Here is a 144,179-nt window from a genome sequence, read left to right as displayed (position 1 = left end):
CAGAGCAATAGATAGTCAATTAGTTAAAGTTTTCAATCTGAGTATGGGAATTCCTACCTCAGCGATGATATGATCTTATATATGTATTTTGTGTTGAATACTTGCAGGTTCCGACTGGGCTCTCCACAAGATAATCCTTGAAATGATAAAGTACTTCACCCTTCCTAGATGATATGAAACCCTTATCTACTACAGGCTTTGAACTTTAGGGGGCAATCCGTTACACTAAAATTTGTCACCATGACTATTTGCAGTTAGTATGGCTCCATCAACTGTCATACTATCCTCCTTGGCAAGCCTCATACCTCTGCTCTCCATGTCAAACTCCAAGAAAGAGAGAAAGTCATTAAAAATCTATATATATCTGGGTACGCAGTTTCTCTTAGCCTTACCTGCGTGTACACACCCCAAGTTCACAATACCTGCGTACTTGTACGCTCTGTCTATAAAGGGGAGGGTGCGTACTCCTGTAAAGGTCAAAAGGCGCAAGTTTCACTCCAAAAAAGTTACTTGTAGTCATTTCTAGAGCATTCTAGAAGCTTGTTTGACGTGTATGGAGCGCCTCCAGATGGTTCATGTATCCCTTTCAAAGAGGAACTTATCCCATCAAGAGGGGAGGTATCCCATCCAAAGAGGGGCTTATCCCATTGATGATGGACCTGAATAACTTCCTCTAGAGCACTATAAATATAGGCATTGGGCCAAAGGGAGGGGAGGTTGAAAGCTGAACATTCCTAAGGGTAGATGCTGCTGGAATTAGGACTCCCTTGTAAAGCTTGAGAGGAGAGATTCCCATCCTTTCCTAGCCTTATTTGAGAGTGGGTGAGTTGATCAAAGTAAAGGAAAACTCTTGTTGGACCCTAGGAGGAACCTGCACAACACCAAGGCTTAGGTTGTAATGGTTTCTTTTATTTCCACTTAATACAAATGAACTCATTTTTCTCAACAGATTGTTATTCATGATTTGTTTCATATACTCCTTGGTCTGTATGATGGATATGTATTGTTTTATGAGTTTATCAGGTGCTATTTAATCTTTTGGCTTGTTAGTGAATGCAGGTTTCGAAGAGAAGGAGGAGCTCATCTGGATCGGCGAGGCTGGACTACTACAAAGCGTTGGACTAAAGGTATGTTAAAATCACTTGATTACTTGTATTCTCAATGCATGTTTAGAGAAAGGTAGTGTTTATTTGTCTTGTTTGTCACTAGAAAGCCTTTGCTTCTAGAGAGGTCGGTTTTGTCCGCATTATCGACTCTTTCCGCATGACACACCCTTGGGAGGTGGTCAGATTACAGACTCACTTTTAGGGCGCTCAATATGGAGTAGACCAGAACTGGATGGAGTAGAGGTAGAACGTATATCGGTGACTTCTTTCTCCACCATCTGCTTATGTGTCGTTTGATAGTCCTTTGTTCAAGTAGCAATCAAAATATGTGATGAACCTTGCATCATGGAAACCTGGGAACCAGAGGAGGCAGAGGATTGTAGTTGGTCTACCAACTACGTCTACTAAGATGGAAAAGATTCTTTTAAAATAGTCGGAGTTCCTTTCAACAAGCAGTTAACTTCATAATGTTGGTGACAATCCTTGGTGTAATGATCTTCCTCACAGATGAGGCAAGGATATTTGGGCTTCCTCTTAGAAGCATCATCAGTAGATGATTTGGGTGGATCCTGTTTTGGGGCATCAACTTTGGCTTTACCTTTGCCCTTTTTCTTACCTTTAGAGGCCTTATTTGATGCGGTAGAGTAAACAACATGTAACTCAGAGGTTTTACCAGGACTTGATGAATTTTTCGAAGGATTATTGGAACCAGTGTTTGAAACAAATTTCTGCTTCGAGGAATCTTTTGTGGAAGTCTAAGACACAAAACCAATTACACCATCAACAGGTGGTACATCAGGAGACTTCGGTGTTGTCAGATCTGAAGATGGTCTCGAAGCATCAGGCAACATCTCATACAACATGCTAGATTGCTAATAAACTAAGTCTAGATTCTGAGCACGAGCAATAGCTTGCTCTTAAGTAACACATCCACCCATAGCTATATCCTTATCAATCTTGTTAACAAATGATTTTGTGAACCATTCAGTCAACAACTCATCAACAATCTCGAATTTGATGAGGTGACGTCGATGTATCCATTCATGGATATGATCGGAAATGTGGGTCGTGGTATCTTGATTAAGGGATGAGAGAAAATGAGTTTCAGTTTCATACTGAACCAACAATTGGAAGTGGGTGAGGAAGGCCATAGCTATAGAGCTAAAGTCAACATAGGCAGCTCGAGGCAACTCGATATAACATTTTGCAGCAGCACCTATTAAGGTTCTCTGAAAGAGGTGAAGACGGATAGAATCGTCAACATATGAATTTGAAGAGCACCATAAGTGACATGTCATCACATGGGCTTGCAGGTCCTGTTTATACTTTCCTTCGAATTTGGGGCAATTTCTTGGAATTTTAGTTGGAACCAGAGGCCAGTAAGCCGAATGAAAACTAGGATCATTTGTGAATTGTGAGACATCGGGCAGCTCCTTAGGTTACAATTGAAAAGAAGAACGAAGGAGATGGCCTGCCTTTTTCTGATGCTATTCTAATTTCCTTTGTTGAGGACCCTGAACCGCTTGTGTCACGGGCTTGTTCCTACTTCTCTCAATGTTTATGCAACTGCACAAGTGATCAAGACAAAACAAGGCATGCCAAAACAAATAGAAAATCCAATAGCAACCTACTTAACTGATCAACGAATGTCAAGCTAAATGATACATGAACATATACATTTTGGGAATATGAACTAGCAGTTGTGTATTATTAGAAAGTAAAGGGAAGCTTACAACCAAAGCCTTGATGTTGATAGGCTCTCCTTGAGTGGTAATCCAAGTCCAAGCTAATAACTCTCCAAAACACTCCTTCTCCAAGTCAAATGAATAGCCTCTAGGCACAATCTTAGCATAAGGGTGCAAATAGACATAGACAAACCATTTGGGAATGGGAGAGGATGAATTTATACGCTGGGAAAGGGAGTTAGGACCTCTCCAAAGATAGGATTAGGCCCTGATCTCAAGGAGGTAGCTCATAGGGATAAGACCAATAGGCCAAGTTGGGAGGATTCGACCTCATCTATTCCAAACAACCTCTAGCTCGTCGCTCTGGAAGCTTCTAGATCACGAACCTTCTCATCTTTTTTAGGATCATCATGGGTATGTAAGGGAACAGAGTGATGCCATCATTGGTCAAGTACATTGCAATAGGCAACCATCATTGTTTTAAGTATTATAAGAGCGATGATTCTCATTTTAGGGTTTTAATAGCTATTTCTTCAAGGAAAGCTCAAGGCATTTTCCAATCAAATTTTTAGGATGGATATTAGATGTATACATGAATGAGTAAACTGCATAATGGTCATGTTTCAGGCACTTTGGGGTATGTCACAGGGAAGTGCAGGAGGTGTGACAAAATACTGTGTAACAACCACTTACGAAGGAATTCTTGCATAATATCATCTTTAATGAGCCTCTTCCTTCTCCTCCTTTCCTGGATATGATCATAAATGTGGGTTGCCTGGTCTTCATGGAAATTAGCTAAGAGCTCAGTTCCAACATCATAACGAATGGACAACTGAAAATGGTCTAAAAATATGGTAGCCAAATCACCAAACGAAGCGAAGGTGCAGCCTGAGAGTTCAATGTATCATTTAACCGCATTCCCAGTTAGGGTATGTTGAAATAGTCTCAACCTGATTGAATCATCTATCAGGGAGTTCGACGAACACCATAAATGGAAAGTGGTTATATGGTCGCCGGATCTTCACCAGTCTTCCCTTCGAATTTGGGTATATCCAACGAAGGTTTGGTTGGAACTTGAGGTCAATCCAGGTTATATCAGATTGGATCATTAGTCAACTTTGATAGATCTGGCAAGTTTAAAGTTGCCAGGAAAGGTAAGCGCAGAGGACCTTGAGCATGCCACCCAATCTAGGCATAATTTCCAATGTTCTAAAAAGAATACCTTGGATTTGTGAAGGCACCAAGTTTCCTTAAGTAATTCATAGAAAAACCTGAACCATAAGGAAAACCTTGTGGCCAAGAAAAAATCAGAGTTTGTCCAACTCCTGCCAAAAAATTTCCATATCTAGTGAAATTTCCCCCTAGAGAGGTGTTTAATGGAGCAGAGAGCCCTTGGTAAGGGTTCCATGTATTAGCAAAGGGAGAAAAAACCTGGAATGAACTCACGGAGGAATACGACATATTCCCCTGTTGGCCAAAAGAGAACTAACTCCTGGCTCCAAGTTCGCTAACCGCTAGGTTAGTCCATCCTTGGAAAGGATTGTAACTTTGACCCGTGTAGGGAAAATGTATTAATCCTAAAGATGGGTTAGAATGTGGTATATGACCACTCCCAAAAGGGAAAACCTAAAAAGAAGTTGACCCATCACCATGGAAGTCATAGACATGGAAGTAGCAGATGGAAAACTTAATGGAACTGAAGGAATTGCATTGGTAGGCATTCCAAAGGGGAAAGAACTAGTGTTGGAGGCAAAAGCTTGGGTGCCCCCACTCGAAGATGGAATGGAGGTGTTGTAGCATTTTTTGGTTTTGATTAGATAGAATATTTCAAAAAATGTTAAGTTAGGATATGGACATAACAATAGTGAATAAAATGTTAGTTTAAAAAATATTTTGATGATGATGTCCATATGAAAGAAAATGGTAGGTTAGTTGCTCTAAAAAATCAAGGCAAAATGAAAATGTTAGGTAGAAAGAAAACAAATAAATTCTGAAAGTGAGCAAGTCTAAATGCCACAACCCATGACAGTCAAACTGTTTAATCTTGACTGCTTCATGCTTTAAATTTGATTTTATAGTTAGAGAATAAATATCTGGCCAAACTGTTTAATCTTGGCAGATCAGTAGCTAGGTAGAGAATAATAAGGTGCTCATCAGTTTAATCTGAGCCCTTGGAGGATATAAGGGTAGATTTAGATAGTTTTCTTTTGTTAAATAAGAAGAAAGGAAAAGGGTTTGCTAGCTTAAATGCACCCATTAAGTGAAGAAAAAATGTTAGGATAAGAAAAGGGTAAGTAGAGAAAGGTTGCAACAGTTTGATTATTGATTGGACAAAATGTACATTTATCATGTTTTTTTGTGTCCATGATCCAATTACACAAAGCAAATGAAGGTCTACTTGATCAAGTAATTAACTTCCCATTCATCTCCATTCATTCATATATTTACTAATTTCCTCTTCATACATTCATATTCATTCATTTCCATAAAATCCCTTTTCCTAGGGTCAAAGCCCTTTTTACCTAGGAAAAGTAAAAATTCCATGTAAAAATCCCTTTTTACACAAAAAAACCCATTAAAATATGTTTTCCCTAAGTATTAATGTATATATGAAAAGCAACAACTCATAAAAAGCATTATACTTAGTGTTATTCCTCTTTTCCACTATATTTCATATTAACACTAACATATATTATTAAATCCTTATGATTTCCCCTTTCCCGTATTATTAACTCCTTTTATATAAGAGTCCGAAAACCCTTAGTTTTTGTTAAAAAACTATGTATTTTATACAAATATCGCATCGCAAATGATGGTGGACCATAACCTTTCATATAAATGCACCTTTCCCTAATTGTGATATGCGATGGGAAGCTTGGACCCGATGCTATATATATCACAATCTATTCCCATATCGCGTCCGCTCCCATCGCAAAGTCCTGCTTATAACACATAACCCTTCGCCATTGCGATATGTGATGCGCGATGAGAATCCAGACCCGATGTCATTATATATTACAATCTATCGCCACATCGCATCCAGCCTCATCGCACATCCCATCCGATATATATACCTCCCACCACTGCAATTTCCGATATCCGATGGAAGCCCGGACCCGACATAGTTATATGTCATATATCATTTCACGTCGCATCCACTCATTATCATATTCTTTTGTGAAGCGCTTTCCCCCGCCATACTGTGATAGTGATATGCGATATTAGCTTGGATTCGATATCATTATCGGCCCGGGTTAATAAAATTTCAAATCCGCCATTATGTGTTTTGCAAATATTTTCTGTATTAAATCGTTTTTTCGATTTAAACAAATAAATGACCTGAAACTCCATTTTAACTGCTAAACATGTTTTTAACCATAATTAAGCTATTCCCACCATATTTAATCCCTCTGTATTCTTTCTTTCGCGTTGTTCACCTTTGCCTGATAATGCAAAAGAAGACTGTTTTTCCCATTAAACACATAAAAGCCATTTTTTGCTTTGTTTTCCTGTTTTATATAGCGAAACCTCCATTATGCCTCTGCGGCCATTAAAGCCATTGTTTACCCTCCGATATGCCCCGGACTCCTTTCGATAGCTTTTCAAGCTCAGCAGAGCCATTGAAGACCTTCAGTCACCTATGTTTTTCGTAATAAGTTGCTGTGTTTTGTAGGTAAAGACTGTTGTTCCAAGTTTTGTAAACAAAAAGCCTTTGTAACAGTTTGGAGATAAATATGAGGATTTTACTGTTTAAAAAAACAGTAAAAACTAGAATGCGCAGTCAAAATCTACTCAGCAGGGTCAAAAGAGAATTACAGAGTTTAAAGAAGTCAGGTGAAAGATCAAAATGAAGAAAACACCCAGCGTAGAGGATACAAACAACAAAGCAACATAAGGGGAAAAATATCAGACAAGAAAGCTAGCACAGCTTGAATAAAGGGGACAACAAGAAGCAGTTCAAACAGCTGCCCATATCTTCTTGACATGAAGATCTTTCTTTTCCTAAAAATCTTAATCAGTTCTAGCGATATTTTTCTAGTTTCATTATTGTATAAATAACTCTCTTCTTGAGTTGTAAATGGTTCGAAGTTCATGGTTTATTGCTCACTGCTTGTTAAGTCGTGACTGTTCATTCCATTTTGAACCTGGTTGCACCTTTGAAGGAAGATTTTGTAGACACTTGATGTATTCAATCTTTCTGGGGCCTTAATACAAAACAAAGGATTTTGAATCTGGTTTTACACAGTTTTGTGTTATCCTGTAAGTTTTTCTAGTTTTCAATCATTATGTTTTTCTTCATATGCTTATGACTTATAGAGATATCTAGGTAGGAACAATTAGAGTTTCAATTGATTCCTATAAACTCCTGAAGTGATCATCTATTAAGAGAATGGATTAATGCAACTATCTGTGTAGCTAATCCCCTCTAATCAATAAATCATCAGCATCTTGTGTAAGCATTAAGTGTACTACCTTGAACCTTTGGAACGTAGTTTAGAAGGTTTTCCAACTTATGATTGTTCTGTTTTACAGTCTGGAAACTATGATAATCATATTTTTTGTTGTCTTCTACTCACCACTATTTTTGATCTATATCACTGTGTAATGCTTTATAGCAGCCCTTTGTTGAAGTATTAATATAACCCAAAGGATTAATTACTTCAATTCTACATCTGTCTTCATTCATTGGTCTTCCAAAATTAAAACCAAAAACCCCCAAAACAATTATTTTAGATGCTCTGGCATTGGTAGCCTGACCTACTACTATCTCAGAGGTACAACATCAGACTGACGCCATTGCCGGAGGTTTGAATTTCATTCAAGTTTCCCTTGGGACAACGATATTCATTCATGCTTTCCTTTAAAGGTGATTAAAGGTTTAGAAATGTAAAAATCATTCACTTGGGCGACTCCACACTCCCAAGCTGGCACCATATAAACATACCAGAACTCATTCAGAAGGTGACATAGTTAGTCCTTTGTCAGATCCTGAAAAGATTCTGAGAAAAACCAGATCTAAAATGGGACACAAACCATCTTCTTCTTCCTCTTCAGTCCTGCAGTCTGAAGAATTATAATCATTTGACCCCTATAGTAATATCCCAGTTGATCCTAATTACTCCCATTTATCACCCAGGGTTGTTGAACTTCTAAATAGAGGAGTTTCTTTTAAGTCAACATACCTTATTCATTCATTAGAATCTCATCCAATACCCACAGATTTTATATCCCCTACCACCTATCATTTTCCTTCCATTTTTTATCAACCTAAAGATTCTTCTTCCAAACAATCTAAGGAGACATTTTCTATATATTCCAATCCTCTCTTTGAAAAAAAATAAGGTATTCCTTTACAGGTCCCAAAGTTAGTTATTAGGACTCCTTTGAAGTCTTTCAGGAGATCTCCTCCTCCTTCACCTCCAACTAGTTCATCAACTCCTAAATCACCATCTTCTTCTTCTACTTCTTCTTCATCCTCTACATCCACACAAACACCTCATACTCCACCTGGACAACCTCATGCACCTCAACCACCTCATACACCACCTACTGTCATGGCTTTCCGACCTATTGTACAGGCTAGATATACTGCCTTAGTCTTACCTAATAACCTTGATGCATTCCCACCTGGATACTTAAAATACCTTCCCAAGTACAATGGAGAAATTGGTCCCTCAGCTGAGGACCATCTTCAAGATTTCCTTGACTTTGTAGACAACATGAATATTGAACAAGAAAATGTTTATATGAGATTGTTTGTACAGTCACTTGAGGGAAATGTGAGGATTTGGTTTAGGCAGTTACCAACAGCTACCATTAGAAATTGGGAAGAGCTTACTGCCATATTTAAAAATCAATGCGGTGTTAAAAAGGATCCTCTTTATTTCCTCACATAATTTGAAGAGCTTAAAAGGAACTTCGGTGAACCAGTAGCAGATTTTATCAAAATATTCAACAAACTCTATTAAAAAATGCCTACTAATTGTAAGCCCCCTGTAGCAGCAGCTAAGTCTAGATTTTCTAAATATTTCGATGATGACTTTGTTGTTATGCTAGGAGAGAGAACTTCAAGAACTCTTGAAGACATGCAAACAAACTCTATAGAAGTAGAAGCAAATAGGGCAGCCTCAACTTCTTTGAAACTTAAGGAAGAAAAGGCCCAAAGAAAACTTAAATTTGTTCAAGAAGCCTCTAATTCCTCTAAGACTAAATCAGAAGACTCAAAAATAGATGAAATAACATCTCTTCTTAGAAACCTATCAAATAGGATTTCAAAGATTGAGACCCAACCTAGGACCATACAACAAACAGTTGCTAGACCTCAAAACCAAAATCAAAGTCAATATAAAAGAAACCAACCACTACAAATTCTTCAGAGACCTACCAATGATCAACAGGTTCCTACTCCTCTATTAATAGATGACCAACAACCTGATGATAATACTATGAAAATCACTGAAAATATTAATAGTATGGATTCTTCTTCCAATCAAACAGCCATCATTCCTCTCTCACAGCAGAATTAGGTTCAAGAGGATCAGGAAGCTGCACAGGTATCTAAATATCATGCTTTTCCTGAGTTTTTAATTGCAGAATTAAACAAAAGATATGTTCTTAGGCCTAGGCCTGGTCCTGGGAGACCTCCAAAGGAAACTCCAATAATTGAACCATGTGCCAAAACTTTTGAAGCTCAAACAACTCTTATTCATCCATTAGATCAGTCAATTGATACTTCCCAAGTTGGTAAAAACATTTTGACTGCATTTAATGTTGAAAAAGAATTGGAGAGGGTTAAGATCCTAATTCCAATGTTAGAACTTTCTAAAAACCCTGGTTATAAAATTCAAGTCACTAAATGGATTCAATATACCTCGGTTGATGCTGAAGGTGATGTCATAAGTCTACAAGATGAAAAACCAACAGTAGTCTTTGGCCCTAGTTCAGACATGATAGATGAGATAGTGCCTCCTTTCTATGTAACTCTTAAAACAAATGACTCCATGTTATACAATTGTATGCTTGATTTAGGAGTATCACACAAACTTATGCCAAAATCCATCATGGACCATTTGAAACTCGATATCACTAAATCCTACCATGACCTGTACACCTTTGATTCCAAAAGGGTGCCCTGTTTAGGACTGATTAAGGATCTAGTGGTTACCCTTGCCCAAATTCCAGTAAAGAGTGTAGTACTTGATATTGTTGTCACAAATATCCCTCCCAAGTTTGGAATGCTCCTTTCTAGGTCATGTTGTGCCAAACTAGGGGGAACTCTATAGATGGACATGTCATATGCTACTATTCCTGTTTATGGAGGAGAGCAGTTGAGATTATATAGAGAGGTAATATTTGCAAATATTGTTTGTAAGACTGACCAGCTAAGGAACCATCCAATTTATACAATATATCAAGACTTTGGTTGTTTTCAGCTCACTTCAAGCCAGCATAAAACTCAGGTTAAGATTGAAGAAGTAGTTGAAAGTCCTGAACCAAACCAAACTGATATTTGGAAACTGTTCTTTGATGGCTCTTGCACAAAAGATGGGGCAGGAGCTGGAGTTGTTTTAATTTCACCTGAAAAGGAAAATATAACCCAATCATGTAAATCAGACTTCGAAGTTACCAATAATGTTGTTGAATATGAAGCTTTTCTTTTAGGATTGAATTTAGCCAAAATCTTAAAAGTTCAAAATTTAAGTGTTTTTACCGATTCTGAACTTATTTTTAAGCAAGTAAAGAATGTTTTCTAGACTAAGAACCCTAGACTTAGGTCCTACTGAAATTAGGTATGGGATTCAGTGGTGTTAATGTCAATCTTTGAAGCCTTCCTCCAGTGATCAAACATGCTCTTATAAAATGATTTTAAGGTGTCAAAGTCAAATTTTGCCATTTCAGTGAGTCTTCAAATAAAATTTGGCAACTAGGTATTAAATCTAGGATTTGGTTTTCACTCCTTTAAAAGTTTTCCAAAGTCAGTCCACATCACCATTCAGCTGAGTGTACCATCATTCAGATAGTTTTCATCATCATTTCAGGTTCCAATGGGTCATTTTACACCTTGATTTGTTCTTCAGTTGTACTTGGGTAAGGCTCATTTTCTTCTCCTAGGGTTTTGAAGGTAATTTCTCTTGGATGGTCAAATCATCAACAAATCTTGCATCTTGATGCTCATACACCTTCCCCTATACTTAATGTGCCTTATTAAACACTTCCCATCACTGATATCCTCAAATTCCTTTTCGCACAAACCCTAGTTTCTTGCCACAATTTGACAATTTTCTAGGCTAGGCCTGTGTTTTTCCCTTTTGGACCCCTTCCCCTCACTCAATATTTGAAATTTCACCTTCCCCTACTTCCTAACATCCCTCCCTACTTCCCAAAATTTTATCAAGAATTTAGAAGCCCCTTATCCCCTTCATTTCACTTCATTTCGACAAATCCCCTGTTCCACACATCGGGATAGGTTTTACTCAAATGATTTTTCTGAGCAAGAAAAAATGAATTTGAAAAATATGAGAGAGGTTTTTGTCCATAACAGGCCAAGTAAGAAAAACCTCCTTCACGTTTTACACAGGTGTCACTGTTTTAGAGAACTGTCAAAAATACAAGTTGCCTCAGGAGAGTTAATGCACCTCTGAAGGGACCTTGGGAAAATCAAGATTTCTCCTAGTTTGGTTGGCCAAATGACTTTCTTGATGAGTAAAATAATAACTAGACACAAAGATATTTCTAATTAGCTATCATGAGCTCAATTTGGAGTTGAGAAAGACCTTCAAAAGTTGACTGCAACAACACTCTGCATTTAGGCAGCCTCATTTTGCACATTTTGACCAGTCTTGGGAGATTTGAATTTTGATAGGGAAAATGACCTCCAAATTGGAAAATTCAAGATGTTATGGAAAGTAGACTCAATATGGTTTCCAACAAGCTATCACACGCCCAATTTGAACACCGGGAAGGCCTCCAAAAGTGGTCTGCAAAAAGGCGCTGCGCATAGAAAAGGCGTTGTGCACCTGGCAAAGTTTGACAGTGTAAAATTACACTGGCGCTGCGCATAGAAAAGGTGTTGTGCACCTAAGAGAGGGTGCTGCGCACCTATCCAGCCAAGTCTAAACTTCCTCCAAACTTACCAAATCACTTCCAAATGTCCTCTTGAAGGTAAGTACTGTCATCTTATTGTTGTTTAGGGTGCTTTCATGAAGATTTTGCTTGGTCTTTCCTCTTTTAAATTAAAACCCTAAATTTGTTGTTCTAAAACCTAGTTTTCTTAGTGCTATCACTCATTATTGATAGTAAACCCTCATTCCCTCTATCCTATTACACTCCACTCACTCTCTCCCTAAACTCCACTCCCACATATATTTTTCCCTAATCCCATTCCCTCATATACACTTCCCTAAAACTCTACTTACATACATAACCCTATACCCTAAATCTATACCTTCAATTCTTAAAACCCTAGTCATCCTCTTCATACCCTATTCCCTCAAACCCTACTTTACATCAAATCTCACTCATATCCCTGTCTCATCCCACTCATTCCCTTTCTTTTGAAAATCTCTTCATACTCATCATTCACCCACACTACCTTTCTTTCCTCACTAGCATTTATAGTCAATCAAGCCAATGGACAGTGATTATGGAGATTTTGTCTTTTTGGACCATGAGGTGGCACAAGAGGTGAGTGTCATGCACTTGGATGCTCAAAATCCAAGGAGTGTCAAAGATTTGATCATCAAGGAAAAAGATTTGTAATGCAAGGACAAAGAGGCTAAAAGACAAACGAGGAAGAGTCTTGAGGAACAAGAAAGAGCAAGATAAACTCAAGATCTTGGTTGAAACATCATTGGCTCATCAAAGCACTTAACAAGGGTCAATCATGCCAAATTTCAAGAAATTTGGAGAAATTTTTGTCAATTTTGAAAATTTTAATGTAAAAAACAGGGTTTTTCAATAGGTGTTGGGGATACTTTCTTGCAAAAACGTTTATATTTTTGGAATTTGCATGGAAAAATATGAAAGCTCGGAAATGGCTGAGAATTTTGGACAAGTTCTAGGTCTCCAAAAGGGCAAAAAACACCTAAAAAGTGCCCTCTCTGCCACTTTTTTGCCACAAAGGAAGCAGTCTTGGGAGAATCAATTTTTGGAGGGGCAAATGGACTCCAAATTCAGAAATTCAAGTTTTTCCAGAAAATAAACTCATCAAGATTTCCAACGAGCTATCTTGCACCTAATTTGGACTCTGGGAGGCCTTCCAAAATTGGCCTAGAAAAAACGCTGCGCATAGGATGAATTTTGCCAGTTTTGTTCAAAAATCCAAATTTCGCCTAGTTTTTCTACAAGTTGACTTTTCCTCTCATCTTGGATGAATTTATGATTGTAAATGATGCTATGCTATGTAAATGTAATTGAAAAATGACCTTAGGGGGTAGATTCATCATTTTGAAGTGGTTTGGGGGTGAATGAATCAGTTTCCATGGTTTTCGAGGCAAGCTGTTCCACTGCCTATATTCTTGTTCCTAGTTTAGATATGGTTGAAACCACCCCTCTTCTCATGGATTCGACCTTGATAGCTAGCTTGAGTAGTTTCCTTGCCTATATCATGTAATTTTTGATTCATGTGTAGAGGTTGGACTTTGGCAGAAGTATTGGACTCACTGAACATTTTGTATTAGCAGTTGGCAAGGAATAAAACCAGGTTTCACAACTATTTTTGTGGGATTCTTGTGATAGTGAGTTGTATAGTTTCTTCTTTGTAATGAGTTTTTCTGATATTTTATATGTATCCACATTTCTCTTTTTCTTCTAAACTAAATGAATCAAGGTGAATAGACAAAATACACTAGATTTACAGTGCTTTATATTGGGATTGCATTTAGTTTTCAATGTTTTCACTGTTTGAAGAGGATTCATAGTTTCTTATGCCCTCCTCAACTCCTCAGTTGTCTTACTCTACCATCTCAATCCTTTGCTAGTACATAAGCTCTTATCTACACTACCCCACAAGACATGACTGTATTCCTGAGTTAATTTCTCGGATCCAATCTGCCTTCTCCAATTGATCCAGCAACCAAAACTTAAAATCAAACCAGAAACCCTAATTTTCTATATCTAGCCTAAAATCGGCATTCATTTCAGTCATCTCAAGCCCTAGGTGCCATATTCTAATTGAGATTGACAAGGAGAGAGCCCTCTCCTGACCTGGTAGGGCTAGCTACCAGGTTAAACATGGTTTGATGTTACCTTAGACCTGCCTTCCTTCAACCTGAGGTAGATTTAGGCACTAACATAGTGGCGACCATACTGGGGAACATAGTTTTATGTTCCTCAGCAAAATGTAATCAAGTTCAGATCTGATTGTTGATGGTGAACAACGATCAGATACCGGAAGGCTAAAATCATTCACCTGGTGACTCCAAATCAGTTTCGAGATCAGATCGAAAGACTCCACTGGAGGATGAACCCAACCAGCAAAAACATGAAAGGACAATATGGAAAGATCAGGTATTCAAGTTGGAATTTCATCCAAGACATTTTGTTCTTTGTTATAAATTATTTCTTCTCTTTTCCTGAGAATGTCAAGAAGGCTTTGCAAAGTATATTGTATTTGAGAAAAGATCCCAAACCTGCATTTGATTCTTTCCCTTTGAAGATTGTGAATACCAAATATTCGCATGCCTTTGATCTTGATCAAGACCCTTTTTCTAAATCTTGTGATGATCATGTTCAAAATGATGAGCCTAAAGAGACCAACACTGATTCTACACCTTCTGTACATACCCCTATACCTTGTAAAATTCCAGATCGATACAAGCCTTTGATTTTACCTCCTATATCCCATGCTTTTCCTAAAAATCATGACCTATATCTACCAAGATTTGATGGTGAGCGCGACAACATCACTGTTGAGAGACATGTATTGAATTTTGAGTCTTTTCTTGATCTTTTTGAAGTTGATGAAGAGGATGTCAGTATTAGGCTTTTTGCTCTTTCTTTGCAAGGCAAAGTCAAGAGTTGGTTCAAAACCCTACCTAATGCGAGCATCTCAGATTTCTAGCAGTTCGTCAAAGTTTTCCTCGACAAGTGGGTGGTTAGACAAAACCCTTTCTTGATTCTAGAAGAGTATAACCAACTGAAAAGACAGCCAGGGGAGACGATGCAATAGTTTTCTGCCAAATTTAACCAAGTCTATTTGTCAATGCCGATTAATATAATACCTCCTCCTAGATCTGCCCTCTTGCACTACCCGCGTGCCATTGATCCGGAAATGGATTTTTAGCTGAGGGAAAGGAACCTTGCAACTCTTGAAGAGATGCAAAACAATGCAGTAGATGTAGAGGCTAATCTGTTGATCAGAAGGGAAAAGTTGAAGGAAGAAGAGAGGAAGAACATAGATCAAGAGGAATCGACAGTTTTAGAGGTAAATCTCGACATTTTGGTAAGTGCAGTGGAAGAGATGATGCAAAAGATCACCACAAGGAAAGAGTATGATGTTCAAGACCATGGCTCGCTGATTGAAGAAGAACAAGTTGTTGATCCAAAACTTTTTCTTTCTTATCCCAATTGTCATAGATTTGATAATGATTGTTTTATAGACCATCTTGGAGAAGAGAGATTTGTTGATATGACATGTATGCTTGATGATGTATTTTATACTGATGATTTGCCTCAATTTGATCAGTATGATGATGATTATGTTCTCCAAATAGAAGCTACTCTTACAGACAAATCAGCAGCTAGTTTGTGGGAGGAAGAAGTTCACTTTCCACAGTTCGAGTACAGTGATCAACCATTGCATATCAGCTATGGAAGTGAGGAGGAAAGTGCATCAAATTTTGAAGTAAGTGAAGGATCTTTGCCTTTTTGTTTTGCTTCGTTTCAGTTCATCAGAGACAACTTTCATGCAATCAGAAATCAACTATCGACAAGTCTTGATCTGGACCATCTTGAGGGCAATGAAAACCTTGTTCAAGACTTTTCATATCCAGAGTTGTAGCCTCCAAATGCCATTGATTGTCAAGTTGAAAATGAAGACTTGGAAGCTGGACCATATGATCAAATGATGCAAGATGATTCTGTACCATTTTGTTTTGAATCATTTCAATTTTTGAAGGGAAAATTGCATAGTATATCTTCAATAAAATATGGGCAGCCTATAGAAAATCATGTAATCTCATCGGAACCAATAGAAAATGGGTTGCAGCAGTCTTTTCAAGTTTTTCATGATCTAATAGCGGATGTGTTGGATGATGTCTGCAATCAAAGTCCTTCTTCTCCATTAGCTACCTGTGACCTTGAAATGTGTACTGATACAAACTTGATCTGGCAGTCGGTTTCTTTGTAATTTTCAACAGGAGTCCTAGGACTTAGCTCAGATGAAAGTTTGCATTCATGGTACGAGGAGAAGAAAAGTAATCCATTGGATGAGCTAAGTCCCAGTATGCATGAATTTCAAGATCCTTATGCAATGTTTTTTGAGTCAGATAGAGAATCCATATTATTCAACGGATCTGTTTACAAGTTTTCATGGGAGTTTCCTTTCAGTAATTCTCTCTTGTTGTTCATAAGCAAGCACTTGTGGAGAATGCAAACAGCAGCGAGAATGCTTACTTGCTTGCATTGGTTGTTTCATTTCACTTGATCAGATGATGAATGGAATAGCTAGAGTAGGTTTTACTGAATAAGCTCCATTTTGAGTATTTTTCCAGTTTGTCAGTTGCGTTTTAGTATCGAATCAGCTTTTAGTTGAGTAAAAGTCAGTTTGTGTCATCAAGTCGTTAGTTTTCAGTCATGCATTTCAGGTTGAGTTTTTGACTCCATTGTCCAATGGATAAGGCACTGGTCTGCTCTCCCAAAGATTTGTAGTTCTTGGCACCTCCAAGGAGCTACCATCCCCATTGGAGCCAGTGTTAGTGTCAGTCTTTGAAGCCTTCCTCCAGTGATCAAACATGCTCTTACAAAATGATTTTAAGGTGTCAAAGTCAAATTTTGTCATTTCAGTGAGTCTTCAAATAAAATTTGGCCACTAGGTATTAGATCTAGGATTTGGTTTTCACTCCTTTCAAAGTTTTCCAAAGTCGGTCCATGTCACCATTCAGCTGAGTGTACCATCATTCAGAGAGTTTTCATCATGATTTCAGGTTCCAGTGGGTCATTTTACACCTTGATTCGTGCTTCAGTTGTACTTGGGTAAGGCTCATTTTCTTCTCCTAGGGTTTTGAAGGTAATTTCTCTTGGATGGTCAAATCATAAACAAAGCTTGCATCCTAATGCTCATACACCTTCCCCTATCCTTAATGTACCTTATTAAACACTTCCCATCACTGATATCCCTCAAATTCCTCATTTTCCCACAGACCCTAGTTTCTTGCCACAATTTGACAATTTTCTAGGCTAGGCCTGTGTTTTGCCCTTTTGGACCCCTTCCCCTCACTCAATATTTGAAATTTTACCTTCCCCTACTTCCTAACATCCCTCCCTACTTCCCAAATTTTTCTCAAGAATTTAGAAGCCCCTTATCCCCTTCATTTCACTTCATTTCGACAAATCCCTTGTTCCACACATCGGGATAGGTTTTACTCAAATGATGTTTCTGAGAAAGAAAAAATGAATTTGGAAAAAGTGAGAGATTTTTTTGTCCATAACAAGCCAAGGAAGAAAAACCTCCTTCACTTTTTACACAAGTTTCACGGTTTTAGAGAAATGTCAAAAATCCAAGTTGCCTCAGGAGAGTTAATGCACCTCTGAAGTGACCTTGAGAAAATAAAGATTTATCCTAGTTTGGTTGGCCAAATGACTTGCTTGATGAGTCAAATGATAACTAGACACAAATATATTTCCAATGAGCTATCATGAGCTCAATTTGGAGTTGAGGAAGACCTTCAAAAGTTGACTGCAACAACACTCTGCATTTAGGCAGCCTCATTTTGCACATTTTGACCAGTCTTGGGAGATTTAACTTTTGACATGGCAAATGACCTTCAAATTGGAAAATTAAAGATGTTCTGGAAAGTAAACTCGATAAGATTTCCAACGAGCTATCACATGCCCAATTTGGACATAGGGAAGGCCTCCAAAAGTGGTCTGCAAAAAGGCGCTATGCACCTGGCAGCCGGCGCTACGCATAGAAAAGGCGCTGCACACCTGAGAGAGGGCACTGCGCACCTATCCAGCCAAGTCTAAACTTCCTCCAAACTTACCAAATCACTTCCAAATGTCCTCTTGAAGGTAATTATTGTCATGTTATTGTTGTTTATGGTGCTTTCATGAAGATTTTGCTTGGTCTTTCCTCTTTTAAATTAAAACCCTAAATTTGTTGTTCTAAAACCTAGTTTTCTTAGTGCTATCACTCATTATTGATAGTAAACCCTCATTCCCTCTATCCTATTACACTCCACTCAATCTCTCCCTAAACTCCACTCCCACATATATTTTTCCCTAATCCCATTCCCTCATATACACTTCCCTAAAACTCTACTTACATACATAACCCTGTACCCTCAATTCTTAAAACCCTAGTCATCCCCTTCATACCCTATTCCATCAAACCCTAATTTAAATCAAATCTCACTCATATCCCTATCTCATCCCACTCATTCCCTTTCTTTTGAAAATCTCTTCATACTCATCATTCACCCACACTACCTTTCTTTCCTCACTAGCATTTACAGTCAATCAAGCCAATGGACAATGATTATGGAGATTTTGTCCTTGTGGACCATGAGGTGGCACAAGAGGTGAGTGTCATGGACTTGGATGCTCAAAATCCAAGGAGTGTCAAAGATTTGATCATCAAGGAAAAATATTTGTAATGCAAGGACAAAGAGGCTAAAAGCCAAACTAAGAAGAGTCTTGAGGAACAAGAAAGAGAAAGATAAACTCAAGATCTTGGCTGAAACATCATTGGCTCATCAAAGCACTTAACAAGGGTCAATCATGCCAAATTTCAAGAAATTTGGAGAAATTTTTGTCAATTTTGAAAATTTTAATGTAAAAAACAGGCTTTTTCAATAAGTGTTGGGGATACTTTCTTGCAAAAAAGTTTATATTTTTGGAATCAACATGGAAAAATATGAAAGCTCAAAAATGGTTGAGAATTTTGGACAAGTTCTAGGTCTCCAAAAGGGAAAAAAACACCTAAAAAGTGCCATATCTGCCACTTTTTTGCCACACAGGAAGCAGTGTTGGGAGAATCAATTTTTGGATGGGCAAATGGACTCCAAATTCAGAAATTCAAGTTGTTCCAGAAATTAGACTCGCCAATCTTTCCAACGAGCTATCCTACACCTGATTTGGACTCTGGGAAGCCTTCTAAAATTGGCCTAGAAAAAGCACTGCGCATAGGATCAGTGGCGTTGTGCATAGGATGAATTTTGCCAGTTTTGTTCAAACATCCAAATTTCGCCTAGTTTTTCTACAAGTTGACTTTTCCTCTCATCTTGGATGAATTTATGATTGTAAATGATGTTATGCTATGTAAATGTAATTTCAAAATGACCTTAGAGGGTAGATTCATCATTTTGAAGTGGTTTGGGGGTGAATGAATCAGTTTCCATGGTTTTAGAGGCAAGCTGTTCCACTGCCTATATTCCTATTCCTAGTTTAGATATGGTTGAACCGCCCCTCTTCTCATGGATTCGACCCTGATAGCTAGCTTGAGTAGTTTCCTTGCCTATATCATGTAATTTTTGATTCATTTGTAGAGGTTGGACTTTGGCAGAAGTATTGGACTCACTAAACATTTTGTATCAGTAGTTGGCAAGGAATAAAACCAGGTTTCACAGCTATTTTTGTGGGATTCTTGTGACAATGAGTTTATGTATAGTTTCTTCTTTGTAATGAGTTTTTCTGATATTTTATATGTATCCACATTTCTCTTTTTCTTCTAAACTAAATGAATCAAGGTGAATAGACAAAATACACTAGATTTACAGTTCTTTGTCTTGGGATTGCATTTAGTTTTCAATGTTTTCACTGTTTGAAGAGGATTCATAGTTTCTTATGCCCTCCTCAACTCCTCAGTTGTCTTACTCTACCATCTCAACCCTTTGCTAGTACATAAGCTCTTTTCTACCCTACCCCACAGGACATGACTATATTCCTGAGTTAATTTCCCCGATCCAATCTACCTTCTCCAATTGATCCAGCAACGAAAACTTAAAATCAAACCAGAAACCCTAATTTTCTATATCTAGCCTAAAATCAACATTCATTTCAGTCATCTCAAGCCCTAGTTGCCATATCCCAATTGAGATTGACAAGGAGAGAGCCCTCTCCCGACCTGGTAGGGCTAGCTACCAGGTTAAGCGTGGTTTGATGTTACCCTAGACCTGCCTTCCTTCAGCCTGAGGTAGATTTAGGCACTAACAGGTGGAAAACTTATTTGATGCTTTTAATTTGACTCACATTCCTAGAGATCAGAACATTCACGCAAATGCCTTCGTTATCTCTGCTAGTGCTTTTAAAATTCCTGATCATACTGATGTACTCTATCAGATACAAGTCAAATATAGGCCATCTATCCCATATAATCTAAAACATTGGCAAATATTTGAAGATGATGAACAACTAAAATCATTTCTGCAGGTAGTGGATGATTTCTCATTTCTGCAAATTGATGAAGATAGAGATGAAATAAATGAAAACGCAGAAGGAAATGATACTTTAGATTTTAAAGCTCAGATTGTTAATCAGGACATTATCCAATTATCTAATAATTTTATTCCAAAGGGACTCATTCCTTTAGAAAAATTATTCGATCAAAATGATGTTTTCCAAAACCCGCAATCTATTTCTTCAGAAGATTACATAGAAGAAATTAACGTTGGAACTGATAAAGATATTAAAAACATCAAATTGTGTGCATCTCTAGACCTAGAAATCAAAGCTCAGTATTTTAAATTACTGCAAAATTATAAGGACGTTTTTGCCTAGAATTACGGTGATTTAAAGACCTATGATACATTGTTAATACAACACAAGATTCCTCTGAGGCCAGAAGCAAAACCGTATCAACAGAAGATTAGAAGGATAAATCCAGCTCTTCTACCAACTGTAGAAAGAGAGATTAAGAAAATGTTAGATTCCCAGATCATCCTCCCTCTTAGATATTCTAATTAGGTTGCAAATCTAGTTCCTGTTAGAAAGAAAAATGGAGAAATAAGACTCTGCGTGGATTTTAGAAATTTGAACAAGGCATCATTAAAAGATAATTATCCTTTGCCAGAATGGACCAGTTATTGCAAATGGTTTTAGGAGCACAAAGACTTTCTATGCTTGATGGTTTTTCAGGTTATAATCAGGTGAACGTTGGTACAACAGACAGAGAGAAGACGACTTTTACTACACCCTGGGGTACATTCATGTACGCAAGGATGCCATTTGGCTTAACGAATGTTGGAGCAACGTTTCAGAGAGCTATGGACATCGCTTTTATGGGTCAGGTAAATAAATTTGTGGTTATTTATCTTGATGACATAACTGTTTTTTCTAAGTCTAATCAGAAACATCTAAAGCACTTGATGAAGGTTTTTGACAGGTGTAGAAAATTTGGAATATCACTGAACCCAAAGAAGTCCTTGTTTGTTGTCAAAGAAGGAAAACTACTGGGCCAAATAATTTCAAAGGAGGGAGTAGTAATTGATCCCAAACAAGTATCTTCCATAGAAACATTGACCTTGCCTAGAAACAGAAAGGAGATTCAAGCTTTTCTGGGCAAGATTAATTTTCTAAGGCGATTCATTCCCAATTATGCAGAGATAGTGAAAGATATAATAGACATGCTCCAAAAGGACCATGAAGTCAAATGGACTTCCTCTTCTAGGCATGCATTTGAAAAAATAAAAAGGGCAATCTCTGAAGCTCCCACCTTAGCCAGCCCCGATTATACTAAACCATTTAGTATTTTCTCTTTTGCCTCTGAAACAACCCTTGTTGTTGTTCTTTTACAGAAAAATGAAGATTCCCATGACCAACCCATAGCCTTTTTCAGCAAGGTTATGAGAGATGCTGAGATTAAGTATGACATCATTGAGAATCAAGCCTATGCCCTCATTCAAGCCCTAAAATCATTTAGAATGTATGTCTTACATTCACCTATTACTGCTTATGTCCTTAATAGTGCTGTAAAAATTATCTTAACCCATCCAGAAACTGATGGAAAAAGAGGTAGATGGATCACTCAAATTCTGGAATTTGAGCTAACTATCAAGACTACCAAGCTAGTAAAGGGTCAAGGATTAGCTAAGCTTCTAGCTTAATCCAACTGCAAAGTTCTTGGAATCAATTCTGTTTTAGAAATACAAGGGAAGAATCCACAAGAACCTTCCTTTCAGTCTCAAGGGAAGAATACACAAGAACCTTTTGTCCTTGCAGAAGGGGAGAATCCACAAGAACCTTCCCTTCATTCTAAAGGAGAGAATCCACAAGAACCTCCACCTTTAGAGCATATCAGTCCTATACACATTGATGAAAACTTCTTGTTGTCAAACTAGTATCAAGATATTGTAAATTTCTTGATCCATTTTGAGTGTCTAGCATCATTCTCCAAAACCCAGTGTAAAACCCTCAAGTTAAAATCAGTAAAGTACTACATTATTAATGCAAATTTATACTGGAAAGACCCACTCAACATTTTGTTATTATGTTTAACAGAATCTGAAACTGAAGCAATCATTGATCAGTTTCATACAGGATTTTGTGGGGGACATTATGCTTGGAGAGCCACAACATACAAGATTCTGAGGGGAGGATTTTATTGGCCCCATTGTTTTTACAAGTAGGGGCAAATGTAAGAGGTTGTGTTCCTTGCCAAATGTTCGCTGGAAAATAGAAATTAGCAGCTCTTCCACTTTTTCGAAGGATTTTATTGGCCCACATTGTTTTTACAAGTAGGGGAAAAGGTAAGAGGTTGTGTTCCTTTCCAAATGTTTGTTGGAAAACAGAAATTAGCAGCTCTTCCACTTGTTCCATCAATAGTTCCATCTCCTTTTTCTCAATGGGGATTAGATTTTATTGGAGAGATTCACCCCACTTCAAGTAATCAGCATAGATGGATCCTCATTGCAACAGATTACTTTACTAAATGGGTGGAAGCAATTCCAGTCAGAAATGCTACTGATGCCATAGTAATTAAGTTTGTTGAGGAGAATATCTTGTCTAGATTTGGTTGCCCAACTCAAATTGTAATTGATAATGCAACAATTTTTTCTAGTGTTAAAATGATTGACTTTTGCCAGAAATATCAGATTCTATTACATCATTCAACTCCATATTACCCTCAAGGTAATGGCCTTGCAGAATCATCAAACAAAAGCTTGGTAAAGGTAATCAAAAAGACTCTAGCTGATCATAAGAAGAGCTAGGATTCACATTTGATTTATGCAGTATGGGAAAATAGAATTACTCCAAAGAGATCAACTGGAAAATCTCCATTTCAATTAGTCTACGGGAAAGATGCAATCTTCCCTACCAATTTGGCTTTCCCTATCTTAAAATTTCTACAGGATGCAATAGATGAACCTGATGATTTTTCTAGAAGAATAAATCAGATTATTGAGCTTAATGAAAACAGAGATGAAGTTCAATACAAATTGCAGAAATATTAGAATAAGATGAAGGTCTTGTTTGATAGAAGAGCCAGGGAAAGGGACTTTAAGGAGGGTGATCTAGTTCTAAGATGGGATGCCAGGAGAGAAGAGAAAGGAAAGCATGGCAAATTTGACAATCTGTGGTTTGGACCTTTAGCAATTGTTGAAGTAAAGGGTAACAACACTTTTGTGCTGCAAAATCTTGAGGGGCAATATTCCACTTCTCCTGTAAATGGAAGGTTTCTCAAACATTACATTTAGTACTAAGAAGTTGAAATAGTTTTCATTGTAAATACTCCGGTTTTCTTTCACTTTCCAAGATGTCAGTGTGATTTTTTACAGCAAGGACTCCATAGCACAAGGAGAAGGCACATGGATCTACAGGTTCTCTGCATTCTACAGGAGAAAGAAGTCCCCAGATGGAGCCAATGTTGTAGCATTTTTTGGTTTTGATTAGATAGAATATTTCAAAAAATGTTAAGTTAGGATATGGACATAACAATAGTGAATAAAATGTTAGTTTAAAAAATATTTTGATGATGATGTCCATATCAAAGAAAATGTTAGGTTAGCTGCTCTAAAAAATCAAGGCAAAATGAAAATGTTAGGTAGAAAGAAAACAAATAAACTCTGAAAGTGAGCAAGTCTAAATGCCACAACCCATGACAGTCAAACTGTTTAATCTTGACTGCTTCATGCTTTAAATTTGATGTTATAGCTAGAGAATAAAGATCTAGCCAAACTGTTTAATCTTGGCAGATCAGTAGTTAGGTAGAGAATAATAAGGTGCTCATCAGTTTGATCTGAGCCCTTGGAGGATATAAGGGTAGATTTAATAGTTTGCTTTTGTTAAATAAGAAGAAAGGAAAAGGGTTTGCTAGCTTAAATGCACCCATTAAGTGAAGAAAAAATGATAGGATAAGCAAAGGGTAAGTAGAGAAAGGTTGCAGCAGTTTGATTATTGATTGGACAAAATGTACATTTATCATGTTTTTTGTGTCCATGATCCAATTACACAAAGCAAATGAAGGTCTACTTGATCAAGTAATTAACTTCCCATTCATCTCCATTCATTCATATATTTACTAATTTCCCCTTCATACATTCATATTCATTCATTTCCATAAAATCCCTTTTCCTAAGTTCAAAGCCCTTTTTACCTAGGAAAAGTAAAAATTCCATGTAAAAATCCCTTTTTACACCAAAAAACCCATTAAAATATGTTTTCCCTAAGTATTAATGCATATATGAAAAGAAACAACTGATAAAAAGCATTATACTTAGTGTTATTCCTCTTTTCCGCTATATTTCATATTAACACTAACATATATTATTAAATCCTTAAGATTTCCCCTTTCCCGTATTATTAACTCCTTTTATATAATAGCCTGAAAACCCTTAGTTTTTGTTAAAAAACTATGTATTTTATACAAATATCACATCGCAAATGATGGTGGACCGTAACCTTTCATATAAATGCACCTTTCCCTGATTGCGATATGCGATGGGAAGCCCGGACTCGACGCTATATATATTGCAATCTATTCCCATATCGCGTCTGCTCCCATCGCAAAGTCTTGCTTATAACACATAACCCTTCGCCATTGTGATATGCGATGCGCGATGAGAATTCGGACCTGATGTCATTATATATTACAGTCTATCGCCACATCGCATTCAGCTTCATCGCACATCCCGTCCGATATATATACCTCCCACCATTGCGATTCCGATATATATACCTCCCACCACTGCGATTCCTGATATCCGATGGAAGCCCGGCCCGACATAGTTATATGTCATATATCATTTCACGTCGCATCCGCTCATTATCAAATTCTTTTGCGAAGCACTTTCCCCCGCCATACTACGATAGAGATATGCGATATTAGCCCGGATCTGATATCATTATCGACCCGAGTTAATAAAATTTCAAATCCACCATTATGTGTTTTGCAAAGATTTTCTGTGTTAAATCGTTTTTTCGATTTAAATAAAGAAATGACCTGAAACTCCAGTTTAACTGCTAAACACGTTTTTAACCACAATTAAGCCATTCCCGCCATATTTAATCCCTCTGTATTCTTTCTTTCGCACTGTTCACCTTTGCCCGATAATGCAAAAGAGGACTGTTTTTCCCATTAAACACATAAAAGCCATTTTTTGCTCTGTTTGCCAGTTTTGTACAACGAAGCCTCTATTATGCCTCTGCGGCCATTAAAGCCGTTGTTTAACCTCCGATATGCCCTGAACTCCTTCCGATAGCCTTTCAAGCTCAGCAGAGACATTGAAGACCTTCAGTCACCTATGTTTTTCGTAATAAGTTGTTGTGTTTTGCAGGTAAAGACTGTTGTTCCTGGTTTTGTAAACAAAAAGCCTGTGTAATAGTTTGAAGATAAATATGAGGATTTTACTATTTAAAAACAAAATAAAAACTGGAATGCACAGTCAAAATCTACTCAGCAGGTGATCTGAAAATCACTCTTGAGTGATCTTAGTTAAATAATTAATGAATGAAGGTATTACAGACTCATGTGCTAGTGTGTGTCTATGGTATTTTAGGAAACGGATCGATCAAATTGCAAAATACACAGACACTGGAAAAATGGAAAATAGTAAGCGAAACACAGTAAGCAAATACAAGAACACAACAAATTAATAAGGAGTTCATCCTATTCTCTAGGGCTACGTCTCTAGTCTAGCTTTCAGTGGTGGCCTTCTTTTATTGTGTCTTTAAAGCAGAGATTTACAGTGACGAGCTCAATTAGAGTCTCCTGAAACAGATGATGCTTGGTAGGGTGGTTCTTGGATTCCCCAAGCCACTAGAGTGCACATACTCTTTCCCTTTCCAAGTCTTGACCTCTCTGGCCTTTAATGGGAGGAGCCCAATGTGGTACTCAATTCCCGACAGATCCTCTCAAGGATTGCTTGAACCTATCAAGCTTTATGTCTACTCGACGCTGCCTTAGGTCAGCTCGTCTCTCTGTCTTATGCTTCTTGCTTCACTGTCTCTTTCGCCTTTTCCTTTCACTGTTTTTTCTTCTCTTCTCTCTCTGTATGTTCTGTTCTCTGTCTATTCATGGCTTAAAGCCAATCTATCCTTGACAGTTCGTTTCATCTTCCGCCCCTTCGGATCACCTATTGCTATTCACTTGGAGTTCCGTGCCTCTGTGTCATCGCCAATGTCTCATAGGGAGGTGGCCACGTGTCCTCTTACGAACTGTGCCAGCTCTTCCTCGACGGTTTGGTATTTTTAGTTACCCTGTGGAATGACTCATCCTCCAACTCAGCGGTCAAATCAGACTTCAAACTTTTATGTGTCGCGACCTAATTCCCCTATCAAATCCGGTTTCTCTATTAGGCGCAATCTCCGCCATCAGATCTGGAGTCCCCCAGATCCTACGGTGTTCGCTTATTTCGCGCGGTTGACTTGCTCGACCGTTAGCGCGTGATGAGAGGCGGTTTTCTCTCTCATCCGCTGGACACGCGTTGTGTGCTGAATGGAATCACTCATTTTCTACCAAATCCGCACCCAAGGATGCCCCCAATATACCGCCGGTTTTGGAGCGCGGGACCCGCCTTTCACCTTAGCACTTTCCCTACGGTTTCTCAGCTTCCATGCGACCGAGCGCTTTGGGGCTTTTCCTTCTCGAGGGGTTTTGCCTAGCACTACGCGATTAGTGCTAATCGCGCATCAGAAATGGCCTCTGTTTCCCGATCCGGGCTTCCCAACTGCCAATTTTTCCTCCTGTGTGGTCTCCATGGGCCTCGGTCAGCGTGCTTTGACCGAGGTCCTCGTCATTCCTTGCTGGCTACAAACTGCCATTGTCCAGAGGTCTTCCTGATCTCTCTGTGTTCATAAATTTCTGAGGTCTGTCCTGATTTGATACAGTCATGGCACTTTGATAATTTGTCATGGATCTAATTCAGATCACGGCCTTCCCACTGAAAAAGCTTTTGGACCACCACAAGTTGGTTTTCAAGCTTCGACTAAGTGAGGGTACAATTGTCTCACTTGTCTAATCTCTATCCACTTTGCACTGCTCAACTTTGAACCCTTGAGCCCAACTCTAAGGTACTCAACATCTCCTCTGCATGTCGTCCTCACCTTCCTGTCCAGAACTGTGTCTTCCTGAAATTCATTAAGATATTCAGGTAGCAGGTCATCAATAGAAGGCAATTGACTCTACTCTTTGGGGTCCTCAATTAGTGAAGGTTCAAACAGCCTCAAGCAATCTGCATTCACGGCTGAGTAGATGTGCATGTAAGCTGGTAGATCAAGGCGAAAAGCATTCTCACCAATCTTCTCAAGTATCTTGAAAGTTCCACACCTGATAGGCTTTAGCCTTTTACCTTCACCTTGCATCCTGTCCTTGCTGATATACAGCTAGACTTGGTCACCAACTTGGAAACTATGCTCCATCCGATGCTTGTCATGCCTTGCCTTGTATTTGGCTTGGCTCTTTTCCAGCTATTCCCATACTTCCTAGTGGATCTCTTGGATTTGTTCAATGAACCTAGTTTCCCTGTCCACATCACTGTGTCCCTCAACTGTGGTGTCTTTACCAAAGACAAAATCCAAAGGAGACCTTGGTGTGAAACCAAAACAAGTCTCAAAAGGAGATCTCTGTGTAGAAGAATGTTTTACTCTGTTGTAAGCATGCTGCACATAACACAAATGTTCATCCCAAAGCTTAGGATGTTTGCTGCAATATCCTCTAAGTAACTGGATCACTGTCCTATTAACTACTTTTGTCTGGCCATCAGTTTGTGGATGAAAAGCTATGCTTTTCTTCAGTTTAGTGTCCATCAATTCCCACAGACTTGACCAAAACTTCCCCACAAATCAGGTGTCTCGATCAGATACAATGGAAGTGGGTAATCCAAAATGAACCCATACATGTTCAAAGAACAGTTTTGTAGTTTGTTCAGCTATAATCTATTTATTACAAGGTATCAAAATACACATTTTGTTGAACCTATCTACAACAACATATAGGTAATCATGACCTTTCCTAGATTTAGGCAGTCCTCCAACAAAATCCATGGAAACACTTTCCCAAGGGTGAGAAGGAACTGGTAATGGAGTGTACAAGCCTAGTTTTGTATTTCTGGGCTTTCTTTTAGCACACATAGTACACCCTCTTACATATCTAGAAACTGTCTCATTCATTTTTGGCCAATAACAAAATCTTTGCAGCTGTGAAACTATTTTACTTACCCCAAAGTGACCTGATATTAGAGAAGTGTGTGCTTCTCGAATTATCTTTACTCTTTCAGTTTGTGGAATGCATAACTTCCCACAATGGTATAAGAGTCGGTCCTTTACATGATAATCCAATTCTTCTACTCGTTTGCCTTGACTTAAAGTTGCATATAAATCTTTGAAGTCTATATCTTGAGCATATTGTTCAATGTAACTCTCATGTAACACAGAATTATGCTTAAGTATAGTAGATGCACTTATAATGGGTCTAGATAACATATCTGCAACCTTATTATGTATGCCCTTTTTATATCTGATGACTAAATGAAACTGTTGTAGAAAACCCATCCATCTATAGTGTCTTGATTGCTGCAACTTAGTTTGGGAGTGTAGATATTGAAGTGGCTAATGATCAGTATGTATTACTGTTTCTTTGCCCATTAAGTAATGTTTCCGCTTTTTCACACTCTGTACTAATGCATACAATTCTTTATCATATGTAGGATAGTTAACTACTACAGAATTAAAGGTCTCAGAATGGTAACATATGGGTTTATCGTGTTGTATCAACACTGTTCCCATGGCATAGTCACTAGCATCTGTTTGGATCTCAAATGGTCTTTGAAGATCAGGCAGTGCTAGTACAGGTGCTGTACTAATCTTTTCTTTCAAGGTGTCGAAGGCTTTCTGTTGTTTTCCTCCCCACTGAAACACCTTGTTCAATCATGTTAAAGCATGTAAGGGAGTTGCAATTAAGGAAAAGTTAGAAATGAACTTCCTCAAATATTGTGCTGCTCCTAAGAAGCTTCTAACTTCTGTAGCAGATTTGGGTTTTGGCTAGTTTACAATGACTGCCACCTTAGAGGGATCTATCTTCAATTCACCACCCCCTACTATATGACCCAAATAATTCAGAGATGTTTTGCCAAATTCACATTTTGAGAGTTTAACATAAAGTTTTTCTCTTTTTAGAACATCTAGTGTCTGCTTAACATGCTTTAAGTGTTCTTCCCATGTTTTGCTAAAAATCAGAATGTCATCCAGATACGCAATAACAAAATCATCAAGAAAAGGTCTGATTACATCATTCATTAATGTCATGAAAGTAGCAGGAGCATTAGTTAAGCCAAAAGGAATAAGCAGTCACTCATACAATCCCTGCTTTGTTTTGAATGCAGTCTTCCATGCATTTTGTTCTGTAACTCTGACCTGATGGTATCCACTGTGCAAGTCTAGCTTGGAGAAATAAACAGCTTCTTTCAATTGATCTAAAAGATCATCTATGCGAGGAAGGGGATAATGATTTTTTATTGTTATCTTATTCAGTGCTCGGTAATCAATGCACATTCTCCACGAGCCATCTTTCTTTCTCACCAAAACAATTGGTGACCCAAATAGTGATGTGCTAGGTCTGATGAACCCTTCTCGAGTAGCTCATGCACCTGCTTCTTGATTTCAACATTCTCTAAAGCGGAAAACCTGTACATTCCAATGTTAGGCAATGGAGCATTTTGCTGCAAAATAATATCATGCACTATTTCCTTTTTGGGTGGCAGACCTTTAGGTTCTTGAAACAAGATATCATACTCTAAAACAACCTTTTCTAAATCAGCTTGTTGTTTAGCATTACAACCCTCAAATACATTGGTTTTATTAGGTTTTTTTTCCTTTACAACCATCAGTAAGAATTGTTTGCATGAATTTATCATTCTTTTCATCTGCCCTGAGTTTATGAGAGTATAATTATTCTTGAGCTTATGAGCTCTTAAAAAGTATTCGATTCCATCTTTAACAAGTAGATACTTGTTCTCAGCTCTATAGAAAATAGCTTTTCTGTCATACAAGTAAGGACTTCCTAAAACAATTCCACATATATCCAAAGGAATTATGTCTAACTCAACCTCATCTACAAATGCTGACCCAAAAGAAAACTTGAGTTTGCATTGTCTAGTCACTTGTAGTTGTGCTTTATCATTCAGCCATCCTAATGGGTATGGTTTCTTCTAAGGTGTAGTCACTAATCTCAACTTCTTTACAATTGGTTCAGAAATTAAATTTACTTGTGAGCCACTATCAAACAAAGTATCAATCTTTTGATGTTTGGAAATAACTCGAATATGGAAAAGCTCATGTCTTTTTCTCTCATTTTCTTCATCAATAGTAGATTGTGCAGAATTACTAGTAGATGCTTTATAATTCTTACCTCTTATACCTGTGGCTGCAATGGTTGTTTCATCTCCTGATTCTGACCCCAAATCTTTCTGAATAGCTGCAACAGTCTTCTTCTTCTTAGGTCTCAGCTCTGGATGCAGAATCCAACAATTCTCATCATCATGCCCATCATTTTTACAGTGAGTGCATGAAGCTTTGCTTTAATGTGCAGTGTTAGCCTTCCTTGCTTTCCATTTCTGATTTCTTTTCTCCTTATTCTTACTTGCAGTGGGTTGGGATGTTCCCCCAACTTCTAGACTTCCATTCTTCCCTCTACCTTCTAGATGAGTAGCTTGTACAGATACCTCATCTATACTAGTGGGATTAAACATGAAGATAATGTGCCTCATGTAGCTGTGTAGACCACCAATGTACTTCAACAGAGTCTCAGGTGAGTCTAATGAGATTCCTAGAATCAATGCTCTCTTTTTAAATTCTTGAGTGTACCCTTGCACACTTTGCCCTTTCAACTGTCGAAGAGTTTGCCAACACATCATGGCTTGCTGCATGTGGGCCAATGGATAGAACTGCTTTTTGATTGCAGAAACAAATTCACTCCAGACAGAGATAGTCTTACCATGTCTTTTTATGTCAACTTGGGTTCTGCCTTCCCACCAAACCAAGGCAATGCCTCCAAGGTGTAGGCTTGCCAGCTGAATCTTGCTCTTGTCTGAATCAATATTCTGCCCTCTGTAATAAACATCAATTTGTCTAATCCAATTTTTCAGCTTTTCTGCATTCAACTCTCCATCATATATAGGTAAATCAAATTTAACATCTAATTTGATCAAAGATGCTTTCTTTTTGTGTTCAGGGCTATTAGGAGGTGTGAGAAAGCTTTCCTCTTTCCCTTTTCCTTTCGAGTGGTCATGGAAGTGAGACTCATCTTCTCCCTTGTCTTGTTTAGAGCCTGATGAATCTTCATCCTTGTGTTTTCTAAAGTCCCTATACATTTCTTCTACCATGGACTTCAAGGCTAGGAAACTATCTGAGGGTCTGGCCCCATTGAACCTTCCTCTGACATTGTCTTTCGAGGATAGACTCTCCCAATCTCAGGATTAGTTTCGACCAACTCTCCTTCTCCTAATTTGAGCTTTGATCTAGTTAGCATTCAACAGCTAAACCAACACAAGCTTGTCTAACCTTAACATCCTAAAGCTCTAATACCACTTGATCTAAAAATCACTCTTGAGTGATCTCAGTTAAATAATTAATGAATGAAGGTATTACAGACTCATGTGCTAGTGTGTGTCTATGGTATTTTAGGCAACGGATCGATCAGATTGCAAAAATACACAGACACTGGAAAAATGGAAAACAGTAAGGGAAACATAGTAAGCAAATACAAGAACACAACAAATTAATAAGGAGTTCACCCTATTCTCCAGGGTTACGTCTCTGGTCCAGCTTTTAGTGGTGGCCTTCTTTTATTGTGTCTTTAAAGCAGAGATTTACAGTGAGGAGCTCAATTAGAGTCTCCTGAAACAGATGATGCTTGGTAGGGTGGTTCTTGGATTCCGCAAGCCACTAGAGTGCACAAACTCTTTCCCTTTCCAAGTCTTGACCTCTCTGGTCTTTAATGGGAGGAGCCCAATGTGGTACTCAATTCCTGACAGATCCTCTCAGGGATTGCTTGAACCTCTCAAGCTTTCTGTCTGCTCGATGCTACCTTAGGCCAGCTCGGATCTCTGTCTTCTGCTTCTTGCTTCACTGTCTCTTTCGCCTTTTCCTTTCACTGCTTTTTCTTCTCTTCTCTCTCTGTATGTTATGTTCTCTGTCTGTTCATGGCCTAAAGCCAATCTATCCTTGACTGTTTGTTTCCTCTTCCACCCTGCCTCTGCGTCATCGCCAACGTCTCACAGGGAGGTGGCCACGTGTCCTCTTACGAACTGTGCCAGCTCTTCCTCGACGGTTCGGTATTTTCAGTTACCCTGTGGAATGACTCATCCGCCAACTCAGCGGTCAAATCAGACTTCAAACTTTTATGTGTCGTGGCCTAATTCCCCTGTCAAATCCGGTTTATCCATCAGGCGCAATCTCCGCCATCAAATCTAGAGTCCCCCAGATCCTACGGTGTTCGCTCATTTCGCACGGTTGACTTGCTCGACTGTTAGCGCGCGATGAGAGGCGGTTTTCTCTCTCATCCGCCAGACACACGTCGTGCGTTGAATGGAATCGCTCGTTTTCTGCCAAATCCGCTTACCACCCAAGGATGCCCCCGATATACTGTCGGTTTTGGAGCGCGGGACCTGCCTTTCGCCTTAGCGCTTTCCCTATGGTTTCCCTGCTTCCATGCGACCGAGTGATTTGGGGCTTTTCCTTCTCGAGGGGTTTTGCCTAGTGATGCGCGATTAGTGCTAAGCGCTAATCGCGCATCAGAAATGGCCTCCATTTCCCAATCCAAGCTTCCCAACTGCTAGTTTTGCCTCCTGCGCGGTCTCCATGGGCCTCGGTCAGCGCGCTTTAACCGAGGTCCTCGTCGTTCCTTGCTGGCTGCAAACTGCCACTGTCCAGAGGTCTTCCTGATTGCTCTGTGTTCATAAATTTCTGAGGTCTGTCCTGATTTGATACAGTCATGGCACTTTGATAATTTGTCATGGATCCAATTTGGATCAGCAGGGTCAAAAGAGAGTTACAGAGTTTAAAGAAGTCAGATGAAAGATCAAAATGAAGAAAACAGCCAGCGTAGAGGATACAAACAACAAATCAACATAAGGGGAAAAATATCAAACAACAAAGCCAACATAACCTGAATAAAGGGGACAACAAGAAGCAATTCAAACAACTGCCCCTATCTTCTTGCCATGAAGATCTTTCTTTTCCTAAAAATCTTAATCAGTTCTAGCGATATTTTTCTAGTTTCATTATCTTATAAATAACTCTCTTCTTGAGTTGTAAATGGTTCGAAGTTCATGGTTTATTTCTCACTACTTGTTAAGTCGTGACTGTTCATTCCATTTTGAACCTGGTTGCACCTTTGAAGGAAGCTTTGTAGACACTTGATGTATTCAGTATTTCTGGGGCCTTAATACAAAATAGAGGATTCTGAATCTGGTTTTACACAGTTTTGTGTTATCCTGTAAGTTTTTCTAGTTTTCAATCATTATGTTTTTCTTCATATGCTTATGACTTATAGAGATATCTAGGTAGGAACAATTAGAGTTTCAATTGATTCCTATAAACTCCTGAAGTGATCATCTATTAAGAGAATGGATTACTGCAACTGTCTGTGTAGCTAATCCCCTCTAATCAATAACTCATCAGCGTCTTGTGTAAGCATTAAGTATATTGCTTTGAACCTTTGGAACATAGTTTAGAAGGATTTCCAACTTATGATTGTTCTGTTTTACAGTCTGGAAACTGTGATAATCATATTTTTTGTTGTCTTCTACTCACCACTATTTTTTATCTATATCACTGTGTAATGCTTTATAGCAGCGCTTTACTGAAGTATTAATATAACCCAAAGGATTAATTACTTCAATTCTACATCTGTCTTCATTCATTGGTCTTCCAAAATTAAAACCAAAAACCCCCAAAACAATTATTTTAGATGCTCTGGCATTTGTAGCCTGACCTACTGCTATCTCAGAGGTACAACAGGAGGTAGAGCCAAAAATTGCAGTGTTAGGAGTGATTGAAGGTATGGAAATTGTACCTCCTCCTTGTACTGATAAAGGAGTTTGTACACTAGTATCACTCATGGTCGAAACCATGCTCCCAGCAGTGGCCATCGAAGGAAAATAACGATATAGACCAGGGCTCGAAGGCCTGTGGGTCGGAGTCCCGACATATAATAAAACGTCCGGATAATCGGGAGGAAGAGGAAAAGAAGGATTCAAAGGAGACTCAAGGAGTTCTTCAAACTCTATAATGTCTTCCGATTGGAAGAGCACTCTAGAAAGGACATGAGTGTTCCTCTCCAAACCTCGATGTACACCAGGTCTATTCTTTGAATCAATATATTGAACCGAAGGATCAATATCCATTGCGTCTACTTCCACTGATTGGAAATCATCGGCAAAATTGCTTCTACACCTTCTAGAATAAGGCTCAACACTCGTAGGTGATAGCCCACGAAGCCTCCTAGACCGACGAACTGGTCGATCAACCACTTTTAATTATTTTAAGAGAACTAATTAAAGACTCAAAAAAAATTATAAAGCTAGGCCAACTAGGAGCAAAGAGAACTCTCTAACAAAGTCCCTGAAAGATACAGTCAATCAAGAAACTTCCAAGTTTTTCTGCTGCGGGTAATGAGGACCAGACACCAAAATACAAGAAAGTAAAATCAAGGACCTTCCAAAGATAGACTGGGATAATGATGGCCCAGTTCTACCAACGAAGGTAACAGAAATATTTATGCTGACCTCCAGACAAAAGCCTTTGTCAGTTCAAGCACCCAAGCTTCACAAGGGTACCCTCCAGAAGTACTAATGAATATGATGCAACATCTGCCTCAGGTGTCGCGGGATTCCCCTCCGCAGGCACCTATGTGATCCCTAGGAATAACAACTACGACCACCAGTTTGTTTCAAAATTTGGGCGGAACAGTCTCTGGATGGGATCCAACAAGTATGAGAGGGGGTATCTCTCTTCCTTGTCTTTACTCTCCCTCGTGCTTGACTCCCAGTCACGGAGATTTCCCGGTCTTTCTAACGACACTGTATTTCACTCATTATTCAACATCTATGTTTAATAGTTTGAGTGGCCTTGGAGAGTTAACTCTCCACTCACCTATTCCAAGGCCCTAAAGAGCTAGACTTGTTGGTGTAATTAATGACAAATTAAAAATTTCCTAGTTCTTTTTAATTAAGTGCTTGATTTTAAAAGGTTGTTCTTTAGGTCATGGGTACAATGAGAGTGAAACTTATGGTGTTTTGACGCAAAATAAATCAATAGAAACTTAGCTATATGCAAATGCGACTATTTTCTTCGATGAAAAGAGATTTCTACTTGGTTCTACAAAAAACTTATATAAGAAAAATATTTTCTTTTTCTTTTTCAGAAACATGCTCCACACACTCAAAATCTAACAAAAAGACTAAAAATCCTTACAGTGCAAACTAACCTAATGCAAACTATAATGATGATGCAAGATCCTATGAATGCTCATATAAGAAGAAAATGAGTTTCTTTACAAGATCAATAGGCCAACTTGACTACAAATAGGGCATACATTCAATGAAAAGCTTCCCTTGAAACCAAGCAAAACCAACCGAAAAAAGTTCACAATTGCTCAAAAACAACGAAGAAACCAAAAAGAAAACTGAAAGAAAAAGAAAGGCAAGAACTATGTTTTTTTCTTTTTCTTTTTAAAAGAGCCCAAAGAAATTTTTGAGACCACAAAAGACTACTAAACTTCAAAGACCAAAAACAAGCATAAAGAGTCCAAAAATTCACAAGCTATGCACATCACCAATGTAATGAAACTTGAAACGATAAAGGACAACAAACTTCCATAGATTCATCTGAACAACAGTACAAAAAACTTCAACAAACCAAAAGAATGTCAAGAAAGACTTTCAAGATTGCCAAAGAGGCACTCAAAAACCATGAAAAACAAAATACGTCAACCAAAAAGGGAAAGCAAAGTAAAGCAATCTGAAAATTGGGTTATAAACAAAACTACAATTAGTTTCTTGTTCCGTAAAGTCAGAACAACCAAGAACTTCCATAAGAAGCCTTGAACCCAAAGCTCAAACTGAAACCTTACTAAAAAATAAAACCCTAGGCTAACTAGGTTTTTCAACAAGAGGAAGATTAGACATTGAAAACTTGCAAGAAAGCAAAGCTTCATTGACACTGAATGATAAGAAAATAGCAAATAATACCAGGCAACAATCTTAACTGGGCCAAATATTTTGAAAAATTAATTCAAAATAAGGAATATGTGACTGTGTAAAAACACAAAAGCGTGTATACGTGACTAAAACAGAGGAAACTCGTGTATACGCGAGTCTATTTGAAGAAACTAGCATGTATATGCTAGTGTATCCTCTGATAAAAGCGTATATAAAGATCAATCAAGAAAAATAAAAAATCCAGGCCTAATCCAAAAGATCAAACTTGATTCCCAGGAAGCAAAAAGGTCACATACAATGTAAAAACAAGAAACCAATCAAACAGGCCCTGATCAAGGAGAAACAACCCAATCTAGGAAAAACAAGAATGTTTTCCCCAATGGAGTCACCAATTATGTTACAGGTAAATTCACCCTAGGGTTTTGGGTTAAGAACCCCAACAGAGCGGAGGGCTTACAACATAAAGAAGCATGCAAATAGGTAGTCTTAATACTTAAACTACTGAAGTAGGAAGAAGAGGTATTACCCAGAGGTCCTACGTTTGAGGTCGTTCCCATAGGGTCCAAACCCTCTGCTTCTTCCAATGCTTTAGAACCTACAAATCATTCAAGCAAAGCATATACAACAACAGTAATAAAAAGCATGTTCATGATATAGGTGTTAGGTCATATAAGCATGTAAGAAAATAAGCATTAACATAATATTTCATAAGCAAATCATAACATAGATTAATGCATTAAGACCTTAAATATCAGGAACAAAACAACACCTCTTTATTGATGTAAACTAAAGAAAGTACGGAAGAACTACAACCTGAGTCATACGTCAGCTCCAAGCGAAACCGTCCTTTGGATCCATCCTGCCCGGGCCTCAACAATCCTCCTCCATAGGTATACATAAGGATGTCATAAAGGGATGAAGGACATCTCAAGAGGCAAACATAGGTTTCCTATGACTTGGGAGTGCATAAGGTACAGGGATTTCTTCAGAATTGATCAGGGATGTAATCAACTATAATATCAATATCTAATCTTTTCTCCTCCTTTAGGCCTTCCCATGGAGGTCTATTTATACTTCTCCAAATTAGTTTTCCAGTTGGGAAATAGTTGGGCCACGGGCTACAGTAGGTGAGTAACAGGTAAAACCTGTAAACTCCGCCCGAATTTAAGGAGATTATATATATATTTTTAATTTTTTAACACATATACGCAGGTTAAGTATAGACTGACCCATGTGTACACGCTTTTTATACAGGGCAAAACAACGTATGGGATTTAAAGAAATGTTTTTTAGAATTTGGACCAAGTCTGGAAGGGAAGGGTTTCCTAGGCCATAACATAGAGCATCAAATCTACCAAGGGTGGTAAATGGTGCTATAACACTTCCGAAAGGTACACTAGAGCAAGTTGACACATTCAAAGGGTGTACTTTGGAAAAATACACCAAATCTTCCTTTCACGACAAAGATAGTTGAGCACATGCGATTGTGGATCGAGCCCAATCAGATGTGTGTGGACCATTCTTGAGAACATCCACGACCAAGCATAGGTATTATGTTATATTTTTTGATGAATTTTCTCATAAATGTTGGATCTTCTTCATGCAGAAGAAATATCAGACGTTTGCAAAGTTTTGTGAATTCAAAGCATTGGTCAAGAAATATACTAGCAGGAAGGTTAAAGCTCTCAGGAGTGATAACGATGGAGAGTATGTGTCGAATGATTTTAAAAACTTTTGTGCAGCAGAAGGCATTCGATGAGAGTTGACAACACCTCATAACCCACAACAGAATGGTGTAGCTTAAAGGAAGAATAGAAGCATAATAGTGGTAGCACGGGCGATGTTGCATGATCAGGGCCTACCACTACACTTGTGGGTGGAGGCATGCAACATAGATGTTTATTTCCAAAACAAAATCCCTCATCAAATTCTTGGGATGAGTACACTGGAAGAGGCTTTTTCAGGCAAGAGACCAGATGCGGGTCACTTCAGGATTTTTGGTTCATCAATCTAATTCCATGTAATCTAAGATGCACGGAAGAAGCTTGAGCCAACAATAGAGTTGGGAATATTTTTGGGATACACTGATACACCTCACAACTATCGAGTCTACCTGCCAACCAACAGGATTGGTTCGCATGGATGTAAAATTCAATGAAGAGGAGGCCATGAGATGTTCCCTTGAGATGGATCTTCAACTACATGTGGTTGAGGATATTTTAGCTCCTAAGGAGGATCCTCAAATTGATGTGGAGCAACCACATGCAAAGGATCAGGGATAGCAGACACCCACTCATGCAGAGTCTTCCAGAGATGGGAAAAAGTGAACCAAAGAGGTTGATAGGTTATCGCACGATGTGAGAGAGAATGTGGGAGCACCCACATCATAATGCAGGTAGAGGAGGTCACCAGAGAGGTATACTGGATACATGGCTCTTATGAGTGGATGTGTAGAGACCAAGTTTGGGTTGATTCCATGGTTGAGGATGACTCCATTGTCAAGAACAGTGTTTGGGATGTGGTCCCAAGACCAACGGAAAAGTCAGTGGTGAGTTCTAAATGGATTTACAAGGTAAAGCAAGTAGCGGATGGTAGTGTGGAGAAACATAAGGCCAGGTTTGTAGCCCGAGGATTTTCTCAGGTGGAGGGGATTAATTATGATGAGACTTTTTCTCTTGTTGCAAGGCACTCATCCATCAGATCCATTTTGGCATTGTCAGCGCAAATGGGATGGAAGATACATCAGATGGATGTAAAGACAACCTTCCTTAGTGGCATGATTGAGGAAGAGGTGTATATTGAGAAGCCTTAAGGTTTTGAGACCTTCAACTGAGAGTCGCATGTGTACACCAGGATCGATAGCTACTTCGCCAGGTTGGACTTCACCAAAGTTGAAGAGAATGTGAACCTTTACCATATTGTGGTTGAAGGTAAATTGTTGATTATTGTTTTATATGTTGACGATTTGATTCTGACATATGATGATAAGTTTATCAAGCCTTGCAAAGAGTACCTTGCAAGAGATTTTGAAATGAAGGACTTGGGGCTCATGCACTACTTTCTAGGCATGGAAGTATGGAAAGAGGATGAGGAAATTTTTTTCTCTTAGGGAAAGTATGCCAACGAGATACTAAAAAGGTTCCACATGGAGAGTAATAAATGCATGGAGACTCCTCTAGCAAGTAACTGGAGGAAGGAGGATGCTACTTCTAGTGAAGTAGTGGAAGCTACTAATTATAGGCAGCTTGTGGCTTCACTCATGTATTTGGTGAACACATGACCGGACATGTGCTATGCATTTAACCAGCTTAGTCAAGTGATGGTTAAGCTCACCAAGTTGCATTTGGAAGGCAACCAAGCATGTGTTGGGATACCATAGAGACACTACTCAATATAGTTTATGGTACAGATGGATAGAGGGAGTGAAGCTTAAAGGCTTCACCGATGCAGATTGGGCAGGGGTTCCATCCGACGGGAAGAACACATCAGGAGGGATCTTCAGTATTGGGTCAACGACTATTTCTTGGTACAATAGGAAACAGGGATTAGTTGCACTCTGTTCAGTAGAGGGAGAGTACATGGTTGCTTGCCAAGCAACTTGTGAGGCTATCTGGATGAGGAAGATTCTGGTTGGTTTATTTGGTCAGCAGATGGATCCAACTATGATTTACTATGACAATCATAGTTGTATCAAACTCTCCGAAAATCCAGTTTTTCATGATCAGTCCAAGCATATTGATATCTGGTATCATCATCTTTGAGATTGTGTTCAGAGGAGAATTATGTTGTTGGAGTACATTCCCACAAAGAAGCAAGATGCAGATATTTTGACAAAGGCATTGTCAAGATGCAAATTCGAGTTTCACAGAGACATAATTAGGGTAGCTAATAATCCCTTTCTTGTAGTGATGGAGTGTTAAAAATAGCAACAAGAAATTCTAATTTAATTTGTGCTTGAATTAAATTGTGAATTAAATTGAAATTCTATTCTCGTAGCAACTTGTAATAGTTAATTAAGTTAAATTGACTTAATTGACTTAGGAAATTCAAGTTGGAAGTCTATCTAGAGTCATGTAGAGTGATCCCTAAATTTTAGCGGCCCAGGTTGAGTTCTTTGGAGTTGTAATTAGATAACTCAATCCAATTGAGTTATAGTCAGTTAAACTAGTTCTAACTATCGGAGGAACTAGTAGAGGTCTAGTAGTGGAGTACTGCACTAGTACATCACAAGTACCTCATCTGAAATGGAGCAGATTAATAATGTTGTGGTAATTCCCCATTCAGAATAAAACCCAAGATGCTTATCATTTTCTTATCAAGTGCTTAAGGATTCACCATTTTTTCTTAATTAACTGATTCCCATGAGAGTTTCTTATGTAAATGTTATAAAAAAATTAACATAAAACATATGATGAAAAACAACAAAATAATAGCAAAGAACATCAAAATACAACACACAACACAAAGATTTGATGAGGAGTTCACCCCTCCTTGGTTACGTATCCTTGGTCCAACTTCCAATGCTTGGGCCTCTCTATTATGCTCCAAATTACAACAAAAGTGTGTTTACAATGCTCAAATGCCTTTGAAACATGTCTCAATGAGTTCATAATAGCCAAAACTGCTAGAAGTGACTCTTTTTTGTAACCCATTTGGATAAGAACTGAAGAAGTTATGACCTCTCCCAATTCTCCTACTATTCGTACCACAAATTGCTACAAACCGACAGGAACCCATATTTTCGCTCCAAAATCCACTAACCGAGCAAAAATTTTGCCGCGTGGCGAGCCATAAACTATCGGCCAATATTATCGCAAATCGCAATCGGCACATGCTGCGAGCTTATGGTTTGTGAATAAAACATGTGATTTTCGATTGTGATATCGGTGGACCCGACGACACTATAAAATGGAAATGATAAATATATTCCATATGGGAACTTATCGCAATCGACGGAGAACTGACAGGTAGTCATAAAATGAGACTCTTTTTTTTGCGAAGTGCGATTGCGATCTGTGACCCATCGCATCGCAACCCAGGTATGGTGGGGGCCAATTTCCATAGTACTTCCCTTCATCGATCTGTGATTTGCGACTTATCGCATCGCAACCCTTCTCTGCTCGAGGCCCGGTTCTGTAACACCTTTTTGCATGCGACTGCGACTTGTGATATGTGGGGGCTAATGGAAGCTTGCCACTTGGTGCCTCCTCATTAGCTGAAGACCTTGCCACATCATCCAATCCTTCCATGTAGACAAGTCAAACTTGAACTTTGACTTCCTCTGACTTCTGCATATGAGCTTGGATTTGAGTGTCGTTCACACCTTTGGATTCAGAATGACGAGCTCTTTGATTTAAATCTAAGTTTTACAAAATTATGACACTTTGATTTTTTACCATAATTTTGAGCACCTGATCACTCTTCTCCACTAGAAGCTTTTGGACCCCAAAAGGATCACTTTCAATTGTTCAGCAGGAGAGGGTATAGTTCCCTCACCTTCCCCTCTTCAATCCATTTGGCCTTGATGGATTTGTACCTTTGGGACCCACTCGAAGGTAATCAACATTTCCCCTCTTTGATGACCTTGTTCTTCTGTTAAGTATGGTGTCTTGCTGAAGCTCATCAAGAAATTACGGAGAAAAATCTTCAATTGACGGAATCTGTACACTTTCTCCTTGATCTTCAATCAAAGGAGTCTCATACAATCTCAAATTTTCAATATTAACAACGGAATAAATTTGCATATATGAAGGCAAATCAAGCTTGAAAGCATTATTACCAATCTTTTCCAGAATTTTAAATGGACCATAACAGATTGGTTTCACCTTTTTACCCTCACCTTGAAGCCTTTCCTTGCTAATGTAAAGCCAAACTTCATCACCTACTTGAAACTGATGACCCACACAATTCTTATCATTCCTTGCCTTATACTTGCCTTGACTCTTTTCTAGTAGTTCTTGAACTGTTTGGTGAATCCACTGAATTTTCTCAACGAATTTCTTTGCTCTGTCTATGTCGCTATATCCATCTACAACTACATCTTTCTCAAAGATGAAATCCAAATGTGATTTAGGAAAATAACCAAGACATGTCTCAAAAGGCGAAGTTAGAGTAGAAGTGTGTTTTGCTCAGTTGAAAGCATGTTGAATATAATGCAACTGTTCATTCCACAACTAAGGATGTTTGATGCAATATCCTCTAAGAAAATGAATAATTATCCTATTAACCACTTCAATTTAACCATTTGTTTTCGAATGGAAGGATGTACTTTTTTTCAACTTGGTGTCCATCAAGTTCCATAAATTTGACCAAAAATTCGCAACAAATTGGGAATCACGATCACTTACAATAGAAGTAGGTAATCCAAAATGAACACATGCATTTTGAAAGAAAAGTTGAGTTGTTTGTTGTTTCCAGGAAAACTAGTGTCTATTCAGATCTGCTAGTCCCACTAAGACGGGTAGCTATCTTAGAAACAAACAATTCAAAGTAACTTGTGTTTTCCTTTATGGGAGATAGATGAGAGAGAAGCAGAGAGCACCAACCTTAGTCTTTCGCTTGGCTCCTTGCTTGTTTCCTATCTCCTTTGATAGAGCTTCACCACTCCTTTCTCACTTGTCCCGCTTCAAAGAACACCTATAGAGGCAAAGCAACAAAATACCATCAAAGCATAGAGATCTACGATACCATAAACAATGTAGAATCAGATGTACATTAACCATACAAATGCATACACAAATACAAGATTCAGAAATAAGCAAGTATATGGAGGAAAACTCAAATAACTTTATTGATAGAAGTAGAAGAGAGGATTACAACCCAGCTGTCTGATCCAGCGCCATCCTCCCAGAATGAAAGCCCTCTTCACCTCATGAAAAGCTATATCACCCAACAATACAATGTTTCACTGAGAAACCAACAACACTTCCTTACAAAATACAAAATTCCAGCCTTTGGATCTCTAGGATGAGGGATCCATATATAGATATTTGCAGGGGGGTGAGTCAGCTTCTAGGTTTTTGATTAGTGTCATTTCACTGATAGTTCTTGGTTCCACTTAGAGATTTCATGATCTCTTACTCATCCCTGGGCGAATTCAGAGAGGCAAGTGTCATATGAGCAGTTTCTAGAAGATTCTCTGAGTTTCCACCTAGCAAACTGCCTCTGCCATTTGTCTGCTCTCGCTCATCGCACCCTACAAAAGGGCTTTTCAGTATGCATCGCACCCCTTGTGTGTAACAAGTGAGATGCATCGCACCCTCAGCATGGAGCAGTCTGTATGGTCCAGTTTTGACCAGTTCTGAGTAGTTTTTCAGGGAGAACTTCTGGGAAATGATGTAATCAGTTGACCTTGATCCTTTAGGGTTTGAAACAAAACTTTTAGGGGTTTGAGAGCCCTTGGTTTATCGACATATGTGATTGGGGTTGTAGTGCCCAAATATGTCTATAACAGTTGCCCCCTAAAGCATGAGGTCGTAAATCTTCTGATGTTGGGTGAAATGCTTTATCATGAGGATCCGAGGTTTTTCGAACTGGAAGGTGACCTGTATAAAATACAATACAATACATTATCTTCATATTACTTTCATGATATAGCTGAGGCGGGAATTCCCATGCTCAGCTTTATAAACTCATTTTCATGTACATAGGACAGACAACCGTCTACTATTGCAAACTGGTGATTCTGGTAGAGCCATCATCCCTAGCTTGGATGATCATCTGTGCAGCTATGGAGTACATTTGATGTCTTTATTTTCCTGAATATATCGTAGCCCGGATGGATGAAACTAGATCCAGGGTCTTCAAACTCATTCAATCTTCGCCTAATGTACAATTTGATCCATGTGAAGAGATGTTCTGAAGTCGAACATGGAAAGACATCGCCTGATTACCAGCCAATGATGTAAGCTGTTAACAGGCGTGAGAGGAATCACAGATAATGATAATGACCCTCAAGGTACTGCAGTACAATTCATATGGTGTGAATACATGAGTCGATGTCGAACACCACACAAAATCTTTCGGTCGAAGGCCATTGATGTAAAATTGTCGCTAGAAGTGAGAAACTTGCCATTGAGGCATGCAAGCTTCAAAGTACTGAAAGGGTTGTTCCTAAGTCAACTTCTTGGATAATGAGCTGATGTCAACAAGAAGTGACCCATCGTAGGAGGGCCTTAATGAATCCCACATCTACGACATGAAACGGAGAAAATTATTTTGTGGAGGTGAAAATGATCTGATGATACAAGGTTCAAGGTGGCGGTCATGAAAAATGGAGCATGAAGGTATTGCAGTGGAAGAGGCGTTAGCTGGGTTGGTGAATTCTCTAAGCGACTTCTCTTGAACATATCGGCGACACTGAAATGGACTGGTAGCGTTAACCCCAAAAATGGATGGTACGGAGGACCAATGGTGATATGACCGGTGAACGGAATAACCCAACCCGACTCAATCATGGCAATGGAGTGAAAGTGTCATGTTCAAGAGCGACCTGCTACCAATGAAGTTCTTCAAGTTTTCTTCCCTTTTTCCCCAGTCATTGCTGACCAGTACCTCTTTATTTTTGTCAAGATTGAGGAGGATAACATATGCTTGTTCTATAATTTTCCCTTCGGGCAAACCTGTCGCTATGTTTTAGCGAGCCTAGTGACAGTGAAACTAGCTCTTGCCCGGATGGACAAGTTTGTCGCTATTGTTTTAACGAGTTTAACGACAAAGATATCTTGGTCCTTTTCATATTTAGAGAGTCTGAAAGGAGACGGAAAGGAAACTCCAGTAGTCCTTTTTCATAGTATAATCCCTTAAGTCTAAAAAAGTATAAAATAATACAAAAGGGATGACTTTTCGATAGTTTTAGCGAGCCGAACAAGACAAGCACTCGATATTTTTTTGTAATGATCCCTCAGATCCAAAAAGATTAAAATATAGAGGAGGGATGGCGCTTCCCTTTACTTTAACGAGCTGGAAAGGCCAGTAGCTCGACAATCTTTTCATATTTTACGAGTCTAAAAAGAGCTTAAAAGAGACTCTTTTTTTAGGAACTAGTGATGTTTTCAGGTAGCAACTGGTTCCAGGTAAGTTTGGAACTTCTCAAGCACGACAGTGTAAAGAGGGTGGCTAACAAAATCACTCGTCGCAGCTGTTCCTCAAAAGGGTAAACAATCAAGTGGAGGCGTATGATCAGCTAAAAGAGTGGAGGTGACGGTAAGAACACGACCAAGGCTCAAAAGGCTAACAGTAATACGAACACAAAGGTTATTTACCGAAAGGCGGGTTTATTTTTTAATGATCTTGAACCTTGTGCCAACATGTGCTCAGTGCTAGGTTTATTTTTTTAACGAGCTTGAACTTTGCAGAAACATTGCTCGTTCCAGTCGTCTTTAAGGATGTCTCTCATTAGTAGGTTCATTTTTTAATGAGCTTGCCCCATGCGAAACCTTGCTTAGGTGCCTTTTGTATGCAGGCTAGAAACGACCAACTACAAAACTAAGAGTTAATGAACTGCTGAGGTTAGGTAGGATAGTTTAGAAAAAACATTTCCTTTGCTTTACCGATGCCGTCGATAAAGGTGAATGGTGGATCAGACCAATCACCTAACCTAAGCAATTGAAGTTAGTAAAAACTACAGGGTTAGAGTTACGCTGGTCGCTTTTCACTTGCGTAAAAAGGTTTTCATGCCCCCAGGTATGAAGAAAAGTAGAGTTTCCAGGTCACCATATGGAATTTCTTGCATTAAAGCAAGATTGTTTCGTCTGCGGAGCAGACAAAACACTTCCTCAGCTCTGTCCATCGAAATAGACAAAGGTGAATGGTGTTAGCTTCCAATCACATAACCTTCAAGGAGAACCTGTTTCCAACTGATCCCATATCCTACACGAACAGGTGTGTCAGACCAATCATATAACCTACGACGAGGAAATCTTTTTCCAGACTAATCCCATATCCTAAATGGACGGGTGTGTCAGACTGGTCATATATCCTACGAGGAAATCTATCCTTTTATCTGGGTTCGCCTGCCGAAGCAGACCAGGGTGCATGCCCCCTGGGTTTCGTCACATTCACCAAATCACTCGCAGTCATTAGGTGGATGGACTGGAGGTTGATGAGACATTCCTTGTGCAAAGAGACCATTCAGGGATGGCATTTGACTAGTAGTCATGTTTAAACCAGGGAATGAAAGCTGGTCAACAAGTTGTACCATTCTGCCTTCATACGGGAAACACATCACCCGAAAGAGTGAGGAAACAATAGCTCCCATGCTGTAAATGTAGTCACGCACAGGGAGTAGATTGTAATCTAGTGGCCCTTGGACTACCATCACGTTCAAATGAACAGTTTTCCTTCTCAAAGTTATAAGCAAATTTGGAAGGATCCCTAATGGTCGACTGGTTCCTTTATTAAAGCCTGACAAATTTTGAATCTCAGGTAGAAGCAATGGCGAACCAAGCGCTTTCCAAGCAGTTGAGGAAAGGATACTCACAGAAGCCCCTTCATCTATGATAGTGCCAGCCATGATCATTCTGTAAGCTTGTACTATGATTCGACATGGTACATTAGATGGAAGGTGGGGTCCTGCTAGTAGATTCCAATCAAAGGAAATGACAGATTGCTTAGAGGAGGGACTGAATAAACGGTTGGATGAATCTCTTGAAATGGGGAACTTCCCTCCTGTGGTAGAGGAACGGGTAGATTGCCCCCATGTTCATCAGACTCTGTGGGAATCACGATCACTTATGTTATCTCAAAATCAGGCCCTGGAAGGCTGCAGACTAGGAAGACTTCAAGTAACTGTTTCAAACCAATCTTTTAGCTAAGGCTTAGCCTCCTTAGCCTGAGAGGGCTCTCTCAAAGGATTAAAGGTTTTGTGATTATGATTAAGATGGCTAACTCTTTGTGAAACAAATAGGAATGAGGCTGGTGAAATCAAAATTAACAAGCATCCATTGGGCTGATGGAGTCATATGTCATTTAGCATTAACAGTAGAATTGGCTTTGCAATAAAATCAAGGCATTCAGATTTCAATATAAACAGAGTACACCAAACACAAAAGGACAATCTATGAGTATATGAAGGAAATTAGAACACTGTAAGTGATTTCTAAGTAATCAAATACTCATAATACTGTAGACAACATGAAAAGACAACAAGAGGAATTCATACATTGAAGTCTCTATGATTCTTGAGCAGCAGAAACCAGTACTGTATTACCAAAAGAAACAGAGTCTTTACATAAGCTTAACAACAGAGCTTTTTTACATAAACTTCCAACCTTTATTACATTTCCTTTTCTCCTATATATAGCGTTCTTCTACCTGACTGAGATTCCTCCTTAAACATTAGGGGAACTCGAAATCTACTTCTAATGACACCTGTTTAACTTTTAACTGCCTATTAAATGTAACAAACTGCAACTAGACTTTCTAGAGATCTAAATCAAGTAGGACTCTAACTCCATATTATGCTAATAATAGCTTTGATTACAATCATTCTCGTTCTTTGACATCTGGTCCTTTTTTAGTTTGGCTGTGGTGGATGTTCAAGGCTCCATGTTGGTCTTCAATGTCACATCTTTTCCATTGCCCTGAAACATAGGAAACTACCCCTGTTTATCGGTCTTTGGTTTGCCCTTTATCTTTGATTATCCCAAATATAGTAGATTGCCACGTCCTTGATGTGCTGTCCAACTTTTTCATGTGTGAAGGAAAAAGCTCTTCCATGTTGTCTGACATATCTTAGACTGTAGTAAATGTGCTCACTTTATGACAAAAAGTTTAGAGTTTGGATTCGAATACATGTTTCCTCCACCTGTCTTGACCTTGTTGAAAGCTGATAGCTTCAGATGATCCCTTGTAGATATTCCCTTTTCAAAATTCCCGCTTGTATTTCAAAACCGGTTGACTGATATTAGATTGTTTAGCTTCAGCAGTTTCGTAGCGCACTACGAAACTGCTGAGCTTTAGTCATCACCTTCAGCAGTTTTGTAGCGCGCTATGAAACTGCTGAGTTGTTCCAAAAATCACAGTTTCAACCCAAAATTTTTCTATTTGAGCCTTTTGCTGTTTAAACATTCTTTCAACTGCTCCAAGGCTTTCCAAAACTGAATGGAAATGTAGGATTCTTCAAGAAAGATTATACCAAGCAAAATCATCAAAATTTGAAACATAGCCTTACTTGAAGTGGGATTTCTTTAAGGAGATTCCTTCAGCTGACTTAACTGTATCTTTAAGTCTTCAATTTGTTTCTTCATGACCTTGATCCCTGATCTGAGGTTTGTATTGACCTTTCTGATAAATTGAGCTTCCTTTATTGCAAGAGTAGTCCAGCTACGGAATTGAACACTAAAATCAACCACCTCGGGAATTTGAAATGTTTGGTCCTCCCACCGAGCTTGCATTTGGTTAAAATAAGCCTCCTTAATTGCAAACTTTCTGGCAGCTTTCTTCAGTCTAGCAATTTCAAAGTTGGCCAATTCCAATCTCTTTTTCAAGTCTTCCACACTACCTTCTTCTTGAGTGGCAACTGCTTTTCCTTTATCCTTACTTTCATGATGTTGTGTCACCTCCCCTATTTCGTCTGCTCTTGGTGGTACCTCCTGTACTTGTTTGAACTTCCTCGTTATGGGTCTCCTGGGCTTAAAAACAAATTGATCAACTTGATCATCAAACTTGAGCTTCTTCGAGGCTTTAACTCTCTTAGCCTTGTCTTTTCTTGACTCTACCAAATCTGCTTGAACTAGTGGTGATTCTTCAATGTCAATGGCTTGCAATAAGTCATTTAAGTCTCCCTTTGAAACAGGGCTTTCTTCAATAGTCACTGACTTACCTTTTTCTTTTGCCACCTGGCTCCTAGTCCTTCTTCTTTGAACTACTTCACCTGTGCTTGATTCATGTGCAGTTCCTTTAACCTGAGTTTTCTCTTTAAGGGACTGCTGGGGTGTATCCTGGATGATCAGTGGCCTGGTGGATTCCCTTACTTGTTTCCTTGCCTTTAACTTTGAAAACTTCTTGGATCTTGTTTCTGCATGATGACCAGTTGTTGTTGGAAGATCTTTTGCAGCTTGAGGGCTGAGACTGGTCTTGCGCTTGAAACCAGACATGAATATGAATGTGTCCCAGTCCCTACCTACCCTCTGGAGTTCATGCAGAAAAATCAACTTAACCAAGCCATGGTGGAACAATGAAGTCTCACAGGCTTGTTTTCTTAGTTGCACCTTGTCACACATTTTACTTAAGCTGCGGAATAAGTAAAAAGGTAGATCAATAGACGTCTTCCCTGTGAAATGCAACAGAATTTTAAAATGGTATGAATACACTTTGTTATATCTCCCTTCATAGGTCAGGTACTTCTGTATACAGGTAAGCAAATGGGCATATGATTCTTTGACATAACTTCTAGGAACAAACTTGCTTAAATCTAAGTTAATGAACTCCTTCTTTAGAAATTCTTTGCATGGGTTCATATCAAATTTGAAATTCTTGAACCAACTTTCTTTCCCTCTTGGAATCTTCGTAACTGTGGATATCATGTCTGGTGAGACCTGCAATTCCAGCATACCAACCTTTGAGTTTAGTCCTGTGAAATTCAGGGAAAATTCCTTAGTAACTTGTGCATGACCTCCCTGGAGCTTCTTGCAAAAATTCCAACATCCAGCTTGTTTAAATGCATGCTCGACTTCTCTGTTATTCAAGGTTATGTCTAAACCTTCAGGCTCATTTCTCAAACATTTGCCTGATCTGTGGTCTTTCCTTTCTGTTGATCCCTCCATGAAGATTCAGTGTAATGGAGGCTGGAAATGCTAGCGCTGCTCAAACTCCAATCTCTGCCTCGCTTGAATGGTTGCCTCGCTTGATAGCTGCCTCGCTTGATAGCTGCCTCGCTTGATGACAATGTTTTCAAATTGAAATCTTGTAGACTTGTTTCTCATGCAAGGCATACAATCATCATTAAGACTGTGCATACTTGGATTTTATTGGAACTTATAATCCGTGTGTACCAATGTACCTAGTGGTTGTAATAATGGAGATAAGCGGTTGGACATGATATGTGGAGTGCATAAACCGACAATGAATGACGCAACCATAGATCAACTTGACAGATTTGACAGTCGGGAAAGATTCGCTGCGGAATGCATGAATCTCCGATTTCACAGCGCGGTCAGTGTAAATTTTGAATTATACGCTGCGAGATCACCTAAAATGCATCGCGCTGCGAAATCACCTAAAGGACTTTTGCACTGCGAAACTGCTAAAAGGATTTATGTGTTGCGAAAACACTTCAAAATGGTTACATGCACTACGAAATCACCTAAAAGGCTTTGTGGTACATAGTAATTTTTAAACCAAACTGGCACATGGCTATGAGATCGGTGATGAATGAGAATGACTAGTGATGAGTGAAAATGCATACTTGACTCAAGACCCCCTAAGACTCAGACTTTAAGGAAAAACAAAATCAAACTTAGACTAGCACCGACCTTTATCATCAAGCTAGTATGAGAAATTTTGGCATTAGAATTCTTAAGTGATAACAACTTACAATAGAAGTAGGTAATCCAAAATGGACACATACATTGTGAAAGAAGAGTTGTTTTTTGTTTCCAGGAAAACTAGTGTCTATTCAAATCTGCTAGTCCCACTAAGACAGGTAGCTATCTTAGAAACAAACAATTCAAAGTAACTTGTGTTTTCCTTTATGGGAGATAGATGAGAGAGAAGTAGAGAGCACCAACCTTAGTCTTTCGCTTGGATCCTTGCTTATTTCCTCTCTCCTTTGATAGAGCTTCGCCACTCCTTTCTCACTTGTCCCGCTTCAAAGAACACTTGTAGAGGCAAAGCAGCAAAATACCATCAAATCATAGAGATCTATGATACCATAAACAATGTAGAATCAAATGTACATTAACCATACAAATGCATACACAAATACAAGATTCAGAAATAAGCAAGTATATGGAGGAAAACTCAAATAACTTTATTGATAGAAGTAGAAGAGAGGATTACAACCTAGCTGTCTAATCCAGCGCCATCCTCCTAGCATGAAAGCCTTCTTCACCTCATGAAAAGCTAGATCACCCAACAATACAATGTTTCACTAAGAAACCAACAACATTTACAAAATACAAAATTCCAGCCTCTGGATCTCCTATATGATCAGTGGCCTGGGGGATCCCCTTACTTGTTTCCTTGCCTTTAACTTTGAAAACTTCTTGGATCTTGTTTCTGCCTGATGACCAGTTGTTGTTGGAAGATCTTTTGCAGCTTGAGGGCTGAGACCGGTCTTGCTCTTGAAACCAGACATGAATATGAATGTGTCCCAGTCCCTACCTACCCTCTGGAGTTTATACAGAACAATAAACTTAACCAAGCCATGGTGGAATAATGAAGTCTCACAGGCTTCTTTTCTTAGTTGCACCTTGTCACACATTTTACTTAAGCTGCGGAATAAGTAAAAAGGTAGATCAATAGATGTCTTCCTTGTGAAATGCAACAGAAGTTTAAAATGGTATGAATACACTTTGTTATATCGCCCTTCATATGTCAGGTACTTCTGTATACAGGTAAGCAAATGGGCATATGATTCTTTGACATAACTTCTAGGAACAGACTTGCTTAAATCTGAGTTAATGAAATCAATAATTATAAATTCTTTGCATGGGTTCATATCAAATTTGAAATTCTTGAACCAACTTTCTTGCCCTCTTGGAATCTCCGTAACTGTGGATATCATGTCTGGTGAGACCTGCAATTCCAGCATACCAACCTTTGAGTTTAGTCCTGTGAAATTCAGGGAAAATTCCTTAGTAACTTGTGCATGACCTCCCTGGAGCTTCTTGCAAAAATTCCAACATCCAGCTTGTTTAAATGCATGCTCGACTTCTCTGTTCTTCAAGGTTATGTCTAGACATTCAGGCTCGTTTCTCAAACATTTGCCTGATATGTGGTCTTTCCTTTCTGCCGATCCCTCCATGAAGATTCAGTGTAATGGAGGTTGGAAATGCTAGTGCTGCTCAAACTCCAATCTTTGCCTCGCTTGAATGGCTGCCTCGCTTGATGGCAATGTTTTCAAATTGAAATCTTGCAGACTTGTTTCTCATGCAAGGCATACAATCATCATTAAGACTGTGCATACCTGGCTTTTCTTGGAACTTATAATCCGTGTGTACCAACGTACCTAGTGGTTGTAATAATGGAGATAAGCGGTTGGACATGATATGTGGAGTGCATAAATTGACAATGAATGACGCAACCATAGATCAACTTGACAGATTTGACAGTTGGGAAAGATTCGCTGCGGAATGCACAAATCTCCGATTTCGCAGCGCGGTCAGTGTAAATTTTGAATTATGCGCTGCGAAATCACCTAAAACGCATCGCGCTGCGAAATCACCTAAAGGACTTTTGCACTGCGAAACTGCTAAAAGGATTTATGTGCTGCGAAAACACTTCAAAATGGTTACATGCGCTACGAAATCACCTAAAAGGCTTTGTGGTACATAGTAATTTTTAAACCAAACTGACACATGGCTATGAGACCGATGATGAATGAGGATGACTAGTGATGAGTGAAAATGCATACTTGACTCAAGACCCCCTAAGACTCAGACTCTAAGGAAAAACAAAATCAAACTTAGACTAGCACCGACCTTTATCATCAAGCTAGTATGAGAAAATTTGGCATTAGAATTCTTAAGTGATAACAGTGGCTCCACTTGGGATAGTGTGCTCCTGTAGTACACTAAGAACTCGTAGGTTTAGTGCTTTGTCCATTTTATGAAAAACATAGATTTTCTTGACGAGCATTTCTTTCCAGCTTCTTGGGCCTTCTCCTCAGGCTTGAGCTTTCTGTTCAGCTTGTCATTATTTGCAACAAAAGAAAAACTGATAAAACGGGTATATACAATGTTGTGAGAAACTGACAGAATTTTGATCAATAATAATGCTTTAGGAACCTGCCATTGACAGGTCCTCCAGCATATGGTTTTCCATCAATCTCTTGCAGAATGTAAGTGTTGTTTCCATGAAAAGCAGAAATTTGATATGGCCCTTTCCACAAATTTTCAAATTTACCATGCTTACCTTTTTCTTCAATTCTAGCTTCCCATTTCAACACTCTATCATGGATCTGAAAGGTAACTTCTTTGATCTTTTTATCAAATGTTCTCTTGATTTTGTTCTGACTTTGTTGATGACTGTCAAACACCTCATTTCTTTTCTCCTGCAAGGCTATCAGCTGATTGATCCTTCGTTGTACAGCATTTGGTTCCTCCTCTAATCCTTGAATCAGCTTCATCACAGGCACTCCAAGGGATGTTGGAAATATGGCTTCAGCACCGTATACTAACTCATATGGCAATGTTCCAATGGATCTCTTTGTACAAATCCGGTCAGCCCACAAAGCATACTTTAATTTCAAATGCCAAGCTTTCTTATTTTCCTGCAGCAGCTTCTTGATGATTCTTACAAGGCTCTTGTTTGATGATTCAGCAAGGCCATTTCCTTGCGGATAATAAGCAGTGGAATGCCCAAGAGAAATGTGATACTGATGGCAAAAATTAATCATCTTCTTGGACTTAAAAGCTTGAGCATTGTCAGTTATAATCTTCATTGGACAACCAAATCTTGATAATATATTATTTTCTAAGAAAGAGATAATCACTGAAACATTTGCTTGCCTTGTTGGGACTGCTTCTATCCATTTGGTAAAATAATCAGTGGCTGTGAGAATCCAGAGATGCTGACCTGATGAAGGAGGATGGATTTCCCCTATAAAATCTAATCCCCATTGTTGGAAAGGCGCTTCAACATATATGGGAACCAAAGGCAGTGGCATAAGCTTCCTCTTTCCTTCAAATACTTGACATTCATGACATGTAGCTATCTTTTTATAGATATCTCTGAACATAGTTGGCCAAAAACAGCCAGCTCTCAAGATCTTGTTTGCAGTAGCTTTCCAATAGTGATGTCCTCCACAATCTCCCTTATGGAATTCATCAATCACTTTATCAGCTTCTTCTTCAATGAGGCAATTTAACAATATCCCTCCTGCATCTTTCCAAAACAAATTTTGGTCATACACAAAATATCTTAAAGATTTTAGCTTGACAAACCGAGCTTTGGATTTTGAAAGATTAGCAGGGGCTTTATTATGCTGCAAAACAAATGCTACATCCTTGTACCATTCTGACAGCAAAAATTTTTCATTTATTTGGACCAATTCCTCTTCATTTTCAGAAATTTCTGAGATCTCTGTACTCAAGTTAATATCAAGACAGTCCAAATTTGATTGTGTCAGCAGCTTGGCTAAGCCTTGACCTTTTACCAACTTTGTGGGTTTAATCTCAATGTCATACTCTAACAATTTTGCTATCCACTTGCCCCTTTTTCCATCTGGATCAGCCTGTGTTAGAATATCCTTTATAACAGCATTTGGAACGTAGGCAACAATGTGAGAATGCAAAACATAAATTCTGAAATCCTTTATTGCTTTCACCAAGGCATAGGCTTGCTTCTCTAGGATGTTATATTTCAGTTCAGCGTTTGCTAAGGTCTTGCTAAAGAAAGAAATAGGTTGTTCAGTACCTTGACTTCCCTTTTGCAGCAGAACTCTAGCAATTGTGTCCTCAGAAGCAAATGTAAAAATAAGGAATTCCTTGGTAAAATCTGGGCTGATAAGGACTGGTGCTTGTGTGAGTGCCTTCTTGATCTCCTCAAATGATTTCTTTGCTTCAGCTGTCCACTTGAAATCCACTCCCTTTTTTAACATCTTTGTTATACTCTTGACAACTTCAGCAAAGTTAGGAATGAATCATCTAACAAAGTTAACTTTTCCAAGGAAGGATTGAATCTCTTTCCCACTTCTTGGCAAATCTGGCTTTTGAATTGCACTAACTCTATTAGGATCGATCCTAATTCCTTCTTCAGAAATAATATGACCAAGAAGTTTGCCAGAGGTTAAAGAAAAAATACTTTTGGTTGGATTAAGAGAAATCCCAAACCTTCTACATTTCAGCAGAACTCTTTCAAGGTGCTTCAAATGATCTTCTTCTCTCTTTGAAAAAACTGTGATGTCATCAAGATAAACCACCACTGATTTGTCCTTTTCTTCAGCAAAAGAAATATCCATTGCTCTCTGGAAGGTGGCTCCTGCATTCATGAGACCAAAAGGCATCTTGGCGTACATGAATGTTCCCCATGGCATTGTGAAGGCTGTTTTCTCTTGATCATCTAGATGAACAAGAATCTGATTGTACCCTGAGAAACCATCAAGCATAGACATCCTTTGTGAACCAACAATGTTTTGCAGAATCAAATCCATCTTGGGAAGAGGATAATTATCTTTCAATGAAGATTTATTCAGATTTCTGAAGTCTATACAAATCCTGATCTCTCCATTCTTTTTCCTGACTGGGACCAAATTAGCAAGCCAATTTGAGAATCTGATTGGAACAATAATCTTAGCATCAAAAAGTTTTTTTACTTCGTTTTCAATCAATGGCATAAGAAGAGGATTAATTCTTCTTAACTTCTGCTTGAAATGCTTTTCATTCTCCTTAATAGGAATGGTATGTTGTATAATTGAGGAATCATATTGTTTCAAATCAGCATAACTCCATGCAAAAACATCAATGAACCTTTTCATCATCTCAACATATTTAGTCTTCATATCAGCTGAAAGAAATTTTAAAATCTTGACCATCTTAGGCACAAGAGAGTCTCCTAAATTGTAGCTTTCCACCTCTTCTTCATCAACTTGTAATTTTGGTGCTTTGAATACATCGTTTTGATCAAACAATTTCTCAAGGGGAATGAGACCTTTTGGAATCAAGTTGTTTTTTAATTGTAAGACTTCAGGCTTTTCCTTTGATTCCACAAACATATTTTGCTGATCCATTTGAGTGCTCTGAAATTCTTCCTTTAACTCAATGAAATTCCTCACTTGCTGATCATCCTCAAAGACCTACCAATTAATGATAACAATGTAAACTATGAAACGAGAACTGATACTGTTACCTGTTTCGTAGAGATAGCTAAAAAGTGACCTGATTTTGAAAATGGGTGATGCAGAACGCACATGTTTTTTTTAGAGCATAGTTTTTGGCACTTTAGTTTTTTTTATGTACATCACATTTTAGAATGGTAGTGATTTTCATGCTGATTTTAAAAAGTGAGCATTCTGCATCACACTCATTTCATAAAAGCCCTGTTTTTTGGCTTTAAATTTTTTAATGTATAAAATGTAAATAATTATTTAGTAAATTTGATAATTTTTGAAGTGGTCGTTTTCTTCACATTTCCTTGTTTTTTATTATAATTTTAAAAAAAAAATTCGTGAGGTTTTTACTGTTTTGCATTTTTAAATTAGAAGGTCGATATTTAGACTTTTCGATATTCTACATATTTATACATCCTTAATTAATTTTTCAATCGACATGAAATAATTGTTTCTAAAAAACAATATTTTTTAACAATGGACATAAAAATAACCATTTTTAACATAAATATAACTAAAAAACTACACGTTTTGATAATTTTTTGTTAGAATTGACATGTCAAAATCACAATTTTTATACGATAATTTTAACTAAAAATGGTTAAATAATAGTTTTTTCTATGAATTTCATGTCAAAAAAATAATAAAAATCATTTTTTTTTTCAAAAAATAATGATTAACTTAAAAATCAATGCAAAAATCACATATTACCAATATTGAACGTATAACAACCATAATTGAGTGTTTATTCTTCTCATAAAATGTCAAAGTCAAAACATTGCAAAGCTTGATTTACAAGCATAACTTAAATTTAATCAACAATGTCACGTAATCCAAACTCTTCGTCCTCTAGAGTTTCATCATTGTCCTCTTCCACAATATTTTCTATTTCATTTTGCTCATTTTCCTCTTCTAATGGGTCTTTGATGTCTGCGAAACTCCCAATGTATGTCTTTCCAAACATTCCATGTAATGGTGGTTGGGGTTCCTTTGCCTTTTTTGCCACACGTGATTCACTGAAGTCCCCTTTCTTCAACCCAATTTCTTGCATTGCATCTGGAAGAAATTGAAGACCATTAATTCTTTGCTGAATGAAATTGCACTGTACTGGATCTTTTTCAATTGCAATGCAATTTCTTCCTTTTTGAAGGCAACATGCTAGTGTTGTACCTAATTTTCAAGCACAAAAGAAATAATGAACTAAATTAGTACAATGACATATTAATTAAAAAAATAACATATTGAAATTCAATTCCATATAATAAAACTTACCTGAGCCAGAAAATAAATCCAAAACCCAATCTCCTTCATTTGAACAAATGTCTATAAGATAGTTAATCAATAACTGTGGTTTTTGATAAATGTTAACTATCTCTCCTTTTGCTTCTTTGTCTTCATATGTTAGTTTTCTCACAACAGCATCATAACTCAGTATTTGGCTATGACTCTTTCTGTCTACCCGATTAAAAATCATAGACATATGGCTATCATCTTTTGCCCAACTATCAATATGAATGAACTCACAATCATTTATAAATTGTTGATCTTCATTGTGAAGAAGATTTGGCTTTTCCCTGTAACACGAAATAGTAAAAGTTAAATTAACTTGTACATAAATAAATTTTTCAACATTAATCAAATATACATTTTAAACGTCTTACCATGTAAGCTGCATCCTTGAATTTGTTTTCCCCTTGAAGCTTGACAATATCATTGCCAATTGTGTGTCTGAATGAAATGTCACAAATCTCCATAATGGTGATGACATGACTTCTACAAATCCCGCAACCACTTTACTAAAAGCTTGATAAGTATAAGGGTCACTATCATAGTCAATGTTTGGAATATTGAAACCATGGGGAATATCTGCAATGACTAGGGCATAATCCCTTTTAGGTATGAGTTTAGCAATGTCTTCACAGTCGCCTTGTATTACTTGATATTGAATAGTGTCTAGCCCATTCCAAATGAAATGATTAAGAGTTGGATCAAGTTGAATATCCTTAATACGTTGCTTCCTCAGTCTTTCGATCTTTATCTTTTCGATAAAGGTTTTGAAACTATCTGGCACTCCATTATCATCCTTCCTCATCTTTTATAAAATAAACAAATATATGTGTAAGTTATAAATTAAAAATAGTACACAGGTGAATAAAAATGAATGTATAAATCAAGATACCTTTTTAAATGCAAGATAAAAAGATTTTAATGTTGATGTAGAACTTGCATCTGGATAGTTGCGTACGACATCATCCCAACTATCTTCATTCAACAATCTAACCATTTGTTCTTGAATTTTCATGTAAACTTTGTGACTGCATAGATAAAGTAACAAAAAGTTAATATAATGATATGTATAACAAATACTACCAAGAACAGCATGTTTTATTTAAAATATAATTATAATCTAGAAATAAATAAGAATATTTCAAGAAACTTACTTTTGAAATTCTTCAGACATTTCCTCCATTGATAATTCCCCTGACCTCACACGAGATAATATTGTTTTGACAATTTTCTCATCTTTCACTCCTTGCATCGCCCTCCAAGGTGTGATAGTCATATCGTCTGGAAGATGCTTCATTTCAGGAGCTAATTTACTGTTGCCACATATGATTGGCTTAGACTTTTTGACCTTCTGATTTTTAATGGCAATGTCTTCCCACATGCCAAAAATCTCATCAATCAACCTCCAAACATCTCCAGTTCTAAATGCCAATTGGAAAATGTTATCAACACCTCTGAATAAATCACTATGTTTGTTGCCCTTTCCACCTTTTGAATTGGTTTTCTCTTCAATTTGATATCCTATTTCCATACAACATTCCTTTCGGAACTCTGCAGTAACTTTTGTCCTATCCCCACCACATTTTTCTTCAAATTCACTATGAATAAATCTAACCCTTTGGATGAAAGTCATAGACATCCTATATTCATTATCTGAATTATGATCCCATGCCACTAACTTTGCTTCTGTATCAGATAAACCAGCGTAAATGATACATTTCATTGTTTCAAAACGTGGGTTATTAGGATATTCCTCCATCAATTGTCTTTGAGCTTCTACAGAATGGTTCCCCCCAAGAACATAATAATTGTATTCAAAACATTTTGACTTATCAAATGCTTCTTTGTTGGGAACTTGAAGTGGATCAACAAGAAGCACATAACTAACCACATGAGCATATGGATTGTACCTCATCAATGTCTTCAAGTTGTGAACATGTAGATGATGTGGCTTTCTAACTTGATATTGACATTGTCCTTCACTTGCTTTATAGGTTTGCCTGACATTAAGCTGAAATGTGCGACCACCATCAATTAAGTTTCTCTTTGTCAAATTCTCTCGAATGACATTTTGTTTTGTTTTGATAATGCCATCTTCTAAATCAGCTCCTAGTGTAATGATTTCTCTGCTTTCTTTTGAAGTTTCACTAGGTTCTTGACTGCTGGTAATGACTGCTTCAAAATCATCAACTCTACTTTTCTTGGTCATAACATTCCCACCAGAGTTATTCTTGGGCATTGTTACTTTTGGATTTTTATGGCTCTTCTCAGTTCCAATGTCATCTTCAGTAATGACAACATATGTTTCATCGTCAATTTCAACTTCATCGTTCTCAAAAGTAACTTGTTTACCCTTGCTAGATTAATCCACCAGAGACCTTTTTTTCTGATTCTTTGGATGTAGTTTTGTAGCATTATCAATTACTTCATTTTGCCTCTTCTCCATATTTTCTTCTGACACTGAGTAAAAACTGCTGACAACTTTCATGATATCAGTCTCAATGAAATGAATGCCTCCCAACCTTATTGAAAACCTTTCAATGAAATTCTGCCAAACAAAATATCATATGTCAATAAAAAACAAAGTTAAAAAATATAGTGAGACACTTTAAAAAACGCAAAATACAAATATAAATAATAATACTTACGATGTTATCTGTCATCTCATTTACGATTTGACTACACAACTTTGTAGATACCTCGCTCATGTCATACAATGAATATGATAGTTGGTATTTAACCCTTTCATGTGACTTGGGAGCTTTTGTAAGTACGTAAACAACTTCAGTGTTCGTTACCGAACACATATCTACGACTCTTCCCATCACCTCAAAAATTCCACTATCATTCGGTATATCGATATATAGATATATATTCACATTTGCGCTTTATCTTTCTTGCACATACCACATGCTTGATGGAAATTTCACCTCTTTCGAATTCTTCCAGTCTGAAATCATCTTCTTATCACTTGAGGCACTTGATAGATTTGTAGTCATGAGCTGAGGTGGAGTTCGTTCACCAATGTTTCTTTTAGATGCACCTTTATTAGTCTTCGGTCCAGAAAGATTCACTGAAATTCTCTTTGATGCCATTTTCCTGAAAAATAGAAACACATAAATCAGTAAATAATAAAAACATATTGACTTAAAGTAACAACGAAAACTTATCATAAATTTTAATCAACAATCGCCCCCCGCCCGGCAACCTCACCCACCCGCCCGCCTCACCCGAACCCCCCTCCGCCCGGGCTCCCTACCTCTTCCCACACCCGCCCACCCCGCACCACCTCACCCGCCCGCTCCAAACCTCCTGGCGCCCTCACCCCTTCGGGTGCCCTCGCCCGCCCGTCCGCCCGACGCCCTCACCCAACCACCCGCCTCAACCGAACCCCCCTCCGCCCGGGCTCCCTACCTCTCCCCCAACCCGCCCACCCCGCAACCCATCATGCACCCCTCACCCAACTGCTCAACCCCGCCCAGTGCCCTCACCAACCCCCCCGCCCGGCGCCCTCACCCACCCGCCTGCCTCACCCGAACCCCCCTCCGCCCGGGCTCCCTACCGCACCCCCTCACCCCGCACCCCTTCACCCGCACACCCCGCACCCCCTCACCCGCCCGCTCCTGCCTGCCGGGCGAGGGCGCGGGCGGCCCGGGTGGCGCCTGCAAGAGGGAGGCCGCCCTCGTGCAGGCGCCACCCGGGCCGCCCGCGCCCTCGCCCGGTAGGCAGGGCGACCCTGCCTGCCGGGCGAGGGCGCGGGCGGCCCAGGTGGCGCCTGCACGAGGGCGCCCAACCCTCGTGAGGGCGCCCTCGTGTAGGCGCCACGCGGGCCGCCCGCGCCCACGCACGACAGGCAAGGTCGCCCTTCCTGCCGGGCGAGGGCGCAGGCAGCCCGGGTGGCGCCTGCACGAGGGCGCCCCCCCTCGTGTAGGCGCCAACTGGGCCGCCCGCGCCGTCGCCCGGCAGGCAGGGCGATTCCGGGAATCACCCTGCCTGCCGGGCGAGGGCGCGGGCGGCCCGGGTGGCGCCTGCACGAGGGCGCCCAACCCTCGTGCAGGCGCCACCCGGGCCGCCCGCGCCCTCGCCCGGCAGGCAGGGCGACCCTGCTTGCAGGGCGAGGGCGCGGGCGGCCCGGGTGGCGCCCAACCTCGTGCAGGCGCCACCCGGGCCGCTCGCGCCCTCGCCCGGCAGGCAGGGTCGCCCTGCCTGCCGGGCGAGGGCGCGAGCGGCCCGGGTGGTGCCTGCACGAGGGCGCCCAACCCTCGTGCAGGCGCCACCCGAGCCGCCCGCGCCCTCGCCCGGCAGGCAGGGCGACCCTGCCTGTCGGGCGAGGGCACGGGCGGCCCGGGTGGCGCCTGCACGAGGGCGCCCAACCTCGTGCAGGCGCCACCCGGGCCGCCCGCACCCTCGCCCGGCAGGCAGGGTCGCCCTGCCTGCCGGGAGAGGGCGCGGGCGGCCCGGGTGGCGCCTGCACGAGGGCGCCCCCCCTCGTGCAGGCGCCACCCGGGCTGCCCGCGCCCTCGGCCGGCAGGCAAGGCGATTCCGGGAATCGCCCTGCCTGCCGGGCGAGGGCGCGGGTGGCCCGGGTGGCGCCTGCACGAGGGCGCCCCCCATCGTGTTTGCGCCACCTGGGCCGCCCGCGCCCTCGCCCGGCAGGCAGGGCGATTCCCGGAATCGCCCTGCCTGCCGGGCGAGGGCGCGGGCAGCTCGGGTGGCGCCTGCACGAGGGCGCCCAACCTCGTGCAGGCGCCACCCTGGCCGCCTGCGCCCTCGCCCGACAGGCAGGGCGATTCTCGGAATCGCCCTGCCTGCCGGGCGAGGGCACGGCGGCCCGGGTGGCGCCTGCACGAGGGCGCCCCTCCTCATGCAGGCGCCACCCGGGCCGCCCGCGCCCTCGCCCGGCAGGAAGGGCGATTCCGGGAATCGGCCTGCCTGCCGCGCGACGGCGCGGGCGGCTCGGGTGGCTCTTGCACGAGGGCGCCCCCCCTCGTGCAGGCGACACCCAGGACGCCCGCGCCCTCGCCCGGCAGGCAGGGCGATTCCCGGAATCGCCCTGCCTGCCGGGCGAGGGTGCGGGCGTCCCGGGTGGCGCCTGCACGAGGGCGCCCGTCGTGCAGGCGCCACCTGGGGCGCCCGCGCCCTCGCCCGGCAGGCAGGGCGACCCTGCCTGCCGGGCGAAGGCGCGGGCGGCCCGGGTGGCGCCTACACGAGGGCGCCCAACCTCGTGCAGCTGCCACCCGGGTCGCCCGCGCCCTCGCCCGGCCCTGCCTGCCGGGCGAGGGCACGGGCGGCCCGGGTGGCGCCTGCACGAGGGCGCCCAACCTCGTGCAGGCGCCACCCGGGCCGCTCGAGCCCTCGCCAGGCAGACAGGGCGACCCTGACTGTCGGGCGAGGGCGCGGGCGGCCCGGGTGGCGCCTGCACGAGGGAGGGCGCCCTCGTGCAGGCGCCACGCGGGCCGCCCGCGCCCACGCACGGCAGGCAAGGTCGCCCTTCCTTCCGCGCGAGCGCGCAGGCAGCCCGGGTGGCGCCTGCACGAGGGCGCCCCCCCTCGTGCAGGCGCCACCTGGGCCGCCCGCGCCGTCGCTCGGCAGGCAGGGCGATTCCGGGAATCACCCTGCCTTCCGGGCGAGGGCGCGGGCGGCCCGGGTGGCGCCTGCACGAGGGCGCCCAACCCTCGTGCAGGCGCCACCCGGGCCGCCCGCGCCCTCTCTCGGCAGGCAGGGCGACCCTGCCTGCTGGGCGAGGGCGCGGGCGGCCCGGGTGGCGCCTACACGAGGGCGCCCAACCTCGTGCACGCGCCACCCGGGCCGCGCGCGCCCTCGCCCGGCAGGCAGGGTCGCCCTGCCTGCCGGGCGAGGGCGTGGGCGGCCCGGGTGGCGCCTGCACGAGGGCGCCCAACCCTCGTGCAGGCGCCACCCGAACCGCCCGAGCCCTCGCCCGGTAGGCAAGGCGTCCCTGCCTGCCGGGCGAGGGCACGGGCGGCCCGGGTGGCGCCTGCACGAGGGCGCCCAACCTCGTGCAGGCGCCACCCGGGCCGCCCGCACCCTCGCCCGGTAGGCAGGGTCGCCCTGCCTGCCGGGAGAGGGCGCGGGCGGGCCGGGTGGCACCTGCACGAGGGCGCCCCCCCTCGTGCAGGCGCCACCCGGGCTGCCCGCGCCCTCGCCCGGCAGGCAGGGCGCGGGCGGGTCGGGTGGCGCCTGCACGAGGGCGCCCCCCATCGTGTTGGCACCACCTGGGCCGCCCGCGCCCTCGCCCGGCAGGCAGGGCGATTCCCGGAATCGCCCTGCCTGCCGAGCGAGGTCGCGGGCGGCTCGGGTGGCGCCTGCACGAGGGCGCCCAACCTCGTGCAGGCGCCACACTGGCCGCCCGCGCCCTCGCCCGACAGGCAGGGAGATTCTCGGAATCGCCCTGCCTGCCGGGCGAGGGCGCGGGCGGCCCGGGTGGCGCCTGCACGAGGGCGGCCCTCCTCATGCAGGCGCCACCCGGGCCTCCTGCACCCTCGCCCGGCAGGAAGGGCGATTCCGGGAATCGGCCTGCCTGCCGGGCGAGGGCGGGGGCGGCCCGGGTGGCGCTTGCACAAGGGCGCCCCCCCTCGTGCAGGCGCCACCCGGGACGCCCCCGCCCTCGCCCGGCAGGCAGGGCGATTCCCGGAATCGCCCTTCCTGCCGGGCGAGGGCGCGGGCGTCCCGGGTGGCGCCTGAACGAGGGCGCCCTCGTGCAGGCGGCACCTAGGCCGCCCGCGCCCTCGCCCGGCAGGCAGGGCGACCCTGCCTGCCGGGCGAGGGCACGGGCGGCCCGGGTGGAGCCTACACGAGGGCGCCCAACCTCGTGCAGCCGCCACCCGGGCCGCCCGCGCCCTCGCCCGGCCCTGCCTGCCGGGCGAGGGCGCGGGCGGCCCGAGTGGCGGCTACACGAGGGCACCCAACCTCGTGCAGCCGCCACCTGGGCCGCCCGCGCCCTCGCCCGGCAGGCAGGGTCTCCCTGCCTGCCGGGCGAGGGCGCGGGCGGCCCGGGTGGCGCCTGCACGAGGGCGCCCAACCCTCGTGCAGGCGCCACCCGGGCTGCTCGCGCCCTCACCCAGCAGGCAGGGCGACCCTGCCTGCCGGGCGAGGGCGCGGGCGGCCCGGGTGGCGCCTGCACGAGGGGCGGGCGGGTGGAGGGCGGGTGAGGCCGACGGCGGAGGGCGGGTGAGGCGGGCGGGCGGAGGGCGGGTGAGGCCGAGGGCGGAGGGTGGGTGAGGCGGGCGGGCGTCGGGCGGGTGAGGCGGGCGGTGGGCGGGTGAGGGCACCCGGGGGTGGGTCGGGCGGGCGGTTGAGGGCGCCCGGGTGTGGGTTAGACGTCTGGTGAGGGCGCCCGGGTGGCGCCTGCACGAGGGCGCCCAACCTCGTGCAGGCGCCACCCGGGCCGCCCGTGCCCTCGCCCGGTAGGCAGGGCGATTCCGGGAATCGCCCTGCCTGCCGGGCGAGGGCGGCCCGGGTGGCGCCTGCACGAGGGCGCTCGTCGTGCAGGCGCCAACGGGGCCGTCCGCACCCCCGCCAGGCAGGCAGGGCGATTCCCGGAATCGCCCTGCCTGCCGGGCGAGGGCGCGGGCGGCCCGAGTGGCGCCTGCACGAGGGGCGCCCTCGTGCAGGCGCCACCCGGGCCGCTCGCGCCCTCGCCCGGCAGGCAGGACGATTCCCGGAATCGCCCTGCCTGCCGGGCGAGGGCGTGGGCGGCCCGGGTGGCGCTTGCACAAGGGCGCCCCGCCTCGTGCAGGCGCCACCCGGGCCGCCCGCGCCCTCGCTCGGCAGGCAGGGCGATTCCGGGAATCGTCCTGCCTGCCGGGCGAGGGCGCGAGCGGCCCGGGTGGCGCCTGCACGAGGGCGCCCCTCGTGCAGGCGCCACTCGGGCCGCCCGCGCCCTTGCCCGGCAGGCAGGGCGATTCCGGGAATCGCCCTGCCTGCCTGGCGAGGGTGCGGACGGCCCCGTTGGCGCCTGCACGAGGGCTCCCAACCTCGTGCAGGCGCCACCCGGGCCGCCCGCGCCCTCGCCCAGCAGGTAGGGCGATTCCCGGAATCGCCCTGCCTGCCGTGCGAGGGCGCGGACGGCCCGGGCGGCGCCTGTACGAGGGCGCCCCTCCTCGTGCAGGCGCCACTAGGGCCGCACGCGCCCTTGCCCGGCAGGCAGGGCGATTCCGCGAATCGCCCTACCTGCCGGGCGAGGGCGTGGCCGGCCCGGGTGGCGCCTGCACGAGGGCGCCCCGCCTCGTGCAGGCATCACCCGGGCCGCCCGCGCCCTCGCCCGGCAGGCAGGGCGATTCCGGGAATCGCCCTGCCTGCCGGGCGAGGGCGCGGGCGGCCCGGGTGGCGCCTACACGAGGGCGCCCCCCCTCGTGCAGGCGCCACCGGGGCCGCCCGCGCCCTCGCCCGGCAGGCAAGGCAATTCCGGAATCGCCCTGCCTGCCGGGCGAGGGCGCGGGCGGCCCGGGTGGCGCCTGCACGAGGGCGCCCAACCTCGTGCAGGCGCCACCCGGGCCGCCCGCGCCCTCGCGCGGCAGGCAGGGCGATTCCCGGAATCGCCCTGCCTGCCGGGCGAGGGCGCGGGAGGCCCGGGTGGCGCCTGCACGAGGGCGCCCAACCCTCGTGCAGGCGCCACCCGGGCTGCTCGCGCCCTCACCCGGCAGGCAGCGCGACCCTGCCTGCCGGGCGAGGGCGCGGGCGGCCCGGGTGGCGCCTGCACGAGGGGCGGGCGGGCGGAGGGCGGGTGAGGCCGATGGCGGAGGGCGGTTGAGGCGGGCGGGCGGAGGGCGGGTGAGGCCGAGGGCGGAGGGTGGGTGAGGCGGGCGGGCGTCGGGCGGGTGAGGCGGGCGGTGGGCGGGTGAGGGCAACCGGGGGTGGGTCGGGCGGGCGGTTGAGGGCGCCCGGGTGTGGGTCAGACGTCTGGTGAGGGCGCCCGCGGGTGGGTGGGGCGGGCGGGCGGGTGGGTGGGGCGGGCGGGCGAGCGGGTGGGGCGCCCGCGGGTGGGCCGGTCGGGTGTGGCGGGCGGGCGGGTGAGGGCGCCCGTGGGCGGGTGGGACGAACGGGCGGGCGGGTCGGGGCAGGCGAGGGCAGGTGGGTTAGGGCGCCCGCGGGCCTTTGTGGAGGGCGGGTCAGGGGGCCCGTGCCGTGCGGGCAGGCGGGTCAGGTCACCCGAGGGTGGGTGGGGCGTGCGGGTGAGGGCGCCCGGGGGTGGGTGGCCCATCCAAAGGGGTGAGGTGCCCGGGTGAGGGCGCCTGGGCCGAGCCGGGCAGGCGGGTGAGGGGGGACGGTGTGTGTGGGCCGGGCAGGTGAGGGGGCCCGGGCCGGGCAGGCGGGTGAGGGGGGGCTGTCAGGGCGCCCGGAGGGGCCGGGCAGGCGGGTGAGGGGGGGCGCTGTTAAAGTGCCTGGAGGGGCCGGGCCCACCGTGCTCACGATTTTTCATGAAACTAATTTAATATGAAAGTTTTCAAGAAAAAAATTTAACTTACCTTTTAATTACGAGAATTCTTCGTTGATTATGTTGTTGATAGCGATTTAGCTGCTCCACAAATTCACGACCTCTTTCAACGATTTTCAGAAAATCTGGATGTGATGTTAGTAGTAGTGATAATGAGATTTTAATATGTAAGTGAAGTTACAAGGATGTTTTACTGTACAATTAATATGGGATAATTTGTTTTACAATATTATAAAGTGAATATTATTGATTTGTTTTACAACAGGTTGAATGTGGGATAATTTGTTTTAAAATATTTTAAAGTGAATATTGTAGTATTGGAAAGCGAATATTATATGGTTTAACTATTATAATAATTGTAGAAGTTGTAGTGTACAATTTTAATTATGATTTCATAAAAAAAATTAGTTTACATTTTCCAATAAATTGTAGAACAAAGTAATAAAGGTAAACAAATTTAACAAATTTTTTGGAGGGAAATATTTTCGCGAAACTTTTTGGAGGGAAATATTTTCGCGAAATTTTTTGGAGGGAAAATTCCATTCTTTAAGCTATATAATATCTTTAGGAGACTCTCCATTTGTATCATTCAACATCTTCTATTTGAAAGGGATGGATTGTTCTGATAGTGAAGTTTCGATTTATACACCATCAACTTCTGCATCGCGTAATAACTCTATTCATATTGATGAACATAGCGGGAATTCTTCCACTATGAATAGAAAGTCACTTCTTCCACTTAGTCATGATTCTAAGGACTATGAGAGCAGCACTGATGAAAGAGGAGATGGAGAATTTCAAATAAATAAAGAGTCACATATTCCACTTAGTCCTACTTCTAAGGACTATGAAAGCTGTAGTGATGAAGAGCATGATGGTGAACTTCAAAAGAACAGAGTGTCACGATGTCCACTTAGTCCTAATTCTGAGGACTATGAGAGCAGCAGTTTTGAAGAGCATGATGGTGAAGTTCAAAAGAATGGAGGGTCACGGTGTCCACTTAGTCCTAATTCCGAGGACTATGAGAGCAGCAATTTTGAAGAGCATAATGGTGAAGTTCAAAAGAAGGGAGTGTCACAGTGTCCACTTAGTCCTAATTCCGAGGACTATGAGAGCAGCAGTTTTGAAGAGCATAATGGTGAAGTTCAAAAGAAGGGAGTGTCACGGTGTCCACTTAGTCCTAATTCCGAGGACTATGAGAGCAGCAGTTTTGAAGAGCATAATGGTGAAGTTCAAAAGAAGGGAGTGTCACGGTGTCCACTTAGTCCTAATTCCGAGGACTATGAGAGCAGCAGTTTTGAAGAGCATAATGGTGAAGTTCAAAAGAAGGGAGTGTCACGGTGTCCACTTAGTCCTAATTCCGAGGACTATGAGAGCAACAGTTTTGAAAAGCATAATGGTGAAGTTCAAAAGAAGGGAGTGTCACGGTGTCCACTTATTCCTAATTCCGAGGACTATGAGAGCAGCAGTTTTGAAAAGCATAATGGTGAAGTTCAAAAGAAGGGAGTGTCACGGTGTCCACTTAGTCCTAATTCTGAGGACTATGAGAGCAGCAGTGATGAAAAGCATGATGTTGATTTTCAAAAGTATGGAGTGTCAAAGTGTCCACTGAGTCCTAATTCTAAGGACTATGAGAGCAGTAGTGATGAAAAGCATGATGTTGATTTTCAAAAGCATGGAGTGTCAAGGTGTCCAGTTAGTCCAAATTCTAAGGACTATGAGAGCAGCAGTGATGAAGAGTGGGATGATGAAATTCAAAATATTGGAGTACCACAGTGTCCACTTAGTCCTAATTCTGCGGACTATGAGAGCAATAGTTATGAAGAGCGTGATGATGAATTTCAAAATAATAGAGTGTCACTGTGTCCTCTTAGTCCTAATTCTGCGGACTATGAGAGCAGCAATGATGAAGGACAGGATGATGCACTTAGTCCTAATTCTAATGAGTATAAAGGTAGCAGTGACAAAGGACGGGATGTAGCATCTTCAATAAGTAAGTCACATTTTCAACGTAGTCCTAATTCTATGGACTATGAGAGTAGCACTGGCAATGCATATGAGGAAGAATATCCATTAAACATCGAGTCAGATTTTCCATTCAGTCCGAATTCTAAGGACTACGACAGTAGCACTGAAGAAGCAGAAGATGAAGAATATCCTCCAAGTCAATATTTGAAAAGCAGAGCTGATCATAGTGTGGATAACATTCCTCTTAATGATGATGAAAAGCCTTATACAAATGATGATCAAATGATGGAGATGTTGCCAAGAAACATTGTATCAAGGAGTAGGAGCAGGCCTTTTCGTATCAATGCAAGTTGTTCTAGTTATACAAGGGGTAGAGCAGAATATCTGACGAGAAGAAGTTCTATCAGTGCTCTCATTTCAAGTGAATGTTGCCAAAAAGATTGCTTGAAACATATGGATTTCAAATTTGCATTAGAAAGCAGGAAGAGATATTTGTCAATGAATAAAAGCATGCAAAATTCATATTTAGTTGGGTGCATGCAATCTACATTGTCAGGTTATGATTATCATATTGGGACTTTTTTTATCTGTAGAAAAGGTTTCAAAATGTTTCATTCGATTGGGAATTTTCGTCTCTCGAGAATTCAAGAAAATTTGGAAAAGGATCCCACTTTTTATTCAGAAGTACGTCATAAAAAACACTTTGGTCCATTATCAAATATTGCAATGTCATGGATGAAAGATTTCTTTTCAAAGCATGGAGAGTGTATGCCAAATGGAGAGACAATACATATTCCAGATAATTTTTCAAGACGAGAAATCTACAACTTATACAAAGAATATGCAGAAGGTGCTGAGGGACATGGCCAGTTTATTACATATCAATATTTTGTGAAGGTATGGAAGAAAGAATTCAACAATGTCCGTATTCCTAAGAAGACAAGGATGGGGATTTGCAGTACATGTGCTTCTCTTAAATAAAAAAGGGACAAAAGTGAAGGCTCAGAAAGAGGTAAGCGTTTATAACTTTAACTTTTAAAATTGTATAGTCATCAACTATGAAAACATATTTCTTAATGAATCTCTTTTATGTTGTGTAGATTTAATTGCCAAACAACTTCAGGAGCATCGCGAACAACAAACAAACGAAAGGAAGAAGTTGTACAAGCATCGAAAAAAGTGCTATGATAATCCGAATAAATATTTGGGTTTGATAATTGATGGTATGGACCAGAAGAAAACACTTTTACCACATTTTGTTCGCACACCCAAAAATTTACAAGAGGAAAACTTTATTCAATTTCACTTGGTCGGTTGTATGGTCTTCAATGGGAAAATGTTGCCAAGGGTGTACTTCACAGCTCCAAATATTCACAATGATGCAAATCTGACCATAACTATAATTCATGATGTGATTTCTCATTGGTCTGGTAATCTTCCTGAAGTTTTGTATCTACAATTGGACAACACTTGCCGTGAAAATAAAAATCAGGTTGTTTTTGGATATCTAAACATGCTTGTTGAATTGGGAATTTTTCAGAAGGTAAAGGTTGGTTTCCTTCTTGTTGGGCACACTCATGACCATATTGATCAGATGTTCAGCCGTTTTTCAGTCACATTGAGGAGGAAGGAAGTTGGTAGCTTGCCATCACTAATTGAATGTATTAAGAAATCATACATGCTAGAGCCTACTTTTGATGTGTTGGAAGAAACTATTGACATGCGAAGGTTTATTCTGGGATCATATGGTGAGGGGAGATGCATTGAACAACTTAATGACATTAGCTTCCAACATCAATTTCGTATCAAAAAAATTGATGAGAACACACTAATATGGGGCAAGAAGTATTCAACTACTACAGAATGGGCACTATCATCAGGATTGAAATTTTTGAAGTTCATTCCAGATCATCCAATATTTGCATCAAAAATATTGTTATTACAATCAGTTGGTGAAGTTCAGAATGCACGTAGACAGAACAGGGCTATAAATTATTCTGATTGCCTGGAAGAAATTAAAAAATGTATTAGATATACATATGAGTACTTTGACATTGCTGATTCTGTTTGGTGGGAGTCGTTTTTCAATAATCAAAGTGATATCATTTCGACAACAATAAATGAAGATATACCTTTGAAAAATCCATTTATTTGGCCACATAATGTGTCGAATGAACATGAGGAAGTAAACATTGTTGAACAACAACAATCTCAAGGTATTATTAATTCTTCACAGGCAGAGGAAAGAGAGATGTATATTGGTTCCAGAAGATCTCGTGCACAACGTGAAGCCATGGAAGACCTTTATAGGGGTTCAGTACAGGATATTAAGGAGGGTTGCATGATTGCAGTGCTAGCAGATGGAGATCCCAATGGCTATCCATTTTGGGTTGCTAAAGTTATAAAGGTCTTTACAGAAAATGAGGATGTTACAAGTGTTGAAGTACATTGGTATGCCACAAATACACACCCATTCAATGGTGTGTATAAGCAAGAGATGGTAGTTGACAAAAAAAATGGCGGAAAAAGAAAAAGAAAGGTTACAAATGTAAATCGCCGCCGCACAGACATATTAAAATTGGAGGATGTAGACATACTTGTTTATGACTTCAATTTAACAAAGAGAGGAACTATTCGCTTCAAGACGATAGAGATTCTGAAAAGGTTGTTACCAGAAGGAACAGTGTTGACATGGGAGTCACCTGAAACCAGTCGTAGATCTAGAAGAATTTTGAGACCTGAAATGTTGGGCATGCATGTGGACTCAGATGGGGCACTAGTTGATGAAAGAGAAGAATATGGAACATCTTCGTCAGCATCCAGTCACTCATCTGAAGATGTGAATTCTGATGGTGTGCCAGAAAACATGAGTGATTTTGAATAGTTGTTTAAGATAGTTTATATAACTGATGTATGCATCGTATCTTCAAATAAAATTAATGTTTTCCATATGGTGTTAAATGAGAAGTTGTTCATAATGTCATGGTTTTTTTTTTATTTTATAGTTGAAAAATTTTCAATTTTTTTTGTATCTAGCATGTTATGGTTGAAAACATGTTAAATTTATACTTAGGAAAGAAAAATGATATTCTACCAAAAACATTAGTGTGTTTTTTCCCGCATAAAAAACTTTGTTTGACACATAGAAATTTGGTTTTATTAGCATTTTTTTTAAATACTGAAAATTGACCCTAAAAAAAAAATCATTGTTCCAGTGTCATCAATTTCATTTTGAAGCTATATTTTGCACGAAAATTTCATAGTAAATTTTGTAGTCACTGCCAATTCTAAAACATGTTCAAAATTGACGCCTAAAAAATAAAAACATCGTTCCAGTATACGCACTTTTCGTTTTGAGCACTGTTTTTGATGTTTTTTTGGGGTTTTTTGGCCAGAGTTCCCGTTTTGAGTTTATAGTTCCCGTTTCATAGTTTACATTGTTTGATGTTATCTGGTATAACTGGTCTGTGACGTACTTCCACCTCATATTTTTCAGAAGAGTGTGTAGGAATAATAAAAAGGCTGGCTGAAACAACAAGAGAGTCTGCAATAGAGTTTTGGTCTCTGGTTTTGATATTGAAAGTATGAGCCTGAAACTTTTCCAACATATCCAACACTAAGTTTCTATATGCCCTCATCCTTACATCCTTGGTTTGGTAAGCACCTTCCACTTGTTTTATTACCAATTTAGAATCTCCACAAACAACAATATTTCTAGCTTTCAATTTTAACAAAGCTTCTAATCCCAAAATCAGAGATTCATATTCGGCCATATTGTTAGTGCAATCAAAATTCAACTTGTAGGAGAGAAACTTACTTTCTTTGTCAGGACTTGTGATCCAAATCCCAGCTCCTGCCCCCTCTCTTCCTGTTGATCCATCAAAATATAATGACCACCAACCTGTTGTCTCATGTTCATCTTTTTGCTGATCCCCTTGGCACTGGTTTTCTGAAATCTTATCCTCTAATTTCTCTTCAGCTGACTCATTGAAAAGAATGGCTGATCTGAGACCAGTGTCACATGAATAAATGGGAAAGTTTTGAGGTTTATCTTTGCTGCTTACCATATAAGCCATTCTGGTCTCCCAATACAGCCTCCTTTGCTCACCAAAAACAGGGATAGTAGCATAGGTAAGGTCCATCTGCATTGTGCCCTTGATTTTTGCCGCCCATGATCTTGAAAGAAGCATTCCAAACTTGGGTGGAATGTCAGCCACAACAATGTCCATGACAATTTTTTTTGCTGGAATTTGTGTGAGACCCACAACAACATCTTTAATCAAACCAATGCATTGAACTCTTTTTGAATCAAAGGAAAATAAATCCTTATATGGTCTAGTTACCTCTAATCCCAGTCTTTCCATGATCACCTTGGGCATAAGATTATGAGATGCCCCTGAATCTAACATAGCATTATGTAAAGTCATGTCGTGAATGATAATGCTTATGTAGAAAGGAGGAAACTCTTCATTCTGTTCATCTTCAAGTCTTGGACCCAAGAAAATAATAGGATTATCTTCTTGTACATTTAGGATATCAGCTACTCCTGGTTGTGAATTGAGCATTTCAACAATCTTACTTCTGTATTTATCTACCTTGAGGATTTCACTAAAGGGGACTGATATTTTGATTTTTGCAATCTCATTCTCAAGGTTAAAAACAGAAACAGTCTTCTCAATTTCTTTAGTAGGTGATGGAGCTTGAATAACCTTTTTGTCAGGTGGAGAATCATTCTTACCTTCAACACCCTTTGAGTTGTCCTTCTTATCTTCAACTGCCTTTGAGGCATCCTTCTTGGGCTGTGCTTTTCTTGCTGTAATGGGCACGCTTCTATTCCTGAGATTGTACTGCTTTTGCATCTCAAAGATAGCATGCTGATAGCCCTTTAAATAGTCTGAAGGCTCTTCTCCTGATTTGGTCATACTAGACTCATCATGTTCTTCCTTAGTCAAGAAAATCCCTGACACTTCTTCATCAAGACAATGGATGGACTCCTCAGGAATTTCAGGTTCATCTTCTTCATCCACCAAATTTTGTTGGAAAGGGGGTCTTACTGGAGGATCTGGCTATTGATTTCTATTCTCTCTTGGCTTTTTCTGATTTTGAGGTCTTCTGAACTGAGGATTCCTAAATTGAGGTTCCTGCTGTGCTGGGGGAGCAGAGGTATTTCCAAGAGCCAACCGATCCATTAATTTTTCCATGGTCTTCATCATTGTTTCAAACTTATCTTCTGGAGCTGAAGTGGAAGGTTTCTCTTCTTCTTTTAGTTTAGCTTTTTCCATCTTCGATTTCTTAGCAGCAATCATGTTTACTTCCACTTTAATTGCATCATTTTTCATATCAACAAGAGTAGCAGAATCCCTTTCTCTGAGTAACAGGGAGAAATCAGAATCAAATGCTTCAGCATATCTCAGTTGTGCCAAGGCCCCAGGAGGTTTCAAATGGGCTGGGATGGAATTGTATATTTTATTAAACCTCTTGGAGAAGTTTTGGACAGTTTCATCAAGAGCTCTTCTAAGATTGTTGTATTCAGTAAGAGCCTGGATAGGGTTAGTTCTATTTCCCCATTTCCTTAGGAAACTATCTTCAAACTCTGCCCAACTGTGAATGCTTCCAGCTCTAAGAGCTTTAAACCATTTTCTAACCTCTCCAATGAAAGTTTGAGCAAACAATCTTAGCTTCACATCCTCATCATCAACTTCCTCTCTGTCAGAAAAATCATTGAATCTGTCTACATGTTCTTCTGTTGTAATGTCTTCATCTCCACCCCATGTTGGAATTCTAGCAGCATATTTGCTGAGAAGGTCATGTAAAACAGCAGGGAGGGCTAGTGGAGCATACCTAGCAGGTATGGCCATAATGAATGGAGGAGCAGTAATGACAGGTACTGTATGAACAGTGGAACCAGAACTGATATGAGGTGGATTTCCTAGTGTCTGAGAACTACTAGGACTAGCAGAGGCAGAGGATAAAGTGCTGATACGAAAAGGACTATTTGGACTTTGCAAACCACTGACAAAGGTACTCCAATTTGGAAGGGGTAGATCAGTTTTAGACTTGAGTAAGACTTCAAAAGGATCAAGCTCTTTGAGTTTGTTTAAATCTTCCTCTTCTAACAATAATTCTGAGGTAACAACCTCCCAAAATTCCTCCTTATCTTTTTGTGACACTAAGGATGAAGTATCAATACCTCTTTTTTGTAAATCTAAAATAATTCCAATAAGTTCTTCTTCGTTTTCAGACCTTAACAACACCTCATGAATTTTATCATCAACAATTTTATCCTCAGGACTTCTTGAAAATTCAGAGAGCAAAGATTTTGAAAAAGATGGAGTACCTGGTGTTTCAATAAATCTTTGTCTGCTCCTTGAAATAGTGTTTGGATTGTCCCCAGGAGTAGGTGGATTTGGGTTAGGATTGCTCCGTGTATATCTCCCTCTCGAAGCCACCTTTTAAACTTTGAAATTGTATGGAGTCACCAAGGTAGAATGCAGCCTCGAAAAGTCTTCTGAGCTCCTGCTACCTTCAGAAGTTCAGTGTCTTGTTTTCGGGAATGAATAATCTTCAGACTCCCGGCAGACGCACCAAAATGTTATCTCAAAATCAGGCCCTAGAAGGCTGCAGACCAGGAAGACTTCAAGTAACTGTTTCAAACCAATCTTTTAGCTAAGGCTTAGCCTCCTTAGCCTGAGAGGGCTCTCTCAAAGGATTAAAGGTTTTGTGATTATGATTAAGATGGCTAACTCTTTGTGAAACAAATAGGAATGAGGCTGGTGAAATCAAAATTAACAAGCATCCATTGGGCTGATGGAGTCATATGTCATTTAGCATTAACAGTAGAATTGGCTTTGCAATAAAATCAAGGCATTCAGATTTCAATATAAACAGAGTACACCAAACACAAAAGGACAGTCTATGAGTATATGAAGGAAATTAGAACACTGCAAGTGATTTCTAAGTAATCAAATACTCATAATACTGTAGACAACATGAAAAGACAACAAGAGGAATTCATACATTGAAGTCTCTATGATTCTTGAGCAGCAGAAGCCAATACTGTATTACCAAAAGAAACAGAGTCTTTACATAAGCTTAACAACAGAGCTTTTTTACATAAACTTCCAACCTTTATTACATTTCCTTTTCTCCTATATATAGCGTTCTTCTACCTGACTGAGATTCCTCCTTAAACATTAGGGGAACTCGAAATCTACTTCTAATGACACCTGTTTAACTTTTAATTGCCTATTAAATGTAACAAACTGCAACTAGACTTTCTAGAGATCTAAATCAAGTAGGACACTAACTCCATATTATGCTAATAATAGCTTTGATTACAATCATTCTCGTTCTTTGACATCTGGTCCTTTTTTAGTTTGGCTGTGGTGGATGTTCAAGGCTCCATGTTGGTCTTCAATGTCACATCTTTTCCATTGCCCTGAAACATAGGAAACTACCCTTGTTTATCGGTCTTTGGTTTGCCTCAAAATGTTCGAATCCAAAGAAGCATGCCCTTTATCTTTGATTATCCCAAATATAGCAGATTGCCACATCCTTGATGTGTTGTCCACCTTTTTCATGTGTGAAGGCAAAAGCTCTTCCATGCTGTCTGACATATCTTAGACTGTAGTAAATGTGCTCACTTTATGACAAAAAGTTTAGAGTTTGGATTCGAATACATGTTTCCTCCACCTGTCTTGACCTTGTTGAAAGCTGATAGCTTCAGATGATCCCTTGTAGATATTCCCTTTTCAAAATTCCCGCTTGTATTTCAAAACCGGTTGACTGATATTAGATTGTTTAGCTTCAGCAGTTTCGTAGCGCACTACGAAACTGCTGAGCTTTAGTCATCATCTTCAGCAGTTTCGTAGCGATATTAGATTGTTTAGCTTCAGCAGTTTCGTAGCGCACTACGAAACTGCTGAGCTTTAGTCATCATCTTCAGCAGTTTCGTAGCGCGCTACGAAACTGCTGAGTTGTTCCAAAAATCACAGTTTCAACCCAAAATTTTGCTATTTGAGCCTTTTGTTGTTTAAACATTCTTTCAACTGCTCCAAGGCTTTCCAAAACTGAATGGAAATGTAGGATTCTTCAAGAAATATTATACCAAGAAAAATCATCAATATTTGAAACATAGCCTTACTTGAAGTGGGATTTCTTTAAGGAGATTCCTTCAGCTGACTTAACTGTATCTTTAAGTCTTCAATTTGTTTCTTCATGACCTTGATCCCTGATCTGAGGTTTGCATTGACCTTTCTGATAAATTGAGCTTCCTTTATTGTAGGAGTAGTCCAAATATGGAATTGAACACTAAAATCAACCACCTCAAGAATTTGAAATGTTTGGTCCTCCCACCGAGCTTGCATTTGGTTAAAATAAGCCTCCTTAATTGCAAATTTTCTGGCAGCTTTCTTCAGTCTAGCAATTTCAAAGTTGGCCAATTCCAATCTCTTTTTCAAGTCTTCCACACTACCTTCTTCTTGAGTGGCAACTGCTTTTCCTTTATCCTTACTTTCATGATGCCGTGTCACCTCCCCTGTTTCATCTGCTCTTGGTGGTACCTCCTGTACTTGTTTGAACTTCCTCGTTATGGGTCTCCTGGGCTTAAAAACAAATTGATCAACTTGATCATCAAACTTGAGTTTCTTCGAGGCTTTAACTCTCTTAGCCTTGTCTTTTCTTGACTCTATCAAATCTGCTTGAACTAGTGGTGATTCTTCAATGTCAATGGCTTGCAATAAGTCATTTAAGTCTCCCTTTGAAACAGGGCTTTCTTCAATAGTCACTGACTTACCTTTTTCTTTTGCCACCTGGCTCCTAGTCCTTCTTCTTTGAACTACTTCACCTGTGCTTGATTCATGTGCAGTTTCTTTAACCTGAGTTTTCTCTTTAAGGGACTGCTGGGGTGTATCCTGGATGATCAGTGGCCTGGTGGATTCCCTTACTTGTTTCCTTGCCTTTAACTTTGAAAACTTCTTGGATCTTGTTTCTGCCTGATGACCAGTTGTTGTTGGAAGATCTTTTGCAGCTTGAGGGCTGAGACCGGTCTTGCTCTTGAAACCAGACATGAATATGAATGTGTCCCAGTCCCTACCTACCCTCTGGAGTTCATGCAGAACAATCAACTTAACCAAGCCATGGTGGAACAATGAAGTCTCACAGGCTTCTTTTCTTAGTTGCACCTTGTCACACATTTTACTTAAGCTGCGGAATAAGTAAAAAGGTAGATCAATAGATGTCTTCCCTGTGAAATGCAACAGAAGTTTAAAATGGTATGAATACACTTTGTTATATCTCCCTTCATAGGTCAGGTACTTCTGTATACAGGTAAGCAAATGGGCATATGATTCTTTGACATAACTTCTAGGAACAAACTTGCTTAAATCTAAGTTAATGAACTCCTTCTTTAGAAATTCTTTGCATGGGTTCATATCAAATTTGAAATTCTTGAACCAACTTTCTTGCCCTCTTGGAATCTCCGTAACTGTGGATATCATGTCTGGTGAGACCTGCAATTCCAGCATACCAACCTTTGAGTTTAGTCCTGTGAAATTCAGGGAAAATTCCTTAGTAACTTGTGCATGACCTCCCTGGAGCTTCTTGCAAAAATTCCAACATCCAGCTTGTTTAAATGCATGCTCGACTTCTCTGTTCTTCAAGGTTATGTCTAAACCTTCAGGCTCATTTCTCAAACATTTGCCTAATCTGTGGTCTTTCCTTTCTGCCGATCCCTCCATGAAGATTCAGTGTAATGGAGGCTGGAAATGCTAGCGCTGCTCAAACTCCAATCTCTGCCTCGCTTGAATGGCTGCCTCGCTTGATAGCTGCCTCGCTTGATGACAATGTTTTCAAATTGAAATCTTGCAGACTTGTTTCTCATGCAAGGCATACAATCATCATTAAGACTGTGCATACCTGGCTTTTCTTGGAACTTATAATCCGTGTGTACCAACGTACCTAGTGGTTGTAATAATGGAGATAAGCGGTTGGACATGATATGTGGAGTGCATAAACCGACAATGAATGACGCAACCATAGATCAACTTGACAGATTTGACAGTCAGGAAAGATTCGCTGTGGAATGCACGAATCTCCGATTTCACAGCGCGGTCAGTGTAAATTTTGAATTATACGCTGCGAGATCACCTAAACGCATCGCGCTGCGAAATCACCTAAAGGACTTTTGCGCTGCGAAACTGCTAAAAGGATTTATGTGCTGCGAAAACACTTCAAAATGGTTACATGCACTACGAAATCACCTAAAAGGCTTTGTGGTACATAGTAATTTTTAAACCAAACTGACACATGGCTATGAGACCGGTGATGAATGAGAATGACTAGTGATGAGTGAAAATGCATACTTGACTCAAGACCCCCTAAGACTCAGACTCTAAGGAAAAACAAAATCAAACTTAGACTAGCACCGACCTTTATCATCAAGCTAGTATGAGAAATTTTGGCATTAGAATTCTTAAGTGATAACAACTTACAATAGAAGTAGGTAATCCAAAATGGACACATACATTTTGAAAGAAGAGTTGTTTGTTGTTTCCGGGAAAACTAGTGTCTATTCAAATCTGCTAGTCCCACTAAGACGGGTAGCTATCTTAGAAACAAACAATTCAAAGTAACTTGTGTTTTCCTTTATGGGAGATAGATGAGAGAGAAGTAGAGAGCACCAACCTTAGTCTTTCGCTTGGCTCCTTGCTTATTTCCTCTCTCCTTTGATAGAGCTTCGCCACTCCTTTCTCACTTGTCCCGCTTCAAAGAACACTTGTAGAGGCAAAGCAGCAAAATACCATCAAATCATAGAGATCTATGATACCATAAACAATGTAGAATCAAATGTACATTAACCATACAAATGCATACACAAATACAAGATTCAGAAATAAGCAAGTATATGGAGGAAAACTCAAATAACTTTATTGATAGAAGTAGAAGAGAGGATTACAACCTAGCTGTCTAATCCAGCGCCATCCTCCCAGCATGAAAGCCCTCTTCACCTCATGAAAAGCTAGATCACCCAACAATACAATGTTTCACTAAGAAACCAAAAACACTTCCTTACAAAATACAAAATTCCAGCCTCTGGATCTCTAGGATGAGGGATCCATATATAGATATTTGCAGGGGGTGAGTCAGCTTCTGGGTTTTTTATTAATGTCATTTCACTGATAGTTCTTGGTTCCACTTGGAGATTTCATGATCTCTTACTCATCCCTGGGCGAATTCAGAGAGGCAAGTGTCATATGAGCAGTTTCTAGAAGATTCTATGAGTTTCCACCTAGCAAACTGCATCTGCCATTTGTCTGCTCTCACTCATCGCACCCTACAGAATGGATTTTCAGTATGCATCGCACCCCTTGTGTGTAACAGGTGAGATGCATCGCACCCTTAGCATGGGGCAGTCTGTATGGTCCAGTTTTGACCAGTTCTGAGTAGTTTTTCAGGGAGAACTTCTAGGAAATGATGTAATTAGTTGACCTTGATCCTTTAGGGTTTGAAACAACACTTTTAGGGGTTTGAGAGCCCTTGGTTTATCGACATATGTGATTGGGGTTGCAGTGCCCAAATATGTCTATAACATTTGTTCAGCTATAATTTGTTTTTTACAACGCATTAATATGCACATATTTCTGAACCCATCCACAACTACGTACAAATAATCATGACCTTTTTGATAAAGGCAGACCTCCTACAAAATCCATAGAAACACTCTCCCATGGACATTGTTATCATTATGTGATTTCAAAGATTGGCAAGACAAAAGTCACAAAAGATACATCAAACCACTTATGAGTCTAGGACCTAGCCTTCTTGGACTCAGAGAGGGCTCTCTCTATGTAATTATGATTTAACTTTGTTTTTAGTGCTATAATGTTTTAGGCTAGACATTAAGAGTAAGATATTTTTTGTTTGTTTGTTCATTTGGTTGGAGAAAGATCATTTTTTAATATTTTCCATTGGGCTATGGAATCACAAGCCGGGTTGAAGCATCAACCTTACAGAGCATTTATAGGGAAAGCTAATTGTTCCTACTAGATCTTTAAAGCATAGTGATAAATGGAATGACAGAAAAATTATATCAGTCAGGATTAAAAATCATTTAAGTATTTTTTAATCGTACTTCAGAGGAAAACATATAGATTGTAAACGCAGATAGCTATAAGGTGCTCCAACAGCATATCTTAAACTATAATTTCTACTTTACAATAAGAATTAAAGATGCATGGATGGATAAACATAAATACATTAAACATAGAAAGAAAAACATCACCAGGTCAAAACAGATCAAGTATTGTTTGGTCAATTTAGTGTCCTAAATTGCTCTACATAAATTATCAATACGGGTATCGTAAACTGATGAAGTGTAGTGCACTATATGTGCTAGATGGCCCTTCCTACTTCAGTGTTTTTGAGTTTTAAGTTGTTTTGGGGTTTTTAATCCTTTAATCCCTAATGATGCACAATGTATTTACTTCTACTAAAGAAATGAAATGAAGACTAAGAGTGCTTAAAGTCAGATTTGGAAATAAAGCTTTTAATCAAGAAAAGAAAAACAGAGTTTCTATTCTTGCTATTTATTATTGATTCCCAATCATGAACTAAAAGGACTCAAGAGTGAAATTGCAACTACCAATTACAAAACCAAAGCTTAAATGAGATATTAAAACTGAAAATGAGATTGCAACTATCTATGATGAACCAAAAATGAAATACCGAAAATGGAATTACAACTACTGTCTAGTCTATTGCAGAATCAAAACTTAATGAAAAATTGAAAATGAAATTGCAACAGAACTAAATGAAAAACTATGACTGAAAGTGAAATTGCAACTAGTCTATTATAACAACTAAATGAAGTGCTTTGTCACTCTGCTACACAATTTTGGGAGAACAACCTCCTTGTGATAACATTTTGAGGAATTCAATACTTCATTGTTCTAAGAGAAACTAAAACTAGACTGAAAATGAAATTGCAACTAGTCTACTATAAAGAAACTAAATGAAGTGCTTTGTCACTCTACTACACAATTTTGGGAGAACAACCTCCTTGTGATAACATTTTTAGGAATTCAATACCTCATTGTTCTAAGAGAAACTAAAACTAAGACTGAAAATGAAATTGCAACTAGTCTGCTATAAAGAAACTAAATGAAGTGCTTTGTCACTCTGCTACACAATTTTGGGAGAACAACCTCCTTGTGATAACATTTTGAGGGATTCCATACTTCATTGTTCTAAGAAAAAGTAAACATAAAAATGTAGAGAAAGACTCATTCATAAATGAAATATTTCACCACTTAGTTTTAAGATGAACCATCAACTGAAAGGGGTTTTAGAAACATTCACTTACAACATGAGTTACTAAACTAACAATAAAATGGCATTGATCAGTTTAATTCAAAATCTAAAGACTAATGAACAACAAACGAAATGAATTACTCTATGCTACTGAACTCAACTTTAAGCTACTGAGAAGAGACTAGAAATTAGTGAAACAAAAGAACTATTCTGAGTTAGTAAGAAGATGACAAAAATTGCATTATGAACAAAGTTAGAAAATGGTTATAAACATCATGGAAAAACACAGTGAATTTACAGTTTAACTATGAAAGTCAAAACAAAAATAAAATGTAACCTTAACCAGCGAAGGGGCCCTCTACAAAGGTCTCGGGTTATATGCACTTAATCAACACTCCAACAACGCTTTTAGGTATCCATGAAACACAGTCTTTATATTAAAAACAGAGAGTGAGTTATTCAAACTACAGAGTGGAAATCTAAACTTAGCACATGAGAAAAAATTGAACTTGTTCTGTGTTCTTCACGCAGGTATTTATAGAGAAATTATACAACTGTTTTAAGGAGAAAAATAAGCTACATCAAAACACGTAGGCAGGCAAGTATGCGAAATTCTTGTCCTTGGTTGCTTGGAAACATAAATCTATGGTAATGGCTGTTGGATTCAGTTTGCGAAGGTGGCAGATGAAGTCCGTGGCCTCAGGAAACTACTTCAGATCCCATCACTGAGAAACGTGTACAGAACAGAGTTCTGTTTGCCTTAGGTTTCTGTGTTTTACTTCCCTTTGACTGGAGTCTTCCTTGTCGATCTAGGCCAAATGAATAGGATACAATCCATGCCCTGATGTTTTCCAAGCTACCCATGTAGTCCTTTTCCCCTCTTGACACCTGGAACCTGCAAAAGCGTGGAAGTAGCTGCGGAACAGCCGATTAGTTGTAGAATGTGGCTGCGTTCCGTAGCTAAAAGACAAAAAACTTATTCAAATAGAAAACATAATAGTATAACATGTAAATCACTGAAATATACTCCTTGAGGCAATGTATAATGGTTTTTGATGATAAGGATGCATTTTTCATGGAAAAACAAAGAAGGAAGGATGAGAAAAGTTGCTAAGGGAAAGGCAGTTTTGGAGCTCAACAAGTATCCTATAAAATGTCCTTTTATTGATGCTCCAGCTCAAAAGTACAATGCTCCAAATAGACAATCATTCCAATGACTACGGTCCAACCCACAACCATACACTCTTATTTCAGTGTAGTTTTGATACAAGTACCAATCACCAGTTCTGGCTTGATCAGACAGTTGCATAATTTTTTTTATATCTTCGTTTATCCTTGGTTCTGCAGTCCCATTGAGGAGGCTCCTTGCTGGGTGGACAAACATTTCCACAAACATCTTGTAACTGAAGTCTTTTTGATCTTTTATTACCAATGTTGTCCAAAATATCACTGATTGAGGTTCACCTTCCTCATTCATTTTGCTTAATGAAAACTGGAACCTGTCTGCTTGAAAATACAAAAACATGTAAACCAACACTAAGGAGTAATGAAAAACTTCATCTGTGAAAAATTTGACAAGTTGTTCATGGATTGCATATGCTAGAAACTGGCTGAAGTTGAAAAGGATAGAAGGCTTAGATTCAATTGAGAGGATAGATGGGAAAGCTATAATAGCTTCATCAACCCATTGGTCAGAATAATAGCCAAGTAAATAGGAAAGAATTGTGGCAATATGTCTGGTTCTGTCAGGGAAAACAGAGGAGGAATAAGGAGGGTTTTTGCTTGGCAGAGGTGTGTTCTAAGCCATGAAAAGTTCTAATGTTTTAGCTCTCTTGGAAAAATCAATATTTTGGTACATTTCAATCATAACTTCATGTGAAAAAGGAACAACTCCTTCAATAACCAGGCCCTGCATCATCTGCATGATGGATTGAGCATCAATTGTGAATAAAATATGTCTGTTGAGGCTATCGCTGCCTTTTGTTGTGGGTTGTAACATGAATGACACTTCCTGATCAATTATGGGAAACTGTGTTTTAGGAAAAATATAAAAAGGCAGGTTGGTGTCCCAAAGGCCTATGTCATCCATTTCCTCCAAGAATTTGTCCTCCCACCAACAACATACATTAAACAAATCAAATTTAGAAAGGGTTTCATGGATCTTGAAATCCCTGTCGGCCAATGGTAAATGATCTAAATCCAGTGGTGGGTGCACCATTGGGTTGAATACTTCTGGTTCTTTCTTCTTTGGTGCCATTTCTTTTTCTCTAAAACTTACCTCTGAAAATTGTCCTGTGCTAAATCTGTAACAGAAAGGGATAAAATAAGTGGAATTTCAGTGAGGGAGAAAGAATAGGGATTTAAATAGAAATGTGGGAAATAATGATTGTTGTAAGAAAATGAGTAATCCTACACTGTATTACTGTACTTTGGCTTCACTGTGCGTTCTTGATAATGGTGGAATGGAGTGGAAAGACGCCTGCAAGTGAACAATAACAGTTAAAATTTGAAATCGGCATGAATTGGTGGTTTTATGATTTGTAATTGTGTCATTGGATTGGCCTTATTTGGTGCGGGTCCGTTGGCTAACAGTCCAACCCATTTATTGTCCAACGGAAGAATGGAAGTGATTGGGTGGATGGGACGGTTTGGCATAGTGAGGTGGCGGATGTCCAACGGTTGAATGGGTGAGTGGTTTGTGGTATCGAATATGGATTTTCGGGGGGCCTGGGGAGAGGTAGGTAGTATGAGAGGGGGGGAGGGGGTGGGGTGTGAACTCACGAGGGTGTGACACGTATGGGAGTGGAAACCACTGCCTTCGGACCCCCCCCAGGGATTAACTTTCAGAGGGTGAGGGGGTCCGAAAAAGGATGTGGGCCGTTAGATCGGGCGGAGTGAGCGAGGATGGAGTGATAGCTGGTGGGTGGATTAAACACGATGCAACGAGTGAGTGCGTGGTGGGGTCGGGTGATAAATGAGGGACAGACTATAGGTACAAGGGAGTAAATATTTAAAGTTTAGGGGAATAATGATATCAACGTAATATAATGGCTCTTCCTTGGTTTTTTTTATTTTTCTCTCCAACCTTAGGACAACATTAGCATATGTCCTTCTATTCTCAATCTACCTACCCTTGTTCTATAGCCTAACATTTTTGTTCTTTTCCATTTGCAGGGTGCACTTGGACTTGCAGACCCTTTCCTCTCTTTTTTAATCTCTTTTTCTTTCAAAACCTAACCTACTCTATCACTTATTTCTCCCCTTGGTCTAGATTAAACAGTTGAACCAATTTTATTTTCTGCCTAGCTACTGATTTGCCAAGATTAAGTTGTTTGGCCAATCTTTATTTTCTAACCTATCAACATAAATTGAAATTTGTTCAATCATGCTTAGACTGTATGATTTGAACAAATTTTTGGGTTTTTCTTTTCTTTTTTCTTTTTTTTTTCTTTTGTTCTTTTTCATATACCCTCTTTTCATTTCTTTTATTTTCTTTTCTTTTTGTGAAATCAATTGAATATTGAAATCTATGAACAATTTGAAACCTGCAAACTGTGAAATGCTTAATCACCTTGAGATCCTATAAATTATAGGACCCTAACAGTGGCTCCAGCTGGGGATGGCACTTCTCAGCTTGAAGTGTCAAGAACACATGACCAGTAGCCTTGAGTCGTTCAAATATGTTTTGTCTTCAGTCTGATTTCTTCTTGTTAAATGAACTAACCAACTAAAAATCTGAAAACTGTGATATTTACAATGGAGTGGAGAAATCTATGTGCTTATGAAAAATAATGTTTTCAGCATCCTACCATTTACAGGACCTCCTAACAATTCTGTTCCATCCAATTCTTTGAGAAAAAATGCATTATTCCCTCTGAAAGCTGAAATGATATATGGGCCCTTCCAAAGATTCTCAAATTTGCGATGTTTTCCTTTGTCTTCTCTTCTTGAGTCCCACTTTAACACTTTGTCCCCCATTTTGAAATCATTAGCCTTGGTTCTTTTGTCAAAAAATTTCTTTATATTTTCTTGGACAGCTTGAGTTCTGTTGTATACTTCTTCTCTGGATTGATGCAAGTGAATAGTCTGATATATCCTTCTTTGAATATCATTAGGCTCACTTTGTATCTCCTGGACAATCTTCATAGTTGGTACTCCCATGGAAGAAGGAAAAATTTCATCTATACCATAAGCCAACTGAAATGGGGACATGTTAATTCATTTCTTTGTAGTCAATCTGTCAGCCCATAATGCATAAATCAATTTGTTGTGCCATGACTTCTTGTTGTCCTCCAATATCTTCTTAATAATGTTTACCATACTTTTATTGGAAGATTCATCCAACCCATTACCTTGAGGGTAATAAGCTGTTGAATGACCCAAAGAGATATGGTATTTGTGACAAAATTCCACCATATTTTTTTACTTGAAAGTTGCAGCATTATCAGTGATTAGTTTCCTAGGACAACCAAATCTAGAAAGGATATTGGTTTCAAGAAACTTTATTATGACATAATCAATAGCAACTCTTGAAGGAGTGGCTTCTATACATTTGGTGAAGTATATGTGGCAGTTAGGATCCATTTATGCTAGGCAGAGGATGGAGGATGAATTTCACCAATGAAATCCAATCCCCACTGTTGGAAAGGGCTTTCAATAGAGATGGGTTTCAAGGGCAAGGGTAGTAATTTTATCTTTCCTTCAAAGAGTTGGCACTTGTGGCAAGTAGTTACCATCTTATGGATGTCTGGGAATAATGTAGGCCAATAATAACCAGCTCTAAGGATTTTATAAGCAGTTGTCTTCCAATAAAGATGGCCTCCACAGTCACCTTCATGGAATTCCTGCATAACTTTTTCAGCATCATCCTTTAACAAACATCTGAATGAAACACCTCCAGCATCTATCCAATACAATATACTATCAACAATACAAAATTTGATAGCTTTCAATTTGAGGAATCTAGATTTTGTTTTGGATAATCCAGGAGGAGCATTTAAATTGAAAAGAACATATAAAAGGTCTGCATACTAGGGAGAATTTAAATATGCCTCATCTATTGGTGGAGTCTCTAGTTCCTCAAGATCATCCAAAGCAAACACCATGTTGATGTCTAAAGCATTGAAATTGATTCAGCCATCAAGTTGGCTAATCCTTGTCCTTTGATAAATTTGGTGGGCTTGATTTCTATATCATATTCCAATATCACAACTATCCATTTGCCTCTCTTCCCATCTGGTCCATTTTGAGTAAGAATATCTTTGACCACTACATTGGGCACATAAGCAATGATATGAGAATGTAAAACATAAACCCTGAAATCTTTGATTGCTTTAAATAAAGCAAATTCTTGTTTTTCCATGATATTGTACTTCAAAGAAGCATCTCTCAGAGATTTTCTAAAGAATGCTATTGGTTTTTCATGTCCATCATTGTTTTTCTACAATAACATAGCAACAATAGTATGTTTAGATGCAAAAGAAAATATTATGAAATCCTTAGTGAAATTTGGGCTGATTAAAACTAGAGCTTGTGTTAATGCATGTTTGACTAGGTCAAAAGATTACTTGGCTTCCACATTCCATTTGATTTCTATGTCCTTTTTGAGCATGTTTGTTATATTCCTAAGTAGTTCAACCATATTTTGTATGAATCTTCTCAAAAATTTGATTTTTCCAATAAAAGGCTGAAGTTCTTTCATGTTTCTTGGATGACTGATTTTAAGGATGCCTTCAATCCTACTGGGGTCAATCCTGATTCCATCTTTAGAAATGATATGGCCTAAAAGCTTTCCTTCTTCAAGACCAAACAATGATTTCTCAGGATTGAGTGAAATACCAAACTTTCTGCACTTTTAAAATACTTTTCTTAGATGTGCTAAGTGTTCTTCATCAGTTTTTGAAAACACTGTGATTTCATCGAGATAAATCACAATGAAATATCCAATCTCTTCATAAAAAGCAATGTCCGTTGCTCTCTGAAAATTAGCACCTGCATTCATTAATCCAAAATGCATTTTAACATACATGAAAGGTCCCCAAGGGGTAGTGAAAGCAGTTTTATCTTGATCACCGGGATGTACTAAAACTTGATTGTATCCTGAGAAACCATCTAACAAGGAGATCCTACTAGAACCTACTAACCTTTGCAATATGTGATCCATCTTCAGTAAAGGATAGTTGTCCTTAAGAGAAACCTTGTTTAAATTTCTAAAGTCAATGCATAGCCTTATTTCACCACTTTTCTTTCTTGTAGGCACAATGTTGGATACCCATTTAGAATATCTAATTGGGACTATGATCTTAGCCTCATACATCTTTTTGATTTCTTTTTCCACTTGAGGCATTAGGACAGGGTTTATCCTGCGTAATTTTTGTTTGAAGGGCTTTTGATCTTCTTTGATTGGAATCTTGTGTTGTATAATGCTAGTATCATAGGCTTTTAAATCTTCAATACTCCATGCAAATACATCTATGAATTCTTTGAATAGAGCTATATATTTTATTTTAGCCATGAGAGGTAGTGATTTTGACAGTTTTATGATTTTTGGGTTCTGTTCACTACCTATGTTGCATTCCTCTATGTTTGTTCTTGTTGGTTCCATTTTTGGTTTTCTAGCGACATCATTAAAATCAAATAGTTCCTCTAAAGGAGCAAGTCCTCTAGGAAAAACATTATCTTTGAGTTGCAATACTTTGAATTCTTCTTTTTCTGGATCTTTATGTATGTAAGTTTTTTGTACAGTTTTATTTACAGGAAATTTCTTCTCATAAATAGCAGTTTGATTTAAATCATTAGCAGTCTGATCCAAATCACTATGTACAGCAGTGTGACTATCTATTTCACTTTCCAAATCTATGCTGCAGTCTTCAAATTCATCTTTTGATTGCAAAAAGCTTTCAATTTGTTTGTCATTCCCAAAAACTTTCCAGTATCTTATGTTATCAGGCACTGCAGGACGATGTTTTACCTCCACTGTGTATTGTTTGTTTGGATGAGGTAATTTCCAAGTTCTGGCTGAAAAATCTAGTCCATTGGCCAGAGCATTCTGGAGCCTAGGGATAATAGCAAGGTCATACTCTTCAAATGTTTTGAGGAAATCAATTACAACATTTCGATATACTCTCAATCTAGGGTGTTTAGCTGAGTATTGTCCTTTAATTTGTCTACTGATAAGCTCAGAGTCTCCTTGGACAAAAATCCTTTTAGCACCTATATTTTTAAGCAACTTCAAGCCTAATAATAATGCCTCATATTCTGCTATATTGTTTATACACAGAAACTTTAGTTTATAAGAGTAACCTTGAGCCTGATTAATTGTTGGATTATATAACCAGATTCTTGCCCTTGATCCTGTTTTACCACATGAGCCATCAAAATTCATATTCCAAAGAGGTTATGTTTCAGGGTTTTGCTACATAATGGGCACTTGAGTGTCATGTTTTTCATTGAATTCATTTTCTGCCTGTTTTACCTGCATATTTATGTCTCCATCATTGTCATTATACGGAATGAAGGAATCAAGATCAGTGTGAACTAAGTAGAGGGGATAATTGTCTGGCCTTTCTTGACTACTCACCATGTACTTCATTAACTTTTATCTATATAGTCTCCTTGATTGACCAAATATTGTTATTGTGGCATATGTCATATCCATTTGAAGTGTTCCTTGTAACTTAGCCCCCCAAGACCTTGATAATAACATACCATACTTAGGAGGAATATCTGCTACTACAATATCCATCACTAAACTTTTGGCTGGTATCTGGGCTAGTGTGACACAAAGGTCCTTAATTAGACCTAGACATCTAACCTTGCTAGAGTCAAAAGAATAGAGATCCTTGTATGGTCTAGTAATTTCCAGTCCAAGTTTTTCCATAACAATCTTTGGCATGAGATTATGTGATGCACCTTAATCCAACATGGCATTATGAAGGATCTTATCATGAATATTAAGACTGACATAAAATGGAGGCACACCCCCTTCTTGAGGCTTGCCATCCACTTCTGGTCCAAACAAGAGTTCAGGCTGGTCATCATTTAAATTCACTATATCTGTGTTTTCTCCTACATTGAGTGCCTTTAGTACTTGAGACCTATAAATATTCTTGTTCACCAATTCAGTAAGCAGGATAGAGATCTTGAGTTTTGCAATTTCATTCTCAATACTGAAGGGTGCTTGACTTTTTAGCAAGTTTGAGAAATTTGTTTTGTCAGCTATGGTCTTTGTTACAAGTTCAGCTTGTTTACTTGTAGTAGGTACTTCAGTTTGGACAGATTTTGTTGAGACATCAATTGTTTTCTTGATAACATTTTTTGTATTTCTCTTTTCTGAGTTGTTGTCATTTCTCTTTGAGCTTTCAGTTGTTTTCTTAGGATCAAATTCTAAAGTTTTCCTAGCAGAATTATTTAGATCTTTTCTGTTTGAGTCAACATTGTTTTTCTTGCTCCTGAGATTATATTGTCTGTGGACTTCTAGTATAGCATTTTCAAAACCATGTTTATAATCGTCAGATTCTTCAGAGTCCAGTTCTGTTTGAGTCAACAAAAACAATTCTTGTTCTTCTTGTGTAAGAAAAACATAATCATCTTCATTAGTTCCCATTAAATTTATCTGATTCTCCTCCACTTCTTGAACTACACCTCTATCATCATCATAATTTTCTTGAAATGGTGACCTGATTTGTTGATCTAGGCCTCTTTGATCTCTTTGTCTAATTTGTGGAGTGTTTCTCCTAGGGTTTGGATTTCGGTTCTGTTGGGCATGTGTACTTTTCCTAGGAACATTCCTATCATTTACTAATTCTCTCCATCATCCTTTCCAGAGTCCTTACTAAGGAATCAATTTTGGCTTTTGCTGCAAAAGTTGAAGCTTCTTCCTTAAAAGTCACTTGTCTTTCAGTTCTCATTCTGGCTCTTTTAGCTTGTAAATTAGCCTCTACACTCACAACGTCTCTTTGCATTGCTTCTAATGATGGAGAATTTCTTTCCCTAAGCTGGTACAACATATCTGCATCAAAACCATCTGGGAACTTTATCAAGGCTAAATCCTGGGGTGGTTTAATATTTACAGGTATTGCATTATAGGTATTGTTGAATCTATCACAATAATCCTATACACATTCACCTACCTCCCTTTTAATATTTTCATATTCTGATAGAATTTGTAAACGGTTCTTCTTAACTTCCCATCTATTGAGGAAAGTTTGGTGAAATGGAGGGAGATCAGTTATACTATTTGCAGGAAAAGATTTGAACCACTTTCTGACTTCTCCTCCTAAACTTTGAGTGAACATTCTAAGCTTAATATTTTCATCATCTACCTCTTGTAGGTCAAAACAGTCATTCATTTTGTCCACATGTTGTTGGGCTGCTAAAGGACCCATCCCATCAAACAATACAATTTTGGATTGATAGTCTTGTGGCATATTAGCCAATGATGCAGGTAGCACCAAAGGAGCATATTTGGCAGCCAGGATTGGTGGTGGTGGTGGAGGACCACTTGAAGGAAGTTGAACAGTGGATGAAGTAAGTTGAACAATGGATGAAGTTGGACTAGTGCTAGGTGGGAATGAGAGTATGGGAATCTGAGAAACCTTATGTTGAAGGATGAAAGAAGGGGTGGGGATTATGGAGGCAGTAGGACTTGGTGATTGAATATATGTAGGTTGAGATGTGAAGGAGGAAGCTGCGAGGTTTAAAGCACTTAATTCTACTGACTGTCGGAGGTAAGCATCATCAATTTCTAAGGTGAGATCTATAACTAGATCTTACAGTGTATCAAAATGTTGTAAGAGTTGAAGATCTGATTCAGTCTGCGAGGAAAGTTCTCTTACTGAGATTTTAGGTAAGATTGATGGATCAAAGATGATATGATCTTTCCAATTCTCTAATTTAGTCCTGAATAAGCCTTGTTCAAAGTGTAAATCAAACTGGATATCTTGGAAGGTGACAAAGTCTTCAGGTAGTGAATTGGCTCTGTGAAGAAATCTACTGCTTATCTGACTCTCAGTTCTAGGAGTTTTCCTTAAGATCTTTTCAGGATTATCTACTATGGTAGGAGGATTGGGATCTGGATGGGATCTAGTAGAGATTCTTTTAGGATCCAGTGTTCAGATCTAACACACAGACAGATTGAATACTCAAAAACAAAAGATAAACCAATCTTAGGAGTTATAATATCATACAAAGCTATTTAATTGGGTATTTTGAATTCGAATGAAAGGATAAATTTTTTCAATGTTCCCCAGTATGGTCACCACTATGTTATCGTTCTGTGATTTCAAAGATTGGAAAGACAAAAGTCACAAAAGATACGTCAAACCACTTATGAGTCTAGGTCCTAGCCTTCCTGGACTCGGAGAGGGGCTCTCTCTATGTAATTATGATTTAACTTTGTTTTTAGTGCTATAATGTTTTAGGCTAGATATTAAGAGTAAAATATTGTTTGTTTGTTTGTTCATTTGGTTAGAGAAAGATCATTTTTTAATATTTTCCATTGGGCTATGGAGTCACAGGCCAGGTGGAAGCATCAATCTTATAGAGCATTTACAAGGCAAGCTAACTGTTCCTACTAGATATTTAAAGCAGGGTGATAAATGGAATGACAGAAAAATGATATCAGTCAGGATTAAAAAGCATTTAAGTATTTTTTAATCGTACTTCAGAGAAAAACATATAGATTGTAAACGCAGATAGCTATAAGGTGCTCCAACATCATATCTTAAACTATAATTTCTGCTTTACAATAAGAATTAAAGATGCATGGATGGATAAATAGAAATACATTAAACTCACCGGGTCAAAATAGATCAAGTATCCTGTAAAATGTCCTTTTATTGATGCTCCAGCTCAAAATTACAATGCTCCAAATAGAAAATCGTTCTAATGACTAGGGTCCAACCCACAACCATACACTCTTATTTCAGTGTAGTTTTGATACAAGTACCAATCACCAGTTCTGGATTGATCAGACAGTTGCATAATTCTTTTTATATCTTCGTTTATCCTTGGTTCTACAGTCCCACTAAGGAGGCTCATTGCTAGGTGGACAAACATTTCCACAAAAATCTTGTATCTGAAGTCTTTTTTATCTTTCATTACCAATGTTGTCCAAAATATCACTGATTGAGTTTCACCTTCCTCATTCATTTTGCTTAATGAAAACTGGAACCTATCTGCCTGAAAATACAAAAACATGTAAACCAACATTGAGGAGTAATGAAAAACTTCATCTGTGAAAAATTTGACAAGTTGTTCATGGATTGCATCTGCTAGAAACTGGCTGAAGTTGAAAAGGATAGAAGGCTTGGATTCAGTTGAGAGGATAGATAGGAAAGCTATAATAGCTTCATCAATCCATTGGTCAAAATAATAGCCAAGTAAATAGGAAAGAATTGTGGCAACATGTTTGGTTCTATCAGGGAAAACAAAGGAATAAGGAGGGTTTTTGCTTGGCAGAGGTGTGTTCTCAGCCATGAAAATTTCTAATGTTTTAGCTCTCTTGGAAAAATCAATCTTTTGGTACATTTCAACTAGAACTTCATGTGAAAAAGGAACATCTCCTTCAATAACCAGGGCCTGCATCATTTTCATGATGGATGGAGCATCAATTGTGAATCAAATATGTCTTGTTGGGGCCATCACTGCCCTTTGTTGTGGGTTGTAACATGAATGACACTTCCTGATCAATTCTGGGAAACTATGTGTTTTAGGGAAAATATAAAAAGGCAGGTTGGTGTCCCAAAGGCCTATGTCATCCATTTCCTCCATGAATTTGTCCTCCCACCAGCAATATATATTAAACAGATCAAATTCTGAGAGGGTTTCATGGATCTTGAAATCCCTGTCGGCCAATGGTAAATGATCTAAATCTAGTGGTGGGTGCACCATTGGGTTGAATACTTCTGGTTCTTTCTTATTTGGTGCCATTGCTTTTTCTCTAAAACTTTCTTCTGAAAATTGTCATGTGCTAAATCTGTAACTGAAAGGGATAAAAGAAGTGGGATTTCAGTGAGGGATAAAGAATAGGGATTTAAATAGAAATGGGATTCAAGAGTGGGAAATAATGATTGCTGCAAGAAAATGAGTAATCCTGCATTGTATTACTTTACTTTGGCTTCATTGTGCATTCTTGATAATGGCGGAATGGAGTGGAAAGACGCCTGCAATTGAACAATAATAGTTAAAATTTGAAATCTACATGAATTGGTGGTTTTATGATTTGTAATTGTGTCGTTGGATTGGCCTGATTTGGCGCGGGTCCATTGGATAATGGCCCAACCCATTTATTGCCCAACGACGGGAATGGAAGTGATTGGGTGGATGGGACGGTTTGGCACAGTGAGGTGGTGGGTGTCCAACAGTCGAATGGGTGAGCGGTTTATGGTATCGAATACAGCTTTTCGGGGGCCTGGGGAGCGGTAGGTGGTATGAGAGGGGGGGTGTGAACTCACGAGGGCGTGACATGTCTGGGAGCAGAAACTGCCGGCTTCGAACCCCCCTGGGGATTAACTTTTGGAGGGTGAGGGGGGCTGAAAAAGGACGTGGGTCGTTAGATCGGGCAGAGTGAGCAGGGATGGAGTGATAGCTGGTGGGTGGATTAAACACGATGCGACGGGTGAGTGCGTGGTGGGGTCAGGTGATAAATGAGGGGCAGACTATAGGTACAAGGGGGTAAATATTTAAAGTTTAGGGGGATAATGATATCAAAGTAATATAATGCCCCTTCCTTGGTTTTTTTTATTTTTCTCTCCGACCTTAGGACAACATTAGCATATGTCCTTCTATTCTCAATCTACCTACCCTTGTTCTATAGCCTAACATTTTTTATCTTTTCCATTTGCAGGGTGCACTTAGACTTGCAGACCCTTTCCTCTTTTTTTTATCTCTTTTTCTTTCAAAACCTAACCTACTCTATCACTTATTTCTTCCCTTGGTCCAAATTAAACAGTTAAACCAATTTTATTTTTCTGCCTAGCTACTTCTAATTATCTTGCTACAGGTAAAGTGCCTTGTCACTTGTCCTATAAGGAGCAAAGGAAGATCATTCACCAGAGTACCCAATATTCATGGACGGTAGGATATCTCTTCCATACAGGCGTTGACCAGCAGATTCGGCCTTGTGTGGCAGGAGATGATATTTTTGAGATATTAAAAGTTGCACACAACGGACCCTGTGGAGGGCATTTTGCAAACAAAAGAACAGGTCATAAGGTGCTGCAAATGGGATATTACTGGCCCTCCATCTTTCGCGACGCTCGAGATTATGTTCGAAGGTGTGATAGCTGTCAACGGATGGGACAACCTGGGAAAGCAGATGAAATGCCTCCTCAGCCCCAGATAGTCCTTAAACCGTTTGAGAAATGGGCCATCGATTTTGTTGGGACCTTCAACCCACCTGCTCATCAGAAGGATTACATCCTAGTCTATACCGACTACATAACTAAATGGGTGGAAGCTAGAGTAGTCATGAGAGCAATAGAGCAAGTCGTGGCAGACTTTCTTTTTGAAGAAATCTTTGCCCGGTACGGGACTCCAAGGGAAATCATATCAAAAAGTGGATCACAGTTTACATCTCATGTGATAGAAAAGTTGATGTAGAAACATGGGGTCAAACATAGAGTAACAACCCCCTATCACCCCCAGGCGAATGGACAAGTAGAAAGCACAAACAAGGTATTGGAAAATATCTTGACAAAGACAGTGGCAAGCCATCGCCGAGACTGGGCACAGAAACTTCTAGAAGCATTATGGGCATACAGAACAACATGGAGGAATACAACAGGGTTTTCTCCATTTGAATTAGTCTATGGGAAATCCCCCTTGTTTCCTATATAATTTGAGATAAGTACACTCAGAACAACTCTGGAAGTAGGCCTCGATCTATCAGAAGCACAGAAACACTAACTGGAGCAGCCAAACGAGTTGGATGAGATTCGAGCAGTGGCTGTCCAGAGAACTACTATTGTTCAACAGCAGAGAATGAAATGGCACGACAAATTTATCAAATCTAAGGTGTTTCATGTGGGAGACTAGGTGCTACTGTATGACTCCCGATTTAAGGATTTCAAAGGCAACCTCTGCACTCGCTGGATGGGTCCATATCAAGTAGACGCGGTGTTCGACAATGGAACAGTTAGACTAGTTACAATAGATGAGAACCGTACCTCGTTCCTGGTAAACGGACACCGTCCTAAGTTATACCACTGTCCAGCTTCTAAAGATGCTTTTGTTAAGAATCTTTCTACTACATCTGATTTAATGGTCTTTGGAAAAGAAGATACCCTCACTCTGCCTTAAACAAAAAAAAAGAAAAAAAAATAATTCAAAAAAAAAATGAATATATATATATAATATTGTTTCCTACTTACTTGTTTGTTTTTGCAGGAATAACAAAGAAATATGGAGAGGAGAAATGTAACACTCGGTGTTGTTACTCCACCAGTACCATCATTAATATGTGCTACATTCCACTGGTGTGTGTCACTAAGTGTTGTTACTCCGTAACTGTCGTTACTCTGTAAACTGTCGTTACTCTACTAAGTGTTGTGACTCCACTAAGTGTTGTTACTCTATAACTGCCATTACTCCGCAAATGTCGTTACTCTGTTGGTGCCGTTACACCGGAACTACCGTTACTCTAGAACTTCCGTTACTCCGCCAGTGCCTTCACTCTGGAACTGTCGTTACTCTGCAACTGTCGTTACTCTACTGGTGTCGTTACTCCACAACTACCATTACTCCAGAACTGTCGTTACTCCACAACTGTTATTACTTCGTCAGTGTCGTCACTCTGGAACTGTCATTACTCCGCAACTGTCGTTACTCCACCAGTGTCGTTACTCCGGAACTAGTGTTACTCACTGTTTTTGCTACTCATTGTTGTTGTTACTCACTGTTGCTGCTACTCACTGTTGCTGCTACTCGCTGTGCTATCACTCTGCCAGATAGGTCCGTAGGTACATCTCCGTCATTTTATGGATTTAATTAAATATTCCAAAAAGGACAATTAAATGTGCCGAGGATGGTCGTCATTAAGTTGGGGAGGGGAACCTTCATAATGAATGACGACGTACCTGGTAAAAAGCATTTATTACACATAAATCCCACCTAACAGAATCTAATGATTTCGGTACTCCGTAATCATACTTTTAAAGCGTTGGGATGCGTATTCATATGCGCCAAGTCATATCAGTCATCCTCCCCACACGCCACATTTAATTTTCTGGAACATCCCATAGTACCACGTTAATGTGTCATCATTTCCATACATACCAGTACTATTCATCCAATTGTTCTCGAATCAACCATGACGTTATTTCAATTTCCAACGGTTTCGAGACCTGTCACTCTCCCTTTCCCGCCAACTGCAGTCAACATGTTGATTTCGCCTTTGCAACAATGGGTGGCCGATCTATTCGATATGAACTTCAGAATACAAGGAGAATTCGGAACAATCAGGAGGTGTGGCAGGTGTTCGAAAATGCACACTGGCAGGAAAAATTTTAAGAACCCCCCCTAAATTTATATGTATAATAAATGGGTGAATCTCCATGGTATATAGGAAAAATGTAAGGCGATTTTGTCAATAATATAATATGTATATATAATTTTTTGGCGAATCTCTCACCAGGCATGGCAAATATTTTACTCAATTATAAAATCTTGTAAGATCTTGGTGAGTCTTTCACTAAATAATAAAACTTTGTAAGGTCCTAGTGAATCTTAGCATTGTGAACTCTTAGAGAATTTTTTGAAAAAATATAAAACCATATATGACAAGAGCCACATGGTGGCAATATCACTGTTTTTTTCACATTTCCACGAAATGGAACTTGTTTATAAAATTATAAAAAAGCCAACCAAGTCCCTTATAATATGCAGGTAAGCTTATAACAGAGTCTGATACATCTACTATGCTTGTCTTCATTCAAGTGTCATAGCTGCTATACTTAACACTGTGAATCACAACTCTCTCAGAACTCAACTCTATAGTGTAATTAAAACCTTTGGAAATTGAATCTGACAACTCTATAAAAAGGATTAGTGAAATAGAAGCTTTTGTGAATGAGCACACTAATTATCACTGCTAAACAATCAATCCAAACTATGAAGTCTTCCATCTTGATCACAATCGTGCTCACGATCAAGGGAGTGCGACCACCTAGCCTGACATAATGGCCATCATAGCTTCCAATAGTCAACAACCACCTTGCAAGGACATCCTAGCTCATGTCTCATGAGTTTTATTCATCAATCTTAACTAATATAAATCTTATAAAGATAATATTAGAATCCTCTCCGGATTCACTGTTAATACAAGGGTAAAGGAAATTTTCTAGCTCAAGGCACTAGCCAATACCAACTTTGGTATTTGTGACCCCTTTGTGGGGATGCACCTACCCTGCCCCGTTGGGTTTCTGCCTTGTAACATAGTTCAAGGATCACAAGACTTTCCAATCTTCCTACTCCATTAGACACACTTTATATGCTATACATAGTGAATGGAAAAGAAGCATTATAGAACACACAATTTCACAGAAGGAAGAAAAATCTTAGCCAGTTCAATATCAAAATCTTAACCACTGATTAATAAAGAATAACAAGTAGTGTAATGAATTGTTCCGAGTTATTTATTTACAAGCTGTAAAGAATGTAGTGGAATGGAAAATATTACTTAGGCAACCCTTCAATATTTTCTACTAATATGTCTGTGCATGTACATATGAAATTAAGAGCATTGTTGAATACAAAGTTTCCTTTTCTCTTGCCTCCATTTTGACAAATTAGTGTGAAATCAGTGTCACTTTGAATCTCCTTTCCTGTGTGGATGTTTTGACAAATCAATGTGAAATCAAAGTCACTTTGAATTTCCTTTCCTGTGAGGGATCACATCCACAGTTGATTAGTAAAATATAATCTACTATATATTATATTCAAGAAATTGACTGCAATCTACAGTGGAAACGAGACCTCAATTCTTATTCTGAATTTGAATATCTTAGGACAACATAAGAGATAAAAATGCATATGGCCTTAGTAGCTAGAAAGAAATCACTCCATCATTACAAGACCACCTAGATTTCGGCAGTTAATCTAAATAATGGCACTAGTTGTAGTGCTTATTTGCATTAACACCATGGAAAAGCAACAACAATGTTTCAAAGTACACTTACTAGAAAAGTTGTAACGTTCTAAGAATATTTAATGATAGCATCTGAACCTCATAGCTATGGTGGGGAAACTAGGGAACCCAAATATTGGAAGATATCTCATACCAAATCTGAGAAAAAAAATAAAAAAGGGAAAAAATCAAAATCTATAAATCAAGCAATGAATTGTTTACAAATCAAATACAATTCCTTTAACTAACAGTTAAATTGTGGTGGTATATTTAAATATTTAGTAAGAGGGTAACTTCAAACCATGGAATATTACCTTTGTCATTACTGTCATCCCTCACTGAGATTACAAATCAATACTTATGGAAAGATTGTAAGAAATTCTGTGAAATAGTAAAGTGTAACCTCTATTTTCAAGCAACAAAATCAAGACATTGTTACATCAAGAGCCATAATTGATTCATAATCAATGAATCAAGTCCTTGTATGGCACAAGCTTGTTTCACAACCTCTATTTTCTCAATAACAAAATCAAGACATTGTATGTGGTTATTGCCAAAAGGAAACTGCGTTCTAATTTGGAAGAGGATCTTATCAAAAGACATGGATTTATTCAAAGCTACAAAGCCTAATGGGTTACTGAAAAATAAGTTGGAATATGGGATCATGATACTTAAATTGAAAAAATATGCTTTCCTTTTAGAAACATTACAGTTATACAATGTTTTTTGAAAGCATTAGAATTTGAAATTGGGCCTTTCTATCAAGACAAATTTTCATTAACAGAATGTACTTTCCTACCTGAAACATTGTAGATATCCAAGAAAAACTTGAAAAGCATAAGAGAACTTAGCATAATGTACTTTCCTTCCTTCCTTAACATTCTTAAAGAGTTGAGGTTCCCCAAGTCATCAGGTAACTTTCGAAGGAAATGACAGTTAGTAATAGTCCAATTCACAACTGAAGATGTGTCACAAATACGAGGGGCATCTCCTCCAAATCACAAAAGTGCTCCAGGTTAAAATCTAGCATTATTGGAAGCTTAATGCTCGACTGGTTGTTATTGAACCCAGACATTTTTCCATTCTTCACTAAAAGCTTAAAGATAGCTTCTCTAAGTTCTACATGACTTTACTATGCTCTTGAAGTGGGGGCACATGCAGGCTCTCCAAGTGAATAGTCTTAAACTAAGTGAAGATAAGGCCGATAGATCATTCAGTGTGGATCTCTTTAACCCATAATTGAATACTATGTCTCTCTTGAACCCATAATTGAATACTATTAGGACTTTCAAGTTTTTCATGGAACTCAAAAATGTTGGAAGAAAGTATTTGCTTCCAAAAAGAGTAAAACTAAAGCCTTTGCTTGAGGAAAATTGATGTCACACCACTAACACTTCTCCATGGAATCTATATAGGTAAACCACAAATGCAGAATTCCATTAGAATATTGTGTTTATTGAATACACAAATGAAATCATTGCATTTCTTTAAAATATCTTTTGAAATCAAAATTACTGAAATTACATATCGATAACCTAGTGGGTGTAGGATAAAATTCACCCGTGTCATTCACAGAAAGCATGAGAAAAAACCTAATACTATATATAAAACCAAGAAAAATTCAAATTCATCACTTCGAGGGACCTCGTAACCACCCTGCCAATACACAAGTATGTTCCTGTTTGCAGTTAGAAAAATTACCCAAATTACAATCTGTTTACTCCAGCATATGTTGGAAAGTTATAGAAGGATGACTAGTGCAATCAATCCATTCCTTTTAGCCCTGGATTTGTTTCAGTTTAAAACAGAAGTATAAAAATATACTTGTCCAATGTCTATGCTTTAACCATTCACCTTAAGATGTTTTTACAATATAATTGCCTAAATATATTTAATATCTTCATTATCATAAAAACCAACCTATATCCATCTTAACTCCACATCTACCACTCTTAGGGCGATGAAATCTATTTATCCCTCTGAGCACTTGGTAGACCCAAAATTAAGATGGATCTAAGATGATAGAATTTCCCCTTTAAATAGTCTATGCTCACATGAATACCATGGTATTACCATGGGTCAATACCCTGGAGCTTAAAAATTACTATTAGTAATTTATAAAAATTAATAAAATTAATAGTTGAATCATGTCTTTGAGGTTTCTGCGAGTTGCATCATTTTCTGTATTATCTTCCGGATACATCGCATTGGATTTCCTTATGATCGACGTTTCGAACCAACAACGATGGTTCATCTTCAGGATCTGAGATAGATATTGAATATCTATCTCAGATCCTGAAGATGAACCATCGTTGTTGGTTCGAAACGTCGATCATAAGGAAATCCAATGCGATGTATCCGGAAGATAATACAGAAAATTAATAGTTGAATTTTATTTTATTTTTTATTTTAACCAAGCTAAAATGTTTAACATACATTAAATTGCAACATCCATTTTTACTCTTGATCCACCAAGCCCTGAGAGGGATCAAATATTTTTTCACTCTATGCTGGTTTGCATATCACGATATTTGATACCTCTCGGGGGTTAGTAGATCCAGAGTAAAGATGGATCTATGCTGGTTTAATTCCCCCATTTAAATAGGCTACATTCCAGGTGAATACCATGGGTCAATACCATGTGCCATTTTGGTGAATACCATGGGTCAATACCATGTGCCATTTTTATTTTTATTAATACTAATATTAGGGTTAATAATGTTTTTTTGCATGGTATTAATAACAATCTAGTCCATGGTATTTGTCCCATAGTATTTTTCCCATAGGTTTCACCTAAATATAACGCATTTTTTGAGTGTTCGTAAATATAAGGTGACTTATGGAGTAAATATAAAAAAATGTTTTATTTGTTTACCATACCTCTTATTTATTTATATTTTTATTAATTTACCATACCTCTTTTACAAATATGGTATTTGGCCCATAGGATTCACTTAAATAAAACCTCTTTCTTGAGCCTTCATAAATAGAACAAGGGTTATGGAATAAATATAAAAAGAGGTTTTATTTATTTACCATATGTCTAGTTTATTTATATTTTTATTTATTTACCATACCTTTTGAGTAAGTATAAAAAGACGTTTTATTTATTTACCATACCTCCACTTTACTTATATTTTTATTTGTTTACACCCTTGCATGTATATAAGGTGACTTATGGAGTAAATATAAAAAATGTTTTATTTATTTACCATACCTCTCATTTATTTATATTTTTATTAATTTACCATACCTCTTTTATAAATATGGTATTTGGCCCATAGGATTCACTTAAATAAAACCTATTCTTGAAAATGGGTGAATGGATTCACTTAAATAAAACCTATTCTTGAAAATGTGCGAATGGAAGGTTGTAACTCCTAGTTTCAAGGGCTAAATTTACCTTTTTTACCCTCTCCCTTAAAATAAGGTGGGCTATTTGAGGTGATTTGTAAAAATGTGCTATGATACAAAATATTCGCCCACTAAAAATTTAAAACCCCTTAATTTCACCAAAGGGCGAACATTCGCCCCTAAAATTTTCTATGCACGCTGGGATGTCCATTTCGACAGATTGAGGGGGTCCGATGAGGAAATGACGGTGGAATTTTCATTGAATATGGGAGGAGGCTCTCAAGTCCATGGAATCGAGATCCCTGTAACAGAGGAAATCGTTGCGAAAGTCAATGGGCTTCCTCAAGTTGGGCAACAATGGTTCTCGAGAAGGACTGCCCTTCTGGAATTCCCTAAGGCTTTTCTTCAAGCAGGAGAGAGTATAGCACAGAAAGGTCGGGGGTATGACAGAAATTCACTACCACATCCTTGGGGAGGAGTAGCAGAATTCGTCATAAAATATATGACGTGCGAAGGAAGATACTCCACCATATTCAAGTACCATCTCCGCATATTAGCTCACCTACGATTTCCATAGGCATAAGCTTTCTCAATGAATGTGCCCTATTTTCTACTAAGGAGCCTTCACTTAATGGCACATTTGTCTCAGGAGGCGTGACAGGTGTTGGTAGTCATCACTCATCATGGGTTGGTTCAGCTGCTAATAATGAATGCCATTAGACAAATCTCGATTCCATGGGAGCTGTTTCGGGACTCCACAGAGGAACAAATAGCAGCTGTTATGGCCACCAGGGCAGAAGAACCTAAAGCTATGGAGGAGGATGTTGTAGAAGATGATTATGTCGACCAGGAGGAGCTGGAAGAAATGGAGATGGAGACAGAGGAATTTGGAGATGAGGCGGCTCCCCAAGAGCAAGCCAAAACTGTGGAGTCAATGGCAGATATGGGAGTTGATACAGAAAGGCCCACTGGTACCATGACTGAGGTTTTCCCACAAGAACCAGCTTCGCCCGTGGAACTAGTAGAGCAAGGTGATAATTTGGCAACCACAACGTCATACCCATAATAGGCCAGCGTGGACAAAGCAGTCGATATGGTGACTGAGGGTACCCCACAAGGATCCCCTATCACCATGGAGCTAATGGACGAGGAACAGAGACAAGGAGGGCCCAGGGCAGAGGAAACCATGGGACCTGTGGAGGAAGCAGCGGGAGAACTAGGGTGCGAGGTTGACGCTGACCCACAAGAACCAGCATCAACTTCGGGGCCAAACATTGAAGATGCACCCCAGTTCTCTTTCTTCTCCTCTATTCAAAGAGGAGCGAGGGTAACTCGTTCCCGTCGACAGAACAAAGAAAAATATTTCACCATTCCTGTGGCTCTGAATCTTTCACAAAGGCCACAAACATACAGGGTGGAAGCTACTCAGGTGGCGGATACCTCGGAGCAAGAAAGGAGAAAAGAGATAGAGGTCCCGGAGGCTGGAGAACCGGGAGGAATCCCAACAATCACATCAGCGGGAGAGCATCTCGCTAGGGCATCGTTGGTCGCGGTGTGTGTGCATGAAGAGGAAATCACCGTTGGAGAAGAGGAGGGACCAAGTGAAATGGTCCCGATGAATGAGCCAACGATACAGCCAGGCGAGGAGGCTGTGAAGCATGAAGTAATTGAAGAAGAGCAGGCAGTGAGGGAAAATCCAATAGTCGAGACAACAAAAGATGCTTCAAGGGATTTACCTCCGGCTGCTGGAATGGAGGAAGTACTGGTTAAGCAAGAGTGGATAGAGTTGTGTGAACAGTGAAGGCTTCCAGTGAAGCAAAAGTATCAGCTTCAGTTTAGGGAGACAATGCGGCTCAAAATGGAGGTAAGGAAATTGAGAAAGAAGGTGCATAGAATGCAAAAACAAATAAAGAAGAACAAGCGGCAAGCCAAAAAGGCCAAAACTATCGGGGTTGAAGCGTAAACCCAAGTGGACCAGATAATCACGACCTTTGCTGCCACTCAGACAGACCCGGTTGAATGAATGTTTGAAGACCGGGAGTATGCCTTAACAGCTGAAATATAGTCCTGGAAATCTACTACGGCTCAATACAAAAATGAGATCAGGAGGACTGAAGAAAGAGCCTCCATAACCATCTTTGGATATGTGGATCGCATAGATGTTATGAGGTTAAGGTATGCAAAGCAGCAGCTCAAGATGGAGCAGCTGGAAAAGCAAGTGGCAGAACTGAAGGCCGATAAGGTGCAGATGTTCAATCTGGTGCAAGAGGTTATGGCATGTTGTCCCCTTGCTTCTTGTTATTCTTTATTTTTGCATGAACGTTTCCTTTTATTTTGCATGGAAAGCACTAAGAACGAGATCAGCTATGAGATAGAGGATGGTGCACAATTCCTCCGAATTTTGAGGAGTCACGATGTGCCAACACAACATCTGATGTGTGAGTTTTATTTGCACAGGTATCTACTGCGTCTGGATAGAGATTTTAACGTGGTTCCGTATGTAGGGAACATTCATTTAAGGGCCCTCACCTTTTATGCTTTCAATCAGATTCACTAGCAGAAGGCTTGTAACACTTTTAAATCCAATCAAGTTACAAAGCCATTTATAGTAAGAGGAGAACATGAGAGGTCAGACACAATGTTCAATAAGCACACCACCTTTATGGGGATTGGGGGAAACAAAGATAGAATGGTGAGGACACAAAGGTGGTGTCTTGATCTTTGTGTCAAGCAACTCACCACATTTCAAAAAGAGGCCCTTGATTGCTGTTAGAGAAGGTGGATGATGTCACCTACAGCTATCTAGAGCAAGGAACCTTTTGGGGCACCAAATTTCACATGAGTACTTACTAGAGTGCCCAGGTATGTGGCATGTGTCTAGACATGTGGGACCCGGTGGATGGGAATTCGGTTTCAGTTTCCTATTCTTTGGTTGCCTACCGAAATTTATACTCCAGCTTATGATGTTCCGAAGGATTGTGGAAGTAAGTTCTCCTTTCGGATGGGTTTAAAGTTCCAGGGACAGAGATGGCTGCAAAATATGATCTTACCGAGCTTCATGAAACCTACAGTCTATGGAACCTAGATTTGTGAAGGTGGCGGACTGCATGAGGACATGCAGAAGGCTAGTTGGGGGGAGATGTTGGGTACCAAATCAGGCCATCTTTCTGTCCATTTCTATTATCCTTTTTGACGTTTTTGTACTCATTTACCCATGCTGTTATGCTAAATTTACAAGGTAAATACCCCTGACTTGTCCAATTGGAATATTTTAATCAATGAAGTAAAACTCACGGAGTCTATCTATTTGCGGTACTAAAATATGTGTTTGACCGTAGCATGAAGAACAGGAACCCTCACCTCAGCATCTCACAACAGATCTAGTAACGGCCAGCCATAAGGAGGTCACGCAACTTGGGGCACAGGTTCCTTGAAACTATTTTTGGGATTTTTTGTTATCTTGGACATCTAGTGTTGGTGTCGTTCCAACTGATGTATATATTTGTATCTGCAGTTACCATGTTTCAGGGAGATCTGTTATTCTCCTGCACTATGTATAAAATATAGGTTGTTCCTGTCAATGGGGGGTTCTCCCATCAGCATTATAATCAATTGTTACGGATTAATAGAATATCACTTGTTTTGTTGTTTCAACCTTTTCCGTGACCAACATAGCCCTGATCAAAGAGTTGGGCCTGCTCTTCTGATTAGGTGTTGCATCTTTGTATGTGTATCATTTATCAGTTTATGTTTGTTGTTCCAGTCCTTTACTGTTTATAATTATTTCTAAAGTTTTGTAATTAGTTTAATCTTACATCCATGTTCTGAACTTAAGTGACAAACCCTTGGTCGGAACGGATTACGCGTTTGCCCCTGCATATACGTTACACATTGCCTTGAAAGGATACACACCCGGATTAATAAACTAATGTCGAGAAAGGGTGAATAAATCGTTCATCCCTGGACCCCAACAGTTGGTTCATGGGATTACCTGGAAATAGCATCACAACTTGGGCTCAGATGCAGCAAGCCTTTGACAACAAGTATCGAGACTATTGTAAGTCAAAAGATACTAAAGAAGAAATTTTCCGAATGACCATAGGAAGTGATGAGTCCCTGGAAGACTATGAAGAGAGGTTCCAGCTCAATTACAAAAGTGTTGGATGTACACTTGACCCTGAGTCTTTGAAGCTGGTCTTGCTCAGGGGAATTTGGTAAGATCTTTTAGACACCCTCCATCGACTGGCCATGGGAGACATCTACCAACTATCCTATGAGGACATAAAGACTATTTTTAGAAACCATTCTAGAGAAACCAGGAAGAAAGGTAGGGGGAGCCAACCCATAGCCAATACCTCTTCCTCTAACTCATCCATTAAAGGAGAAATTGGAAACATGCTGGAAGACTTCAAGAGTGAGATGTTGCAGACTCTTGCCATGCAAATGGATACCTTACATATCAAAAGGAAACAAGAAGAAGTAGAGAGGGCTTTGGCCATTTTTTTCCCTAGATGCACCAGGAGGCACCCTAGGAATGAATGCCCATTGAACTCTATAGAGGTTTGTTCAGTCTATGAAGAAAATCATTGTATAGATAAGTGCCCTTCCTTACCCGAACTTAAAGTTGTATATCAAGGGGCTGAGGGAGTCACTCAATAGCTCTATTACATAAACCAAAGGAGGCCGCATGGACCTAGACCATACCAGCAGGGGACATAGGGGACATCTCAGGCATACTACAACCCTAACCAAGTCACTTCCATACCTTCTTGGGCCCCCCTGCTCATCCTTCCTGGTCCACGCCTCCTCCTTGGTCCTTCACATCTCAATATCATGCCCAACTAGCCACCCATTCATTTCAATCCTATGCTCAGCCACAACCTCAGTGGAATGCATCTCATTAGGAGTGGAGGCCCCAATACAACTCTCTTCCGGCTCTTTTGCCTCCACCACCTACCCAACCATAACCGTTACCTCCTGCTCCACCAAAGCAACCCCAAATTCCTGCCCAGCGAAATCCAAACTCGAACAACAGACAAGCTCAGCAAGTGTATAGTGGGGAACCATCATGCCCAACTTATCCTGTGGAGATTCAGGAAATTAACTTGCGATCTAGGAAAGTTCTCCCAAATAGCCAGCCTCCACCCAGGGAGGTTGAGGAAGATAAAGAGGAAAGTGAACCTAAAGCAATTCCACCCTTTCCTGAGAGACTATCCATGACAGTCTAGCCTACCCCAGAAGAAACTGAACTCCTGGGAGAATTGAAACATTTATGTATGAAGATACCACTTCTCCAAGCCATAAAACGTGTGCCTATCTAAATAGGTTGATCAAAGAGAAGTGCTTTAGGCATCCAGGAAGGCGTAAGAGAGATGCCCCAACCATCAATGTCATAGGACAACTGTCCGACCTGATGTTAGCGCAGGTAATCTGTCCAAAATATCTGGACCCTGGAAACCCAGTAGTTGATGTCCACATCAATGGCACCATGATCCCACATACATTGATTGATCTGGGAGCTACCATTAATGTGATGACAAAGGACACAATGCTCAAACTTAACCTCTGGGTCTCCTTGAGGAAGACCACGACCGTGCTACAGCTAGCAGACCGCTCCACCGTGACGCCTGAGGGGATTGTGGAAGATGTGATGGTCTCAATTGATTCTTGGGAGTACCCTGCTGATTTCTTAGTTCTCCAGCCAAAGGAAAAGCTCACTGGGTATCCTCTCATTCTGGGAAGACTTTGGTTGGCTACCGCCGATGCCTACATTAGCTGTCGAGCTGAGAACATGACCATAAAGAACGGGCACATGTCCAAGCAGTAAATCCTATATCCTCCTGCCCAACCCTTGCTAGAACATGATCTACCTCTCTGGTTGGAGGAGGAAGATGAGGATGAAGTCTATTCTGCACCACTTTGTGCATTAGAAATCGCCATGGGGGGGAAAAGTAAGATGAGGATGATATGATTGAAAATCTAATTCATAATCCACCTCCCAATGTATCGCCATTAGAGGACATAGTAAGAGAAACCCAAAACAATCCCTCAACTGATCTCTGTGCAGCCGACTCCACTTCTCTCCGTGTTAAGAATATAGAGTTCATCCCAAAAAGAACCTTGAAAATCAATCCATCCCTATCCACTTCCCAGGAGAAGGAACTGTGTAGCCTGATGAGAAAACACCTAGATGCCTTCGCTTGGAGTTATAAGGAGATGAAGGGAGTGCACCCTTCCGTATGTATTCATCATATATACATCAACGAGGATTGCAAGCCAATCAGGCAACCTCAAAGGAGGATGAATCCAGCACTTAAAGATATTGTTAAGGAAGAACTGCAGAAATTGCTTGATGCAGGATTCATCTATCCCATCTCTGACAGTGAATGGGTCTCTCCTTTGGTGCTAGTGCCAAAGAAAAATGGTAAGTGGAGAATCTGTGTCGACTATCGGGAATTGAACAAAGCCATGAAAAAGGACCATTTTCCTTTACCTTTCATAGATCAAGTGTTAGACGGTTTGGCAGGAAAAAAGTTTTTCTATTTCCTAGATGGGTTTAGCGGGTACAGTCAGATTCAAATCAGCCCGGAAGACCAAGATAAGACCACTTTCACTTGTCCTTGGGGTACTTTTTCATACTGGGTCCTTCCTTTTGGTTTGTGTAACACTCCAGTCACTTTCCAAAGAGTGGTACTGAGTATATTTTCTGAATTAATTCATGATGCAATAGAGATATACATCGATGACTTTACTCCTTATGGCTTTGACTTTCAGGGAGCTTTATCTAACCTAGGAAAAGTTCTAGACAAGTGTATTGAGATGAACCTATCCCTCAGTCCGGAAAAATGTGAATTTTTTATGACTGAAGGAACAGTGTTAGGTCATGCAATATCTCAGCAGGGACTGCAGGTGGACCCCAACAAAATTGCCATCATCCAAAGGGTCCCACCTCCTCAAAAGGTGAGAGATGTCAGAAATTTCCTAGGCTTAGCTAGGTATTATAGGAGATTCATTAAAGATTTCAGCAAGCTAACCTCTCCTTTGTTTGGCCTCTTAGGCAAAGATGTTGAGTTCGTATGGTTAGAAAACTGTCGAGAAGCCCTAGATACCTTGAAGAGCAAGTTAGTGACTGCCCCAATTCTGAGAGGCCCAAACTGGGCGCTACCTTTCCACATTCACACAGATGCCTCGACAAAGCAATAGGAGCAGCCTTAGGACAAATTGATGAAAAGTTACCTTATGCCATATACTTTATAAGAAAAAACTTGTCAAAGGCAGAGTTAAACTATACAGTGAACGAGAAGGAACTCCTAGCTATCGTGCATTCCTTAAACAAATTCAGACATTATATCACAGGCTATCAAACCTTTGTGCACACTGATCATGCTCCAATTAGATATTTAATGAACAAACCAGATGTAAATGCTCGCATTATTAGATGGATGTTTTTACTGCAGCAGATTGATTTGACCATTATTGATAAGCCTGGTAAAGAAAATGTTGTTGTTGACCTTTTGTCTAGAGTAAATTTGCCTGCAGGTGAAGAAGGAATGGTGGATGACCAAATGCCAGATGAACATCTATTTGCTATCTCAGTACTCTCTCCATGGTTTTCTGATATAGCAAACTACTTGGTTTCAGCACAGTTCCCACCTCACATGTCCTCAAATGAGAAGAGCAAGATAGTAAGGAAAAGCGCCCCTTTAACCTAGATTGGGGGAAATCTCTTCAAACTTGGCCCAGATTAGATCTTGAGAAGATGTGTCAAGGAGGAGGAAGTATTTGACATCCTCCTGAGTTGTCATGACGGGCCTTGTGGAGGTCATTTTGCAGCAAAAAGAACTGCCTTCAAGATATTGCAAGCAAGCTACTATTGGCCCACTCTTCATCAGGATGTGAGGAGATATACCAGCCAGTGTGATCAATGTCAGAGGATGGGGAAACCTACTCCAAAGGATGAGATGCCCATGCAACCTCAAGTGACCTTTGAGCCATTTGAGAAGTGGGGCATGGACTTTGTGGGTCTTATCAGCCCTCCTTCAAAGTAGAAACAATACATAATTGTGTGCACCGATTACCTGACAAAGTGGGCAGAGACAAAGGCAATCAGAGCAGCGATAGAGGAAAAAGTAGTTTATTTTTTGAGAAAAAACATATTCTACAAGTTCGGGTATCCAAGGGAGTTGCTAACAGATCAAGGCAGTCAGTTCACTTCCAATTTGATTGAAGAACTGCTCACACACCATAGAATCAATCACAGGACTTCTACCCCTTACCATCCACAAGCCAATGGGCAGGTGGAGGTCACTAATAGAGCATTGGAAGGGATCTTGACCAAGGTAGTGAGTAGCAGCAGAAAAGACTAGGCGGACAGATTAGTTGAGGCCACTTGTGCCGACAGCAGAACATGGAAGACCACCACAAGGTTCACACCCTATGAACTGGTCTATGGGAAGAAGGCTTTGTTGTCAATAGAATTTGAATTCAATACCATAAGGATGGCAGCTCAGCTGGACCTAGACCTCAGCCATGCATAGAAAGAAAGATTAATTTAGCTCAATGGATTGGATGAACACAGATTGCAGGCCCTTCTCCATACAGAGGTAGTTCAGCTTTAGAGAAAAATATGGCATGACAAAAATATCAAGGAGAAGCAATTCCAAGAGGGAGATTGGGCACTACTCTATGATTCAAGATACAAAGATTTCAAAGGCAAGATGAGGAAAAGATGGCTGGGACCCTACACTGTGGAGAAATGCAATGATAATAGTTCAGTTTTGATCAGAACCATTAATGATGAAGCCATCCCCATGATTGTTAATGGACATCGGTTGAAAGTCTACAAGAAGCCCCTCTCCAAGTGAGAGTTCATTAAAGATTTGAATAAGACAGTGATGGTAGTGGAGCATGTCTTAGCCTCCACTTCGCTCACTCACTGAAGAAAAGGAAAAAGAAATAAAAAAAATAAGGACTCAAGTGAAAACCTCCAGAAGGCGCTTGAGTCCCATCATTGGGTTGAAAACCTCTTCTGAGGTGGCCCAGTGATGTCAAAAAAAAAAGAGAGAAAAAAGAATAAGATCGCTGGGTGAAAACCTCCCTTGGAGGCGCCTGGGGCAGGCAATTAGGGTGAAAACCTCCCTGAGGTGCCCTAGTTGTTTTAAAAAAAAAGGGGGAAAAAGAAAAATGAATTTTCATTTGCATTGCAGGTTTGTAGGAGGACTACAGGAAGCATAAGAAGGTGCCATGGGAAACCTAACATCCACACCAGCACCTATCCTACCTTCTCCACACTTTTCTCCATCATTTTTGGCATTTCTTTCACCCCACTGTGCTTCTTTTTCAAAAACTGTGTTTTCTACAGGAGGCTCCTTTAGGAATTACAGAGAGCCAGAAATGGATATAAACGGCAACTTGAGGGATAGGGAAGCTTCATGAAGAACCTATAAACCCTCCTACAGTATTCAAACCTCCTTTCCATCATTTCCAAGCCTGCATCACACCCCAAGAATCCTTTGTCTTCCTGTCCAAGAAAAACACAGAAAAAAATAGTTTTTCAGGAAAAGAGAAAAAATAAAAAATAAGAGAGGAAGCAACACCATCCACCTCACCTGAAGCCTACTTACTACCTCTCCATCTCTATCTACACCTCTGGCATCATCCTCAAAGCTCCAAGCACAGAAAGAAGCTAAAGTTTCAATGGGAGAAACAGCTACAGGAGCTCCTGTAGGAATTCCTGTAGCAGCTGATCCCATCAAAACCCAGCACCAGCAGTAGGAGAATACACACATGAAGGTTGAGAAGGCACCTAAAGCTCAGACCCAGCCAGAGAAGAACCTGCAAAAGACACAGCCACACATCAGCAAGCAGACAACATGCATCGAAAGAAATAAAGGCATGCAGCAGAGAGAGAGCCACAACACCTCACAGCAAATACATTCGGATCACAGGTAAGTAACTAACCCGCTCCTCTATTTGCGTTTGTGTAATTAGAAGTCATGAAAAAGCAATGAGACGGTTGAGGTTGAATGAGGGAAAGGTGGCCAGTTAACTTGGCCACCTTCATCTAGTTGACTCCACTCATCCGAGATGTCACCCACACGTGTGCACAGTCAACTCAAGAAAGATTTCAAGGACAGTTAGTGGAGGAAGTGTGAACTCCGATGCAATAATTAGGGATGATTACGAGGAGGGGCCATGATGACAAGGCAGGTGGGGAACAACGGTCTGAATATGGCCAACGTATACTTTTCCAGCTCACCCCCCATCATCGGAAATATCCATAGAGGGTAATAAGTACTCCTCCTTGAGCATTCTCACCACCTTTTCCTTCATTCTCTCCTCATAACTCAGCTACAATAGTCTCCTTGTGCCCCCACAACCTCGTAACTTATTGAGGATGGAGCATGATTATTTAGAGGTCTTTGTTTCAGCCGGATGTATACCCCAGGAAGTTTGTACACCCCTCCACGCAGGGCGGTACAGGGGGGACTTGTCCCCCCCGCGGGGGTTCGGGTGGGCCGATCCCCCCCGGCTGGGGGGTCCAGGGGCCAGCGGTCCCCCGGCAGGGGTTTCGGGGGCAGCACCCCTGAAGCTAAAAATAGATGTAAAATTGCCTTGTAAAAGTATAGTAATTTCTAGTCAATCTGGGTCGTTCATTAGGCGGATGATCTGATGGTAGAACTTATGTTTAGTTTAGGGTTTTTTTCCCTAGAAGGCAACCCCTCTCTTTGTATGAGAGCATTGTATTTGAGGCTGTGTAATAGATGTGTATTCTCTGAGCGAGAAACAGAGAGGTGAGACTGTGAGAGAAAACAGAGGGTATTACAGCGGATTTGTTGTAGGTTGTGTCTCTTCATTTTGCTGGATAATAGAAAGGAAGGACTGGCTGTTCGGGGTGGACGTAGCCCAAACTGGGTGAACCACATATATCTGTGTCTCTCTGGTTTTATGCGTTTTCTGTGTTTATATTTCTGCAATATTCTATGTGTTCCATTGCTCTGTAATATATAATTTTCTAACAACTGGTATCAGAGCCGAAGGTCTATTTGGCTGATAAACTCGCAGGAAAGAAGGGTTCCTCATTCGAGTGGGAGCAATGGCGGAAGATGGTAAGTTTAGGGTCAAGAAATTTAATGGCCAAAACTTCTCGCTGTGGAAGATGTAGATGGAAGATTATATGTATCAGAAAGATCTATACCTACCATTGGGCGGAAAAACAAAGATGCTGACGGGTATGATAGATGAAGAATGGAACCTTCTCGATAGAAAGGAACTCGAAACAGTATGGTTGTGCCTCGCAGCATCGGTCGCCTTCAACATTTCGAAGGAAACAACGACACAGGTTTGATTAAGGCGTTGGAGAAACTATATGAAAAACCCTCGGCCTCAAACAAGGTATTTCTTATGAAACGGTTATTTAATATGAAGATGTCGGAAGGTGGATCTGTTGCAAACCATTTAAATGATTTTAATACTATTACAAGTCAGTTATGTTCTGTAGGGGTAAACTTTGATGATGAAGTTAGAGCTCTGTTATTCTTGTGCTCATTACCAGAAAGTTGGAATGGTTTAGTAATGGCCATTAGTAACTCTGTTTCTGGATCTAGTACTTTAAAGTTTGATGATGTTGTCGGTGCTATCCTTAACGAGGAAATGCGAAGAAAAAGCTCCGATGAGACATCAGGTAATGCTTTGAGTGCAGAGTCTAGGGGAAGAAAAATGGAAAGACGAAAGAGCTCAGGATATCGCAGTAAATCAAGGAAAGGCAGATCCAAGTCCAGATCGGGAATAGTGTGCTGGAAATGTGGAAAGAAAGGACACCTACATAAAGACTGTAGATCTCGGAAGGGAAAAGAAGGAGATGCACAGCAAGAAAACAAACATGAAGCAAATGTGACAGGTGAGGTGTTACAAGATGCTTTGATTCTTTCTTTCGAAAATATTACTGATTCCTGGGTGGTAGATTTAGGGGCCTCATTCCATGCCACACCTGATAAGAAATACTTTCATGACTATGTTCAAGGAGATTTTGGACAAGTTCATTTGGGTGATGATAAACCCTGTAAAATTGTTGGAATGGGTAAGGTTCTTGTAAAACAGCAGAATGGAAACCAATGGCTGCTAAAGGAGGTAAGGCATGTTCCAGATCTGAAGAAAAATCTAATTTCAACAGGGTAGTTAGGCGGTGAAGGTTGTGTGACAAATTTCACAGATAAAGCTTGGAAGGTCACCAAAGGAGCCCTGGTAATAGCAAAAGGCAGAAAGGTTGGTACATTGTATTTATGCAATGGTATTTCTAACTCTGTTAATGCTTTAACTTCCAAAGGAGTAGATGCAGCATTATGGCATCACAGGCTCGGACACATGAGTGAAAAAGGGATGAAGATTCTTCACTCAAGGGATTTTTTGCCGGGTTTGAAGAATGTTGATTTGGACTTCTGTGAGAATTGCATTTATGGAAAACAGAAGAGAGTCATATTTCTCAGAGTTGGGAAAGAAAAGAAGAGCGAAAAATTAAAGCTTGTGCATATAGATGTATGGGGACCGTCTTAGGTATCATCTCTCGGTGGCTCTCGTTATTATGTTACTTTTATTGATGATGCAACTAGAAAAACTTGGATTTATTGTATTAAGAATAAATCTGATGTATTTGATACTTTCAAGAAATGGAAAGCTTTGGTTGAGATTGAGACAGGAAAGAAATTGTAGTGTCTTAGATCAGACAATGGAGGTGAATATTGCAGCAAAGAGTTTGATAGGTATTGTTCAGAGCATGGAATTCGTAGAGAGAAGACAGTTCCAAGAACACCACAATAAAATGGTGTGTCGGAAAGGATGAACAGAACAATCATGGAGCGTGCAAGGTGCATGAGATTGCATGCAGGATTTCCTTTACAGTTTTGGGCAGACGCTATAGATACAGTTGTTTATCTAATAAACAGAGGGCCTTCAAGTTCCTTGGATGGTGGTGTTCCAGAGGAAGCATGGACAGGTAAAAAGGTAAACCACTCTTTTTTAAAGCCTTTTGGTTGTGAGGCCTTTGTCCATATTGATAAAGAAAATAGAACAAAGCTTGAGGCAAAGTCAAAGAAATGTACCTTTATTGGATATGGTGTTAATGATTTTGGTTATCGCTTATATGATTACGAAAATCATAAAATCATTAGGAGCAAAGATGTAATATTCAATGAAAAGGTCTTGTATAAGAATCATTTGCAGGAAAAGAAACAAGAAAAAGAAAACAAGGAATACGCAGTTCTTGATGAAATCACTGAAAAAGTAAAGGTTCCTGAAAATAATAATAATCAACAACCACAACAATGGCAACCACCACAACAGCAACAGGCACCCCAAACACCTGAAAGTGGTGTTAGAAGATCTACCAGGATAAGTAGACCCCCTGAACAATACTCTCCTTCATTATATTATTTATTGTTGACTGATTCTGGTGAACCCGAATGTTATGAAGAAGCAATGCAGGTTGAAAGCAGGAAGAAGTGGGAGGTAGCCATGGAAGAAGAGATGGACTCCTTAATGCATAACCAGACTTGGGACTTAGTCAGGTTGCCTGTAGGAAAAACTACATTGAAGAATAAATGGGTTTACAGGCTGAAGGAAGAAGATGGAGGAAAACAGAGGTACAAAGCTAGACTTGTGGTGAAGCGGTTTGCACAGAAGAAAGGTATTGATTTTGATGAAATATTTTCTCCTGTTGTTAAAATGACTTCAATCAGAACTATTTTAAGTCTAGTAGCAGTTGAAGATTTGCATCTTGAGCAGTTAGATGTAAAGACAACCTTTCTCCATGGGGATTTGGAGGAAGAGGTATATATGCAGCAGCCACAAGGATATGAGGTAAAAGGGAAGGAGAAACTAGTGTGCAGGTTGAAGAAGAGCTTGTATGGCTTAAAACAGGCTCCAAGGTAGTGGTATCTAAAATTTGACAAGTTTATGTCTGAACAAGGTTATACTAGATGTCACTCTGATCATTGTGTTTATCTGAAAAAGCAAAATGATGGCAGCTATATTATATTGTTATTGTATGTAGATGACATGCTTGTTGCAGGGTCTTACATGCAGGAAATAAATGTGCTCAAAAGGAAATTGGCAAATTCATTTGCAATGAAGGATTTGGGAGCTGCAAAACAAATCCTTGGTATGAGAATAACTAGAGACAGGAAAAATCATAAATTAACATTGTCTCAGAATGAGTACATACAAAAGGTGTTAAAAAGATTTAATATGCACAATGCAAAACCAGTTAGTACACCTTTTGCTAGCCATTTCAAACTTAGTAAGGAAATGTGCCCAAAGACGCAAGGAGACATGGATTATATGTTTAAAGTTCCATATGCATCAGCAGTTGGAAGCTTAATGTATGCAATGGTCTGCACAAGGCCTGATATTGCACATGCAGTGGGAGTTGTAAGCAGGTACATGAACAATCCAGGAAAGGAACATTGGATGGCAGTGAAATGGATTCTCAAATATTTGAAAGGTACCACAAATCAAGCATTATGCTTTGGTGGTTCAAACATTTCTCTACAGGGATATGTTGATGCAGATATGGCAGGTGACAGAGATAACAGGAGGAGAACTACAGGATATATATTTACTGTTGGTGGAACAACTGTCAGTTGGGTTTCAAAAATCCAAAGTGTTGTTGCACTTTCAACAACAGAAGCAGAGTATGTTGCTGCTACAAAGGCTAGTAAAGAAATGATTTGGTTACAAAGGTTTATGGGTGAATTGGGTAAGGAGCATGATATGGGCACATTATACAGTGATAGCCAAAGTGCCATTCATCTTGCAAAGAACTCAGCATTTCATTCTAGGACTAAACACATACAGCTCAAGTACCATTTCATACGATCAGTGTTGGAAGATGGAGAGTTGAAGCTGGAAAAGATACACACTAGCCAGAATCCTGTAGATATGCTAACAAAAGTTGTAACCAAGGAGAACTGAGAATATGCTCAGTTTCAATTGGTCTTCAAGGATGACGATGAAGATGAGAAATAGCCAGGTCCAAAGAGGAGTCATTGTCCAGCAAATGAAGCAGCAGTGGAGTTGCTACAATGATTCTCCAAGTGGGAGATTGTTGAGTATGAAGCATGATTGTTTAGAGGTCTTTGTTTCAGCCGGATGTATACCCCAGGAATTTTGTACACCCCTCCATGTGGCGGGGTTCGGGGGGGACTTGTCCCCCCCGTGGGGGTTCGAGGGGGCCGATCCCCCTCGACTGGGGGGTCCGGTGGCCAGCGGTCCCCTGGCGGGGGTTTCGAGGGCAGCACCCCCGAAGCTAAAAAAGATGTAAAATTGCCTTGTAAAAGTATAGTAATTTCTAGTCAATCTGGACCGTTCATTAGGCGGATGATCTAACGGTAGAACTTATGTTTAGTTTAGGGTTTTTTTCCCTAGAAGGCAACCCCTCTCTTTGTATGAGAGCATTGTATTTGAGGCTGTGTAATAGATGTGTATTCTCTGAGTGAGAAACAGAGAGGTGAGGCTGTGAGAGAAAACAGAGGATATTACAGCGGATCTGCTGTAGGTTGTGTCTCTTCATTTTGCTGGATAATAGAAAGGAAGGACTGGCTGTTCGGGGTGGACGTAGCCCAAACTAGGTGAATCATGTATATTTGTGTCTCTCTGGTTTTATGTGTTTTCTGTGTTTATATTTCTGCACTATTCTATGTGTTCCATTGCTCTATAATATATAATTTTCTAACATAACCATTGTCCTCCATCGATCTCACCCATATTCCTTCTCTCGTCTTTTTCTACAGGAGCACCTACAGGTTCTATAGAAACACCTACAAGAATTCTACAGGAGGGACAGCAGGCTTCTATAGGAGGGGCAATGAGTTATTTTGAAGGGAGAAAACACGAGTTTTAGCATGATTTTCGGTCTGAGGAGGTAGGTTCCATGCATGCCCCTATTGAATATCAATATATGCAAGAAGTGGTTTCAATTTTAGGAGGAAATAAAGTCTTTAGGAGAGGAGAAAATACATTAAAAAATTCTGCTTATTTTAAAGAAAACAAAGTCTCCTCTGTTTCTCTGTTTTTCTCAAAAAAATTTGTCTCCATCTCCACATTTGGTTTCCCAAAAGAGTATAAACAAAATGACAGGAGATTTTATGAGAAAGGAGCCCACTAACTCCGCTAGGCTCCATGCACATCCACAAGTGGTGGACATCTTCACAAGGGAAATTGGATGAATTTCTTTGAGAAATTCCTAGGGTTTGATGAAGAGATTGCCCAAGAGTTTGCTCTCTCTCTAGTACCCCCACACAAGAACTCATGCCACTGTCACCTTTAGAGGTCTTTCCATGGAGATAACCCCTGAATTTATCAGTAGGGTCACTACCCTTCCTCTTGGGCTGCCTTGGAGTAAGGATGAGAGACCAATTGGCCAGGCTGCCAAGAAAAACTTTTTCCAAAACAATGAAACCCCTGTAGAGGATAAAAATGGCAGTAGAAGGGCTAGCATACCATATCCTTGGGATGAGTTTAGCTACCAAATAATCAAATAAATTTCCTGTGAGGGGAGGTACAACCTTGTCTATGGTTATCACTTTAGAATCCTCCGTGAATTAAGGTATGGCATGGGCACTCCAGCACCTCAGAAGCTCAGCATCCCCTACTTCGTCCTGCAGTCCCTCATTAACTCCAGCACTAAGGTTCAATCAGGGAATTCAGAGCAGCTAGCTCACCATGGGTTAATAAAAATCCTAGTGGAAGAAGCCCTCAATACATTTACACTCCCTATAGCATGGGAAGTCTTTTGAAACATGACAGCTGAGGATGACATAAAGGCCCTAACCTGTGATGTCAGTGCTACTGGCAGTGAGGAGGAAGAGTAGCAAGGGGGAGAAGGTGAAGCCACTGGTGACTTAGCAGAACAAGGAAGGAAGGAGGAAGGAACTGAAATAAAGGAGGAGAAAGCTAAATAAACAACAGAGCAAAAAGAGACAGAAGGAGGAGAAAAAGAGGCAGAAAAGGTAGAACAAGGAGAAGGGTCCCCTGAGACTCTGGAAAGGGAGGCAACAACTGCCCTCACTACCATCAGTACACCAATCAAGCCAAAGGAAAATAGGAAAAGACAGGCCTCCATGTATTTCAGGGCTAGGAAGAGCACAAGAATCAAAACATGCAAACCTCAGCCCTCTTCAAAAATTCCAATTACAATTGAAGATTCACCCTCTGCCAAAGGGAAAGAATCCCCTTCAAAGACACCTATCACATATGAAAGTGGGACTCCTAGATCTTCCACATGGAAAGAAAAGGTAGAACTATAGGACCCAAAAACAATCCTACAGGAGGCTCAGACAGTTCTACAGGAGACACTGTCAAAACTACAAGAGACCCAAAAGCTTGAGAAAATGATGGAAGGACAGCCACAGATAAAGGAGGAAGCAACAGAGCTACAAGAACCTTATCCCCAACCTAGTCTTGCCTCCTATTAAAATCTACTCGAGGGAGGAAGGATAATCCCACAAAAATTTGCAATTCCACTATTCTTTGAATTAGAGAAAGAAAGAATAAGAATACATAGGTGGATGCAAATAGCCAAATCCAAAGGAGTTGAGGATATCGGCCATATGGAGAACAAAATCAGAGAAATGGGCAGAGAGTTGAGTTCTCTCAGAGACAGGGAAGCAATTACAAGAAGCCACCTTGAAACTAAAAATGAATTGTTAAGGAGGCAGCTGCAAGAGAAAGAGACTCAGCTGGCATGCATGGCCATCTTATCCATGGAGGCATTGCAATGTAGAACACCAGCCAAATCCTATGGCCTCTATCTCAAGGACCAATGGTTACAATTCCAGATAAAGACTTTGGGACAAAGAGGCACAATGCCTTTCCAAGATTACAGGCAGTTTATGGATCTGTGTGAGCAAAGCACATCAGAGGATAAGGCAAGGATGGCAGAATTCTACGTACATAACATGGCCCTCACATACATGAATGTGTGGGACCCCAATGCCAGGCTAGGTTACCTGCAACTAATGGCCATGGCCTCATGGATGAACCATGAGGAGTTGAGAGCAACAGAAATAAAAAGATTGATGATAAAAGAGAAAAATGAGCCATTAATGATAAGAGTTGAGCCATCAGATTCCATAGCACTTATCAGCACACACAACCTACTTGCAAATAATCCTCAAATTGCCCCTAGATATCTAAATGATCAGGCACAAGCCATTGCACACTTTGAGGATATGCAAAGGCTACTTGGGGATGACTATGTGCATGCATGCATGAGGAGATGGAACACCTTACCACACAATCTACAGATCAGGGAATATCATTCCCCCATGAGGATGAAGGAGGCATTAAGAAGAGTGCCAATGTACAAGCACTCCATGCAGAGGCTGAAGGTCAACTGTATTGGCCTCAAACTGAGTCCCCCACTGTTGTTAGGCATGCTGGAAGGTAGAAGAGAAGAAGAAGAGGAGCAGTGGGAAGAGATAGAAAGGAAGGCAGGATTCTATGACAAAGAAGAGCAGACCACATCAGAAGCTTGGGATGCTAGGGAGGCCACCAAGGCCATAAAAGATGAGGAGATGGACTAAGTTGCTCAGAGGATGAGCAACACCTTCAGTAGGGGGGTGATGATGAGCCTCATAAATGGGTAATTATATGGGCTCATTTTACCTCCTAACCTAGTCAAATCAACCATTCTCTTAGCTTATTGTATGATTTTCTGATTATATTTATGCTTGTGGAGTGAGTTGAGTTAGTTATGATGCCATGTGGTCTAACATGTGTTTAATGCAGATTATTGATGAATTTTGAGGTCAAAGTCAAGGATCCACTGGAAAAATGGTAGCAATAACTCAAAGTGGAAAAAGGAGAGAACTTATAGGAGGGAATCCCCCTCATATATTACTCCTCACTTCGAATTCCCCTTCATTCAGCTCAAAGTACAAGCAGCCGAATCATGCACTAGGAGGTAGTCGAGCAAGTGGAGAATGACTGATGATTATCTCAAGTTTTGGGAGCCAAGCCTCCCTGATTTTAAAGAAGTTGTTGGTAGCTTCATTTGTGTAAGTAGAGAGGCCTAGGGCATCACTAGGGTCAGATTTTTGTTGAATTTTTGCTTATGTAAACTCTGCTCAACTTCGACCTTATTATTTTTTGACAGTTTCATGTAATCTTGTTATTGTTTTGATAATAAAGATGGAATCCTTTTTGAGCTAGCACTGAGTTACCTCAGAGGGCTGAAGCTCTTGGGTTAGGGCCCAATCCAAGAAGCCAAGCTCCTCTTTACTTGTATTTGTATGTTTTATTTCAGTTTGTAGATTAGGTTGTTGTTAGATGTATTTCTTTATGGTTAAGAATAGGTTGCTTTTGATAATTCAGTAGTTTTCTTCAATTTGTGCTTAAGCAGTGATAAAGAGAAGATTCAAAAGGCTAGCAACAGTGCCTTGATCTCTCTTCCTCCCTTTGGGACCATGATTTGAGGCAAAGACCCTCTTGCTGCGCCAAAAACACAGATTTTCCTCATTCATAGGACTTCTAGTGTTTGCAGCTTTTTAGTAGGTTAATAGTCTAGTTCTGCTTTGCTTCGGATCTTCTTCATCATGCTCACTTCTTTATTTGCAATATTCTTCTTCATGCTTTCCTTTCTTGCAACATTTCTCAGCATTTCCTTTCATAGATCATAGGTTAGATTATTTTGATGCAAAACTCTATTTTGCTAGATGCACTCATTCCATTGCTTGCTTGATCTTATTGGTTGAATGTCAACTCCTTTGCAGCAGATCTCTTCTTGCAGTAGGTCAGCTTATCAGCCATCACATCCTCCATCTGGTCCATGCCCTACAGGTCGCCCAAACCTCACCTCAATTCTGCCTTAGTTTCCTCCATTTTCCATAGAACTTCTTCCTCTCTCCTTGAGCAAACCCAATCATCTTCCTCTCTCCCAGCGATTCATGGTAGACCTTAGGCACCCTAACACCTCATTCCAACCTTCATCCACCATTTCCACCCACTCTCACACCCTCAAAACAATGAAAACTACTCTCGGCCTCCTCCTGTAGGCCTCCTATAGTTGCGTTGTTTTCCTCCTATAGATTTCATGTGTCCTCCTGTAGATTTTCCTGTAGGCTTTCTTTTGAAGGCCGAGTGTGGGAAAAGCCTCCAGAAAGCCACCTGAGACCTCCTTGGAACCATCCACACCATCCTACACCCTCTCAAGTCCCGAAACCACCCTCCAATGCCACCTATTCGCTGCCACATTCACACACAATAAATTACATGCATGTCAAATTCACATAAAAATCCAAAAACATGTTTTTTGCTTGTTTACTTCCAGAAGTAGCATAGCTAGATGTTGTTTACTTCCTTGAGTAGGTAATGGCATTCCTTTCATGGTTTTCATAGTGCTTTCTGCAAAAGTAGAATTAGATGGTTAATTAGGGTTTACTAGGTTTGCTTTACATTTCAGTCTTTCTCCTTCCTGCAGTTAGAATAGCATTAGTAGAGTAATATTTCTTTCCTTTCATCACATATAGAGCTTCCTCTAGAATCCATAGAAGTTGGCTTGAGCTCCTAGTGATCTTGCTCCGGCTAACCAAGTGACAACCTGCAGTAAGAACTAGTACTTGTGAATACAACACCGATGCTTCCAAGTTTGTTACGAACTACTGGGTTGATAAGAGTAAAGTAGGCAGCCCAGGAGTTGCAGCATTATTGCTGCAATACTGGTGCTCACCAGTTATTCACAATCTTATCGATCCATTTAACTAAGTAATATAGGCAAATTCATGCACATGAGTCTATAATACCTTAATAATTGTCTAAGATCTCATTTACAGATCAACCAAATAAACCAAACCATACCCCCCATATCCAACTTCATTCTTCTCGTGGAAGTCATCGGTTTCTTGTTTCAATACTTGGTAGGAGAAAATGGGTAGCATCCCTATCTTACCTTGTGTATCTGCTTCCATATCTTTATCCTCATTATTTATAAAACCGCTAACAACAGAACTCTCACGAAAATCAACACTCTTCCTTTAAACACAGTTATAACCACTAATAAAGAAGAAATGGCACTCAGAATCAATCCTTCATATTGTGAAATTGAGGCCATCAATGGTGATTGTAGGACTTGAGTTTTTCACACAGTCGATTTGAAAGCGAGGGAGACCACATCCACAGTTTCCAACACTGAAAGGATACGTGATATTCATAATCCCACATGTAGTACCGTTATTTTGAAAAAAAACTCATATTGTTTGTCCCAGGTGCATACTGTGCAAGGGAGTAGAGAGGCACAACATACAATAACGATAAGGAAGAAGAAGAGGTAAGTAGCCATGGAGGGAAAGTGAGGAACACATAATTCCATTTGGAGAAAGTGGGATGAAAAGCAGGTATAGGCGTCACAAAATTCATCTCCTACCATTAACAGGAGTGGTCAGGTCAATCATAAATGACCACTAATGGGGGGTGGTCAGGTCAATCATAAAAGCAAAGAGAATGTTTGATTACTTTGAATTATAATAGAATGTTTGAATACTTTGAATTATAAGATCACGAATTATAATATCGAAGAAGGCATTATAGCTAGTGCTCCCTGCTACTTAGTTTGAATACTTAGAATTATAAGATCAAACAAAGTTATATAGCTAGATCTAATTATAAGATCAAACAAGGCCCTATAGCTAGTGTTCCCTACTGCTTAGTTTGAATACTTAGAATTATAAGATCAAATAAAGTCGTATAGCTAGTGTTCCCTACTGCTTAGTTTAATTATTGAATTATTGAATTTTGAAAGGTATGAACCAACTAGTTTACTACCCATAGTCCATATATTGGCCCATTATAATAAAGCTAAAAAATTAGGATCTTCTGATAAATACATCTCAAGATATCAAGAACTATCAAATTACCAATTTCCTCAGATCTTTTGAAATATATATATATATATATATATATATATATATCTTAATTATAATATAATCCATTTTAAAAATATTTTAAAAAAAATGTATATATAATACAATTATTATATCATATAATTAATATAGGCTAGGAGCCATAGTTGTCTCAATCCAAACATCAACCTCACCCAAGTATTATCAAGTTATCAAATTTTTTAGATCTTTTAAAAAATAAAAATGAAAAAAATATCATTAAAATTTTGTAATATGATTTATGTTACATTTTTTTTAAATACATTTCATGTATATATAACATAATTATTACGTTAATTATAACATAGGTTAAGAGTAATACTAAAGATACTTGGACACCTCACCACTTGATCCAAAGCTAAAATCCATTTTCAGGCGTATTCATTTTGAGCAGGATTTCATTTCATATGCTAGCGTTTATAACATTTTCAAGGAAAACAGCTATTTGGTAGACTCTCTTGCCTACCATGGAATAGGGAAACCATTTGGAACGTTGTGGACCAACTTGAGGGCACTATTCATGTCAATTTCTAAATCTTTTCTCATGCCATGAAGAATAAGCATGACATGACAATGTCCCATCAATATTTGGGTCGACGTGCGCTTGAATGCAAGGAACTATGAGGGTCATCATGGAAACAACAAGTTTATACATCTCTCGTGGTGTGAAGAGCATTACTTAGTACATTAATGATGTGGAACAATTATGGAACATCTCGAGTGGTGTGAGGAGTATTACTTGGTACACTAATGATGTGTCATGTGTTTGTCACATGCAGGTTGCTATCACTTTGGCTCTTATGTAATTTTGTAATTTTTTATATTCATTGCAACAAATTTTTGCCGCCACCCTGCTAGATGTTTAGATCTATGGAATGGCACATTATCAGCACATGATCTCCAAGAAAGAAATTACTGATCCATTAAAATAGAGCCATTGACATCTTAATTGGCCTCTATAATGGAGATATTGATCGTTAACGAGATCGAGCTATAGCATAGAAAGATGCATTGGGCAGCTTGAGGTTTCGATAAGAAGGTTTACAACTCAACAAACAAGGGTCACCATTAGCCCCTGGGGAAATAGTATGCTCAATGACTATAATTGTCTCTACCCACTTTTTTCACCTCAAATAATTCCCCTTCTGGACCTGAATCTAGAATCTTAACTGTGTTTTACAAAGTATATACATATTCACACCCCTAATTTGTTGTAATCCAATATAGCCATAATTTAAATAATTTTGGTTTAGCTCAAGACAAAGCCTTAATTGAGTCTTTTAAAATTTGTAGATTGTCGATTCCCTAATATTCTCACAATACCGAACTTTAGCAGAATACAAAACTTTTTATTTTCTGAATGCAGATGGAAAAGGAAAAGAGCGTTCAACGATCACAATGACATGAAGTTGGGGATGAGGCTTTTACTTGTTGTCTATGTGGTTTTGCATATGCCTCTCTCAGTGGCTGATATCATTGTGGGAAACGGTAGCGCATTCCAACGTAATCTAAAAAAGGTTAAGGAAAGACTGGTGAAGAATGCTTATTACAACGCATAAAATACTTCTAGTTTTGGTGATGAGGAATCCAATAGTATTGTTTATGGTCTTTTCCAATGTACCATGAGTGTCAACGGTGTGCATCTACAATGAAGACCAAGCTTGTTCAGATATGAAACAATTGCCGCTTACGTTACAATGATCGTGAATTCCATTCCTTTGGAGCTAAAGATCCATGATCATTGATTATCGATGTCAATAATTATTTGACATCAATAATAACTTGTCCTAAGTTAATTTATTTGGGCCCATTGTAGTTGGAGGGACTTTGGCAACATAACATTCAGTTGTCTACATGTGGCTTTGTTTCACTAGGATCAATGTTACTACATTGAAGGTAGTTTACCTATGACTATATGATTACCATGTATTACAGGCATTAATAATAGGATTAGAGTATGGAAGAAGAAATTTAGGTCACCGTTTTTTCCAAACTTTAAACATCAAATTTGAAATTCGACATATTTAATCAGTAGCCACACAAATTCGATGAGGTTCGACCAATTAAGTTCGCCTCTCCATTGACTTGTGGTTTAGTAATCAATGTTTAACAGTCTTAAGGTGCTCTATACTGCCGGTGGGCTTGTGTAGCCTACGCTCCAAATGGTTACCACCACCAGTATGCCTCTAGACACTTGCAACGAGTCACGACCCTTTTTTTGAAAGTGCATGGTTCACATATATTTTTATTTCTAGAATAAAAATCAAAAATATAATTTCTTGATTATGTAGCAAATTATTTGATTTCTTAATAGGAATTTTATTTTAGTATTCAAAATATCTTTTAGTTATACATAAAGAAAAAGGGTTAGCTTGTCATTAGAAAAGAAAGACTATCGCAAAACTAAATGCTTATTAGTGTTGATATGGTTTGGTTGCATATTGGTTATTGTAATTTAAGTTGATGGCCATCATAATATTAATTTATATTTGATAGTTAATATGTTTGTAAGAAATAAGTAATACAATAATGTCTATTTTGAAATAGGTTTTCATAATTTTAATTTAATTATTAATAAATATTAAGTGGATGATATGGATTTAACTTTTACATAATATTTTATAATATTATTAGTAATATACACAAATAAAAGGTTCATATTTATTTCCAAAGTAATTGAGCCTCTTTTTCCCTTTTAATTAAATGAATTAATTCAAAAAAATATCATATGAAGTAATAGGAAAAAATGACCTCCTCATCAACTCAGAGGTGAAAGCCAGGATGACTGAAGCAAAGACCACAATTGCAGACCTTGATTCCACACTAACGCTCTCTACACACTGCTAACATGCTTTATAAAGCTTGTTACGAAGCATAGAGGAGCGTTAGTCACCCTGCTAACTCAAGTTGTTAGACCAGGGGGAGCATTAATGAATCTAAGAAAAGTTCAATGGGTCAAGCCTACGAATCTGCTCACAAATATCTAGATATTTATCCCTAAATTTGTTCAAGAAAAGCAAGGAAACTCCAAAAAATCGAGATATTTGGAGAAATTCCAATTTGAGAATGAAGGCAAATGGGAAAAAGCTTGAAAATAAGGCACGTTCAAGGCTTTTTCCCTAATGAACTCTAGGAGGAGCTTGGCAGCCCTAATTCGATTGCTACATAAGTAGCGAGAGGGCCATTGTGAAAGGCATCAGAGCATTTGGAAGGATAGCCCATTAAGCTATTGTGAAATTGTCATACACTTGAAGAAGTGAGCCGAAAGAGGGAGATAGAGAGAGGAAGAAGGGGCAATGGATGGTTGTAATCACTCTTCCACTATAAATACAGAACTGCAATTGTGTTCCCTACTCCATAGTGTGTGTAATTTTGTTCATTGATTTGTTCATTCTGATGCTTATTGAGATGAGTAGTTAAGTTATACACTAGTATATGTTTATTGTGCATTCTCATATTAGTTTTCAAGAGCGTATGTTGTGATTGGTTTACCTTGTCCTTTGTGCAGGAATTGTCTTGGAGCCGACCTTGAAGGAGTTCTTCTTGCCGCATAGAGATCTCCAAACGAATCTAGAAGGAACTAAAGGTGATCTTCTTTCCATACCTTGTCAATTTATGTTTGATAGATGAACATGTGCATAACTTGGTAGCTTCTGCAGATAATCTTACAGTCTGTCGAAGGTCTCGGGAAGGCCTTTGAGGGTAGTTTTCATCTTACATACACCGTGCATTTTACCCCATAGCAGGTATTGATAAGCTATGGTATTAGACTATCATATTATAAGAAAGCCTATTTACTCATTAAAAATTTATGTGGTAAAGTGGGAGTAAATCCCTACAATTAATAATCTTGCTCCATGTCTTTTTAAATGTACACATGTTTAACCCTTTTTTTTAAACAAAAAACTTATCATAACTCAGTTGTCAAACTAGAAATGAGGATAGATATCATTAGAATGAGGATAGACATTAGTGGCTTCTATCTATACTCACTTTATTAACCAAGACAATGTAATTACTCTATTGGTTGTGTCTAAGGGGACATTATTTCACTCTTGCAAGATGCACATATATTTAACTCGTATATTAATTATTTTTATAATTAATAATAGTAATATTTTAAAATAAAGTTACAATTTAGGTTTTTTTATACTTTTTTTAATTTCAATAATGTAAATGTATCATGAAGTAAGTGGTTTGATGTTTATTGTGGATTGATACCTCTTGGTGTTTATAACCATTTAATTTATATGGTATTTGTAAGAGATAAATTGATATTAATATGTTTTAAATGAATTTTCATATAAAATTTAATTTTCTCAATTGTTATTTTGACCCAGTGGGGATTTGAACCTTGAATCTCATACATTACACAATACTTCATAACATGGCAATTCGCAATCAAGTTGTCTCCCACAAATAATATTTATATATATTTTAATTTAAAATTATATATTAATTTTAATAAATAACATATTTATTTTTTAATAAATATTATATATTAAATATGTAAATTATATAATTAATGATAATTTTTTATGTTATATAAGTAAAAATTATTTATCTATCTATATATATATATAGCATTCCACTCTTTAACATGTAGTTAAGGATAAGATCTTTTATATGATTTAAGGATATATAGTTCAATAAAACTCAAAGTCATGAGTTCAACATGTCAACGTGGAGAGGATAACAATCATTCCTCTCAATCACTCTAGAAACACACACACATATTAATATCTACTGATGAATTATTATGAATTATGATGAATTTTATGGAATTTAATTGTTACTGAATTCAAACATGAACAAGGAGAGTTAGAGATTTAGAACTTATCTAGAAAATTTAGGTGAATCTAATTATGCATATTACTTCCAAATTGGACTTTGTGGCTATGGGCGTTATGGGTTTAACCATCCTCCAAATAAGAAGCATGTTCATAAGGGGGATCTAGGCCCTGTTGTGTATGCCAACATGAATACACAAGGCCCCCTTATGTATGCATGTTGGGATACACAGTAGGATAATGGTCTATTATGTATGCAAACTTGCATACATGGTAGGGTATGGAGCCTACTATGTATTCCAATAGTCTTACATAGTAAACATTATGTTACACATCAGGCTAGTGGGCATGTTGTGTATGTCAATAGGCATGCACAGGAGACTCCTCCTATTTTCGTATGCAACAGAAAAATATGGACCTTGTTGTGTATGATTGTTAGCATGCACAAAATGATGAGAAATATGTTGAGAAGAGCATTGTGGAGGACTTTTCTATAACCACCCCTCCCAAACTTACCCAATTTCACTAGCCTATCAAGGTAAACATGATACAAGAGTTACTATGACATGACCCAACATCCTAGATCCAGTTAAGGAAGTGGAGCCTACAACTGACCACCAAGTGACAACTCACAACATTCCTCAAGGCTATAGGGACACTTAAGGGCTAAAGAATCTCCCTAGGTGACCAAATCTTGATTTGGGGCTCCTCTTCACACAACGTAACCTCAAATAGCATGCACAATCCTGCAAGGATGCAGTTGAAGGCCTCTAGTCACACACACAACACTGCCTAAGTGTGGTTGTGACTCAAAATGTCCAATTCAGAGGGTATGATCCCGAGATCTTAGCCATGATTCTAGGTCAACCTTTAGACCACTGACCAGAACTACCTAGTACTTCTCATAATCATTAATGACATGACAACAAAGATAACATATAAAATTTAAGGCGAAACTTAACCTATATTGCTTAGAACATTTAAAACATTTACCGAACACATGGCAAACATGTAAGCTACAAGTCATGAATGCATATCTAGTCATAAAAGTCTAAGATTCAGCTGAGAATCACCAAGAAGGCCCTATGCCCTCTCCACATAGCTTCAAAAACACTTATTAGTCCACACATCCATCAACCAATAAATAGCTAACCAATTCATGGCAAGAGCCATAGATGATACACATCATTTAAACATCATATAACTAGAAAATAACCATCATATGAATCATGGAAACCCAACCATAATAACACCAATATAATCACTAAAAATATATATGTATCAAAGTAGGGAAATAACACTTATTAACATATGAAAATACCAACCAAGTCACACACTTCCACATACCACCCGACCATAGATTGGGAGTGTTATGTAGCCTTGTGGTTGTTGGTTGGTTAAAGTGAATGTTTATTGACATAATCTAGATAACTAGAGACCGTTTCTTGACATATCCAAAAGTTTGGAGGTCTCGACATTATTTAAACTATGATTTTTATGAAAATCCCATATTTGGATGCCAATATTGTAGAACACGTGGAGACACACGGAGTCATGTAATACAAAGTATGACATGACATGATCATGTGTAATGCTAACATGACATGAAGGATATATTAGGATGACATGGCATGTTGATGTGGCATTCTAGGGAGTCGTCTTGTTGTGGTAAGAATATGATGTGGTGCCTACTTCATGGGGACATGGAATTAATAAGATGGGACCCAAAATTCAAAAATATGAATTTTTGGGAAAATGGCATATTGAGATTTTTGTGGATCTGTATGTGTTTAGCAAAATTGGCATTGGATGGATAAGATTTTGATAGTTTTCATCACCATTATTTTATTTTTTTTCTCTTAACGAATATATTAAATAAAAAAAATCCCAACTTTTTGAAAAGGTGGCATCATAGGCATCTCAATTAATTTCTAATTACTTAATGTATAATTGAGAAGTTATTCATTTAATTATTCTAGTGTTGATATAGAACTTGTAAACTATCATGCACCATATATGCTAATACAATCTGTAAATGCTGATGAGGTTGTGGTATTATTTAAAGATGACAGAGCAATGTTAATATTCTTTCAAAAGACACCAAGATGCACTATGCAAAAATTTAAAGGCTGACATTGGTTGGAATTGAAATGTCACACTAACAGGAATTGAAAATATCACACTCACATTTGCAGAACTTAAAATATCACACTTTCATAAATGGAAATACTAGCTACAACACTTACAGAAATGGAAACCAATTTTGCAAGAAAGTAATCACACTAACAAAATAAATCACACTTTTCTTGAAAGTAATCACTAAGGAAGGAAATAAATCACTTTGCTAGAATATAAACACATAAATGAGAAATAAAGGGGCGACTTGAACATGCTAATTGATCATTCAGAAACTCTGCAATTGAAACATTCCTGAACAGATAAAATAATGTAATGTGGGAGATTTGTTCAATGAGATGAATCAAGAATTTGGTAAACAAAATGAACCTTTTCTTCAATCAATCAACATAATATTAGGAGATAAGGGCAACAATGCAATAAGTTTTAGCAGAGTTGTTAATCGAAAAATAGAGTAAATGCTAGTGAGTTACAACAAAACAAAATAATTACTAGTTGTGTTCCAGTGGTATAAATTAATTAGGAAATAGGTAAATAAGAAAACCAACTAATCTACAATTGAAATTACCACCTAGCCTAGCTAAGATTATAAATAGTACTTGACTAAGGAGGGGTCCTACCTCCTTAGGTGAGGCATTGTTTATACTTGCAACATGCTTATATTATCAATACATTACACAAAAAGGAGACGATAAGAGATGAGGATAATGAAATTTTTTATTAACATGAATTAAATTACAACTTTAAGAATATCCTCTCCTCTCTGCTACTATTCAGCTTAAGTAGAGCAAGGGTATTTATACAATGTCTTAGTTTCTCAATTTAATTAAGGAATCAAGGGACAACCATGAGAATCTTAGATCCTCATGATGTTCCATCACAACCAAAATGTCAAAAGATGGAATTGTTGATTCATTCAAACAACACGACAAACAAGGAATTGAGTCAAAAACTTGTTGGAAGTACCAACTTCTTTGACTTTTCCTTCATTAGTAGCAAGTGGTTGATTCTCTCACTGGGCCACCGTTGACTGATAATGGTGCAATTGGTGGTTGAATGTACTAAATTGCTATAGTTTCTCATGGAGTTACAATGATCACTTCCAATAGTCTATATGTTGCCAAGTTTTTGAACATGTTTCAATGTAAGGTATTGTAGCATCATTGCTTCCATCATGTTGCAAGATATGTGCTCCAATCATGTTGCAACATTGGTGATGGCATTGTAACAACATGAAGGTGTTGCAAGAACATAAGGTTTTTGTAGCACCGATATGTTGGAGGTGAATTGATTGTGTGATAACAATGCAAAGGTGTTGCAGAAACGCGTAGGTGTTCAAGCAACATAAAGGAGTTGCAACCTTGACTCTTTGATCCTTCACCAATGCCTTTAGGGGTGCCTGTTATGATCCTATTTGTATAATTTCTCATGCTTACTTGGTTAGTTAGCATAAAATGGTGCAATATTTTCTAAATGAAAAAGAATCAACATTGAAAGTGACATAACGAGTGAAATATTGTACCTTGGTCAAAAGTGCATTATAGTGGAAAAAATGGATTGTAACATGGTATCTAGATGCATAAAGGTATCAAAAAGGTGGTGAACAAATGTCAAAAATATGTTAATTTTGGAGCCTATCATCTTCCCCCAACCGAAATTGTTGCATGTCTATATGCAACCAGATAGTTAGACTGAATCAGAGGGAGTGACTTCCATCGAGATTGTTGATGCTATAGTCAACCTCCCCTACTTCATGTGAAAGAAAATAACATTTTCTCTTCTCAATATCTGTGAAGTAGGAAAGTGCTCCCTCTGCGGACAGAGGCAACCCCTCTAGCCCTAGAGTGGGTCTAGTCACAACAAAAACAAAACAACAATTGATTCCTTTAAATAGTCATTGTTGGAGGCCTACCTAAAACGGGTGTTTGGTGAAGCTTCCATTGCACTGCTTCAACTTTCGTTTCCTTTTTTTTATATGTGCAATCAACCTAAAACACCATAAGAAAACAACAGAGCGCATAACCAAGAACAACAATGATTTATTTACTCATAAAGTCAAGGAGTCACAAGCTATCAAGTAAATTATACAAGATATGGGAAATCGTTACAGCTTGTATTAAAAATAAATCAAGAGCAAAGCTTACAACCAAGCCTTGACGTTGCAAGCCTTCTCGAAGGGTCCAGTCGGTATGTTCCATCAAGCATTCACTCTCAAGAATGGGTCTCCCAACTAGATAATCTCTCTCTCTCACTAACAAGCTCTCATGCAAGGCTAAGACACTCCACAACCTCTCACCAAATTATCAACAATTCCACACTTGTTTAACTCACACCAAAACTATCTAATCTGCTTCAATCCAAACCAGAAAACTAGTAACTAAAGAACTAGCAGATTAGAGAAATAGTGAGAGGTTTTATAGGGGGAGGAGCCTCCATGAAATGGGAGAGAGGGAGATTATCCTCAAGGGAGGTTTCACAAAAGGGGAAAATACCATCTCAGAGGAGGAAAAGTGACCCAAACTGACCCAACAACCAGTTCTAGAATCACCCAGAAGGCCAAATGTTTGAACTAATTCGCTAAATCTGGATCGTCACAGGTCATGAACCAGGGATCAGTGATGACATTGGAAGGAAGCAATGCGTTCATACCAATCATCACAATAAATAGCTGAAAGCCTTGTGCTGAGCCCTAAAATTTGACCTTCGCAGGAAACACATGTACACCTGCAACGGTGTTGCAATGATACTGTTCATGACACGTGATCGTTGCACATTTTAATGGTTTACTCGCGAAGATGCAGAAACTTAGGCAAAAAGGGTCAATCTTCAACATTAGAGGGAAATTGTTTAATTTTCTTGGATGAGTGGGAAGATACAGACATGTTTATCTGATGCATGACACATCGGAGGGACTGAGATGAAGTCAATGACAAATTACTGTGTAACAGATGCCCCCTAAAGCATGAAACCCAAGAGAGTGGGAGGGGTGAAATGCTTTATGAAAACATAACTGAATTGGAACACCACCATGAAGACCCTGCAGGTGCAAGTACAACTGATATCTCTGATAATGAAATACATGTAGTCTAGGCATGGGCACAGCCATCCAAAAGACATATGAGACTTGGTCTATGGTATGGACGTAACCACCCAGTCGATAAGATAATTTTAATGATAAATGTATGGCTACAGCCATCCATAAAGACTCGGGTATGGTCACAACCATCCAATCAAAGAGTCATGCATATAATCACAAACCAATCCATGTAGCCTGAACATATGTAATCCTTGTCCGGGGTCTTGAAACCTTAACCAATCATAGTATAGTTTCTAGCATGCGAATAGATGTGCTGAAGTTGAGCATGATATAAAATTGCTTGAGTACCAGTCAATTATGAAAACCATTAACAAGCACGAGAGAGATCACCAATAATTCCAATGGTTCTCAAGGTACTGCCAGTACAATCCACTAAGTGTGAAAAATGAGTTAAAGTCGAACACTTGTGGAATCACCTAATCGAAGACCAATGATAAAAGTCTGTCGTCATGCATGAAGAACTTGCCATTGAGGCATGCAAGCTCCAAGGTACCAAAAGGGATCTCTAGATCAACCTCCTAGATAATGAGCTAGTGCCGACAGGAAGAGATATATCGCAGGAGGGCCATAATGTTTCCCCCATCAACAACATGATACAAGGAACAAGTGATAGATGGTGAAGTAGAGAATCAAAGGAGGAGGTAAGGGAGAGAACCATAAAAAGATTATACTCTTGAACATACGGCGACACGACTTCGGAAGGTGGCAACATTTTCGCACCAAGGGATCGAAGGTTTGATGGAGACAACATGGATCAAATGGAATGAGGCAAAATGGCAACCCAAAACCTCAGAAGGCCAATGACGATGGGGATATCCCAACCTGACGAGAAGCAAAGTGTCGATGTTCAAGAGTGACTGGCTGCCATAGGTAACCAACATTCTCCCACTTTTTGTTTTCTCTCCATGGTGGGCCACAAGAGATATTAGTCATTTATCCAGCCCTGCAATGCCCATTGTTTCTCTACACCAAGAGAACTTCTCAGAGCTCACAGATTTTTTCAATGCATCTGTAGTATTCTTCAAAGTGTCAACCTTTACCAGCAACGCCTTTTTGTCTTCTATCATATCCCTCACAAAGTGATATTGAACATCAATGCGCTTTGTGTTTGAATAATATGCAGGGTTCTTTGCCAATAAAATTGCACTTTGGCTGTCACAATCTATCCTTATAGCTTTCTGTACTAACCCCATACTTGAACACAATCTCCGCAACCAAACTGCTCCCTTGCTTGCATGAGTGGCTGCCATTTATTCTGCCTTTATAGCTGATAGTGCCACTACAGATTGTTTCTTACTCATCCAACTGACTGCACCTCCAAATAGGCTAAACACGTACCCACTTGTAGATCTTCTCTGATCCAGATCTCCAGCCCAGTTTGCATCAACAAATCCATGAATATCCAACACTCTATCCAATCCTGGTCTTCCTTGGTAGCACAAACCATAATCACTAGTGCCACGCAAATACCTGAAAACCTGCTTCACTGTTGTCCAATTCTCCTTCCCTGGTTTTGACATAAACCTCCTCAATAGTCCCACTGCATGTGCAATGTCTGGCCTAGTACAGACCATTGCATACATCAGGCTACCGACTGCACTTGCATATGGAACGACATGTCCTCTTCCTCTTCTTGCATCTTGGGACACTGTTCATCAAATAACCTCACACCAACAGGAATAGGAACCTTCATTGGTTTACTATCCTGCATATTAAACCTCTACAGTATTGTCTCAACATACTTCCTCTGGTTTAACCAGAGCTTCCTCTTTGCCCGATCTCTTTTAATTTCCATGCCCAAAATATAGTTTGCAGCACCAAGATCTTTCATGTCTATTTGGAGGATAATTGGGTCTTCAAATCCTGGATAATTTCTTTGTCATTTCCAACCAACAACATATCATCCACATACAAGACCAGATAAATAACATGGTCACCAAGTAATTTAAAATACACACAGTGATCTTCTTTGCTTCTGGTGAAGCCAAGTCCCCGTATAAATGTATCAAATTTCTGATACCACATCCTTGGTGATTGTTTTAACCCATACAGAGACTTCTTTAACTTGCATACCATTTCTTTCTTACCCTTCACCGCAAAGCCTTCAGGTTGCTTCATGTATATTTCCTCTTGTAGATCCGCGTGAAGAAATGTTGTCTTGACATCCATTTGTTCTACCTCAAAATCAAAAGCAACAACAACAGATAAAAGTAATCTAATAAAATTTACCTTGGCAATAGGAGAAAAAATATCACCAAAATCAATTCCTGGCACCTGGGAATAACCTTTTGCTACCAACTGAGCTTTGTATTTCTCCACCTTTCCTTCTGCATTTGTCTTCTTCTTGAACACCCATTTGCTGCCAATGGGTTTCCTTCCAGCTAGCAACTCCACCAGATCTCAAGCCTCATTTTTGTGCAAAGATGCCATTTCATCAACCATGGCCTCTTTCCAGAGTTTTCCATCCTCTGAATATACTGCTTCCTTCATAGTTCTAGGCTCATCATCAGTAATAGATAAAGAAAAAAATTGAATAGAAAGTAGATGGACTATACCTTTCTAACTTCCTTCCTTCTCGAACTGATCTTCTCACACCCAGAGTTTGTGGCTCTCATCTTCTGATTCCTCCTCTACTGTAGAGTTGTATTCTTCCTCCTTAAGCTGAAACTCTATCTTCTTAGGTTCCTTTGGTTGGACTTCATGTTTAATAACATATTTTAGCTCTCTGAACACCACATCTTGGTTGTACACAACCTTCCGTGTAAATAGATTCCAAGTCTTATAACCCTTTAAACCATCCTTATACCCAATAAAGATGCACTTTTCATATTTATTATCCAACTTGGTTCATTTCTCCTTTGGAACATGTACATATGCAACACATCCAAATACCCTCAGATGTGAAAGAGAGGGTTTCTTACCAATCCATACCTCTTATGGAGTCTTATCCTCCAACGTTGATGAAGGTGACCTGTTAACCAGGTAACATGCAGTATCCACCGCCTCTGCCCAAAATTCCTGTCCTAACCCGGCACCACTGAGCATGCTTCTTGTCCTTTCCATCAACGTCTTATTCATTCTTTCTGCAACTCCATTTTTCTGAGGTGTATATGGAGTAGTCTTATGTCGTGCTATACCACATTTCTTACAAAATTCTTCAGATTCTTTACTGCAAAACTCTCCACCATTATCTGTCCTCGGCACCTTTATCTTCTTCTCTATCTGATTTTCCACAAGAGCCTTAAATTCTTTAAACCTATCAAAGACTTCAGATTCCTTCTTAATGAAATATATCCATGTATTCCTTGAGAAATCATATATAAATGATACATAGTACACAGAATTACCCAGTGATGGAACCTTCACAGGTCCAAACACATCACTGTGCACAAGTTTTAATATATGTTTCGCCCTCTTACTACTAGAGGGGAAACTCACCCAATTCTGCTTCCCATATACATAATTTTCACAAAAATCAAAATCTAGAGAGCTATTACTCATACCTTCTACCATACCTTTACCATGAAATATTTGAAGGCCCTTCTCTCCAATATGTCCAAGCCTTTGATGCCACAACATGGTCTTCTCTCCAAAGACCACTAGATTTTCTGCTCCACTTTCAAGAACCACAAAATTGTTGCACCCATCAACAGCCATGCTACCTTGCAGGTTGTACAGAGTTCCAATCCAAACTCCCCGCATCAATACCAGTGCTCCCTGAACCATCTTGTAAGTATCCTTCTCAAACACTGTTTTTACACCTACATCATCCATCTTGCTAATAGAAATCAGATTTTTGGCTAATGCAGGAATATGCAAAACACCCAGAAGTGTTCTAACCCTTCCATCTTGTAGCTTCAACTTTACTTTTCCATGACCAATGATTCTAGCCATCCTTTCATCCCCCAAGAAGACATCACCACCATCATATTTCTCATACTCCCAAAACCACTCTGTATGGGGAGTGAAGTGAAAGGATGCACCTGAGTCAATCAACCATGCCTCATGATCTACATGTGTACTTGAAGAAGCCAAGTACACATCCCCACCTTCATCTGAGGTGGTTTTTGCCTCTGCAGAAGGAGCATCGTCATATCCCTTTCCTTTATCAGGAGCTTTAGATTTACAGTCCCTTTTGTAATGCCCTTCCTTTCCGCATTTCTATCACACCACCTTTACAGGTTTTCCTGGAGATTTAGATCTCCCACTCGATGAATTATTCTTGTTTTTGTTTTGGGATCGTCCTCATTCAAACAAGGAATCACCATTCTGGCTCTCCATATTTTTTCGTCTTATCTCCTTCGTCAGCAAGGATGAGACTATTTCATCAAACTGCAAGGCAACTACATTACTACCTATTGCAATAACCAGACTATCCCACAAATCTGGTAGAGAACACAACAAACTGATGTATTTATCTTCATCTGAAATTTTAAAATCAAAAGGTGCTAACTGGCTTACCAAAGTATTAAATGTGTTCAGATGCTCTGTCACCGAGTCTCCATCTTTCATCCTCAGGTTATACAACTTTTTCCACAGGAACAATTTATTCACCAGAGACTTAGATTGGCACAAAGTCCCTAACTTTTCCCACAAAACCTTTGTCATATCTTCCCCTGATACATTCAGCAATACTGAATTTGAGATACACAATCGTATTATGCTCTTTTCCTTCTGATCCAACTTCTTCCATTCTTCATCAGACACTCTGATTTTTTTAGTACCCAAATCTACCATGATCAACTGATCTTTATCCACCAACAAATCCTCCATCTTTAGTTTCCACAAGTCAAAACTCTGACCATTAAATTTCTCAATCTCCATCTTTCCACTCCTCGCCATCTTCTTTCACCACCAGAATCGATCTCGTAGATCTCCCACTAAACAGGGTCTACCATAGGCTCGAGCGAAACCCCTCAACAACAAAGGTGTCCCCTTGAAGCCAAAACTGCTTTGATACCAAATGTAGGTTTTAACCCCGTACAGAAATTACTTGCATACGAATTCTAAAACACTGAAAATAAACAATGCGAGACCATAACACATAAAACACATACACAGAGATTTTCCCCTGAATCCCAAAACCAGGACTACCAGCTTGATTTTTCATTATGTTCCTTTCAATGCTATAATACGTAGTTATACATGCCAAAGCATCCAATACCATGGACCAAAAACCATCGCGCCCAATACCATGTACCGAAAACCATCACATCCAAAAACATGTACGAAAATCATGCACAAAACCATAGGTGGGTCCACCCATCCTAATATACCCCATTTGTGCACTCTTTAGATATCAAGCAAGAAAGAACAAACAATATCAATGGTACCAAAGATGATCGGCAATGGGACAACCACTACGAAAAGTAGGAGGCTGGATGATAACCATTGGGATTCCCCCTAATGAACCACTACAGCTGGTGGCCCCAATTAACATTAGGCAAGGTTCCCTTTCACCCTAACCAAATGATGGACACCCCCTATCGGCTGCGAGTAATGTCAGCCCCCTCAGGCCCACTCGTTCATCACCAAACGGGTGGCACCACAACAAACGAGGCAAGGCAGTCCCCTGGCTCCCTAACATCATCCGTGAATCTGGAAACTTGTTGGTATCCCAGCGATCAAAGATGGAAACCCCATCAATATGGGCTGGGAGACCGTGCCTAGTAGCCCCTCAAGGCCCACTCGGTGATATACAGGTGGTAACCTTAATAGCTCCAGCAAGGTTGCCTTGCTCCCTAACATCATCCGTGAATCTATTGGTATCCTACGCCTAACCTGTGATGGTATCCTAGCAAGGATGGTTCATCTTGGTTCCTACAAGGCATGGTGTTCCTGAGTTTGATGCCATCTCAGGAATGAAATTGGTTACACTCGTATGCAGTTCACTCAATGCAAGCAATACTGATCTTGAAGCAATATTGAGACGTCAACCATTGGGTGCAATGAATAGTATGCCACACCTTTAAAAATGGCCTCAACACCCCTATGCCTTACCCTGGAATAACTGAGGCACTGAGTCAAGGTGGGCTATCATTAATGAGGGACTCTCCCCCAGCTGCATAGTTAAGTGACAATGTGTTGGGTGCCCAAGTTAACCAAACTAGGCTTTGTGCCTTAACCGGTGTTCCATCTAAGAGGTCCAGAGGTTGTTTAATGGGCTTTGATCCTTTTTCTATACCCACCCTACATTCTTTTTGGTCAGGCCTATTGACTGCTTATTGGTACTACCCTTTTCTATACCCGCCCTACGCTCGATTTGGTTGGCCTTTCTCTCCTTCCGGAGGGAGGAGGTGATGTTAGGAGTTTTTGGTCAAGGTTAAGGGATACAAGGTGATTTTAGGAGTTTTTGGTCAAGGTTAAGGGAAACAAGGTTGGGTGGTTCAAGGAGAAGAGGGGCCCATTAATGGGACCCGTATTAGGATACCCCCTCTGGGCCAAAGGCTCAAGGGTCAAGGAGGGGCCCCATCAAGGATGGGTGTCCCATCAAGGATGGGTGTCCCATCAAGGTGGGCCAAAGGCTCAAGGCTCAAGGTGGAGTTGGGGCCCCATAAATTTCCCTTCGGGCAAGACCACTGAGAAGGATGGGTCACCCATCAATGAATAAGGAGCTTGCTTGAAGGGAAATTTATGGGGCCCCAACCCCACCTTGAGCCTTGAACCTTCGGCCCACCTTGATGGGACACCCATCCTTGATGGGGCCCCTCCTTGACCCTTGAGCCTTTGGCCTAGAGGAGGTCTCCTGATGCGGGTCCCATTGATGGGCCCCTCCACTCCTTGAACCACCCAACCTTGTATCCCTTAACCTTGACCAAAAACTCCTAACATCACCTCCTCCCTCTGGAGGGAGAGAAAGGCTAACCAAATCGAGCATAGGGTGGGTATAGAAAAGGGTAGTACCAGTAAGCAGTCAGCAGGACTGACCAAAAAGAGTGTAGGGTGGGTATAGAAAAAGGATTAGAACCCATTAAACAACCTCTGGACCTCTTAGATGGAACACCTGCTAAGGCACAAAGCCTAGTTTGGCTAACCCAGGCACCTAGCACATTGTCACTTAACTATGCAGCTGGGGGAGAGTCCCTCTTTAATGATAGCCCACCTTGACTCAGTGCCTTAGTGATTCCAGGGCAAGGCATAGGTGTTGAGGCCCTTTTTAAAGGTGTGGTGTACTATTCTTTGCACCCAATGGCTGATGGCTCAGTATTTCTTCAAGCTTAGTATTGCTTGCATTGAGTGAGCTACATACGAGTATAACCAATTTCATTCCTGAGATGGTGTCAAACTCAGGAACACTATGCCTTCTAGGAACCGAGATGAACCATCCTCACTAGGATACCATCACAGGTTAGGCATAGGATACCAACATATTCATGGATGATGTTAGGGAGCAAGGTAGCCTTGCTAGAGCTATTAAGGTTACCACCAGTATATCACCAAGTGGGCCTTCAGGCACTACCAGGCAGAGTCTCCTAGCCCATATATATTGGGTGTCCATCTCTGATCGCTAGGATACCTACAAGTTCCCAAATTCACGGATGATCTTAGGGAGCCAGGGGAATGACTTGCCTCATTCGTTGTGGTGCCACCCATTTGGTGACGAACGAGTGGGCCTAAGAGGGCTGACATTACTCGTAGCCCATATGGGGTGTCCATCATTTGGTTAGGGTGAAAGGGAACCTTGCCTGATGTTAATTGGGGCCACCAGTTGCAGTGGTCCATCAGGGGGAATCCCAGTGGTTATCACCCAACCTCCTACTTTTGGTAGTGGTTGTCCCATTACCAATCCTCTTTGGTACCATGTTGTCTATCCTCTTTGGTACCATTGATATTGTTTGTTCTTTCTTGTTTGATATCTAAAGAGTGCACGAGTGGGGTTACGGGTACACCTCAAACCCCATGTAACCCCCCCTTGCTACATAATCGGTGCAACGAAGGGGGGCTACGCCCCTCCTCTAACCCCCAGTTAACTACAAGGGCTAGTCATGGAAAGAATATAACACAACCCAACATTGCCAATGCATTAGTTAATGTGTTTAAACTTCTTGGAATGTGTTGATATGTGATAAAATCAAAATTTCTTTCCAATAATCTAACACACAAATACAACCTTAAAATTTGAGGGTTTCTGATGGAATAACGTTTTTTAAGTTGGAGAACAACAAGTTGAGAATCCAGATTCACAACCAATGCATGAATATCAAGGCCCCTTTTTGCAAAACATGTTTCACAATATAAGGCCCATGCCACATAGGCTCAAATTTGCCTGCCCTCAGCTTATCATTTGCTTGATCATAGAGCAGGACTAAGTCTCTCTCGATGAAAGAATGGGTGGTAACAGTTTGATCAAAGTGAGTTTTGACTCTCTTCTTCTGCGCTTCAATAACTAGAGAGGCAAGTTGATGGGTCTCGTCTAGCTGCTCTAGGTAAAGAAGGCATTCTTCTACCAGAGTGGTATTGGGGAGAAATTTGACAGCTAATTTAAGAGACAGGATCTCGCATTCAATCGGAAGGGTAGCCTCCATACTATAAACAAGTTGAAACAGGATGAATCTAGTGGCATCCTTCACTGAAATATGGTAGGCCCATAAGGTGGAAAACAACATCAAATTCCAGTTATACTTGCGCATACCAATGGTATGCTAAAGCATCATGACCAACATCTTGTTGACGGCTTCTACTTGGCCATTGGCTTGAGGATAATATGGCGTCATACTATCATGATGCAAGCCTAGCTGGGTTGTTAACTCAGTCATCATATGACCATGGAAATGAGAACCATGATCAGTGACAATAGCCTGAGTGACGCCAAATCGAGAAATTACATGATTGAATAAAAATTCAGCCGCTATCTTACCATCATTAGATAAGGTAGGCATCACCTCGGCCCATTTTGTAAAATAATCAACAGCAACGATGATATACCCATGCCCCCTAGTCGAGTGAAGGTTATAGGTAATATAATCAATGCCCCATTTGGAAAAAGGGCCGATGGTAATGACAGGGTGTAGAGGAGAGGGAGGCGCATGCATCGTCCATTGGTAGATTTGGCATGCATGACATGAATGGACGACGAGAATGCAATCCTTAAAAATAGATGGCCAAAAATAACCAGCATGGAGGATCTTTTGGGTAGTA

Source organism: Pinus tabuliformis, chromosome 8, assembly GCF_031772625.1.
Source record: "Pinus tabuliformis cultivar Carrire ecotype Pingquan chromosome 8, CPIR1, whole genome shotgun sequence".
Lineage (NCBI taxonomy): Eukaryota > Viridiplantae > Streptophyta > Pinopsida > Pinales > Pinaceae > Pinus > Pinus tabuliformis.
Note: the sequence above shows the minus strand (reverse complement) of the source record.